General features: G+C 40.2%; 2 protein-coding genes across 5 annotated transcripts; both read right to left on the bottom strand.

The window, feature by feature from the left end:
• Positions 1–76,578: 76,578 nt before the first annotated feature.
• Positions 76,579–120,225, bottom strand: uacab (uveal autoantigen with coiled-coil domains and ankyrin repeats b). Of its 3 annotated transcripts, none has more exons than XM_044135275.1 (19): positions 120,002–120,225; positions 96,676–96,806; positions 92,551–92,639; positions 90,836–90,900; positions 89,446–89,503; positions 88,732–88,802; positions 88,385–88,491; positions 87,373–87,554; positions 87,125–87,162; positions 86,763–86,816; positions 86,493–86,600; positions 86,256–86,288; positions 85,464–85,556; positions 85,210–85,240; positions 85,047–85,096; positions 81,431–84,067; positions 80,442–80,594; positions 79,438–79,503; positions 76,579–79,284 (listed from the first exon to the last, which is right to left on the bottom strand). In XM_044135275.1, the coding sequence occupies exons 1-19, from the start codon at positions 120,047–120,049 to the stop codon at positions 79,213–79,215; spliced, it is 4,086 nt and encodes a 1,361-aa protein (XP_043991210.1). In that variant the 5' UTR covers positions 120,050–120,225; the 3' UTR covers positions 76,579–79,212. The 3 variants fall into 3 exon arrangements, with proteins under 3 accessions (XP_043991210.1, XP_043991218.1, XP_043991227.1); XM_044135283.1 differs by lacking the exon at positions 120,002–120,225 and adding an exon at positions 97,422–98,116; XM_044135292.1 differs by lacking the exon at positions 85,464–85,556.
• A 3,087-nt stretch (positions 120,226–123,312) lies between these two features.
• On the bottom strand, positions 123,313–132,114 carry LOC122841707 (mortality factor 4-like protein 1). Of its 2 annotated transcripts, none has more exons than XM_044135258.1 (12): positions 131,898–132,111; positions 131,446–131,492; positions 131,247–131,314; positions 131,046–131,132; positions 130,386–130,466; positions 129,790–129,815; positions 129,323–129,411; positions 127,692–127,793; positions 126,226–126,314; positions 125,508–125,680; positions 124,617–124,701; positions 123,313–124,131 (listed from the first exon to the last, which is right to left on the bottom strand). In XM_044135258.1, the coding sequence occupies exons 1-12, from the start codon at positions 131,935–131,937 to the stop codon at positions 124,047–124,049; spliced, it is 972 nt and encodes a 323-aa protein (XP_043991193.1). In that variant the 5' UTR covers positions 131,938–132,111; the 3' UTR covers positions 123,313–124,046. The 2 variants fall into 2 exon arrangements, 1 of the variants encoding a protein (XP_043991193.1); XR_006372430.1 differs by having other exon boundaries at positions 124,099–124,131; positions 125,474–125,680; positions 131,898–132,114.
• Positions 132,115–144,179: the final 12,065 nt, after the last annotated feature.

The following is a 144,179-nucleotide window of genomic DNA, read 5'->3' as shown; positions in this document are numbered from 1 at the left end:
CGGAAACCAATACCTCTTAATCTTGTCCGTGCGCACGCTCTTCGCACGCACACGGTTCACACTCGCCCTCCCCGGCTCCGTTTTACACATTTCATATAGTGTGTCATCTTTGCACATTGATGCACATTTGCACACCCACAGATGTGCGTGTGTGTGTGCGTGTGTGAGAAAGAGAGAACGCTAAACACACAGTTTCCAACCCACTTTTGTTCTCCGTCTTGATAGCGGCGTATTATAGGTCACAGTTATGCAATTGTGTAGGGGTAACCTATTTTCTTTCACGCAGTTTGCTCCCCCCTCCTCCCCCCACCGTTTTGACACCTTATTTACACCTTATTATTTGCACTCTTCCTTTTTACTATAAATGGAGAATCGCTGAATTTACCCGAAACAACTTTATCGCACAGTTCACTTTTCACAGCTGGAAACCTTCGTGTTTTATTAGATTTGACTGTGGAATAAAAAAAATAAATAAACAGTTGCTTCCGGCTCTTGTTTGAGTGGCAGATTTGATTTTTAATTTAAAGCCGTGAGCTCCCATTAATCACCAACATTTCTCAGTCAGAGCAGTCAGTCCAGACAAAACGCAAAGTGCTTATCTCAACGCGTACATCTTTCTGGTCATATCCTCACATGATCAAGGACAGTTTTTTTTTTACCGATTCTGCCTTGTTGGTTTTCAGCTTTTGCTTGCAGCTCTTATCTGTGGTCAAGAACAGCTTCCGCCCACGTCAGCCAGACAAGAAAAGCCAGTCTGCTGTCGGCACACATCACTGACCACATGCAGACATGCCTCCACCCACATGCGCATGATTGACATATCAGATGGAAGTAGTGTGCGAACCGATTTGTATGCTTTTCTAAGCATGTGTCTATGTGTGAAAGGCTTGTGACACTTTGCACCGAGGCAAACCTGCAGCACTTAGCAGTGGGAAGATAAGGCCCAAGTCATCTGCCTCCATTTTGACTTATCAGTGAGATTACCCTGACAGTGCTGTGCTATGTACAGATGAACGATAAGGACAGCTTATAGGTCAAAGGAGGGCAAACATGTTCGTAGCACATGTCTGAGAAACGTGTTCAGACGTTGGGAAACCAGAAGATAGATACGTGTCGAGGACTTTTGCTTAGACTAGTCGGTATTGACGAATGTGTGTGGTTAAAGAGAGCAACCTTGAGGCCCAAAATATAGTTTTTGTAAGAAGCAATTTCAGTCCTATTTTTTTCTCTTTTACTAAAACAGAGGACAATATAATGAAACATTTGGTGTTTCCGTGCAGGTTAGGGTCACAGTCTCTGTCTGAAGGGGAAGCGTGTGTTTACAGGAATAAATACAACCCTACTTTCTCCACATCTGCAACTAGTTCTCCTTGCATCAATTTGATCTGGTCTAGCTCAGGGAGTTAATTTGTATCCCTGCTTCTTTCTGAATTGTGGTGAGAGAAAAGTAAAAAAAAAAAAGAAAAAAGAAAAAAAGAACCACAGTGAAAATCGGCTCACCAGTTGCCATGACAACCCATCATACCCAGTAACCCGTGGAAAAAAAAAAAAAAAAAAAAAAAAAAAGAAAATCGCACAGAGAGAAGCACTCTGTCGGCCATGGTTTGAGGGCACAGGCAAATCTTGTTTACAGAGCAGAGACTCGCTGAGACACACACAGAAACTGACAATCTGCACGGAAACAATCTATCCACTTCACCACAAGAGAACCTTCAAGCAGCTCTGTCGGCACATCCTGTGTAGATGTGAGCCACTGGAGACTACAGTAACCCACAACTGCATGTGGTGTTACAGTTCCTACGTCACATATCCGGACTGAAACAAGCTCTGTAATGCAATGAGAAACTAAAAAAAAAAAAAAAAAAAGAGAGAAAAGAAAACGGGGCCGATAAGAACACCTCATTTAACAGTTGCACACAAGAGGCTGCAAAGTGCGCGCTCCCTCTTTGAGATTGTTCCGGGAGATCTGTGTTTGCAGCACAAATTGTTCTGGTGCAAAAGCAGGAGGAGGAGGTGGAAGGAGAGCGCTGGGTTAAGAAGGGCTGCTACTTGTGGTTTTTGGGTTTGTGGGCTTTTGTATAAGATATAACGGTTCAGTTTCCTTGTCAGCAAATTTAGGCCATGTAAGCCACTACTGGGGTTTGTGACAGACACAGAGGAAAAAAAAAAAACACTAAAAAAAGGGCAGGTTTTTACTGCTTTTACATAAAAATAATGCTTTTATATTTTCGTCTGTGCCACAGAAAGTAGAATTGAACTATGCTGCAAGTTATAAATCTTTAACGAGGATATGAAAGGAGCATTGTTAGTGGTAACGGGTTAAAAAGTATTACATGTACAAGGCAAGTAAGTTACAGCAGTGGAAACAGAGGGGTAGAGGCGTTAATATTTTGCTTAAAAGCACAAACACAAGGGGGCTAAACTCCTAATATTCAAGTTATCAGGTAAGGGAGGAGTTTCCATTGTCACACAGCAAAATAATGCTAGCACAAAACAATGGCCTCATTGTGGGATCGGGTGTCGTTTCCCTGAGAATACTCTAGTCTTTAAAACAAGCATGTTGGGGTTAATACTAAATAACCTTTAGGCTAAAATAAATGGTAAAAGTTAAATGGTTTGTACTTGTATAGCACTTTATCAAGTCTAGAAGACCTCAAAATGCTTCACACTCTCATTCACACGCTAATGGTGGTAAGCTGCTGGATCTTAGCTTGCCAAGAAATGGGAAACCATTTGGGTCTATGTTACTGCACAAAAATGTTCTTATTGTTATTTCTTGTTATTTAGTTTTGTGTTTAGATTCACTGTGAATTACAAAACTGTGCATCTCTTAAAGTGGCATAGCGACAGTTTAGCTGCTACTGCATAAATTAGCAACTCTCTTAGGTTGCCGTGTCAGATGTTAACTCAGTGTGAACAGCGTTCCCACACTTGCAGACTGTGGCAAAGTTTCAGTCAGATGTAATTTAAACAAAAAAAATGTTTTTCACTCACAGAAACAAATACAATTTACAAAAGATTGAATCGATCCGATTTGACCCGTTTTATGCAAAACAACAAGACAGCAGGATGGGAAGACATTGTCTGAGTAGAGCTAGTAATCTAATTCTGTTCACCAGAAGGTGTTCTGTCTTGTTTCTTCCTTAAAAAGGAATAAAACACAGACATTACCAGAGGGGCTGCTTTTCATTGGCTGATGCCCATTCTACGTGGTCACGTGCGTGGCCGTCTCACAAACGAGCTTTCCGTTATCTAAGCACAGCATAATGGCAGTACTGATACAACTTCTACACCTTGAAGCCTGTCTGCTACACAGTCTTACGTTAGCTAAACAGATCAATATACAATGTGTACTGTATCTGACATACACTAAAGATTTTATTTTAGCAGAAAAGGCTTTGGACTAAACTGTTACTCGTGTTAGCCACTCTAGCACCAAGTACAGCTAGTGAATCAACCATCGCTGTGTTCAGGGAAGCGCTGATTAATAATCCAGAAATAAATATCAAGCCTGGAAACTTGATATCGTAACGGACTGAATGTTATGTTTTTAACTAATCTCTGCTCGTCTTGCGGGGCGCAGGCGGTTGCCACGGTAACAGGTGTGCTTAAACTAGAGAGAGAGAGAGAGAGAGTAAAAAGGTAGGAGTGGTTTTGAGTTGATCATCTGTTCGGGTTATTTTACCTTTGCTGTGGCGCATTACAGCCGCTGTAGTTTCTAAACGTTGGACTAATTATCTCGTTCATTTGTGAGTATACGTCATTCACAACAAATATGAAATAGAACAAATATATTTCATAAAATTTTAACAAACAAATGGCTTTTACCGTGATAATTATGTGAAATTAAATTAATTATATCCCAGCTTCAGAAGATTTGCCTTTACCTTTCCAGAGCTCTTTGGTTCCTCCTATCAGTCTGCAGCTTCTCATATTGAGGTCATCAAACCAAATTTCAGATCTTCCATAACTGATTGACACCTGCTGGCCTGAGGTTTGAAACCAGCTTGTGACTGAAAAACCAGTAACCTCCTCCCAGATGATGACATGAACTTGTTAGTTCCTCTGTCCATTGTAGTAGCTGATATATTGTGAAAATCCCGTAGAAATGATGCACTAATCGAGTCATGTGTACATAGAAACAACGCGCGGCTAGGCTTTGTTTGAGAGACTTGGTCACGTGGGTCGGTTGTGGGCGGAGCTTGGTAAGGTCCATGCAGCGGGAGCTTCAACGTTCTTATCCAAGCTTGGCTACAGATGCAGATTGCAAAGGTCACTGTCAAGATGCATAACAACACTAGAGCATAAAATGATTGGGGCCTGCCATGCAAAGCAATGGCAGGAACCTATTACTCTTCACCCAATAAGGTGTCTCTATTTGCTGCTCTTTAAGGGAGGTTTCACATTCACATCCAATCTCACCATCAAATTCAGAGATATTTCAAGAGGTTCTCAAACTTACAGACCTGAACAAATTTGTTGGAAGTCCTGGTAAAGATGTGTAAAATGGTTCTGGATTAGCATAATCTGATGTGGGATAATTTAGAATATTCTAAAATGTATTTCGTGCACATTCCTTAGGTTGTGAACAAAGTTCCCTTTTATAGAAAAAAAAGGTTGTTTTAGCAAAAGTCCAGACTGGTTTGCATCATTATAACCTGCTGAAAGACACTTAACAGTGGTCATTATGTGCTTTTGCGCATATTCTTTGTTTTACATCAAATCCAACTGAGCATTTATTGCAGAAAAGCTCAAGCTTAGTCTCGTTTGACCAAACTGTTAAGTGTAGAAAATGACACATATTTATGTTTACCCTTCCCCTTTGAGTTGTAACTTTCCCCCAATCTTCTCGCGCTAAGCTAGCTGCATCATTGCAAGGACACTTCCTGCAGTAAACATATATTCGAAAGTTTAATACTCTTGTTAAACATACCCATTTCCAATATGTTGTAACATGTGCATTATATTTCAACATTTTTAAAATTTAGAATTGAAAACAAAGATTTTAAACATGGATTTAGAAAATAGTTTCCCAGTATTTGAAGCCTAAAATCTGCAATATATAATGAAATCATGGACAATGTGAAGAGAGACATGAACAGGTGTTACCTCAGTTCTTCTTATATAAATATCAAATGGGTAAATATTACATTTGAACAATTTTTGGATGAAAAACAATACTTTAAATTATTAAAAAATAGAGGTCCATTAATATAATTATTAAATGTTCATGTGATTAATTAGACCTAAAGACAGTAGAGGTCTGGTATTCTAACCTACAGCGTTGATGGGTCAAAGGTAACTCAGACGTTGTGACGTTGATGAGAAAATGTTTGTTTCAGACTTGGGACTTGAGTGGTGACTTGTGAAAACCTGCAGATCACGGATTAAAAGTTTCTAGTAACTCTGATTAACTTAAAAACATAAATTAGTTCAGTTACATTTAGTTTACAGGGATTGTGAGATATTGTCCACTGGTGGTTTTCTAAATTATTTTTCAATGTCAGATTTTCTTTCTGAAGGTCATGCTTCTGGAATAAAATATTTATCATCAAACTTATATGTATATAAAGAAATAGTGCAACACACATTATTTCTTTGATTATGATTGGGATTCTGCAATTTCTACCCCAAAGATTAGTATAACAAACTGAGGACCTTCAAGTAGTTTGGTGCAGATCCTGCAACTGCAGCGCCTCATATGATTAAACATAACGAAGCTCTCACACTCAAGCAGCTCATAATTGACCAACTCTAAATTACTCTGACAAAAGACACACAAAATACTAAAATCTCCCAAAGTGCGTGGACATACTGCATTATCATACTTTACTTTTTATACTTTCTGCCCACTGAGGTTTTGTTATGTTGATGCAATCTAGCTGCGTCATTTCACACTCGGGTCAAATCTTCCTCTTAACGCATATGCAGTCACTGGAGATTTAAAAGCTTTTGCACACGCATGTTGGCAAACAATCACTGTCTGCACAACAGTTGACAGGAGGACAAAGTGTGGCCCGGAATCGCATTCCTCCCGATAAGAAACACACAAACAGAGGATGACAAACTGTACACAAGCTCCCTGTAACTGCCAGCAAAATCCGCAAATTAAAATGTAAAGCCGATCTAAGCAGCACCTTGATGAAATCCCATATTAAGCCGAGCGGGGAGTCGGCGCTCGCTGGAGGGAACGAGAGTGAAGCCAAGCCAACAGGGAGTTCTGCCTCCTATCTCGTCTCTCTTTTGCACCACTATCATTACCTCGCCTGTCACTCCCCACACAATTTCCTCCCATTTCTCTCCCCACATTTTTATTTTTTTTTGTTGCTTTTCCTCCCTTCACTGACTATTTTTAGAACTTTTTCTCATTTCTTTCGCATCCCTTTCTGCCCATTTACCCTCCTACCCTCAGGTTGCTTCCTCTCTCTCTCTCTCTCTCTTTCTATCTGTAGGTTCCACATCTGGCGGCTTTCAGCTCCAGACTCGGCCTGGCTGGCTGGGAGAAAGAGAGTGAGATAATCGGGCTAATCCCCCCCGTCATCCCAGAGGCTATCACGCTACTCTATAACCCCCTAATCCCTCTAATTCCCTCACACTCTGCAGTCAGCCTCGCTGTCAGACACATCGGGATCCTTATCGCCAGACGAAAGCTGCAGGCGTGGTGTGCATTTATGTTTGCGTGTGTGCGTTTAGGTCTCTGCCGCTTCCTTTTTAATCAGCGGAGGATGTCTGAGGCCTCGTAGCCACGCTGACCTGACCTGAGCGTTTGACGAACTCTGGCAAATGAACAAACAAACCTTATCCATGCAAAAACCAGGAAGACGGGAGATAAACGCCCCTCGCTTTGTGCTCTTGATGCTTCCAATTAAAGCGCTGCATGACAGTGTTATCCTCCCACAATCCTCCCTGTCCTCCTCCTCTCTGCCTTTCTTTTCTTTCCCAGCGAAGAATGGCTGCAGATGCGCTGGAGTGCAGCAACAAAGAGCCGAGTATCCGCAAGTAGCTCAATCGATAAAACACATTTCACACACAGATTCGTTGGCGGTGGAAGGAGGGATTTGGACGGCCATGACCGCTCCACAGCAGCCTCGTGCATTGCCAGCAGTTGATCACATCATCACATATATATTGATTGAAGTATCAAAGGACTGGGAGCGCAAGAAGAGGTCCTTCACCTTCACATAGCTGGGATGCTTCAGCTCTTGTTGTCTGTTGTAAAGAAAACCCTAAAAAAAAAACAGCAGAGCTGTGGGTTTCTCCAGTTGTGATTATCAACATCATCGCTGAGCGCGCCCTTCAGAATCTGTTCAAAACCAGGGGTCAGCAGCTGATTTTATTCTTGCAGCTCTTAGTGGGGCGAACTGTGTGTGAGTGTGTGCTATTGATCAACACTACACTTTAATGTGTCTGGAGCTGCCAGTGCATTGCGCAGACTGAATTTACACCGGTGCATTTCTGTCAGTCTGTGCAAGCATCTGTTATGGAGCTAAGACATGTCATCATGAAGGATATTATTTGATGTCAAGATGAAATTATGAGTAGCACTACATTGAGAAACTTTAAAACGGGCATTAAGAGGTAAAACCTGCATAAATATGCACTTTACCAACTGCTTGGTCAAAACTACCGACGGATGACTGGAATGATATTGCTCAATGTGCAACGACCAGGTTCAGGGGGAAACCTCAGAGTCACTTTTTTTTTTTTTTTTATTGAGACAGGATCATTTCCAGAGATTGGTAGATTACAAAACCTGGAGAGGTACAGCGCTCTACCATCTTTGACATTGTATAAGCAAATAATTCCCAAATTTGGGGATTTTCTGCAGAAATATTCACAGGAATTTCACCCATTTCCGTATTTTTTTCGTAGAGCTTACATTTTTTAAAAGAAAAAGAAAAATGTAGCTTAGAAAGATGGAATACCTAAGCGCAATGCAACTCTAGGCAGTTTGCGAAGCAGCCATTCCAGGAGCGTCATTTGTTTTTCTGGGGGGCTGATTAGCTGGCTGCCTTTCTTGTGCAGCTGATTGCTACAGTCTTATCTACAAGAATAAGACTGTAGATGTGTTAATTAATTCATATTAAGCTATATTTGGTAGTTGGACTGTTAAAATAGCTCCAAGCATTTTTAGAGAGAGTCTCTAGTATTCGCAGATTTTAGCTGTTTGCTGTCAGCCGTGGTCCGTAGCCTCCTGCACATACAGGGGATCCACCGTTCTTCACTCTCAGGCAGTAAGACTGACTTAAGCGGTCTGTTTTTTCTAACAACGTAGGTTCATCAGCTGAGAAAACACCTCAACAAAGCCCTGGTACGAAGACGTAGAGGGTTAATATCCACCAATTGGCACAGCTCTGAAAATCTACAGTTTTGGATGTTTTAAATAGTAAAGAAAAAAAAAATCATCTAAGGAGTTGATCTGTCTGTCTATGTGTTAGCGTTCCAACATTGAGGATTTCTCTACTCACGTGAGGTTATTAAACCTAAAGCTTCCTCAAAGTCAAGTTTAATTTGAGGCTCTGAACTGCAAATGCACAGAAACCTGAATGACCAGTAAAAAAAAAAAACCAGGCGCCAGATCTGTGGTCCCGGTGAGACGAGTCAGAACTGCATTGAGATTAGCTTTATCTTTTAAATATCGGGATACATTTTGAATTTTAAATCATATATATATGTGCACAGTGTTTACTGTTATGAGTTTCCCCACATTTTTCTTTCGCGTTCAACTTAGAGTCCTTTTTATTCTAGATGAGAGAGTTGTAACAATATCTGAGCTCAACAACGTTGGTTTAGTTTGTCAGGACAAGCTCTCTGCAGAATTAGAAGTATAGATTACCAACCTCCTTTGAGAAAAGCCCATTTAACAAAACCATCTTCAATTTTACACAGCTTTCAGAGAATGACCAAGATTTGCTTCATGCTCTAGGACCAAACAGAGGTAATCAGTTTTACAATTTTGTTTTGAAAGCCTGTCGTCATTATTTTTCCTTGTGTAATTAAATTACTGAGGACTCAAACTCCTGAAGTGTTGCAAACATCTTCAATGACATGTTAGCTTGGTTTAGTACAGCATGTCTACAGCTGCACAACGTAACGAATCACTATATCTGCAACATCAAAATCATGCAACAGAGAAATATCATGTTAAATACTGGGGATTATGATATTAAAAGTGATCAAAATGTAACATTTGCTCTCATTTTCCTCCAAGCTCTGTGCCGTGAACATCAAGAGCAGGAAGGAACCGCAACAAGTCAAATATAAAGAGTCTTAAGCAGTGCTATAAGGGCAATATTGTACATGTGAATATTGCGATGACAATTATTTGATATATTGTGCTGCTCTACATAAAAGCCATCTGCTCAGAAGATGACTTTATGTTCGTTTCACGTCATTATTTTCAAATGTGACATCTAATTCTACAAAAAAAAAAAAAGAAAAAAGGAGAGAGAAGGAATGAAATAAAAACCTTTAGTCCTCCTTGCCTCTTACATCCTCCTTTTTATTCAGTGTCAACAGTGCAATGTGGCATCTGATGACACTTTCCACCCACTCCTGACAACTCTGTGGGGTTGAGGCAGGGATGTGAGCGCTGCCTGGCGTAGTGGCTAAAGCTGGAGACTGAGCAGAGCTCTCGCAAGTGAGACAGCTCATCAAGCTGGGGAACCAGCCAAGTGGAGTGTGACAAATCTCCATTTACCATCAGCACACGGGGGCAGGGGTAAAATTAGAAACTCTGCCGCTTCTAACTCCCCGCTGCTAATTCCATTTCGTGCAAATTAATAAGTGTTTTTGTCCTCCTCCCTGTGCTCCACCCTCCCAACACCCGCCCGTTCTCCCGCAACCTCACCCCCTCCCTCATCTGCTCTCCTTGACGAATTGCATTAGCTCAAGGAGAGAGAAAAAAGAAGCAGCTCATACACTAGTAATGAGACATTGTTAGGCAAATCCCAAGTCAGTTCTAGTGTTCTTTATGGAGTAAATGCCTGATTATAAGCTTTGGAAGTACATCTGTGTTTACAAGGGATCCAAAAAGCGATCTACTGTTGGCTGCGGGGGAAGATGCAACTTGTTTTATCCTGCTGCTGTTCTTTTGTCTTCATCAGTACGATTTTCTCTCAGACAAGGAATCACTCCTGACAATTTATGAGAAATAATGGCCCAGTGTGAACCGAAGCGCTAATGGATGCGGTGGGATTTTAATGGTCTACTGGTGAATCTGGACTGCGTTCACAGATTAAATCTCCTCAGAAAATTCAGATTTGTGTCAGCTATGAGGATTATTTTTTCATGTTTTGTTTTTTTATGCCGAAGTTTCGATTATTTCACCTGTAATTCATGATTACTAAAACACCAAACACTTGAACTGCAGCTTTATTACCCACTTTATGAACAGCTTATTTTCGTTTCTTATACTTCGAGTAATTTAGTTTAATGTCTCATGCCGCTCAGCAATGATAACAAATCGCCATCCAGAGAGACGTCTACATCTCAAAGCTGCTCAATTAGATCAGTTATTGTTGGGCTCTTCCTGAAAATTTCCTACTGTTGTCCAAGAACATGTTCAAATGAGGGCCAATGAACAGACAATCCTGGATGGACCACACTGCTCTCCTCTGGTGATTTTAAACTTTGCTCTTTTCGTCCAGAGTCTACAAACTCTGACACTCTCAGAGCAAACTTCAGCTACTTTCTGCAAATGAAATCATAACACTTCCTCTCATGAAGAGCGAAAGCTTGGCGACTGCTGACTGTGTCTGTGCTGGGATGGAGTTCAGCCTGTTAGACCGACAAGGGAGGAAATAAATCATACATTGCATGTGATTTTCTGGATATTTTGTCGATACCATCTCACATGTAAATTCGTTTCCCTTCTTTTTAAAAGGGAAAGATATACATATATCTGAGAGCATCCAATAGCTATAGTCATTACTTAAAACTTAATTTAAACTGAGGTCCTGCACTCTTAACTATCAAAACAAATAGATTCCTTCCCTGCCAGCAGCAGGAAATGAATCAAGCTGTGGGATTACAGGCAGAGGAGTGAAGCAATGCCATAATGTCACGTCTGCTTTTTATTTTATACAATTGTATATTTACATGTAGAGGAAATAGCAGCAGTCTTTAATTGAAGTGAGTAAAGATCAGTCAGCTGACAAAATCAAACATCAGGATGATTTACTAAAGAAACACTGACCTAGCAGTGAATTTAAAGGGATTGTAATTAGAAATAGTGTCATCAAATCTTTTGCCTAATTTTGCTTCAGGCAGCAAAAGTAGAAAATATGGGAGACGCTCGATTCAGAATATGGACAAAGGGTTAACCTAACTAGATTAACCTAACCTAACCTACCTAGGTTAAGTTATTTCCTAACCCTGACCTGCTGCCTGTTTGCACTGGGTATTTTGCGTCACCCATGAAATATAGGAGTTTCATTGTTGCAAAAAGTCATTACAATAAAAAAATAAAACAAAACAAAAAACTGGAACATCTGTGGAGAGCCTAAACGTGACCTACCCTGTCCAACAGGAGCAAAGAACAGGAGAGGATTAAGGATTAAGCAGACGAGCTGACAAACGTCAGGTTACAAATCAATATGCCATGATTGATATTTATTTAAGAACTTATTTTTAATAAAATACAAGGGAGGGATAACTGGTTCATGTTTCGACTGTAAATGCAATTCAGAATGTTTTGCATTTACAGTGTAATCTGTCCGTTTTGTTCATGCGCAAAACGGACAGATTACACTGAAAAAAGGAAGGGAATACTGGATCCATGAAGGGAAAGCTGGCCAACAACATCCATTAAGAAGTTTGCGATGTGTTACTCTACATGATGAAGAAGAATCTTGAGAGACAGGAGAACACGAGGTTTTACAACAGAACATTTCATTGATCCATCTTCCTCTCAGGTTGTCTTCTTTAGTCTAATAAAATCCATCCAATGAAATTAAAATCATTTATCAGACCAGGTTTTTGTCCAGTTCTCATTACTTCTGTGGTGTTTGTAGCTGCTTCCAGCAGTGAAGCTGGTGAGTAGAAACAACCCAAAAGATCTGCAGCTATACAGCCATTTACACAACAAAATATGAATTTATTCAGTGGTTGCTATTAAACCAAACGTGGAAAAGGACAGATTATTGGTGATGTGTTTCTTCTCTAATACATGGTATAAATCATTAAGCTATCCGTCTCAAAGTTCTGCGGAAGCTATTGATGCATTCGTGGCAATCAGGAACAGAAGCTTTTCTAAAAAATAATTTCTTAAAATTAAGCATCATTGATGTTTTTCCTTCCTCTGCTTGTCAGACGACTCATCATTTCCTTCATCAGTTGAGTCTTTACCCTCCATTTTTTTGAATGACATGTTTATCATTGCAGTCGGCACAGTCACAAGAAACAACACAGACGTCTGTGGCTTATCCCGACGAAGTTGGCTGATGCAAATACTTACAGTTTTTAACTTAACCTGAAAACGGATCCAAAGGTACAACTTTACCATCAGACTGACAACGGACAGCTTACAGCTTATCCTCCCAATATGACACTAAAACACAAAAACAGAGATTTAGGATTATAAAACTGGAGACGATTACCATTTCAGTCAAGCCTCCCATCCTCGTAGCAGCAGCGCACCCGAACATATCTCCCTAATAAGCCAGTGATTAGCACCCTGCATTGGAGAGAAAACATTTTGGATCAATAGAGCAGCAGAGAGGATCGATACGCTGCTCTGCTGAGAGTCTGAGGCTGCTGCCTCCCATCAGGCTCCTCTGGCAGCTCCAGCAGTCGAGCAGCAACTTTCATTATAAAATAAGCATCACTGTTCTATTGGACGACATTATGAGCTAATGTGAGGTCACTAATGAATACTAGCAGGAATTCGGTTCTGACTCATTACCCAGTTTTATGCATAAAGCGAAAGAAGGGCTGTTCCTGATGAAGTAAAACGACGAGGAGGAAGAACTCAAGGACTCCAGACAAACTGGAGCCGACTGGAAAACGGAGGAAATGAAGCGGCAAAACAGAACGACTCTAATAGAGAGATATAGACTCTGAATTTTCTGAATTTATGAACTATTTTATGTTGGCTATTCTCTTGAAATCTTTAAGATAATTTCATGGAAGCTAACCATTTTTACAGTTTTCATTGACGGTTTACGGCCTCGTGTGTGTCAGTTTCCTCACACCAACACTGCTTTTAAAAGAAAAGCACTTCATCTACTGATTTGCCTTTCATTGTGTGTGTGGGGGGTGGGAAACACACTTCTTATATTAGCGACCGCAAGACGGAGGCAGGAAGTGGAAAAGACAAGACGTGCACGACTTGTCATTGGTCTGTCACCATAAAGCAAGCAACAGTGCTGATTTTCACTGATAAGCTGCACACAAACACTTCCTGTGAAGACGAGCGCTCACGCATCGCAGAACAATCACCTTTGTTATTGACGTGCCACACACAGAGGACTGTATGTTGTTGCCGTCATGTTTTTATGCTAAAGATGCTGAGAGGGGTTGGCGAAACTTTGAACTCCCGATGATTTTTTTTCCCCTCGTCTTTAACATAAAGTGCCTTGACAGAGTATTCACACCGCTTCCACTTTTCTCACACTAAATCCAAAACGAGGCAGTGTAGAACAACAGAAGGGGAAGGAAATGGAAACTCGGATTTTAGTTTGTTTTGTTTTTTTATTTAAAAAAGAGAGAATTAGTTCGTCTTCATCAGCTTCTTATATTTTTCCCCACTCTCCTTTCCTGAGCAGTTCAGGCTCAGTCAGAACGGATGAAAATCTGAGCTGCAGTTTTTAATTCTTGCCACCGGTTTGTCAAACGGAGTCAGGTCTGTTCTCCGTCTGGTGACCTTTCACCCCAGTCTCAAGTCAATACAGGCGCCCTTCCTGGATTGACCTCTTTATAATCTCACCCATCATCTAACCAGCCCTGATGGTTTTCACTGGTCCTGATGAAGAAAAGCAACCCCAGCGGATGATGCTGCCACCTCCATGTTTCAACGTTTGGAGCTGCAGTGTCCACTCTTGGCTGCATAAAGTTCTGCATGTAAAAGGTCAAACGTTTAAGTGCGGTCCAATCTAATCAAAGCTCCTTCCTCCACATGTTAGCTGTGTTCCCTTTGTTTTGCTAACAAGATTTTAATGCCGTTCTTCCTCCCAAGGCTCCAAAAATCAACATTCATGAAGTGCATCACTGATGCTTGTCTCGTCAGATTCTCCCACCTGAGCTATGGATTTCCGCAGCACCTCCAGGGCTACCACGACCTTCTCGGCTGTTCTGTTTGCCCTGCCTGTTTGATCAGGCTGAAAGCACAAGGGCACAGAAATACTGCCGCACTCAGCCGTATGAATAACAATATCTCGCCTGAGCTCCATTTCCTCACAAATTAGTCTCACATTTTGGCTTTACAAGTAAATTGGCTGGAGGACCTTGAGCTTGTTCGTTTCCATGTACCACTTTGGAGTTTCGCTGCCTGTGGCGGGCGTCACCGGACAGCAGAGGCCCGATCGCCCGACCGAAGGGAAACCCATCTCTGGGCGCCTTAATAATTCAACACGAGTTTTATTTGCAATCACAATATCAGTGCTCGCTGAGTCGTTTGAAGGCTATCCCTCAGGCCTCAATACTTATTAAAGACAGAAATTATATATTCATAACACAAGATATTGCTGCTTGTTTATTTATAGCTCCATTCCATTTTCCTTGGTGTTTTGTCAGTGGATAGCTTTCCAACCTATCCACCTTGATTTGCTTTGAGCCATATTTACCTCTCCCTCTGCACCCCCACCAGCCTGAAACACACACACACACACACACGCACCCACGCACACACACAGAAAGGACAGGAACGACTAAATTGAAAGCGCGCATTTTCCATTATTTTCAGGTTCGACCACCGCAAAGCCATTTCCTTGTTTGCTTGTGCCCAGACTTTGCAATGAGGATGATGTCTCTTTCTCTTACCGCCTTGCAGGGAGCATGTTTAGCTCAGCTGCTGTCAAGGGACTGCAGAGAGAGACAGAGAGAGAGAGAGAGCTGGTCCAACATTGTTCATGTTATCATGGGCTCCCAAGGACAAGATATGATTACAGCCAGAGTGCACACACAAGCAACAGCAGCTTACTTCAATGCTGGGTGTCATTTCTTTGTCCCTTTAATTCTCTGTTTGGCTAAAAGATTGCAAAAGTGACCCTCCTGCTGTAGCAAAATCAGTCAGTCCTGGCAAACATTCTGCACCAGCAAGATGCGGCAAATAGTCAACAAGCAGAAACTCAGTCAGAGAAAAAAAAAAAAGAAAAAAAAGTGACTTTCACACTTTTAGCAGAAAAGACACTCTCTCCATTTGTTCTCTTAAAAGCTGTTGTCACAGCACATTTGCTCCCACTTGGCACTCGATAGCCACATAAACGCAGTGAAATATTTGTTCTTCGCAGTCGTGAACAGAAGGGCAAAACAAGTACATTTCCAACAACCCCGCTCCCTCTGAAATCCATTGGTCTGACCTGAAGAGCAGAGTTTTGAAGTTGGCCGAGTATTGACGAGCCAATCAGCAGAGGTCAGCGGGTTTCGGGGGAAGTAAGGACACCTGAGCGGGACTTAATCTTCTTCGTCCTCTGAGTGAAGGATTTTGGATGAATAAGCAGGCACTGGAAAGCTATTACCTTCCCACCCTCTAAGGTCTAACGTTGGCCAAGGGCAGAAGGGGTCTGGAGGGATGCCAAGCGCACCTACCAACACACTCACACTCACGCTGGAGCCAGAAGTTGCCTCCTACCTTCCTGACACTTTGATGGGCATCTGATATAACCTCATTCTGCTCCTTTACCTCTCCTGCTCACTCCTTCTTCCGAGAGCAAATCAAAGTAATGGGTGTACAGCTGCAGCCTGCGTCCTTTGTCGGATAGCTGATATAATTGGCCGTCCCTCTGCTGCTTAATGGAGACGGTGTGCACATCTGACATCTGCTAAAGTGCACTAATTCCAGACGTGGCCCGACTGTGTTTACGGCTCTGAGAGAACGATGAAAATGTTAACGTTTACGGTTAATTGAGCCGGAGTTTACAGACGACTGCGTTTCATAAACTAACCCGTACAAAAGTCTGACTCTCGGAGGAAACAACATGTCAGAAAGGGCGCCGCAGCTTAGAAGAGAATAATAATCATACTGGAGAAAGAGGCGATCTTAAAAAGAAAATGGTAAAAGAAATGCTCAATTTGAAAAGGCGTAGAGTTTGAAAGGCATATTTGGTGCGACAGAGAAAGATGATGTGCTTCAAATTTGAGGACAAAAAGAGGATTTCAAAACCTGAGAGGCAGTGGGAAAAAAAAATGTAATGAGAGCCAGCGTGAAAACCAGAACCAGCCTCGACTTGTTAATGTCGGATCATCCTGAGAATGAACAAACTTTTAAAATATCTCAATTACCAAGAATAGCAGTCTTGGATTAGGCCACAGAAGAGAAAACACAATGACACTGAAGGGTTTCATAACACTGCCTGTAAAACCTAAAAAGACACAACTGCTCAAATTTCAAAATGACTCAATCTTGGTTTTTGTTTCTTAGTTCAACCTGAGTTTAAAATCCGGTTATGTGGGTTAGGAAAGCAAAACAGGATCACACAGTTTAGTCAACAACTTAATCTGAAGTAAGTAAGAGGTTTCTCTATGAGTCACTCTAGACTGTTGTTGGTAACAAGTCTGACAGGCTGAGATGATTCAGATCTTTTTACAGAAAATACCCCGACTGTAGCACAACAAAAAACAGGAGAAAAATGTACAATTCATTAATACATTGGAATCTGAGGAATCTAATTTCCTGGTGTGACCTGTTTGCTAAAGGACAGTGACCATTTCAGGTCACAAAGGATTAGAAGACGTTGACAGTCTGCCAAAGCAGGTCTTGCAAGAGAGATTGTCTGTGGTTCTGCTCTTCTGCAGATGCATCAGTTTTGTTTTTAAGTTTTCTTTTTCCATCGACCCAATAAACTGGCTTTCAAAACATATTATTGGAGCTTTGCCTGGTCGGTGTTGACGTCTAACATTTCGGGTGTTTTCATACCTGCTATGCGTTGCATTGTGAGACACGACTGAGTAAACGTCTCGCCACAAAACAAATGACAGTCATCGTTCCCAAAAAGCATAAAGTCACACACGACTTCCAAGATGTCCTCAGATAAACTCTGCCAGAAAAAGCACCAGTTGAAATAATAGTAAGAAGATTAAATTCTCCACGTTTTCCGCCGCTCAGCAACGCAGGATCTACTACCTCTGTTCACGTTTGACACTCCTGCCGTGGACACAGCTGACCAATAAACACACTCGACGTTCTTGAGTGGTTGGCAGTGACAGGATTTGGTTTAATTGGTTTCTTTTAGAAAAGAAACTGAATCTGAGGAAGACGTGAACGCCTTAGCTGATTCAGACCAAAGTAAACAAACTGCAGGTGTGAAAACATCCTTGAACAGGAATACCAGCTGAAGACCAAAGCAGACCTAAAGTTCAGCATGTCAGGTTTCATAGGAACAATTTTATGAAATAAAAAAGGTATTCTAATCAAAAGTGTTATTCGGCATAAATATACCAAATCTACCAGGGACTTAAGAAAGTCAAAACTGAAATAAAATCAGTAGAAAAAAAAAGAGAGCGAGAAAAAAAAAAAAACACAGGAAAAAAGAATGAATGAATCAACAATGCTGCCAAACCAAAATCTATAATTAGGACACGGTACCAGTGGAGAACGCTCTGTAAGCTCGCCTCCTATCTGGGAGCAATTAAAGCTGAGGCAGACAAATCACCGTGTCAGAGGTTTGATTGAGCAGCGGGCCAAAAGCACAGCTGTTGACATTGTGGCTTTCAGGCTCAGCGCCTTTAACTCCGCTGACAAAATAGTTTTATCAGCCACTTTTGTTTGTTTTATAGATTTTACCACTTAGTATCACTTGACACGCTCCAATGGCAGATGTTTGTAATTAGGCGGCAAATTTATGTGCAATGAAGTCATTAGCAGCCATAAGCCAGGGAATTAGATGTGGAAAATGAATGTCGAAACGGCGTTTAGTTCATTCAACAGACAGACTCTCTGGTCACTCTGTGCATTCTCTCTCAGCTTGCTGGAAAAAACTAAATAAAATGAGCACGTAAACCAGCTTGTATTGTGCAAGATCAAATCATTCTCTTCAAGATAAAAGTGTGTTTTAATTTAAATCAGCAGGTCAAACTACTTTCAAAGACTGCAACGTCATTAGCAGAGGATCTATGGCCTGAAGGCCGACCCAGGAAGCCATATAAACTTAACAGACGAGCTGCAGCTGAAATAGCTTTGTGCATCTTGTAAAGCCATGCTACTAAAAAACCTTTACTGTTGACTCTGCAAGTGGAAAAAAAAAAGTCAACCTATTTCGCAGAAGTGCATACTGAGACGCCAGTACTGTGCAGTGATGTATGACTGATTGTTTACGCCACAAAGCTGGAAGCATGTGGCAGTAAAAGACTGCAGCAGCATTTAGTGCATGCAGTGCATATTAAACCTGTTTGCACCCTGCTGTGATTCCAGGTTTTTTGTGGGGTGAAATCAAGATGCAGTGGATCCTTGGTTTTCGGTGAAAAGCTGAAATCCATAAATGCCTGAGGCATCTTCTAAAAACACCTAGAGCTGCCGATTTTAACAGTTCAAATTCTAAATATACCTTCATTTACATTAATGGCACTACCGCAGAAATCGACACCTACACCTTTTCTTATCCTTGCTCTTAAAGGTGCAGCCAATCAGCAAAAGGGAAAATAGGTGCAGCTCCAGGATTGGCTGGTTTACAAATACCAATAGCCAATAGTCAATAGTAGCATTATGTCTTGATATCTCTCCTTCCAAAGATGCATTTTGTTTCGAGTATTTTAGATCCGTGCAAAAGGAAAAAAAGAAAAAAGGAATAAATAACTTGTGGTCACGTTTTGCAGAAAATACGTGAACCTGCAAACACTGAACCGCAAATAGACCCAATGTGGATCCTCTCAGAATGTTTTACCCATGCCTAAAGTGATGTCCATGCTGTATAATTTCACTTAAAAACAAACTAATCTGTTGGAAGGATCATAAAAAAATAAAGCCAGGTTGTGAGATCAGGTTGAATAAGTGTACACCCTTTTAAAATAGTAAGTTGAAGCATCTCTTTACAACGCTGTGTATACACCATGACAGTACAGACACTGATCAATACTTTGAGAAAATGTGGATGTCCCACACCTGCTGGAAAAATAAGATAGAAGCTGGTCAGCGGGGCTGGAAAAAGGCCAACAGCATCACTGAAGGAACTGCAGGGGTTTCTGGGTAGTACTGGTTTTGTCATACATGTGAAAAATGTATGACAACATTACAACATGATGTGAAGCTCAAAAAGAGCCAATTTTAAATATGACTGCTTCTTTAACAGACAGAGACAGAAAGACAGAAACTAATTCTTCCAAAGAAAACGTCTCAAAAAATATGTTATGATCTGACGAAGACAACCTTTAACTTCCAAAAGAAATATTTAACACAAAAACATCACCACACACACACACACACCACCAAAAGAAGTCCATGCCCTCAGTGAAATACAGTGGCGACAGCATCATGATCTGCAGTTATTTTGTTTCAACTACGACAAACTATAATTTTTTTTATCAAAGTTGATGGATAGGTGTACACACCTTGTAAATGGTAGGTATGATAGTACCTTCTGATCCAAAACCATCAAGTGTCTGCTAGAAATCTGGAGACGAAGACAGATTTTATTTTTCATCTCTTGCAACTCTAGACATTAATCAAATTCAACAAAAGAAGATCTCCGTTTGATCACTGTAGTTCATGCAGTCCTTCAGTAGAAATTTAATCATCAAACTTCCTCAAAGTTTTGCTTCACAATCCCACATGTCATAAATCAAAAAGCTTTCATTACACTTCCTGCCTTAATGCTGATGCTGGAGCACTATCAGGACTCACAGGGACACCTTATGAAGCCGAGCCTTTAATAAGAGCTGAGCTTTATCTTTTATGGTGTGCAGTGACAAGTAAAAATCAAGAGAAAAGTGAAATAAAATCCTTTATTCCAGATTCAAGGCTCTGCCGTATTAATTAGCAGGTATTTGTTTCTCTGTGAAGCAGTCAGCAGACTCTCTGCACCACACAGCGTCTCCAAATCTGAGAACCACCTGTTTGAGATCTTCTTTATTGAGAGCTGCCAACTCAATAAAGTGAGAATATGTTGCATATTAATAACAGGTCCGTGCTACGTTGACTGCCTGTTTACACTGAGTTCAGTGACTCATTTACAGCAAGTCCTGCTGCATGTCAACCCAACTGCAGTCGGATTTACTGAAAACACCTGTCGGCGTGTGTAGAAACTCAGCTGTAGTTTGAGTGCAGATTTAAACCAGAGCAAAACACACTAAAGTGCAAACACTCGCTGTTCTCTGTGATCAAGGCCTATTAATAAAACACTGTACAGTGTCAAAAAACACAAAAGAAACGAGTGTTTGACTTTGTACTGAGAACACTGTGCATCTTTTTAACTCAACTGTGTTTGACAACAAATAAACCAAGCTGGAGGTTTTTGTTTGGGAGGTCTGGAGAAAGGATTCAGCTGACGGGCGTCTCCACCGGTGGTCTTCCTTCCTCCTGTTTATGGTTAAAGATGGAAGCTGAAACAAACAGGTGGTTCTCAGATTTGGAGACGCTGTGTGATGCAGAGAGTCTGCTGACGGCTTCGCAGAGAAACAAATACCTGCTAATTAATACGGCAGAGCCTTGAATCTGAGCTGGCCGCATTCAGCGCATCGCCTTTTAGAGACGAGGAACACAGACGTCGACCATTTATCTGCCAACAGCTGCACTTTAAACATGTCCTCTGTAGAAAAAGGTCATAAAATTAGAAAAAAAAAAAAACATTTGAAAAGCAGAAGTTAGGGCAACTACATTCAAAGTTTTCTCTAAAGAATCGAAAATAATTCAATAAATTGCATTATGATAATCTCATAAGCATAGTAATCCGATTCCTTTCCTTTAACAAATAAAGAATAAGAGGTTTCTTGGAAAACAATTGTGCCAAAGTTAAAAGGCGCACCGATGCAAATAGATACCGAGTGTGCTTCTAAACGATACACACAACAGCACAGCCCGATGTGAAGCTTTGTGCATTTTAATATTAATAACTAACAAGAGACATTAAATTTAATAAGGAATTTACATTTCAAATGGAGGGCATACATCTACCCTCACAAACTGCTGCCTCCCATTTCCTCTGTGAGTGTTAAACATGTTAGTATAAATAAACCTCACTGCAGAACTGGAGAAATCTTTAGGCATTCTGCCTAATTAGTCCCTACATGACATTTTCTTACACATCCCTTGAAGATTTGTTCACGTAAATATTTTATAAAGAGGGTTCTGCAGAATCTGGACATCTTTTCTAGATTAATTAGCTGAGATTGGGGTGCCAGCATCTTTTTATTTTAAATCTGCCTTCCACATGTGCGTCCATCTCCGTGGTCCTCCCACGAAGAAAATAGAAAACCAAGTATTATCCTCACTCTGAATTCCCATTTTATAAGCAGAGGAGATACATTTTGAATTAAAAAAATAACAAGTTCATGCTCCCAAATGACAGAGATTGGACATTAACATTACATAAGCTGAGCTTTTTCTCTCAAACCCCTGGAGCAAAACGTGTTTTTTAAAAATATTCCACGTAGACCGACGTCTGTCCCGATCGAGATAATTTCGACACCCCAATGCAAATCTACTGTGAGTCTTTTAAGATGGAGCCTCTCCTGAATCTCACTGTAATTTCCACTGCATGCAGGGTCAACGTCCTACTTTTAAGTAAACTGGTGTCATTAAAATGAAAACAACTCAGTTTGAAGTGTGCAATACCAGGAAAAACCCCACGCGGTTTGCAGTAATGTTTGTGAATGTTTCAATAATGATACGACTTGCATTGAAAAATCTAATAAATAAGCAGCGTTAATGCTGTTCTGCTTTTGGTTTACAGACTCCAGAGTAGCGGTTCTTCCAGCGACGAGAGACAAAATAAATCTTTACTTCAATCTCAACAAGGTTTTATTGAAAAAGTTGCACCTGTTTGGTGCCTGTTTTGGTATTGAAACAACACAGCTGTAGGTTTTTCTTGACTTTTCCACCTTGTATTCTCTTTGTCTTAAACTTATTTTGCAGATTATGTTGTAATATATTTAGAGCCTAGACACAACTTAAAAAGTTATTTATTGTAGACAAAGCAATTCCTTGAGAGATGTACATCATGTAAAAAGATATTGTGATTATAATATCTTTGTGATGTATCATGCACCCTTAGTTTTGATATCTTTATGATATAAATTCACTCCAAACATTCAAAATGTTTTAGACGTACATCTGGTGTTTTTCTGAGACTTTAGAAACGGATTTTGTGCAAAAAAAAAAAAAATTACAACAATCAAAGCCAAAAACTTTTTCTTATTGTAAATATTTCCAAGACTTAGTTCAATATGTTCAAAACTTCAATCAGGGTCACATTTATGGTTCTCCAGACTTCAGTGTGATCAATAGTTTCAAATTGAAGTCACTGATTCTTACTGAAGGAATTTCCGCAGACACAAAGCGAGGCTGCTCATTGTTCCAGGTCTTATAGCCTCTGCATCACCACTTCTTTGATCAACAGCATGATGGATTATAAAGGTGAAGCTGTGCCTGCCGGCACATACTGCTCTCATCAGAAATGTGGTGAGCTCAACTCAGAACACTCCTGGTTGCAATAAAAGAGGTTCAGGGCTACTTCTAAAATTACAGACATCATGGGGCAATTATCAGTTTCCTGACATGCAAAAAAAACCTTCAGAGAAAAGACCAAAAAAAAAACAAAAAACAGAAAGGCTGTTTATTTGTGTCCGTGCAGATCAAGACAAACAGCTGACAATAAAAGGGGATTTGAGTTTGAGGTGATTTGTCCAGGAAGGTCAAACGAAACCAAAGGATGATATTCAGAGTCGTTCACTGGGGTTATCTTCACAGAGGTTATTCAGCAACAAATCTGCTTCAGTATGTATGGATCATAGCATTTATGAATAAAGCAAACAGACTGCTGAATATGCAACAAGGTCATGATGCAAAAATAAAACTGCTACAGACCCTGCTATTAGTCTTGAATAATATCTTGTTATTGTGCATCAAAGCCACGAAGGAGCGCTCAGACATCAAAGTAAGAATTTACTGGAAACATCAGAGACAAAATATGTTCTGTTTTCTTGTTTATTACAGTTTCTCTTTTTTATTTTTATTTTTTTTTACAACCCGGCTTTATTTTTTTTCTTTTAAATCAGCATTTCAAAATAAAGAAAATTTTTCCAGTTTGCCCGAGACGTGAACATTAACAGAGTTGTCAACCCAAGTGTATAACCAGAGGTGATCTACAAGCAATATTTTTGACATTGTCATATCAATAAAACGTAATCAATATAGAAGGAAAAGGAAACCCACACTTGAGATACATTTAATTAATTTTCTTTCAGGGAATATACAATAGAAAGGATTAAATATGGCTGCTGCCCATAAAAACAAACAAACAAATGAAAACACTGTACGCAGCTGGAGTAAACTTATTTGTAGTTTCACATTAAACTAAAGGCTCACACAGAAGTTCCTATTCAAAGGGAAAGACAAAAATGTTGTCAGCTTGTAGCCACTCAGCCTGATCCAATTAGCACAACTAGCAGACAACGAGCAAATCCCTCCGGCTTTCAAATTTACAATAACTTCCAACAAAATGCTCTACTCAAGTGTGACGTCACAGACGTATCTGAGCGTTCATTTCTAAGTCAAAAGCAGCATTAATCACTCTGAGAGCCAATTCTGGTAGTAAGTACTTTTTTTTAGTAGTGCCTCCTAGTGTTTGGAAAGAGAACTACTGGTCTTCTTCTTGGTTTATTCCAATTTGCTCCGTCGTCTCTGATCATGAAGCACTAGACTTACAATGTTTCACACTTACCTCAAGTGTTTCTTCTACAAATTAACTGCGATTCATCAGTCCTTACAGCCATCATTACTTCTGTTAGGTGCATATATGCTGTATTATTCTATACTATCATAGAATAGTATAGAACTTCAACTGTGGTCACAGCTGCATGTAGGTGAAAAGAGACAACATCAAGAAGTCATCTTTAAGCAGTGAGTGATATTCTATTCTTTAAATGTACAAGAAGTCAAATCTCCTGCAGAAGGTGGATCTGAGTCACAACAGCAGCACCACCCTACCAGCAGAAACCACATTTCTACCAGTGCAACATAAAATCCAGTTACACACTGCAAGAGGCTGAGAAAAGCCCCACCAATATTCTGCCTGCAGTCTAAACCGTGTTGGTGGATTCATACTGGGACATTTAGTGCTGACTTACCCGGATGTCGGTGTTTTTCTCTTTATTATTAATATTGAGATTTTTTTTTTCCCCACCAGGGGGTCTATTGTGGGCTCTAGTGTCCCTTATATGACAGTAGAAAACGGGGAAGGAGAGGGGGGAAGACAGCCAGCAAATGTCCGGGAATCGAACCCGCGACTGCTACGTCGAGGACTTGAGGCCTCCAAATGTGGATCGCGCTATCCCCTACGCCACCGCAGCACGCCCAAGATTTTTATTTTTTATTTTTTAAGGTAGAATTGCTTTCAAAGTTTGTGTATCGCACGTTGCAAACAATGAAACATGGAGTATTTTCTAAAATGTATTCATATAATGATTAAACTTAATAAAGCTGGAATAGAGAGGCAACTGTGCGACATGGAGGAGGAAAAAATAAAAATCTGCATTAGGAATGTAGGAAAGCCAGGAGGGAAAAATAGCAGCTCAGGGGGCAAAGAAAGCATAAACACAGGAAATTATTCATAGAGTGAATGTTATGTTATGTTATTCGCTGTCTTGGCAAAAACACTGAACGAACACAACCGAACACTCAGAGACACGCAAGCTAGTACACAGCTGCTTTGCTTTTTGCATAGAGTTTGGGATGCTCATCTCTGGAGTGCAGTGCAGTCTTCCTCTCCGCTCAATATTGCATGAGTCTCCACTAAAGTTGAACCTTGCCTTTTGTTTTAGTTAAGCGACAAAATAAATAGAGCATAGCCGCAGGATCACAGGCACAATTAAATAAACAGCAGCGCAGGGTTTTAGGAGACATTGTCGTGCTAATCACTTCCTGCTCTGAGAGCGCTGTTCTGCGGTCCAATTAAATCACAGCCATTTGTTTAAATGGAAGCATGAAGAAGGTTGGACGGGGGGAATCAGTGTATGCAGATGTGCAACATGGGCATTGAGCATGCTTCTCTGTAAAACGGAAAAAAATTCTGTGCAGCAAAAAATATTTGTTTTTTTAAAAAGCATTAAAAAAAATCTGAAATAGCAACTGATGCAATACAGAAGATTTGATTTATTTGGTCCTGGATCACGACCAGACAGTCAAATTTCATTCCAGAAACCAGAAATAATTTGTCTGTTAAGATCTGGATGACAAAACCCAGGAGTAGCTGAGATCACGGCTGTGTGGGTCAATATGTCACGTTTATGAGTTTGCCTGAACTCGCATAGATATCATACCATCTCCAAACCAAACATGCCGTATTATTTGTGATGGCAGTGCTTCAAACAGGTGACTGGTTCGCACTGAGCTCCAAAACTGTATCTGACACATGGCGAAACGGGTAAAAGTCACAACCGTTAGCTTATGAATAACACGTGGGATTTTAAGTGGCTCTGAATGTGATGCGGTTGTTTGTGCCAGACTGGCTGGCCCGAGTAATTTCACAAACTGCTGATTTTTAAACATTTATTAGATGTTCTGAGTATCAAAACTGAGTTGAAAACAGCCTTTAGATTTTTCCTCATCTAAAACTCTTTGTGCGATGGGGAGGTGCGGAGCACAGCATGATGTAAAATGATGTCTGGCTAGCAAAGTGTCCGGGTTAGAGTGAACGGAGCTTTCTCTTATCTAAATTGCACCAATTCAGCCCAAAGTCAGGCGACCATTTAGAGCCAGATGATAAAAGTTAACTCTGTCCCAGAAAGAAACACAGACAAACACTTACCCTGGACCAGAACTTTTTTAATATACATGGAAAACAGAGCATAATGGCCATAAACGCTCCATGATATTAAGAATAATAAAAATGAATGACTTTATCGGGAAAAGTTTCAATGAGAAAAACAAAATATGCCAACAGATAATGACAGCGATAGATCTCTAAACACTTCAATGAGGGAAGAGACACGGTGAGCTTTCTATGGAAAATGAAAGCAAAAAGCACTCAAAGTTTTGGCCACAGCGACTCTGTAAATTACTCTGGTTGGGTAAAAAATAGTAGCACTAAAACCCCGAACCAGAAATACTTTCACTGGCATAGAAAAACCCAGATATTACACATCACTAAAGGCAGCAGTAAGTCATCAATCGGTCTATCCAAGAAAAAGACACGGCTAAACATGGAGGCAATTAGCCTAAAGTACTTTTTATTGGAAAGGAAAACAGACATTGCACATGGGTAAATGCAACACTAGCTCCCCACATGATTATGTCTGTGAAAGAATGACAGCTGAAAACAGAATCAATGAGCCTAAAGTATCTCATAAACAAAGAAAACTGACAAAAACACAAAGTTAATAGCGGCAATAACAGCAAACGATGCATAAAAGGCATCTTTGGAGAAGAAAAAAGGTTTTGAATACGAAATGTGGGGAAGACTTTCAAAGAAGTGGCCAAAACCAACGAGATTTACCCAATATCAGCAAAATAACAAGATATAAACTAATGAAGGCAAGCCAAAGGATCAAGTGTTTGATTTGAGCTTATTCTGAGTATTTATTTACATATTCTCAATGAGGAATAAGCATAGAAGTAGGGAAAGTAAAACATGTACTTTTTAAAATATTTCTATTAACTCGAAATGCACCAGCCTAAATAATCTACATACAAAGAAAAGAAAAGAAATTAGTCCATCAATTTAGTTACGTTTCAAAAAGACAACAAACTGTCAGGATTTAAAAAGGAAAACGTTCAATTTAACGTTATAAAAAGATTTCTCATCGCCAAGGTACTGGTGAACGCAAAGAGAGCAAAAAAACTGAAATCAGCAATGGTTGCAGCTGAACTTGTAAACGTCCCAGTGAGTGCCACTGGAGCCATAATTCAGGGGTGGGAAGAACCTGTTCACGGCTGGCTTCACCTTAAAGCAGCCATGAACAGGCGCCTCTTTAAAAGATTTCTGACAGGAGAGTCTAAAGAGTCATCAGAACCAAGAACCAAGGAGGGATTGTATAGATCTTTTTAAAAAAAAAAACAATAACAAGGAAATAGAAGTTTATCCTATGAAAACACGAGGTAATGAACTCAACCACAGCAGCCTTTCTGCACAGTCACTGTGCAGGGCACCAGAACACCGCAGCCCAAAGAGAACCAGCCAGAAGTGAAAGGCTTACAGGTTGGAAACGTCATGGTGTGAGACGGTTTATAGCATGTTATAACGGCAAAACTCACTAGAGCTAAAAGCGGGATGAATGGAGAAATGCACCGGAACATTTGGGAGAAGAATCTGAGGATGGAACGGATTTGGATTTCCAAGCAAGACAATAGTCCCAAAGTCCTCAACTGGTGTCAAAGACAAAATAAAACTGGTAGAATGGCCAAGTCAACCATCTCACTTCAATCCAGTAAAAAATCTAAGTGAAGAAGCAAAAGCATAACACCTAGAGATTTCTCTAAGTGATTAATTCTGATTAATTCTGTTTCCCTGTCATTTGTAAGTTTGTGGATTTCCTTCCATTGTGTAGATTACTTTACTTATCACTGCAATCTGTTGTGAAATCCTTTTTAATGGTCTCATTCTTCCTATTTAAGCAGAGAAATAAAAAGTCGCTGCTTTCAACACGCATTTCGAGCGGTATTAGGCAAAATGCCTGGAAAATGGGAGTAAGTCGTGAAATGAACACACAACAAAACAGATATTTTACGTTACCTGTGGATCACTGTGTGTATTTAACATTGTAAAAAAAAATTATCCTGCATTTACATGGACACAAACTAAACATTACTCCCCCAAAAAAAATCAGGAAGTGAAACTAGCGTTTTTAAAGAGGCCTTGATAATTTCCATGACTGTTGCTCTACTGCAAGTAGAAAACAATTGTGTATCAATTCAGAACTCATCCCAGAGACAACAGTAAACCCTAATCACTCATCTATTCACTCTGATATTGCATATATGCATCATCTCCACTATTTGATTGTATTTGCTTTAAAACCAATGCAACAAGTAGATAATTATGGCTATAATTAAGCTACAAACGCCCACACACACACACCCACACACACACACACACACACACACACACGAGAACTGCCACAAGGAGCACCTTTTGAAACAATGAGTGCTCAATTCATTAGCATCTGTTATAAGCGTATTAATCATCTAACAGGCAATTAGCAAGCTGTTATCATTGGTGGCTGGTATGCAAATATATTCTTGGGTTAATTTCTTCCTCAGATAATAAAAGAAACATTATGAGTATGAGCTCCGTCTCTATGTAAATGATCTACGCCGTTAATTGCTCTGCAGTGGTGCAGCTTGGATCTGCACGTGGCGTTGTGATGGCTTGGCACTCGGGTTATGTGCCAGGTTGCTGAGGAAATGAAACTGGTAGGCATCACACTGCAGCCTGCATGACAATTTATGGGCTGTTCAAATGCCTTTCGCCAGCCCTTCTGTCAAATAGATAATAAACCTTGGCTGGCAGAGGTGAGCCCAGAGGGACTGGCCATGTGTGAAAGAGTGGGGGAGTAAAAGCAATAAGTGGAAGAAGAAGAAGAAGAAGAAAAAAACAACTATGTATTTCTAGACCCCATATGTGCCAAACAGACATACAACAGAAACAACAACAACAACAACAAAAAAAAAAACAGCAGCATAACACCCAGAAGAGCTCTGGATAAATAGTAAAAACTGGCAAAAAAATACAAACCATGCCAACCCAGGGAAATATCTCCTTTTTTTTTTGTATCCTCTATTATAAATGAGTTCTCACAGGACATGTCCAATGCCATGGTGATACTAACAGGATATCAAGCCACGCTGAGAGGATTTTCTGGCAATCTACTGCTGAATTCACAGCACAACAACACTAATGACACTCGGGCCTGACATCCATCACGGCAATGTTCATAAAGCCTTTGCCAACATGTAGCTTCCCTTCGGCCCTCGGCGCTAATCTATGCAGCGCAGGCACAGAGAAACCATTACAGCTCCGAATACAAGATGAGCCTCAAAACTAATACTTCTCTCCACACCGGGGGGACATTTCAGAACGAGAGGCAATATAATTGAGGCCAGGAGGCAGATTGTGATCTACTGACATTAGGCTAGGGCTCTTAATCTGACAGTTGTCCCCTCAGAGAAGCTGACAGACAGCTGGGCGGGTTACTGCCGCCTTTCACGTGGCACATGGTCCAGACTGCAACAGTCACACCACCCACCCGCTTCCTTTGGTTATGTTTTCTGTCTGCACAGCAGGACATCATCAGGAGGGGGCTCACTGGGCTCAGCATGCAGGTTTCCTTTGACAGGACTGTTGTGGTAAAAAAATAAAAATAAATAAAATAAAAAAACATTAAATAAATAAATCTGTGCCTTTTCAAGCCTCGCCAAAAGTGGTTTGAAGAAGTATTCATATTTTGTACATTTTTCACGTTTTGTCATGTTACAACCACTTCAGCTAGGTTTTTTTTTAATATGGGACAGACCATTAAAAAAGGCAGAATTGTGAAGTTGAAACAGTATATTGTTTTCAAATGTTTTAACTAATCAAAATCTTAAAAATGAAGAGATAGTTTATATTAAAACCACATGAATCAATACCACATTTTTCTGCAGTTACGTTTTTTCACTCAGCTTTACGAGTTTCAAATCAAATGTTTTCCCCTTAATCTTTACAAAGTAGCTCAACCTCAGACAGGATAGAGAGAATATGTAAAACATCAATTTTAAATCTTTAGCAATGGTTTATTTTTTAAATTTTGACAGAGACTAGAACTTTGAATATATTTGTTATAAATCTTTCCTTTCTTACTCTGCCTCTCTGTTTACGGTCATCCTGCAGAGAGCTAAACCCGGTTAGCTGAAGCTAGAGCTGTTTGCAGCTTGAGTTTTCTCCTTGCATTAACATACGCTTAGCTCCCTTCATCCTTTAACCAGCTTCCCTCGACCTGCAAAAGATATCCATCCCCTAGCATAATGCCATCACCGCCATGTTTTATACTCAGTGATGTGCAGTGCTAATTTTCAATTTGTGAGTAGGCCAAAATCGTCCATTTTGGTCTCATTTGACTAACAGTGTCCAATCAACAGAGCCTCCCACCTGAGCTGTGGATCTCTGCAGCTCCACTAGAGTGACCAGGAGACTTACTCTTGGGATACTGTTTTATGACCGGCTTTTCACTCCACAACTTTCTCCCTGACTTGTCCGATGGGTTTCTTAGTCTATCTTATTCAGTTGTTCACTATAAAAAATCCTCTAGAGCCTTTAGAGCAGCTTATTGAAACGACCTACAGGGTGGAGGAAGACTGAATGTTACTGCACACCATGTTTTTTAGATTATTATTCAGAAAATGTAAGAGGACATGTCTCATCTCTTTTCAATTATGCAAATATCCAACACTTTGTGGGTGAAGTTGAGACAAAACTAATCAATGTTATGATAATATATTACTGTATGAGGTAGTCCTATGTAAATAACCTATTTTCCTAATCTACTCATAATCGATGAATTAGCTGCAATACTTATTTAGTTAAGAAAATGTCACAAAATGAAGACGCTGCAGAGGAACTCACGTTTTACTAGCCGGCTAAAGTATTGAAGTTAAATTTTCTGCACTAGTTAAACAAAGACACGGTGCGTTCAAGCCTCCAACGCCTACTGCTTCACATATGAGGAAAAAGAGACACTCTCACATTACCCTGATGGTGCACTGGCAAGTCACACGCTGGATGGCTTCACCACGTAAGTGTTCCCAAACGGCAGCCATTTTTTCCCACTGTCTTGAGTCAGCCAGTCTGTGATGTTTGGCCCAGTTGTCAGCAGCAGACATCCCTTGTACATTTAAATATGTGTGACTACGGGGCATGTTATCCCCCCGCGAGTTCCCTCGCCTGCCTGAAGAGTGTACTGATTTATTGACGCTCATGACGTAGGGAGGAGATAGGAGATAGCGTAGCAGGAATCCAATGCACCACAACTGATGTGAAAAGCAGCCCAGCGTCTAAAACCATTTGCAGTTGCACTCCCGGGGCCCCCGGTGATTTAAAGAGGCACACTCCAGAGGGCCTCGACGCCTGGCAGAGAACTGTGGTCACATTACATTAGAACCAAAGAAATGCTAATAAACGGAGGGCCAATGGAATCAAACCAAGCGCATCACTGTTTTGAGATTTCATTCCCAATGCAAGACCCTTCAAAGTTGGCTATTGAGTTTCGTTTAGCACATGCCTAACGCCTGCATTACCCACATCTCTGAAAGAAATTTTATGATACACGAATCTTGAATTCTAAAAAGGAGGCCAATTTGCGGCAACCGCATCGACGGAGACTTCGACGACTCCTGTCAAAGTCCACCGCTGCGCAATCAATGCCTGGTTTGAGTAACGGCGGGCCCATTAGAGCCAACCGAATCGCTGCGAGAGACAGAGAAACAGTGTCATCTATTGTGGGAAATGATTTCTTAACATAGCAGCAGAGGCTGGAAGGAGTGCTTACCAGAGCACAATCCACTGGAATCAATACCAACGGTCAGGCTATATTGTTTCAAATGAGGAAAAAGTGCGGCCATGATAAAAAGGACTCAATATTGTTGTCTGCGCTGGTGAGACGCTGAGTCAGGAGTAAGTAATGCAGTGCTGGAGGGAAAGATGGAGGGATGGAGGAGAGGTGGAGGTGTGAAGAGATAAACAACATGGGCAAGCTCCATCTATGTGAAGGTCAGTAAACTGATCTGCTAACAAACAGCACAGAGTTCATCTTTAATTTCTGTCTTGACTCCAATAGGAATATTTTAGTAAATTAGCCAATAAAGCTAGTAATATCCCAGCTGTAAAGTCCAGAGAATCATACAGATACAAAATACACAGTATATATTGCTATGCATTCTGAAATTGTCTGTATTTCCACTAACCCTCCATTCTATTGTACGTGTTTAAAAACATATTTTGAGCCAAAAATGTTTCTGTTTTCTTTGTTAAATGAAGTCCACTGTTTAGGTCTGTTGTACTGCTTTGGAGGTCATTCTTTATTCTGCATTTATTTTTTGGATATAGACGCCACAAGTCTCATTTGCAACAATAGTCTTTATGAATTAGATTTTAGTTTGATTTATTCCTGCCTGTACAAACTGAGCAAAACAATTAGTTCAAAATCAGACATGTGTTTCAGACAAACTGCTTCCTTTTGATGTTTTTTATTTAGTTATTTGGCCACAAAGGGTGCAGAGGAGATTAAGACTCCAGGTTCAGAAAATTTTCTGGTTTTTTGTCTTCCGATGAAAATATCAGCGGGGTCATGAAAGTTAAATGAAGTAAAAAGGGAAAAAGTTAACTGTAAGTTATGATGAAGACAGATACAAAGATGTGAGCTTGAACCGAATGTCCACAATGGGTGACATACTGACGACTGAAAAGGCCTCCATACAACCCCATGTCTCCACCGAACCAGTGGATTCCACTTCATGTGACCAAAAGTCAACAAATGACACCGATGCATTTTGTTGGTTTAGGAATAGGGAAAATAAGTTGAAAACATGAACTTATATGAAACAACTTCTTTTCCATTTTCTGCTGATTTTTATTTATTTTTCATTTTTTCAAAATTCTCTCTTGGACTACCAAGTTCATCATACAGGCAAACAAACCAAACACAATCCACTCTCTGACCTATTGCACTGTGCCTCCCTCATCCTGGACTCAACCAGCCTGTGTATCCTTTTTTTTGAGACTCTGCCTGGAGTCGAGCTCACCTCATCAGTATGTATGTACCTTCTTCATCCCCTGCAACAACAGAGGCAACAGGATGAAAAAAACGAGTGGGATCCCTTAATAAAACAGGGCTGGATGAAACCTTGTGAAGCTGCATTCCCTTCATTCTGGAACTGATATTTGTTGAGCACAGGCAGCAGACTCTTCAAAGGCAGCGAACATTCCTGCAGGCCTTCTCAGATCTGAGCCTGGGCTGCACTCACTGCACCCGGTATACTCTCTCTCTCTCACACACACACACGTTTGCGTGGCTATCTTTGTGGGGACTTTCCATTGACTTCACATTCATTAGATGATAGTTGAAATCGCCACTTTCCTAAAATAATGGCTTAAGTAATTTTTTTGCAAAAAAGAATCCACCCCCCCCCCAAAAAAAAACCTAACGTTTGGCAAAAACATTAGTTACCTGTTATTTTAGGAAGGTGACAAAATGATGCTCTGATAGTTTTGGTCTCTTCCTAGTCAAAAGAGTGAGATTTTTAGAAAAATAAATAAATACAATAAATTTTCCTTGGCTGTCTAAACAACCTGCATGTTTCACAATGTCCATTTCTTGCTGGCTGAGTTCGATTCAGCTTGACCTCTCCACACCCCAGACGTCCTGGCAGGAACTGCTCTGACACAGAAACCCTGAACTAAGAAAACCCAGTAATAAACCAAGAATCCCAAACTGGTCAGAGCAAGATGGGACTAATCTCTCAGGTTCGGTTGCAATAAATGTTTTTGTTTGCATCACTCACTTTGCATCATGTTTGGAAAATTTTGTTTCCTCCCAGGTTTTTGTTTTGTTTTACCTCCATGCGGGCCCAACTTTACCTTTTTTCAATTTTTTTCCCCCTTAAATACAAGTTGAGTTTGGGTTGGATACAAGTCTTACTTTGCACCCAGCCCAACTCCAGGTCCAAAGCGATCGACCCCCAAAACATCCAGCCAACAGAACCAGAACCTTCCAGTCTTGGTGACTTTCCAGACTAACAATGGATCTCAGCCACGGTGAGAGGGAGAGGATTGCTGCAAGTGCACAATTAGTTCCCAGCAGCACCATATCGGACCAGAGTAGGCACTAGGGATTGATTGGAAATCTGGACTGAAAAGGTTCGACAATATTTTGTGGTGATAAAATGTATTTAGAAACAAACTGCACTCTTTTTTGGCAACAGAATGAATGGGTAGGACTGCGTGTGCTCATAAAATCAAAACAAAACAAAAAAAAATCAGTACAAACAATTTGCAGATTATCAAAAAGGTTACTTCAGGACCCCAGTTCCATTAAAGAATGCAGCTCCAGCGGTGCACAACACACTGTATATTTTATTTATTGCAGCCATCACAGAGCCAAAAACAGCAAAAGTAACAACGTCGGCAATATGTTTCAGGCTGTGAAAAAAATAAATAAATAAATAAACATTTAGAGTTTATCATTGTCACAACAAATCACAATTCTTATGACAATAACTAAAATTTCACAATAAGGCTGCAATAATTTCCTTTCTCGAGAAAGCATTTTCCTTCTCTGGTGGGAAAATCAGATGCTGGAAGCGTCAAGCTGCTGTCGGATATTCAACTCAGAATTAGCAACTTTCTTCAAACTCACTTGAGACTGGTAACCTTGGCATCGTAAATATTACACCAGCTCATAATATTTTAAACTTTCAATTTTGTATTCATATATCTCTGCTTTAGTTCTTGTAGTAGTTTCCCCCCCTCTGTGTTCCTTTAAATTTAATTAATCTTAAGAAACAAAGCATTAATTTATAATTCCACTATTACAAGTTCCTGTTCATTTTTTTTATCTTTTGATTTTAATTGAAGAGTCATCTTAACTCGCATTCAAATTTTAATTTTAAATATACAGAAATCTTCTCGCCTTTATAAGTTTGTCACTGTTGGTTCAGCAAGAACTAAATATTTATTTATTCAGACTGAGGTTTGACGGATTACAGGACAAATGTAAGTACATTAGCACTGCTTAAAACACCTATTCAAAACTACACTGCTCAACATTAAGCATTGAAAATATATTGCTTAAAATAAAGCTGGAAAAAATGACAATAATTACAATTACAAGTCACCCAACGATAACAACAATGTACTCCAAGTAATAACACTCTCAAAACTTTGAAACCTCAAAAAGTGACGGAGTGGTTGCAACCACTTCTCCACCCTTAGTGCCATGGAGGAATAAATTAACGCTACTTTTATGTTTAAATATACGGCTGACTGGAATCTCAGTGTTGTTTGATGAAGGGCATACCTCATTCTAGATCAATATTCGTGTTTGCGATTCATAGTCAAAAGACTGTTGAGTCATTTTACTACCCTTTAAATCATCGTTGAAATAAATATCAAACAATATTGCGATAAATTTTGAAGTTCATCCCTACGTTGCCAGGTAAACATGAACAAATCACATTCCAGAAGACAGATCCAAACCCTCAGAGCAACCAGGAAGGAGGAAACACTGGAAAAACACTTCAGCCAATTAGACGCATACATAATCTGACAGATTTAAGCACTTAAATGTTGAGTCATCAAAGCTCCTTGCACATTTTGCACAACCAAGTACAGCACGAAGTGCATTTGATCAGTCAAATTCTGACCACATCGTTTCAATGTTTCTGGGTAGAGAAAATCGCAAACCAGGTACCTGACGGGGCTCTAGGAAATGACAGCTTCTTGTGTTTGCTTCTTATCCAAAGTCTTACTCAGAGTTTGGCTGTAAATCTATATCTTACATCCTGGAACAACTTTAACGAGCAGAAGAGGAACTAAGTGACAGCTCTGTTTGTTTAACCCACTTCTAACCTCTGAATGCCAGGTATTAGATGTCCATGTGAGCTATAACAATTTATCTGTCTCCAGAAATATTTCTGCGCCTGATATTTTAGTTAAAAACACAACCTTGTTACCCAAATGTTACACTTGCTTAAACTAACTTTGAACAGGATTTAATCTGGCTAATAAAGCCTTGTGATGCAATTTAATTTGATTTTTAAGAATTAAAATGAAAGCCGATTCCCAGCTGCGAATATTTTTCCAGTTGAGATGTGAGAAAAAAAAAAAGTTTTTCATGCTAAATGACGTTAGCATGACAATATTATAATTTATCCCTCCTAAACCATGAACACATCCTCATTCGTCTTTCCATTTCCATCACTGCATCCACTAAAGAGCACCAACATACTTCTGGTGATTAGGGTATAAATGCTAATGTAGCTGGAGAGTAAAAATTTATGCTTAGCCTGAAGCTCCATTACTCTTTTTTTTTTTTGGCAGAAAAGCATTTTGCTCAGGCAGTGTCCATGTCCTGCTACACCAACACATCAGACCTGTTGCCTTGGTTACCTCACAGCTCAGCTCCATGTCCTGCTAGAAATTACCGTCAACCAGTTTGGCAATTAAACCCAATCTGCTCCATGTTGCAGCCGAATCAACTTCATGCAAAGTCATGCTAAATGGCTTAGCGCTGAGCCTGTTTGAAGTGCTACGTAGCTGCTCCGGCTTATGACTGATTCACAAATCTAGGCTCATCAAAGGGATGCCCAGGCAGCCTAACCCTGCGCTTTAGTCATACATCCACTGATTTATTCACATCCTGCTCTTCACTTGATTACTGAGGCTTCCCAACCAGGCAGCAAGATTGCAGGGAAGAAATCTGCGTGAGGAAGGAGAATTGCTAGTTCATGAACAAAAGCTGCCGGCTTAAATACAGGCAAAAAAAATCTTTGATCGCTTTGGCGCAGCTTCCAGGAGCAAAATCTTTGAGAAACCTTTTTATTTGTCGAGCATTCCCAGGAAGACGCAACAAAACACAAAACAAAGGAGCTACACGGTTGTAATTCATGCGGCGTTTTGAAGCTTCTATCCGTCGCCCCGTTAAAATATTCCAAGAGGACTTTCAAGGACATGGGTTTGGACGAGCCTCCGCCTGCCGCCTCTTTGCAGACTCCTCAACTGCCAGATTTGGGCATTACAACCAGAATTTGTAGAGGGTGGCAATATATTGAATTTTTTTTTTTAAGGAATGATGTGTACAGGGGTGAAGATGGAGGAGAAGAAAGTCTTGCTTGATCTCTTGTCTGCCAACGGGCTGACAGCATCGGCTTTTCCAGGAACATATTAGCATTCCTGCGGCGCACACCAATCCCAGCCCTCGTTGTTGGGTCAGAGAAATCAAAGCGGTGCACATCTGAGAAATATCAAAGAGGCAACGCATAGATTAGTGCCCACGGGTTGTATCACTAATTAACGAATAAGAGGGAAAAACGGCACTTGGCTGTTCTCGAAGGACATGCCGCTGTCAAGTGATTGGCTCCAGGTAATCAATCAGCTGCAGGGGTGGAGGTGGCGCCGAATCAAACCTTTGTTTCTGAATTTTGAATCAAAACAAGAGGATGAATAAACTGAGTTACTTGTTTTACTTGGTCAAAGAGAAATGTACAATCCGTAAAAAACATGAAGGACGCACTGAGCTGCAGCAGCGCTTAGAAAATATGAGAAGTTGGAACAGAAACTTTTGTTCTGTGTCAGTCTCTCCTAGGGTTCCCGCCAACTTTTTTTGTTCCTTTCCATGAATCTTTTAACAGTTAGATTTTTTTTCCTCCCACTAAAGCTATTTTATGGATTTACAATAAACTTTCATTGGATACATTACAAAATGTAAACAAAGAGAAGAATTTCCAGGCATAAATTATGTTGAAGTGCCATCTTTGGCACAGCAAGCAAATAAAAATTAAGCCCTGACTGTTCATGTTTTTAGAAATAAAAAGAAGCAAAAGTATTCAGAATGTGAAATAAAGATCAGTTCAGTCGAGAAGTTTCTGACAACTTTAAAAAAAAAAAAAAAAAAGAGAGAATCGTGTTAAAATTACACTTTAAATAATTAATTTGCATCTGTTGTCTGATTTACACGGGTTCATGTTAATATTCATGTTATCAACACAACCGAATGTGATTAAATGTGCATCAGCGGCCCCGGGGTCTGTCTCTTCAGCTGTTCATGGGTGGCGCTGCTGCTGCTACCCGTTAAACTCACAACACGTCTACATCTCTGTTGTCACCCAGCATGAAGTTCATTCACAGTTTAGACCCAGTTTGTTCTTTAAGAACCTTCAACAAACTTTTATAACCCAGCTCCATTTGGCAGTCATGGGGAACTTTTTCTGCCATGTCAGTTTTGAAGCTCTAGCTCATCAAACTCGGGACCTTCTTGTTGAAAGGCAACACTGCAACCAACTGCGTCTCCGTGTCGCCTGATGAAGTATCGGGGTGCATCCACACCGGCCCAGTTTGGCCCGCTTTAATCGAACTCTACTTTGTTTAACTAGTAAGCTTGGTTCGCAGAAAAGTGAGCAATCGTAAGAGTCTAACGGCTCGTGGTCTTCTACGAAAGTCTTTGGAGGTTTTCGTGTCGTTTTCTTTCAGTGGTTCTTGGTGCAGCGCCACCACAGGCGAGGAGGTGGACAGGTTTTTCAAGGAGTTTGGATCGTTTGTCAGTGCAGTGTGAAAACCAACCGCACCAGCTGAAAATGTATCCAATGTTGCCATTCTGGCCCCCAGTTAAACAGAGATCTACTGCACTATCAGGTGGGAAAACACCTTTATTTAAAACTACAATCAAATATGGAGATGGCCTGATGACTGCAGGTACACAGCTGCTGCATCTGATCCTGTGAATGATTGTCACAGTGGTTTGTTTACAGACCCCCTGAGAGATCCTTCCTGAGTACAGAAATACCTGAACCATGTCTGCAAGGATAACAAAGCTCTTTAGACACACAGGCCAGAGTAATACAGTAGAAAAAAAAGAGAGAGGACTTCTCATAACCTCTCCACATTCTAGTCATCCCACAAAAACCCCGCTGTGATCACAGAACGTGTCCTCAGGGACTCTGGCAACCGCAGAGCAGGTAATCCAGCCTCACCCCCTCCAGACTCCATCATGTCCAGTTCAAAACAAGTCAATCTCCAAACAGAGATGGCTCTTACTTAAACCCTACTCTCGCACCTTTTATCCCTTCTGAAAAAAGCCACTGGTTATTACCTTCCAAGCTCTGCTAACTTTGCACGAAGAAGGAAATTCTTTGCTAGGCTAGACAGGAGACAAAGTAAATGGATTAGAGAGTAGGCAAGGATCGCATGCGGTTCTATTTACAGCCGACAACGTTTCTTTTTCTTTTTTCTGCAGAGAAGCTACCCTTAATTTGCTGCTTAATAACTGACTTCCACCACCATGTTCAAATCCCCCCTGAGAGGCTTCTGTGGTTAGTTCGCTAGATGTCTCCGCTGCCTGCACTGCAAATTAGCCTTTCAGAAAAGCACCTTACCTTCCGGCCACAGCTTGCAATACAGACCTTTTTTTCCCCCCCCATTTGCCTCACACTGCTCCCATCCACTCCTATCTGCCAGTAATAACCTTCATCTAACCTTTAAACCACTGTGAATAATTTAAATCCTATTTTCATATCAATGGAGGAGTCAAGCCAAGCAATTATCTTTTATCTGTGTACTTTGCTGTCGGAGCAAAGCATAATAAACTCTTCCCAGGAGGAAAATGGAAGACGGGAAGAAAAGAGAAAACATGGATAGTGTAAAGAAGAAGCAGGCCGTAAGGGCATAACTTTGGAAGATAGAACAGAAAAACGGTGATGAAACGGGAGAAAAAAAACATAAATACAAGAAAAAATAATGAGGGCTGAAAGCTTCTGATGCTCTCTGACCGATTACAAGATTTATGAGGGTTGTCCCTTGATGTGAACCCAACATATCAGTTTCCCTGACATGTCCAGATCAAGAAAATACTTCATCTGAAGATATCATTTATTTTTCCTTCCTTTCCTTGGAGTAGTACGGAGTACTTATGAGCAGTCAGTGCAATCGTACTTTGGGGAGTCATGGTGGAGTTCAACCAGCAGAAAGTACGCTGGAGTCCAGAATGGAGGAATTATCCCTTCACAATTTGACTAACTTTTACATAAAATAGTTGAACATTTCCTCTTGATTCCTAACGAAAGGCAAATTCAAGAGAGTTGCGCCAACTGGGCTAAAATTTCTTTGTGTTCCCCCTCAACAGGTGACCCATTCGTCCTGGTTTCAGAAATTTGTTTCTTAGAACTTTGTTACGTTGAACATGATATATATATATATATATATATATATATATATATATATATATATATATATATATATATATATATATATATATGCATCAGGTTCCTTGATAGAAGCAGTTTTGAATTCAGAAAATTACAAGATTGCAGGATTATTTTATAATAAAGTTCTACTTATTATTTCCTCATCTTAAAAATCTTTTTTTTTAAAAGTTGTTGGTTGATGCGTGTGTAAATATGACATGATACTCTGCTTAGTTATGACGCATATATTGAACGGCAAATAAAACAGATTTTTCAGTGTTTGACCTGCTGATCACTGATCAAAGGAAAACCGGCCAATTTTGATCACTGGTCAATTTAATAGTTTTACTCTTTTATTTTTACTCTTGGTATAGAAAAAAACCCCGCAAGTCAAATATGACAATCATTTTAAAAAGTCTAAATCCACTCAATAACTGATAGCAACTGATATTTTGTTTGACAAAATTGGGAAAAGAAGAAAATGTGCAAATATTAAGAATATCGAGAATGGTCACTTCAATTTTTCTAAGATTTATCTGACGCAGGTATGATACTGCGTGCTTCTAAGCGCTCCACATAACTTCATTAAAAATAAAAAACATTCTCCTTATGGTCATTTATCAGTCAAATTTATGAGGCCATGTAAGGGTGCCTCCCGAAAAGGAAAGACATGGAAAATGAGCCAGACAAAAAAAAAGTGAAAAAGATATTCCCCCTGGTACTCATTAAAATTCTACAGCGCTGCGCCACTCCCTCTCTTTGCTCTTCTTTCTTCCACCTTTCTCTTTCTCTTTCTCATCCGTCTCTTCCAGCTGCAATCGTCTCGCCTTGTTGCCTTCCCTGCATGCCTCCCCGGATCGTCCATGATCGTTTTTGATGTATTCATATGTATTCTTGATTGAGACGGAGAGGCAGAAGACAATGGGGGGGCAGGGGGGATGGATGGAAGAAAATGTAATATCCACTAGTAGAGAACGGAGGTAGAGTGGGGGGAGGCGAAGAAGTGAAAGTGCGTGAGAACGGTGGGATGCAGAAACAACAAGAGGTAGAAGGGAAAAGATGAGGGTAGAGGCTGCACCGCTCTGCAATATTAATCTGTGGCGCAGAGATGAAAAGAACAGGTGGAAGACTGCATGAGAAAGCAGGATTTCCTTTGGTTGAGAGTGAATGTGGGGTACATTACTGACAGAGCTGCCATGTTTGAACCAAGACAGAACTTTTCATAACTTTCATGTGCCTCCTTCAGCAAATCCCCAAGCAGGCCAGAGGCAGAGCTTCTAACACAGAGATGTAATCACACTTTGGGTCTCTAAAGGAAAAAAAAAAAAATCATGTGAAAAGTTCTGAATCAGATTTTTTTTTTTTATGCATTATTCTGACAAGATTAGACATAATTCATCAAAGAACAGAGACGTCTACTCTATCAGGAAAAGCACCAGCTGACAAACTGCTGCATCTGTTCAATATGAAAATCCCAAATACTCTCAGCAGAACGACTGGCCAGATGTAAACACCTGTAGTGGATCTTTTAGTAGCAGAATTAAAATTAGTCTTTTTCTTTTGTTGAATTAAATTAGTAGTGACAATTATTTTTTGGTTTTGTTTTCTCTCTGTCACGCAGTTGTTTTTATATTTCTCTTTCCACTATTCTCCAAGTGCAATGAATGTACCGTTTCCAAACCCAGTGAATAATTGTTTTAAGTACGGTAATCGGGATTTCAGTATTGACCAAAATAATTGTGATAATTATTTTTTTCCCCCCATAATCAAGCAGACTGTGGGGGATTTGGTTGCTTTGGTTGTGAGCAACTAATGTTTGTCTGACATATATAACATTTACACGGCACTGGTAACAGTCTCTGAAATCTACAACTACTGATCTGCAACACAGAAAACAGAGTGGAGAAAATCTGACTTTATTGATCAGTAAAGTATTTCCACTGACTACAAACAGAAAAATTTGTAAATCGGATTATTTGAACAAAATTTCTTGAGCTGCTCTAATTGTGGATGAAATGCAGCCAAATACTCTGGGTGCCTTGTTGCCGTTTTTCTCAGCTTTGCATTTATCATTTTTTCGGATTCGTGACGTTTTCTCCTGAAGTGTGGGCGTCTCGAAAACTAACAGGCATGAGCCAGTAAATCAGTGAATCAAATCAATCAAAAGCAAAACATTGATCGGTTTGACCATACTATATGCTTTTCCTCCTGGTCAGTGAACGAGCCATGGTGGATAATCCAAATCCCACAAGTTTCATTTTGAGCGTTTTTACAGAGATAAAGACTCAAAGTTAGCTCATTTTAATATCAGTAAAGGTTTTCAAATCAGAAAGGGCACAAAGGGTGAAAATCTGACTTGAAAGAAAACTTTATTTTAAACAGAGATCTGTCTGCTGCGGCTGTAGCCAGAGGGTTTCTGTTCCAGAGTGAGCTGTCCAGCATACTTTGCGAGGAACAGAGAAAGTCTGAAAGAATTGCATAATTCAAAAATAGCTCCGTTTCATCTTTTTGAGCTTTCAACCTCTATGGTGGAACCCAGTGGATCAGAAAATGGCTGCAACTATTCTGAGCCAAGGTTTGTTGAAAACCTAGGCGATGCAAACGGAGCTCGCCCTTACAGTTCCTACTGCTGAGAACATTAACCGGGCCAACTGCTGCAAATGCATACAAAACATGTAAAAACTGTTTTCAAAAATGGCCACGTTGTAAGGATTTTTACTTTTGATCTAGTAAAATAGAAACCTTATATTTTCCAGTTGAACTGTGCCGTCTCTCTCTTTACATATGTACTGAATAATTACTATCTTTTATGGACGAGCGACGCTAATCAGCTCCATGTCCGTCCTGGGTTGCTTTGTGAAATCAAATTGTTGGTTCATGCATAAGCCTCATGTTAAGGATACTATTAGAAGTGCTTTGATCATAAAGTAGTCAAAGTACAATTTGTTCCTGAGCACTGGACAGACATCATGGACTTAGGTATCTGTTGTGTAGTCCAGTACGGTTTTACTAATGTCTTCTACAACTGGTGACGGAAATTTCTAAAGTTATTTCTAATTTGGAACTGGAAGATTTCACTGGGTTACAAAAAAAATATTTTTTGGAAGTTGTCTATGGTTTTTCAATTGAATCAGGATTATTTTCCACTGCTGAATCCAAAAATGAGATTCATTTTTCTCAATCAGGTCAGATTTTTGTTCTAGTTTGAATTAGTGAAATCTGAGCTTCTGATTAAACTGATGACATTTTTGAGACATTGTCAGTTTGTTATTTCTCATCCAGCAAAGGTTTTAGGAGGAAAATAAAAGATGTTTTCCAAAAGAAGATGCCCAGGTTGTTTTCCAAAAGAGTGTATTAATAAAAAGTTACAAACTTGGATTTCTGTAAATTGAATAAACACATTACGTCTCCATGTCTTTCCTGTCCTGATGGAGTCTCTCCGCACTCTCCACATGCTCATCACTCATTGATCCCAGATTATCAGAAAACGGATCCAGATGTGAGAACAAGTCGTGCATTTTGATGCTCATGTTGCTCCATAGTGCACAACGTTGACCTCATTGTGATTTCTGGATTCAGCACATCAAAATGACCCTGAAACAGTTGAAAAGCCCCAGACACTGTTTTGGCTGTTGATCAGTGTTTTAATTGACAATAAGCTTTAGTGGAATGCAAATACGTAATATTAGTATTAATCAGCATAATATATGATTTTGGTACAATTGTAGAAATTGTGAGCCCTTTCATATTACATTATACATCGTTAAATTCAATGAACACTTTAGATGATTTAAATAATTAAATACCCTGAAACTATTTTTTCGCGTGAAACCCAGGATAAAATTACCGGCCCAAATTGTCTCATCTGTGCTTCCCTAATTTTATCAGATGAACTTTAAACCCTGTGGAAGGAAAACACTTCTGAAAGTCACATTATACCTTAATGCAGGTTAATTGCCTCTGGCTTCTGGCCATCAAAACTCTGACATTGGTGCACATTTGACTGAGCTGTAATGCAACTCATGAGGTTACTGGTACATTCTGTTGTGCATCTATGCGTTTTGTTCTTAGGGGAGAACATCTAAAAATCAATTTCCCATTTTGTGAACTAGGACACCGACAGTCTCCTTGAAACAAGCAGAGCACCACGTACATAATCTCCTCTCACTTTGTTCTCTTCTCAGCCCCGGAGTTGCACACAGTGGCTAATTGACCACCATCTTGGTGTAGATTGTAACCCCTGAGCAACAGCAGAGAGGAGGAGAGAGGAGGCTGGTTAGGCACAATCGCACTGGGAGCAGACTTAATGATGTGCTGAACATAAAACAATTCTTAATAAGCTAGTTTTCTCTCCCTTCCTGCTGCACTATGCTTGTCGTCTAAAACCCACTGTATGTGTTTCTCTTGGAAAGCACATTTAAACAATTACACCGAAAAAAAGTATAAATATCATTAAAACATATCCGCAGCTAATTAATTTAGAGCATGCTGCACTCTCATGTGGGGAGAGGGAGACGGAAAATGCAGAAATAACAAGAGGCGCCAAATGTTGCATTTAATTTTCTTTTTGTTAATTTGCAGACTTCCCACTGGGAGAGGTAAAATAACCCCCAGCCAGCATTATTTTTTTCTTTTTTTTGTTGCTGTTAATATTAAAAAAGCTGTTGTTTTTTTGGGGGGGGGGGTTAAGCATGCAAATAGTGAGGCTAATCTGCATTGCTTAAAATGTTTATCACTTCAGAAACAGGGTGGGGAGAAAAGACAAAGCAGCTTTAGTGAGTTTTTGTTTTGCTGTAGTTTTCCCGTCTCTCTACTTTAATGTGCTAATGAGCTGTCAGAGGTGGCTCTGGATTTTGGCACAGGTGCAGACACACACACACACACACTTTGTCATTATTCCTTTATCAGTACAGCTTTTTCACAGTGCCATCCTGACTTGTCTCTCACTCACAGCTCCTCTTGTCTCCTCTCTGCCTCCCAGGGGAAGGATGCCCAGGTTGTTTTCATGACAGATCTGCTCCCTGCAGATCTGAGCTTACACATCCTGCCTCACTTCAAGGTGACAGACTATTGTCGGCTGCGCTTGAACCCAATTTGCCCCTAAAACACGCCCGAGTGTCTTACACTCTCTGTCTCCGGTACAAAGAGCCAACCTTTACCTCCAGATCAGACGTCATTTCATCCTGAAAAACTTCACCAAAGAAAAGCTTAGCACAGCTACAACAGAAACACCTGTACATCCCTGCATTACAGCGCCGCACAAATTAGCAAGCGAGCATGTAAATGTGTATTCGCAGGTCAAATATGAAAAGAAATGTCGCGGGGGGGGGGGACTGATAAATGAAAGAATTGCTGACTTAAAATAAACTCTCCTGGTGGTTTATTTACTGATGATCTGAAAGCAGCATTCAACGAAGTCAAGTATTTATTTTGCCCTGCGTTTTACAGGCTGATGGAGAAGCATGGAACAGGCAAACAGTCTTCAGATTATGGGTTTCCTAAGATGAAAATCTTGCATTTAAATTTATGATTTAATCACCCAGCAATGATAGCATGTAACATTACACTGCAATAAAAAACAAACATGCAACAGCTTCACTTCTGTGGCACCAAGGCTGCTAAATCCAAAGTTACAAAGAACAAAGTATGGATTCATAATTAAATATAAAGAGACTAAACTTCAAAACTAAAGCCAACAATTGTTGTGCAACAAGAATGATCAATATGTGTATGCATGCATGGGGGACTGTTCGGTGTTGTGGCTTCTGTGTCTTGTAATATGAAGCAGCATTAGTGGCTTATTGAAACAGCTTCAGGATATTTGGTTTCTCATTACTGGTTCTGGTTCTTCTTACCTGGGTCTGTCGGCCTCTGGTAACTGATGCTGGGAGAATAAGCTGATCTGGAGCAGGCTAGAAATCCAACACACCTGAAAGCATCGCATTCCCACCAATCACTGATCTAAGAAAATTAGAAAAATAAAGAAGTAAATAGCAATTTGTGACTTTTTTTTTCCTCCAGCCTTCCAGGTTTTTGAAAAAAATAAAATAAATCTTTATTAGTAGAACTGGCATATTTTGTACTTAGCATGGACCGGTCACCAGAATCCGGACTTTCTAAAATTTTAGAAAGTCATGGTTTGGGAACCGCTAAAATGTTCTACTGTGTGGTTTCTACAGCTTTAGCATAACTTAATCGGAACGCCAGAGAAAGCACCGGAGTGAGAGTTTTCTCTGGTGCTGCCGCTTCTCTTGCTGTGCACTGCCACCCAGCCTGAATTGAAGGAATTAAACTTTTACTTTACTTAGAAAAACAACAAATTTAAGCATTTAGGTAAATGTCTATGAATTTAGTCATTGTTTTTAAATTGTAGCATTCTGGCCAGAAGGTGCAGGCTGGCTCTTTGCACCTCACTGTTTACAAGCAAATAGGAGTTTTTAGTCAGAGAAGCTGATGTCTTGAAAAATATCAGCTTCTTTTACTAAACGTGACGATTTTTAAAAACTATCTAGAGCAGGGGTCTCAAACTCCAGGCCTCGAGGGCCGCAGTCCTGCAGTTTTTAGATGTGCCACAGGTACAAAACACTGGAATGAAATGGCTTAATTACCTCCACCTTGTGTAGATCAGTTCTCCAGAGCCTTAATTATTCTATTCAGGTGTGGCGCAGCAGAGGCTCATCTAAAAGTTGCAGGACTGCGGCCCTCGAGGACTGGAGTTTGAGACCCCTGATCTAGAGATATACTTGTGTGACAGCTATCCAAGGATTATTTTGTATACATTTTGTTTACTGTCAAGTTACATAGAAATGTGGCTAAAGCAAGTTTGTTAAAAACACCAAGTTAAATGCATTAGAGAAGTAAAACGGTACTGAGAAAAGGAGGAAGATAAAAAGATAAAGGGAGCATGCTGGGGCCCCTTTTTGTATTATTTCCAGTTGCATGCATGTGTAAGTGAACACATCCCCTTGAATGTCAGAGGAGAAATGTTAAATTCACCCACAAATCAGAAATATTTATGTGCCTAATGAAGTGTGGTGACAGCTGCATGTCGCCGCGTTTCAGATTTCACAGGGTTTTAACAAGAGGCATCAAAGTTTCTAAAATGTCCAGCGTTCCTCTCATCCATCACATTCAATGAATGTAAAGCAGCAGAAACTCGGGATGAGACTCATTTTTCTGCCTTTCTTCTCTCTTTTTTACCTCAGGCTAGTCAGAATGAGTTAGCGTCTCTCCACCAGTGTGTTCATAATTCAAATGGCAACACTGTCTGATGCTGTGATGTGCCATGCATTATTCAGCACAATCCCTTCTGCCTGCAAACAGACAAACACTGCACTATCATGGCCACACCAAGGTAAACAGCAAACAGGAGAAATGCCAGACATTAATTGCTTAATTAGGACACAATACAAACAGGAGAGGAGCGGTGAGAGAGGAGAAACATTGTCAGGTTCATGTTTTCTTTACCCTTTACTTGGCAAATAATTTCAGTCAAGGATATTTTGCTTCTAAACGTCCACAGCGTCACGAAGACACAGCAAGTTGTATCCATTTCTTTGGGATATTACTCAAAGGCCTTTTCCAGGCTGAACAGAATCGCTAAATTCTTAGGAGGTCTAACAAAAAATAACTAATGTCTTACGACGGTGAAAACTCTTTTGAGTCAATACAGTGATGGGTGAGGAGTCTGAGGTGAGCCACGGCTTCGACTCCTGATTGAAACTGCTCTGCTGTCAACACCTCTCTCATTTTCAATAAAACTGCTCTGCTTTCAACACTTTAATCACACTCCTCACTAATTTTACATTCAAGTGCTGTACTGTGCACATTATTCAGTGAACTTTTTTTGTACAAGTATATTTACACTTCTTTCACTCATTTTGTGACTCTTTGTTCACTCATTTGTTACTCTTTCTTACTTTTTTCAATCATTTGAGTCTTCGTGACTCTTCGTTCACTCATTTGTTACTCTTTGTTCACTCATTTCTCACTCTTTGTGACTCTTTGTGATTCTTCATTCACTTATTTCTCACTCTTTGTGACTCTTCCTTCACTCAGACTCTTCGTTACTCTTTGTTTATGCCTTCATGACTCAACGGCTGAACTTTGCACACCATGGAAGCAGCTCAGTCAGATATTTTTGAGGTTGGCTCTCTGAATACTCAGACTCTACATGATGCTGTTTCACAGTTTTCTACTCAGTCCGAGTTTCTGGGAGCTGAACACAGAATGTGTTTTCATTCAACATACATGGCCCAACCCGAATATCATCTGACATACAATTTTGACATCGATGGACTGGTGGTGGAGCTGGAACGTGCTACTGCACTTTTAGCTCCCATACATTACCTGCTGTTACCATGTATTCAGGTCCACATGCTCCAAGAGAGCTACACGTTCCTCAAGAAGCATGTGGACCTGACAGAGTGTACACCACTGGGCACAAGTGCCCTACGACACAGCTGTGGTTACACAATTGGCTACGTGGAATTTCAGAAAGAGCTCCAGGTGAAGGGAAAGGATAAAAGCAGGCCGACCATTCAGAAACAGATATCAACGAACACCAGTCGATGTCATGTTCTGAAGAGAGACGTTTTTTATCCTGAACCTTCAGGACAACGCCATCAACAACATCGGTGTCAGCCACCTGCTCAAGCCGGCTCTTTACGTGACCATGTTTGGTCAGAAGGACACGGAGACTCTGGATTTGGCAGACCTGGCAGCTCCCCAAGGTGTTGCCAGACCACAAACATCCACCTCCTGTTTTCGCGGTGTGGTCTTCAGGACTTGGTAGGTCCTCGTGGATCCCTGTATTCCATCCTGTTGATCCACGAGGCCACGAATTACCAGACCGACCTGCACCATTTGCCGCACAGCTTGGAGCCAACACTGCTTGATGCCCTGTGTGTCGAGGGTAAACTCACCTTCCTCCAGTCATATGTCGACTCACCACATGTCCACCTACAGATGCCAAACAAACACCCTGTGAGTGGAACGTTGGTAACGTGCCGTATGTCCCATCCACAGTTCCAGCGTGCTCTCATTTCCAGGGCATGGCAGTATCTGAATCACATGGATGATTTGAAGGAAAAGCTGGTCCAGCTTGGCCTCCGCATTGAACAGATCCGCAGGTTTGAAAAGGACATACCATGGGAGATCGAGCCACAGATGGACTTCCCTCGGCAGGCATTATATATGCTTTTTGTGGAGAACGCCTTGGTTGTTCCTTTTCAAGATGACGATTTTGAACATGGCCTGCTCTCCACCCATGGCAACGTCCTAAATTACTTTTTGAAGGAGCTTCTGAGAATCTTCCAGAAGGATGACGGAGTTGCCAAGTACGATTCCTACTGGAAAGCCTTTCAGTTGGAGTTAGCGTTGGAGGAGCTTTTCTATGGGCATCCTCTTTCGCGCTCAGATTTCCAGTTGAGCGTCAGCCTCGGAACCAACAGCCTCACTCACAAGTTTTATCCATTTCTTTGGGATACTACTCAAACGCCTTTTCCAGGCTAAACAGGATCTTTAAATTCTTAGGAGGTCTAACAAAAAATAACTAATGTCTTAGGACGGTGAAAACTCTTGAGTCAATACAGTGATGGGTGAGGAGTCTGAGGTGAGCCACAGCTTTGACTCCAATTGATTAGAGGCCGACTATAATCCCAGGCAGACTGTTAGGGTCTCAGAGGACAGACTGTAGCGGCCACTTGGAATAAACACCCAGACGCAGGGAGTTCAAAACGGGTCCAGTTTAATCTGGACTTTTCTTGTCTTAGACACCGTGAAAACTGTAGCATAAAATAAAAGAAATACAGAATTGTTGGACATGTATAAAATAAACATATTATTGTTCACACATACAAAGAAAAGAATACGTCGTCCTTAGCTCGTCAACACACACAGTTTCGTTTTTAAACAAATAAACCAATAACGTTCTACTGCTTTTAAATAAACATTTCTTATTACAAATCACAATTGCACATATTCATACCTCGTTCTGCTTTCCAAGGGCGCTATTTTAACGATTTTCTTTAGTTTCCTTCAGGATCTAACGCTGACTCATAACGCTTAGCAAGAACAGGAAGTGCCGCACACCACAAAACACACGAAGAAGAAATCTAGCGTTCTTCAAAATAAAAGCATAAATTAACCACTAGGTGTCACTGTTTGGCTAATGAACAAGAAGTAGAATTTTACCATTTAGTAACCATTTACACAGACCCCGCTTAATGATCAACACTTTTATTATGTGAATACTTTACAGTGATCAATCAAACAATGATCAGAGAGAATAAACTTCCAGCACTCGACTCGTGTCCAGTGATTATCTTCACCCGTTAATGCACAAAATGTGCCTGTTCACTAAATGCTGTACAACATTAAGACACCTCTTGGCTGTTTTTACGTCCTTTTCGCACAAATAAATTATCAATGGCTAAACTCCTATAGGAATCCCATTTTAAAACAGTTTTATTTTACTTGTCCATGTACATGCAGGTTTCTATGAACTTCTCCTTAATATTCCTGTATCCTTTGGTTTCAAGCACAACAAGACACACCTGCCCATTTCTTAGCCGCTGTCCTCCAGGCTGGATGCTGACTTCATTTTGTCACCAGCTCGGTGAGGGAGATGGATGGAAAAACCCTTCCAATGCTCACCGTCGGAAAACGGTAAAGAGTAAAGAGAACAAAATCATAAGCCATCATAAATCTAAGCATGTTAACTAATCTTTGGCGACAGGAACAAAGACTTGAGGTAAGCCTGGAGTGAAAAAGTCCCTCGTTTCCACTGTTGAATATGGTGGAGGACCTGTGATGCTGTGGGCCTGTTTCTCTTCCAAAAGGTCCTGGAGATGCTTACCAACTCTGAATTATCAAGAGATTTTACATAAAAAATTTAATGAACTCCACCGGAAAGCTTAAAATTATCTGATCTTTCAGGAGGACAATGGTCCAAAACAGATGATCAAATAAACACAGAGATGTTTCCCCAGACAGATTCATTGTTCTTCCACAGCTAATTCCCTAGATACAGGAACCAAGGAGATTATGTAGAAAGGAAAGGACAGGGAAATGATGTCCAATTGGTAAAAAGGACTAGAATCAAATTATAGTCTGCTACCAGCGAGTTTGCTAAAAACAGTTATTTTTGATATACATTTTTCCCCAAGGAATAAATGTGCTCATATTGAATTATTTTAAGGCTATGAGCATTTCTAGATATCTATGGGGAACCGATATTGATTATCTGTATGCCTTTCTCTTCACCTTAAACATAATATAAACTGAATTGTTCTCTTATTAGCTTAATGCATTGAGTTGCTTCTAACTTTGCTCTCTCAAAATCATGCAGGTCAGGACAGCTAAAATAGCAGCACGGCTGCCTACGATTACGTCTGGACGTCGCTGGTGTGGCCCACTGACTGGGATCCAAAGAAAATTTTCTAAAGGTTTCAGAATAATCGTAATTATGAAGACAGCTTCGTCAGAAAATCAAAAGCTAAAATGCAAGAGAACATACAAATAAACAGAAGCAAGCAAGCTGGAATGGCACAATTAAATATGTTTACTGCTGGGCAATACAACACGGTCTATCTAAAGACTTTATCTGGTTATTTAAAAAAAAAACTGTTAAAAATCCTAAAATGTTTAAATCAGGGGTTTGCAGCCTCAAAACTAAAAACTAAATTAAAATATTGTTGTTTTTTTAATTATTATTATTTAAATATCTAAACTAATACCTTAGAGTAAGCATTATTAAAACAACCAATTTTGTTTCAAAGAGTCATGTTGCATTCGTGGCTCAAAACTAATTCTGCTTTTCTGCACAAAAGGGGAGAAAAAAATGTTTTTTAGGGTTGCACAGGTTGGAGATTACTGGTTTAGATGATGAATAAACATGAACCAATTCAGTTTTTAATCTCTGCAGACAAACTTTGGAACTAGTTCTGTGTTCAGAGTGAACCTGCGCTACACAGGATTACATAAACTCCGATCATAAAGGACGTCCTGCCAGATGAACAGGCAGTTTGTCGCTTCATACCGACTAGTGAGTGTGGAAGTCAGCTAAAGGGAGAGGATGTTGTTTCACCTGACACAGTTTCTCCACCCACATGACACGGCATTAATATGCGAGTGTTTTGGGGACTTTTTTTTTTTCGACATTTCCCAGAGGAACAGAGCCACCAGGTGGCTGCTGAAGTCTCATCAAACAACGCTCAACACGGCATGACAGGAGAGTCTGCTGAAACACACTATGGTAACATGTTGAACTGTTGTACGTACAAACAGAGAAAGAAAAAAAACAAACAAACCTGGTGACTAAATAATAATAAAGAGAGGGGAGACTTGTTTTAGAGAGACACTGATTTCTATTCCAAACCTCACTCGTCAGATCCCGCCATGTAAAGCGGCTTCCATAACTAATGAATGAACCGACGATGAAATAGAAAATATTCCCTTCAAATCCGCTGGTGTTACGTGAATCTTTTATGCAAATGGAAATGCCAGTGAGGCGGAGCCATCTTCAGAGGCCTTGACAGTTTTTCCACAGCCCGCTTTTAAAATGTATGCCACTGCTGATTTATAAAATTTATTAGTAGCTGCTGGGGAAAGTGAAGCAAAAGAGATGAAACTGCTTCAGTTCTTCTGTCTCTCCTTTTCCTGTCTCTCTTTTCTATCGCTGGTCCCTCGTTACCCTTTCATGGTCCCTCCCTCTGTTTCTTACACTCGCTCCATCTTACTCCTCTGTGGTGGCTCATAGTGATTTTATAATTGGGCTGTGCTCATTGTTATTCAAAGCCCTGTAGAACCAATTAGTGCCAGACCTCCCGACCTTCAGTTGCTATGTAATGGTGGTAACTAAAAGACTTTAAGCGAGGCTGCAGAGAGTAAAAGACTGAATATCCTTTAGTTTCTGATTAATAATTCCGATAGCAGCATCACATTAAACCCAGTTGCTAGTTTGGAGCTCTTTCTGCGTGTTTTCTTCCTGTTTTTTTTACAACATTTCATTAATCTTTAAAGATGGCCTGGATACCGCCTGTCTGCTCTTGTCAGGTAAATGTTGTAATGAAAGAATAATGAGAGCTTGCAGGGAACATGGTGCATTAGGGTGGTCAGAAAAATCCTAGAGCTGAGGGACTTTTCAACATTGCTGATAGGTGTGGATAACTAGGCAAAACCTCGATGTGACAATTTGACCTTTGACCTATGTGGTGACAATGAAATTTAGGTTGAATAACACATCAGGGAACTCAAAAAATGCACTTGTTTTTTTGTGTGTTTTTTTTTTATAAAGGTACATACCTGGTACTTTTACAGGACAGATACTGTGCATAAGTTCAGTCTGTGCTGATGAAGATTTAACTGGCTCAGGATGCTGAATTTTTCCAGTGATCAAGTCTGATATTTTCTGCCCTACTTTCTGAGTAATTCAGCTCATAAGCATTTGACCACTCTCAAACTAAAGTAACAACCGTGACATGCTGTAAATTTTACACCCTTCATCACCGATGAACTGGCGGTTTTCAGGGTGACGTGCAGAAGTCTTTTCACTGACAGTATTCAATTTGCCTTCATCCGACTCCAACAGTTTTTCTGTCGTCTACATTGTCTGAACCAGACTACAAACATGGTTTCCTTTGAACTGCTATTCTTCCATGAAGGCCAAATAAGGGGAGTGCAGACCAAATGTCCCATCAACAGATTTTTCCACTTCAGCTGTGTATTTTGGTAATTCGAGTTACTATGGGCCATCTAGATGTTTGTCTGATTAATTTTCTAGTTTTTTGACCTGCCTGTTTCAGTGGACAGCAACGTGTTGGTAGGTTTGCAACAAGTTGTCCTCCAATGACATTTTAAACTGAGTTAACTTGGGATATCATTTTATGTCCCGACCCTCCCTTATACTTCGCCACAGCTTTTAATCCAGACATGTCGGCCATGTTCCTTGGTCTCCATGACGCCGTTTCTCTTGACAATGTGGCCACAGAACAGCTGTTAATATATCGAGAATATGTTTAAAATGTGGACTGTAAAGATTGAGTTGTAGGGCAGTTTGTATTGTGTTTATGGGCATCGCAGCAAAAGGAAGCTGTAGACGTACGCAAATCAAACTTTTAAAACTGGTATATGTGAAGAGCATTTCACCTTTTTCTTCAACTTCACAATTAATCACTAATTTGTGTTGGTCTTTCAGATAAAATCCCAATAAAATAGGTTGCAAGCTATGGCTGTAATACAAGACTCTGAAACACCTCCATGCTTAGCAATACCCTGGAAAGGCATTGCAGTGCAGTGATGCTTTTGGTCTCTGGATTTCTATCAAAGCACAAACTTCCTGAAGTCACATCCACTGCACACTGAACATTAAGCAAAAGTAGGAAAGAAAAAAAAAAAAAAAAAAAAACATGATCATGTAATACAAGGACAGGGATGAGCCACACAGAGAGGAGGGACGGAAATATTCGGTTTTCACCTGGAGTCGTCTTTTGACATCCGCGGGGAAATGTCTGCATCAGCCGAACGCTAACAAAGACAACCTGCCACAGCCTGTGCATGTCTGGCTGGTTGTGCTCCCAACAAACACAAGGTGAACTTTGTGTGACCTTGTCAACAACGAGTCACACCGAAAAAGAAAAAGGGAGCGAAAAAAAAGGGAAAAAAAGAGGATTTTGTTCACCTACAACAGTAAATTCAGACAAATGTCATCAGACAGCGCAGAGTCACAACACATGACTCAGACATCGTATTAGGCCCAGTCAGACGTCACAGAGGAGCAGTTAGCAGCACCTGATGGCGCTCTGCAAGAAACAGGAAACATCTAACCTGCAGAGAGAGCCTCAGGAAACGCCTACAAACATGGCGACAGACGCACTGACCAACATAGATGTTTAGACAAAACTCAGTGGAAATTTTACCTTTATTTTTACAGATTTAGACGATTTTTTTTTTTTTAGGTACACATGACATTAACCAATGGTTTTAAATGTAAATATTTAGTCTAAAACTTGAGCAACAACAATTTATTTCAAATTGAATAACGAAGCAATAAAGATAAATGTAGAAACAGGAAGAAAGTTGATCATCTTCTCAAATTACGCTAACTAATCATTGATGTCTTTATTACTAGGATATGCAAGTGTCTGCTCACATTTCATTTTTGTTCATGCATGCTCTAAATATTAAAACAAAGTTACATTGATCATTGAAACACACGAGGACTTAATTAGGACCTAAAAAGAAGATTAGAACTGGAGGAGTCCAGTTAATTTGCAGAATGTTGCAGGACATGTAAGTATGGGGAGAAATTTGAAGCTGCTGTTTAAAAGATTAGTTAATCCTTCAGGGTCTAAAAGGGACCCAAATGTAGCAGCCTTATCAACCTGAAATCCCTGTCAAACTCCTGAGGGTCCTAATCAAATCGGATTGGTCCCAAAACTTGAATTTCAACGAGGCATAAACTGTGATTATACCGTGAGCCAGATGGGAAAATAAACGGCTTTTAATCGCCTCTGGCGCAATATGCAGTGATTGACACCAAAAGGGAGCGGCTGCCATTGCTTTAAAAGAAAATAATAATCATGAGGGGAGGAGACCGGAGTGGGTTGCCTGATTTTTCCTTCCTGTATACAGGTTTACAACGGATAGGATGAATTTGTAAATGCGTATAGCTGAAATTGTGCAAGTTATGATAAAGGCAAACGAGTGCACGAAAGAGTAAAACATTGGGGGTTTTTCCTACCAAAAGACCAAAAACTAAAAATACTAGCAGGCACGTTTTCACTACTCATGTTCAGACGTCAGTTTGAAGAGGAAGTAATGAAACAGATGAGAAAATAGCCCTGCAGTTAGTCCCATTAGCTTTACTAATGACGACCTTTGAAACCTCTCGTATAGTGATCTACAGTCTCCAGCTCCCGTTGCTAGAGGCCATTTGCTGTGCATCATACTAACCCATTACAGCTCCACAATTCTCCTTAAATCAGCTAAATCCTCTTTAATGCGACGAATTATACAAGGCTGATTCGCTTGTCTCCTAAACTGGCAAATAGCAACTCAATACAATCATAAGTTTAATTTGAGAACTTGCGCTTCGCAGCACATTCAGGCAGTAGTGCGAGCGGGAATTGAACCGGCAACCTTCCTCACTCGATAGTTTCTGCCTGTTAAAGTTATTTAATAGTCTACCCTCATAACTGGATTACTTCTGATTTAAGGACAGTGGGATTTTTACATTTTTAAACTCTTTTTCTTCTTCCAAGCCGAATTTCTATAGCCGAAGCCATAGAAATGAAGCTTCATCGACCAGAAGTGAATATCAACGTCAAAACAGGCTCCGAAGACAAACCTACTGATGACGGAGAGATTTAATTTATATATACGCACATAAAAATTCAATTCTTCTTCTTAAAATTCATGGAGGATACGTTCATATCATCATTGCCCCTTTAAAAAAAAAATAACAGTTCAACCATATTAAAATAGACCCAAATGAATGTGATACTCTGGACCACGGGTGTGTTTAACTCAGTGGTTCCCAAAGACTTTCTGGGCCCCCCATAGATTACAATAAAATTCCCCCCAAAAAAGAAGAAAAACCAATAATAATCAACTGGGCAAACACACACATCGTTCAACCTATAACATATTTTGTTTTCAAACTCCACCGAAGTTTATTTCACACTTCAGTTTGCACCAAAACACACTACAAGCCATCTTTACAGTGAAACACTTTTGCGTAAATGGGTTGTTTTTTTCCATTCATCCACACCGCCTCCCCCTGCAATGGCACTGCATCCCCCCTAGGGGGCGCAGCCAACACTTTGGGAACCACTGGTTTAACCCAACCACCACTGCATCCACACTCCACATCGAGTATTGAATTATTTATACATTTCTGGATTTCAAATCACCTCGTCACCTCTGGTAGATACAAAATGATGCCTCGGTTAAAATAGAAAACATTTCACTTTTCTTATAGTACAAAATTGTAAATAAATACCTTATCCCACCCTTACTTTCTGTTTTGTAACATGTGTTTTCAGTTTGGGTTTTTTTTCCTCCTTTTTGTCATTAAATCTGAGGTCTTGTGGGAGAAGTTGGGGGAGGATGGATAAGCAATGATGTCGACAGGATAGGAAATGAAGCTTCCTGCTTTTTATTGGGCTGCTAGTGGGAACACATGACTCTGCAGGAGATGTGTGGCTTATAGCAAGAACAAGTAAACCACAATGATTTCTTTCGATGGCTCTGTTACAAGCATATTTACTTAAGAAATGTAATCGTGCACTTTTTTTTAAAAGCCAAAAATGCATAAAAAAAATGCCTTGTAGAGTCCTTACATGATGACCCCTCTCATTTGAATTTTATGCGCCCGTCCCTCAACTATAACAACCCTATAAGTCTACATCTAAAAACAAAATGGAAAGAATGGTGTGGTTGCCACTGTATATTTGGATTTAAAGAGGACTTTAAATCATCATAAAGCTATAAAGTCATCAAATCCTTCTATTCAGGCTAACTGACTAAAATTTTCTACAAATTCTCTAAACCGAGTTGTTTATCCAGCGTAAAACAAAATATCCCCATAAGTGGAATGTGGTTTCCTTAATGTTTCCCTCCAGGGTCGTTTATTAGGTGGCTTTAGTTCATTCCTGCCCTACCAGACTCCAGTCACAATGTGCACATTAAGACGTATGCAGACGATATCAACGTCTTTAAATCAGCTAAAAACACCCACAAACTCTCTTCTGCTGTATCCGATATTCAGGTCTGGCTAACGAAGTTCTGTGCCCCCCTTCCTGTGGAAAACAAGCAATAAAAATAATCACAAAACCTGCCGTCATTGAAGCACACTGAATGGTAAACATCTGGATGGTAAACATCTGGATGGTAGACATCTTGAAGCAGTTATCAATTTGCCCACACAGTAACATCGCTCCCTCTGTTACGTTCCATCTATAGGAGCTTATGCACATTAGAAATGGCTTGATAGGATGCTGCTAAGTCATCTTTTGCCACATGCATATTTAATCACCACCTGGTTGCTATGGTAATCAATGCGTACTGACCCTTCTCAGCATTATAAGTCAAACGGATAAATAGGTAGCACTGCTCAGTCGGCCACTAATAGGCTTCAAAACTAGTATGAAGAATGCAGCCGCAGTGACCTTTAATTTCAAATTGCTGTTACGATATTTTTGGTGTGAAGCAGAAGCACCACTGACTCGTGTTTTGAAGGACAATGGCTCAGTTGCAATGAAGTCAAGTAGGCTAGAGAATCACCAACATGACAGATGAACAAGCAGAAGAGTAGAAATGAGAAAAAAGTAGGTGTGAAATGCAAGACGTAGTAGTGCTTATTCTGGGTATTGGTTGAAGCATCATGCGGTTGTGGTGAGCACACATGGGCATCGTCCAGCCGAGGAGAAAACAGGTTGTGAAACATAAAATATGCTGACCCAAAACCCCGATGTTCCGCAAAAGATCGGTTTCTTTTTTTTTTGCTGCGAGAAAAAGCAGTCAAAAACAAGCAGTGAAAATGCAAGCAGACTCTGTGAGACAAGTCCTGTTCCTCTTTTAAATGCATTGCAAAAAAAAAAAAAAATGAAGATACTCATACAGCATCATGTTGAAACTTAGTTCTTACTTTGTTTTAAATGAGAAGTTGCTTTTCTTAAAATGATGATGAAACAAAGCAACAGCAAAGCTTCACCTGGTTTGCCCTGTCAGTCCTTCAAACCACAGGACAGATGAAATCCTCCCCTAGGAGAAGCTAATGCTGCTCTGTGGAGGCAGCCGGCCGCAGGATTCATTAAGTTCAAAGCCTGTAGGCAGCACAGACCCTGCTCATTTTAACTCCATGATGTTTGCACCAGTCCAGCTTTTCAACATTAGCACCTGCCCTCTGAAGAGTCTGTAGTTAAGAACGAAACAATGTTCAGACCCACTTCTGCAGTTTGCCATAAATCCTTAACGACAAACTCTATAAACTTCTCCAGGCTTGAATATTTATGGATGCCTGTGGTTCCCCAGAGTGTCGTTTCCTGTCTGGAGCACCTCGTCGAACAGAAACTTCTGTGGAGCCGCTCTGGGTTGTTACAGCTCTCATGGTGAACAGAGCTTCCAAATACAAACGCGGTGGTCTGTTCGGCCTGGGCTATAAACAACATGGTCCTCTGTGGTGAAAAGAATTAAAACAGCAAGAGTTTGCACAAGCGTGCAACTCCGAGTTCGCTCAGACCATTTAAAAACTTCCTGATTTTGATCCGTCTGCTAATTAGTCTGTGAAAATGACTTCAGGCTACAGGTTCTCTGAACTTGGTCAAGCAGCCAAACAGATAGCAATGCAGTGACTTAAAATGGTGAAATTCTGAACTGTATCTGGTTTGTGGTTAAACCTGGCAGTCAAAGCTGTCAATTATCTTTAATCTGTTCCAGCTTTTGGCACGTCAGCTTGACCACAGTACTTGACCTCACAGCAAGAATGCTAAAAGGTCTGGTGTGGAGTCCGGATGAAAATCTGAAGACTGGAAAATGAAGGCATTTGTCTTTTGTGCAGGTGGCTGTAAGTAGGGCTTCCAAACACAAAACTAAAAAACAAGAGCAAGAGACATTTCTGCCGTTAGAAAACAGGGACATCCTCAAAACAAACTAAGGCCTATTACTGATGCTGACTGCAGTTCAATAACAATATAACCATTTCTGAGAGAAAGCCTACAAGAACAAAACTGTATTCACTGCAAAGTCTGCATCAAATATGTTGAGAGAGCTTAGATATCTGGGGGTTTTTTGTGGTTTTTTTAATCAGACAGTTTCACAGTCCGATGAGAAAACCATATATTTATGGTCTTGATGTCTTCCAACATTTTTGGCATGACCCATTGGAGATGGCCTCAGCAGTCTCCAGTGATCTGAGAGGATTTTTCTTCAAGGAAACGACAGAGGATCAGGTTCTGGAAGTGCCTGAACGTGGGTGAACTGTGTGGAGAAGCTGCAAGGAGCATCTCTCTCAACGGTGAGGTAAGGACCAAGTCTTTCAATAAGAAAAGCCGCAGTCCTTAGCGTGAGGACTTCTTTCAGACAGTACTATTCCTCTTTCAGACCCCATCCAGATGTTATGCGACATGTTTTTAAAAGAAACAAGAGCACAATAAAAACTGCTAATTTTTCACAATGTGAATTCCTGACCGCTGACTTTAAATGATTAGTCTAAAAGACAACGTTTATGTTTACGTCTATACCATGGTCCTTCTGGGAACAAAGGTTCAAACTAGGCTTAATAAAAGAATCCCACTTAGCTATTGTTCTTTTCTGCCGTCTACTTAAACACAACAATTATTGCATGGATAAAGTGTTTTTGCATGTAAATAAGAGCAGGATGTTAAAACTCAGTTTAACCGGATGCCAAAAATAAAAGCTTGATTGCTCAGCGAGTAATTATAATAAACACCATGATGTCTGCTAATATTCACCATCATAACTTTTGCATCATTAATCATCAAGTCATTTAATGAGATGTAACTGTAGCATTTTAATGGTTCCTGTAAATCAAATAATACACAAGACAACTTTTACTGCAAATCTAAACAAGCAATACCATTATAATTAATTATTGAATAATAATTATAATAATAATTATTTTACCAAGTAAAAATATTTATTGCATTAAGTTTTTCTAATGAATAAGTTCATGAAAAATTCTTAATTGTACAAAGAAGCACAGAAGGTGAAATGGGTAAACAGCAATAAAGCTTTTCGCGACAAAACTGCCACAAGGGCAAGAAAGCGTTGGAATCCGAACCAACTGGGTCACTCCAGATGTGTCCCGTCCACATCACCGTCTCGTCACCGAGCCCAGAGACGAATCTCAGAGTAGCAGCTTCCGCTTTAGCAAGCAAAGACTCTAAGATTCTGGTTCTGTTTGATGGGTGCCACTCACTTTCAAGCCCTTTGAAACCGAACTGGATACAAAAGAAAACTCCTCTTACGGAAGGTCACTGAAGAAGAGTGGGCACATGAAGACTTGGCAGGAGCTTCAAATGTGAAATAAACAAAAAATAAAAATAAAACACATATCTAAAAAAAGAACAACAAATAAAAAAAACAAAACATTTAACAACAGAAATCAAGCTTGGTCTAAATCGATTGGGAATAAGATTTTTGTTGGTTCTGTGTATTTTTCTCTGTCTTCTTTTTTGAAGGCGGCAGTCCGCTCAGCTCCTCTGGGAGTGCAATATCTCTGCCACATTGTTAAACTCAAGAGAGATGGAACGATGTAAACAACTAGGATTTTAAACGAAACTGTCTTGTGCTTTTTCCCGTGGCTTCCAAACATGCCATTCTACTGAATAAAAATACAGGCTTTTAAAGTGATCATAGATTTAAAAGAAGGAAACTTTCTGAATTCCTCAGGACGCAAAATGACACCATTCAGGTGATACTTTGGCATTCATCAAGACCTTAGGACAACACTTAGTCTGAGCATGACATTTAGACAACATAAGTTCAGCATATCTGGCCAGCTGACCAGGCAGACACACGATGAACCTGCTAATGTCAGTCTTTTGTCCTTGTCTTAAACTATTACAATGTACAACGGCAAAAAATATATTGTAATAGTAATAGAAAACGTCTGTCAAACCTAAAAGGGGCTCAACTTTGCCTTCTGACGCAACAAGACAAAAACGTTACTATCAGAACTGTAAGCAAGCGACTTTTGTTGACTTTTGACTTTTGTTTAGCGCAGTGTTCTCCGAAAATTAGTCCTCTGACGGATTATATAAATGCTGGTACAGGCAAATCTGCTCTGCAAGAACACCTTCCAAATCGTCCTGTTTGGTTGAAAGGCGGCGCACGAACGACCCATACCAGCTTACCAACATTTGGAAGTGCAGGACCAGGCGTTGCGAAAGCGCACACGACCGATGTCCAATTCAGTCCCAGTTCAGTCAATCAACAATAAACCTGGCTAACAGGCCTTTATAACGTCAAAGCCTGACAATGGCATTTGATTATTCAGTATTCTGCATTCACATGTTTAGTCTAAGAGGTAATATACTCGGCGGTTTGGGTAAAAGGTAGAAAATCTGTCCCTGAAATGTATCCATATTTTCAAATATGTTATTTGACGACCCTTCCACAGTCAGTTTTGTTGGTCCATCAAACCCCAAAATAATAAACATCACTCCTCTAAATGAGCCTTGGACTTTTGAACCAGTATATTTGTTAAAAGCTTGCCATGATAAAAATATATATATATATAAATTTATGCACATATTGCTCCTTTGTTCATATTTTATTTCCACTGAAGATTATGTGTTTATACTTTTGCCTGTACACTGTGAACGATTGAAAACCGAAGTCAAATTCCTTGTTTGTGCACATAATCTTGGTTTATAAAGCTTTTTATATGACAGTCAGTACTGCTTTATGAATAAACTATCACATTCTATGTCTTCAATTCAAGAATTCCTACTTTCAACACAAAGGGAGGGGGAGGACGATGTTTGCAGAAAGCTCAAAGTCCTGTAATAATTTTCACAGCAGGAAACTGAAGCCTCGCCTCACCTCATGAAGCTCTTTGTTAATATAGAAAAGCAGAACAGAAGGGGAACAGCATACTGCTGAAAACCTCAGAGTTTGGTGAAAAAGCTTAGAAACGTTTTTTATGAGTCCCTCAGCTCCCTTTCACGGCAATAATGTTTCACTCGTAGATTTTCTAATAACTCTCACTCCATCTAATAACCATAATTTGCCCCCCTTTAAGTCAAGTAATGCATATTTAGGAGGAACACTATTCATGGAGATCTGCCGGTCCCCATTAGAAGAAGAAGAAGAAGATGAAAAAAAAAAAACAGAACTTGCAGGTAATTTCCCTCTGGAGCAGGAGGATTAATAAGCCAGTCTGACGTTGCAGAAAATTAATGTTTGTTAGAGTCTAAGAGGATGCTGGTGGAAGCAGATGGAGAGAGTACATACGTGCAAGTGTTAATTTGTTGACATGATTACAATACCAATCAATCATACGTTGATGATCCTTAACATTCCCACCCAATATGATGCTGTTTTTCCTCTCTTATGCAACAGAGTGCTGAGTGACGGCTCTAGACCTGCATTTCCCCCCCTTTTACTTTTTTCCAGCTCGGTTTTCAAACCCTGTGGTAAGGAGCAGAGAGTTCACCAACAGGCTGTGTGTCAGTGGGCAATTATGAGGACCTGCTTCACTAAGCGTGTGGTTTCCACTGACAAATCCATTCACAGCCTGCAGAGAGCTGCTATTTTTGAATCCTGGCCCGCCTTGGCGTTAAGCTTGTAACACTAACATCAAAGTTCACCGAGCGTGAAAGGTCTGATTGTCCATTACAAGCGCCTGCGGTGGTATCCATCAGGTTGGGAGCGACAGAGCTGACAACCACAGGAGGAAATCATTTTAACAGGGAGTGGTACAATGTTTTTCCAAGGCTTAGAAAAACCTCTTAATTAAATGTTGACAGAAAATTCCAACCAAAACCCTCCAGTGGAAAAAAAAGAAAAGAAAAAGAAAAAAGGTTGTGCGTGAATGCAGATTATGAAGGGCAGATGTTCGCCGTCTAACCTCTTCACCTATAGTAAGATAACACCAGGAGCGGCACAGCAGGGATCAGCCAGCGGCAGTAATAACTTCTATGAATCTTCCGAACATGCTTTCCTCCAGGTTTTGACTTCACAGCAGTCTGGATGATTGAACACACCTATTGTGTTCTCTAACATCTTCTTATCACTTATCTCAGTCAGTACCTTGTTGTGCCACTCATTGTTTCCGGACCTGCCACCTGTCTTTCTGAAGTAGCAGGTACTGTCTGCTAAAACACACAACCAATCCATCTCTAACTCAAGCGGACAAAGAGAAGTTAAGTCAAGATATTTGGCCACAGAAGCTGGAAGTAATTTACCTTTTTTTTCTTTCTTTGTGTTAATAAAAAAATAAAATAAAATCACGTTACACAAAACATCAGTTGTTTTTCACTACATTGATTTAAATAGTTTCATCAGGTCAAAAATAACAAGTCAATTGATTATATCAAAGGAAAATAAAACGGTCCAGCACCGTGACACGTACATTAAATAGAAATCTAATCACAATTTAATCAATTAACTACAGGCAAATTTAGAGAAAGTAGGGGGTAAAACCTGGTCTGTCCTATTGGAGAGAGTTGAGTCAAAAGGCGAAGCTGCTGTTTTAACGGACGATCTACGTTGGTACCTTCATCAATGGTCAGGAGTTCTGGGTAGTGGCCGTTTGGTCATTCTGGTATGTTTTCAGAATGGGTTTCCACTGCAGGGTGTTTGGGCCTAAGAAGTTTGGTCATCCAGAAGGGACTCAGACCATAATGTTTGACCTTAATGACATTATTGCATTTGGAGGAGGACGGGGGTGGGAGAGCAGCTTCCAAGCCTGAGTACATTATCCCACTGGCAGCATCCTGTTAGCGTTTTGCTGCAGGAGGGAGAGTACTTCGCATAATAGTTGGCAGCCTGAGTAAAGAGTGTTATGTGAAAATATTGGATCATCTTAAGACACAAGCCAGGACGTTCAAGCTTGGGTACAAAACAGTCTTCCAAATGGACAATGCCCTCATTAAAAACTGCCAAATTAATTAGTGAGTAGTTTACACAAAGTCAAGTGTTATTGAGGAGCCATACCAAAGCCCTGATCTCATCGCTAAACACTTATCTCTCGCTCATTATTCTGGTATTTAGCAAATAGAAATTATGCAATCATAGGCTTTAGGCAACCATAACTCTATACATGGAGATAAAACGTTTTGTGCGGTTTCTTTATACAGGCGTATGCATGACTTCAGCTGCATTTATGTAGCTCTGACAGAAAAGTTGCACTCCGTTTAGGAGGAAATCTCCTCTCTTCCGCTTGTCACGTTCAGTTGAGGAGCAGACCAACCTTTTCCACTTATTCATGTGAAACGTATGAGTTCACCAACATGGAAACTGAGCTGCACATCAGAAGTCAGTTAAGTCATGACTACAAAAGTTCGTATTTACGTATGAAATACAGTTGAAACTGTTTAGAGAAATGTTGAACAACAGAGAGAAAAAATACAATAACTGGTACTTCTTCAGAAAATACATTTCACCTGTATCTGGAGACGGCCGGGACTTGTCGGTTTTAGCTCCACATTTGACGGCAATCAAATATGGAGGGCGACAATTCATCTGGTCATCAAACACAATAACATTCAGACAAAACCATGTTAAAAACTGAGCTATTCTTTTAGTTCCACTTAGTATATGCACTACTTTGTGTTGGTCTTTCAATTACAATCCCAGTTAAATTTAATTGTTGTATGTTGTTGGACAAAACAAATAAACTTTTCTATATTTCTGGTTTTTGAACACATGAGGTATCGCGTGACAGTGTTCTGTAGATGTCGGTATTGCCATTTCATTTCAAGATCAAATTAAAAGCAGTTCAGAACAGATCAGTGCCTTCAGAGGTCAAAGTTTAGTTCCTGCTGGTGGTTTGTTGGTAAAAAAAAAAAAAAGATAAAGAAGTGAAACTAAACCCAGAAAAGTGAAGCTGTGGAAACAAAACCAATGCAGGAGGGGAAAAAAAATGCGACTGATCCGCAGTTTTGACAGGAAGTCAAACTCCGGAGGCGGCTCTCTGTGGGTTTGTCTTTACAACAGAGTTCCCAAAACAACCTGATCATGGGATTTATTTATTTTTTCCTTTTAAATGAACATATAAACAATGACTGCTGCTGACAAGACAGAAAACAAACTTACAGGCAGTCTGGATAGTGAAAAAATACAACAACAAAAAACAACCTTTAAAAGTCTGAGTACGTTTCAAAATAGAACTGCTAACTATATTAGAAAATGCTTTGCTACAATTATCTGCTTAGCTGAATTTCAACATCCGAATACAGCAGCGAAGATTAAAATATAAATGAGGGATTAAAGAGGCCGAGAAACAATGGAGGTGAGAAGAGGAGCTAATCTAATTAAGATTTCAATCACTCAATTAGATTTGAGTGGGAGAAACAAATGGCAAGTAAATTCTTTCATCATAACAAACGGTTTAATTACTCCAAGACAGAGCGCTGACATCTGGCATGTCCCCTCCAGACAGAGTGTTTACGAACACACACCTATAGATGTGCGGGTGGAGTGAGAGGGAGAGTTTTGCTGCGACGATATGGAGGGATTTGGAGAGCGGGAGTTCAACTAGGACTGGGCTTTAACTGAGCCCTGACTGTGTTTATGAGCAGGGAGGCTGGCAGCATGGTGCACCCACGCGGTCAGAGCAAAGAGTCGCATTAATGGCAGTTTTTTTCCCCCATGAGAGCACGGCTCTCCGGCTGAGAATGAGGTCACGGGCCCTTTTCGGGGAGGAGAGGTGCGGTTTAATTCGACACACGAACACGAGGGCCTGACGGCGGACAGACGGCCTCAGGGAGGGGCTTGGGAGGCCGGGGAGCCGCGGCGGTGGCCCGAGGTGCCGTGCCAGCAGCACACTCAGAGGGAACAGCCAGGGCTTCTCAGCACTCAGCTGCACCACTTCTTGTTGTGAGTCTGTCTAACCACTTCCTCATGCTGCAGGCAGCGAGGTCAGGGTTCAGTCAGGTCCTCTGACAGCCAGAACAGGCTGCAATAACAAGAGTGCTGGAAACAAGAACTCTCTTTCATTTTCTCTCCACAGCTACTGACCCCCCCACCCCCCTCTACTCCCACCCTCTCTGCTTTCCTTCCTGCAGCAAGACACATTTTTGCAGTCAATTTGTTTCTGTGGGGCCGCGCTATTTACAACCCCGCAGCATGGAAGTTTTATCATTGTACAATGAGCTGTTCCCTGAGCATAAAGCTCAAAAACAGGCTCGTCTGGAAATATTTTCCGGTTGTACGGTCAGCGTTAAGACTTTGCAAAATAAGCGATCCCAGAAAAGAAGTTTATGGAGGACAATAAAGATGAGAGCAAACCCAGAGGGAAATCTTTAAAGGCTTTTAATAAACATAGATATTTTGGCTTTCATGTCGCAGTTCAGGTTTTACGGAGGAGAAACAAAACTGTTCAGTATTTTTTGTTGCTTTCCAAACAGTTTTTAGGTATGTCTGGAATAATGAGATGGTCACATGCTGCCCTCGTCTGGTTAAGAATGGTATTGCAGCTGAAACTACAGTCTGATGAATCAATAGATTTTGACTTGATCCACAGAGACAACCAGTGTTAACTCAGGACAGTGCAGCTGCTCTCTGTGCATAGTAAAACCTAGTTATGCTGAGCAACAAATAACTAATGACACACTACTCCTTGACTGAGAAAGTGAAGCCATTTTTCTGATAAAAACCTTAAAAGCTATCAAGAAAAAGATTTTCTTTTGAGAGCTCATTTCAAAGCAAGACTGACTTTCTACCAAAAATAAAAATGCAGCTTTTGGACAATTAGGAGATTTAAAAGGAAGGTGAAATTAGCCAATCACAAGAATTCTTCCTCCCTGTGACATCCGACAGCTTTCTGGATTGGTACTTTTTGGAAACTATTCAAAAAAACTAACTTTCAACTACAAGTTGTTTGTGCATTAAATTAATGTCAACACATGCAGGGATAAGCAGTTTTGGCATCCAAAACTTTTCATGGATATTTAAAATCGAATGTAATAAAGGCTAATGAGCTTCTTTAATTATTGTTAAAATGAAATGACATGAGTAACCTTCATTGCCTGGTGTAAAAACATTGACTGCAGCTGGTTTTCATATCAGCAGAATGGCACAGCAGCAACAAAAACAGCTCCTGCCCTATGAAATATGCTTTACCTCGACTACAACAAGCGTTTACGATCTCTGAACTAGAAAATTCAGCCGATAAGATGAAATCGGCACGAGAGCAGAGAGTCTTCGGAGGTAAAAGGTTCAAAATCCAAGAGTCAGTTCACATTGCAGGACGTCTGTTCGGTCCCAAAACAATAGATGCAGGGCAAAATAAAACCGCAGCCAGCATGACGAAGGTGTTGCTGTGATGCTCGTATCAATTTTACAAGAACGTGTCAACCAGATTCGACAACAGCAGCACGAAAGGCAGACAGCAGACACTGCAGAGTCTGGACGTTGAGGGTCGTTTCAGCGCTAAAGCGCCACATGTTTGCAAGTTGATCATACGGCACAAGCGGCAGTTTCACACTCCAGAGGGAGCATGTTGGTATTAATAGGTCAGAATGGTGTGTGTGCGAAAATACAAGTCAGCTAAGTGGGTCAGAGAGACGGATTCAGGGACCCGGTACGGGTCAGCAGGCAGACTTAGAGGTGTATTTGCACATTTCTGGCAAGGGTATCTGCGGAATAGCTTTGCCCTGCAGGTCAGCTTCAATATTTGTTGTACGGATGATTTATAAATATTTCCCTTTGGTCTCACCAAGGGCAGAGCATCTCGCCAGGGCGAAAGCTCTCTCTGAAGTGAAGCCATAAAAGTAAATTCTGCGTGCCTCAACACACACACACACACACACACACACACACACACAACCTGCAGCGCCATACCCTCTCATCTCTGCCAGACACACACACACACACACACACACACACACCTCAGCAGCAGAATAACTATGATCAGGTGAACACTTCTGAGTAGATTATAAGGCACTCAGGCCGGAAAACTCCAGTCACTCCGAATTTGACTCAAAGCAGTCACCATCAGGTCGGGTTCGCAGAGGAGAGAGATCAAGAGGCTCCCATGGAAATAGAAGCGCTAGACACAGTTTAATGACGGTAATAACTTGTTGTCAGTGAGGGGGAAAAAATGAGCGCAATTAAGCCGGTGTCCTCACAGCGGGGATGAGAACTTCAAAAAGGTTGCGATGTTCACGGTTCGGAAGTGCCACAACAAACATTTCGCCTCACGTGATTTATTTATCTTTTTGCTTTTTACAATCAGTCTTCTCGTGCAAGGTGGAAAAACGTCGTTAACGGGATGAAAATTAGCGGAGAAGATTTGACAAAAAGAAATAAATAAAGAAAGAAAAGCTCAGATGAAAAGGAAGCAACAGAAACGGATGTCAGATTTATAACCGGTTGCATCTTAAACTCCTGCACTCTCCTCCGGTGTGTCCAGTTGGACGGTGTGACAATACGACCTAATAAAACTCAGATCTTAACCTCCGTCCTGTAAAACGGCTCTGAGATCAGCCCACGATAACTCAGCCACCGAAACCCGCCAGTCAAACAGGAAGGCCGTTTTGACTCTTTGACCTTTCGGCCTACACGCTACTGAAATCCCAGCTCGGTGGAGGAAATGAACCCTCCGAGCCACTTCATCATCATCAGTTCACTACAAAGCAAATGTAATTCATGTTGGGCAAGAGGCAGCAAATTAGGGAAAGAGCTGAATGCTCCGAATTAGTCTCAGCGCGCCGTCCCCTCGAATGAAAACAATCACCCACTGTTACTCAGCCAGATCCAGAGCTGGGGATTTTTATTTTTTTTTAACTCTCAATTGTTTGTTCTTTTCCAAGAAAAACAAAAAAGGACTCCCAGGAAATCACCTTTTCAAGTCTAGAGGTATTTTGCCAAGAAATTAAGAAAGATTTCTTTTGTTATCCAGAAAGTCTTGTCAGATTGAAAGCACCGTTTGAATTTCTGTGTCAGCATTGAATAACAAAAAGTCTTTTAGTCATCAGTTCTATTAAAGGGACGGTATAATGAGATTAGTTTAAATACCACAAAGGGTAAAAGTTGAATATCCACATGATAATTTATTGCATGAAGCAACGAGTTTCACCCAAAGTGCCCAAATGTTCTTGCTATCTATCCCGCAACAGTCAAACTGGATTGTCTCCCACAAAATTGGTGTCATTCCTACAAACGTGCAGCCTTTCTTCGAGGACTCAAACCCAGGCTTCCTCAGCCGCTCCAACAACTTCTTACTCTACCCGCAATGTCTTATCTGAACCAAAATGCTGAATTTTCCGTTTCAAAGCGAGAGGTTGTTGTGGGAGGAGTGACGGGAAGGTATTTTGGAGCGGGATATGCGGCGGTTGGGACCCATCTGTTTCTCGCTAAGCCACTGGAGGGAGGAAGAAAAGCCCAACAGATACGCTAAGCATTAGTGGTTAACCAACTACTAATGAGGGGAAAAGAAAAACATTGAAGTCAGATGAAACTGTTTAGCATGCGGGAGTGTATGATGTTCTTACTGGGTTTCAGGGAGGAATGGCCAACACTCACGTAAGCCTCATCTGTAATAACCAAGGGGATTACAATGAGAGACGATCAGTTCTGTTTCTAATCTCTGTGTGTCTAATCTCTAATCTCCCATCCTTGGAATAAGGAAAGCTGTTTTCACACATGTATCCTATACACATACTTCCACACGTTGGATTCAGCTAAAAGTCCCGGGCTCTGGGTTCTGGTCTTGGCGTGTAAACGCAGAGCCGTCTGCCAGCGTTTGGGGTTTGCTGGTTTTCATTTCTCTGATCCCCGCTCTCTTCCCTCATCCACCTCTCCAAGCCCTGGAATAAATCTTGGGAAAAGAGCGGGCCCCACGCCGAAACTCATTCCCAGGTGTGCAAATCCCGGGTCAGCCCAGGATCACGCTGCAACACCGCCAACGTGTTACATAGACGGGTAACGCACGGCGGCAGATGACAAGTACAGAGGGATGTGAGGCGAACTGCAAGGGAAAGGTGAGAAGCGGCAGGGGGGGGGGGGGGGTCTAGGGGGCGAAGAAATAGAAACGGGATGAAAATTAAATAAAGTGATGGAGAACAGGCAGGAGACAGGAGAGCCCGGTTTGGGAATGTGAGCCATGCTGAAACCATTGGGCTCAAATCAGCACCATGTGTCCTTCAGAGTCTTATTATCCCATAAATGAACTTTATTGAGGCAACAAAGTGCTTTGGAGCTCTGCGAAAACATTAAAGGGGCCCCCGCCTGTCTCGGCCTGGGGCCAAGAGGAGTCCTGTTCCTCAGGGGATTCATGAAAAAAAAAAAAAAAAAAAAAAAAGCGGGGCCCCTGGCCTCATGTTTGCTGCCCTCAGACCGCGGGGTATGTCTGAGTAATAGCCTATTAGTGACAGAGAAATAGTTTGCAATTACACAGAGCAGACAAATATGGCGCAGGCCCCCTGAACCACCTGACCCCGTGAGGGTAACCAGGAAGGAAGGATGAGAGGCGACAGGAACGGAGAGGAAGAGGAAAGGTTAGCAAGGTGCTGCGAAAAAGTACTTGAACCCTACAGAGATTTATTCTGTTTCTGCTTTTTCAGTCAAACTAAGAAGTTTTTAGACCAGGAGAAATTTTGATGCAAGACAAAAATCAACCAGAAAACTTTCTTTAAAAAAAACATGTAGTTTTCAGATTAAACGTGTAAAAGTGATTTCTCCACTTGTTAAATAAGGAATTAAAACTCATTTTTTGGAAAGCTGTGTTTTTAACTTGACTGGCGACACCTGGAGATGTTTTGCAACTTCTTCGCCGATTCCAACGGAGGAAGTTCCAGAAAACGTTTTGTCCATCAGAGCTGCTGATCACCCGTCAGCTTCACCGTCCTGACTCTGGCACCTTTAAAATGTGTTGCGTTTACCAAGACAAACATGGGAACATTTACAAAACCCTTCCGGAATCAACAGGAAGAAGACGGACATACAAAGCTATAATACCTCTGTGACATACAGAATATCTGGTTTAAAAAAGGAACCCAGTCAATCTTGAACATAAAGTGTGTTTCCTCGTCTTAGGGAGCAAATGATCACTTGTGAGGAGTTATACGTCGGTTTTTGTGGTGAAGAAGGAAGCTGCATGTAGCCCGTGCTATATTTTGGGTTCATTCATTTCAATTCATGTGAATGTTAAATATGTTAAAAAAAGAAAAAGGTTAAAATGTTTTAAAAAAAGGTTTAAAAGCAATTTCTAAACATTAGTAATATTCTTATGTTAAATGCTTTTGTTGTGTACAATTTTTGTATTTTATTTCTGTATTTAATAATTGGCGAATTATTTTACTGATTTCTAATTGGTTAATGATACTGATCCTTGCCCGGATGTGTACTTGGAGAGGGAGAGAGAGTTCGACAGAGAGAGGGGTGAAGGAGACAGTCTGCACGATCGTTCCTCCCAGTTAGCATATGCTAAGCCTAAACTTTTCCCAGCTACGGAAAGACAGCTGCAGTTAAGTGTTCAGCAAGGACATTTATAAAAGCAGTGGACTTTAGTTATGTGCTGCGGGACATTTTTCCTCTGTTTATTCAAGACGTCGCAGCTTGGACAGTCGTGAAAACTGATGTGACATACACGAGAGCACGCTAGGTTATGAGACAGTGAAGTGAGCTGGCTACCACGGGGTGAGCTACACAACTGCTGAACTGTGTGACCGAGGAGGCGAGAATCGTCTTGGACGCCGAAGGAGTTGAGGTTTTGTTTGGAAAAGACGACCGAGATCGACTACACGGTGGGGACCGGGAGATTCAGTGCTGCGGGAGTCCATGCGGAGCCACGAACCGCGACAGGCCCATGCTGTGAGCACAGGGACGCTCTACTCTTCATTTCCAAACGCAACGAGTCAGGTATCGATTCATTTTCTTTTGTTTGCTCATTGAGTGAAGCGGCCAGTGTTTAGTTTTCAGGCCACAACGCACCCGAGCAACGTACAGGCCTGCAACGGGTAACTTTGTGGGACATTTTAGTTATTATAAAGCCGGCATAGCTTAGGTTTTGCTAATGACTTTGGTGATTTTGCATATTTTGTTTATTTCTTTGCTTGTGTTTATGGTTTGTTTTCAAATGTAAGATATTTGATTTATATTTTCATAGTAAAAAGAAGAAAGACATTTACTGTTTCAATTCGTTATTTTATTAACAGATTCTTCTTGGAAAAAAGGGTATATTACAAAACATTTATAAGGGAACTCATAACAAATCCGATAATAACGACTGCAGTTTTATCACCTTTTAATGATAAGAACTCAGGGCGTCCCATATTTAGTTAATTACATGATTTTTGGATGTTTTGCCAGTAAAGTAGGCAAAGGGGCGCTACATGCAGAAACGCTAAACTGCCTTGACCGCTGAAGACTCCGAGTTTGAAAATAAAAACCATCTGGTGATGAAGCAAAGGTTATCAGAGTCCAAAAGTCTGCTTTTCATTTTCAAATGAAGCCTTCAGCTCAAATTTACCAACGCTACTTTGTACCGGGTTCGCTTCTGAGTACCGGTAAACATTTCAGGTTTGGTCAGTAGAGCTGTTTGGCTCCAAAAACGTGAGGAAAAAACCCCCAGCAAAAACAAAACAAAAAAAACCAAAGAGAGTTCCTTTAACTGGGACCTGAAAATGTCAACTACTGAAAATCTAATCAGTTGGTCTTTCCTTGCAACACTCCCAGGGGGAACAACAGCGCTTTTATCCAAGCTGATCAGAGTGTAAGTGCTGTACTTAACACGCGGCACAGTCACAGCAGAAAGTTATCTCAATCCCAGACATGCAGAAAGGCCCCTGTGGCCCCGTGTATGACTGGTGAACCGCAGCCGCTCCCCTGGAGAGACCAGGCGTGGGGGAGAGAAATGAGCGAGCAGCCACTGAGGTGGAAGACTGCTGCGTTAGATAACAAATGTTCATGACAGCTCAGAGGGCTGCGAGGAAAGACGTGGGCGTGTGTTTGATGTGTATATAACCACCCGCCTGGCTCCCCAGCCAGCTCACCACTCAGCAGGCGCGCAGCGGACGGCCGGGGCCCAATCCAACATAAATACTGTCTGATCCTTTTCGGGGCGAAATCTTTCATAAGGATGGGATTTTTTTCCATTTTCTTTTTCCCCTTTTCTTTCTTCTGCGGTGAGGAAACGGGGTTGTAATGGTTAACCAAACTGCTGCAAGTGGATGCATGGGACTGATTAGGACACTGGAAATAAGATTAAAGAGATTTCTAGCAACAGATTGAAATGTATTTGCCATGATTGCTGAGAACAGCTTATTCAGGCCAGACCGCAAAAATAGAGCATCATAAAACAGAGGAAGGAGGAGGACCAGAGAGGTTTGCTGAAAGAAACTCAGGACAAACCTCGCAGAGATTAGAGGGTGTGTGTACGCCTGAACAGAAGGCGAAACAACAAATGGATTAGCTCTTAGTTTAACTAGTTACAATAATCAATCACTTGGGTTTATTTAGCCACATTTTGCTCCCATAACCGACCGCCGCGAGTTTTATCTGACATTCAGTCCTGACCTCTGTCCTCAGGCTGCCCCTTAAAAAAATAAAATAAAATAAAGGCTTTGATAAAAAATAAATCTATTGAAGTCAGAAAGAGGAAGACAAATCGATATAGTGACAGGCTCCAGGATAAAAGTGGGCGCTTGTGTGCCAGAGAGATCCCGACTCTCATTCCCGGGCTGATTGGACGTAAAGTGAAACCACATGAACCGGGGGACGCAGGAGAGCGAGGAACGCAAAGCAAACTGACGTCAGCGCTCGCCAACCCTAAAACGGCTGCAGGTTGCATTGACGTTCATAATTTTCAAACCGCTTCACGTCATCCGCATTTAGAGGCACGTTTCTCTTTAAAAGCCAGAAACAAACAAAAATGAAGCTTCACTCACCTTTTTCTGGTGAGATTAGAGATGCTCAGGTCATCTCTAATTTCTCTGCAGACCGTCTCAAGTTCAGACAGGCTGATCAGGCATGAACACTGGAGGCCATGGTGGGTATTGTATTGTCCATCTTTTATTGTTCCCATCTTTCCTGAAATCTCTGCAGTGTTCTGTTAAATTAACACGTTAAGATGACAACTTTGTTTGAGAAATCTGACTAAACGGTGAAGGGGAAAAAAATACCAATGATCACACAGATAGAAAAACAAAAAACAAACAGTTGCCTTACGTGATGTCACAGGAGGCGTGTGTGTTTACAAGTCCATTTTAGAGGCTTTCAATTTGACGACGAAACTTTACACAATAAAATGCTGATTGAATGAACATAAGGCTGATGACATGTTCTAGGAAACAAACTTGTCTATAAAAAGTATTCACTTACTTGGATGTTTTAGCTTTTATTACATTTACAAAATCAATCAAAATTAGGCTTTTTTGATTAAAAAAAACCCCATAAAATAAACCACTGTCAAAGTGAAAGCTGGTTTTGACAACATTCAAAGAATTAAATACAAATATGGAACATAAATAAGTGATTCCTTAACTAATCACCACTTTCAAGTCAGTAGTTTATAGACGTACCGTTGGCTGCAATCGCAACACGAGATCTCTCTGGATAGGCGTCACATCTGGACGGATTTCATTCCTTACTTCCACTCACATTCAGTTCAAAAACAAATACTTGGGCGTGCTGTGGTGGCGTAGGGGATAGCGCGACCCACATTTGGAGGCTTTCAGTCCTCGACACGGCGGTCACGGGTTCGATTCCCGGACCCGGCCGTTTGCCGCATGTCTTCCCCCCTCACCTTCCCCCTTCCTGTTAGCCTACTTTCAAATAAAGGGACACTAGAGCCCACAAAAGACCCCCTGGTGGGGGGGGAAATAAAAAATAAAATACTTTATTGATCCCAAAAAGAAAACCATCTTTAAACTACAATCAGTCCAGTCACTATGTTCAGGTCATCTCCATTCCACTCGGATCAAATCAATCCTCTGCATCTCTATTGAATTACATCGGTCACTATAAAGCGGATGAACATTTACGCTCAATAATACAAATCTTTTTATTATTTTTTGTGTGATTGTTTTCATGAAAAAAAGCCTGGTTTTGTTTTTTGTTTTTATGATTGATTTGTAGAAGCAATAAATAAAAGTGTAAAATATTAGATATAATTAAATATAGGCGTGGGACACCTTTTATAGACCCTTTATACAATGTAGTTGAGATTGTAAAGAAAAACTCGAGTGGCTTTAATTGTGTCTACAAATATTTTCTACAGGTCATTCCTGGCAAAAGCAGTTTGTGCATCACAGAACCATTCGGGTGAGTTAAATTAAATAAATTAGCCTCAGAGAGATCATGGCTCCAGCTTGGCCCGAAACGACGATTACATTCCTGCAGGTTTAAATGTTTATTTCTTACAGTAGTCTGGGCAGTTAATAGAAAATTACTTTCAATAATCAGAGCTCAAAAAGGTCAGGAAAAGTCCTGGAAGCAGCTGCAAAACATTTTGAGGCAGACGGCTTCTTTTCATACCTGAAAAACGTTGCCACGTCAAGGTCAAAACTGTGAAAGTGTGAAGCCAAAGGAAAGCTTTGTAAAGGTTTGAAATGACCGTCATTTCCGCTCGTACACCTTGTGCCTCTGTACCAAGATGAGCGATTCTGTTACGCTTGGTGGCAGAATCACAGGAACATCAGGCGCCGACAAGCACGTAGTTTTCTATGTTAGGCACTTTTATTGATGTATGAATGTTCAACAAACAGAAAGTGTTATTAAAGACAAACATCATCCAGTTTCACCACAACGGTTGGACAGTAGAGTCCTGCAGACATGGGTTCAGTTTGTAGTCAAAACATATCCCAAAATATGAGCGCTAGACCTTCAAACCTGCAGAACACCACACACCTACCGTCACTTTCCAGACTGAAGACAGGAGTGTTTCAAGTCACTGCTAATAGGAGGGTTTCTCTACATAAATAAATGCACCATTTTGATTCTTAAATTGTCAGATTTTCCTCTGAACATGTTTGTGCCGCTCTACTTCCAGACCTGCTGAATTATCCGATTCGTCAAACCGTTGTAAAGTAATTAAAGTAGTACAAAGCTATGAAAAACGTATCAGTGTAAAGGCAAAAAGAGACTTGCTCCAAAATCAAACAGCACAACACAACAGCATCAGTAGTCACACAAAGCTGGCTCAGGGGTACCTGTTGCTTTAAGGCAGCTTCCGAGTTCACTGCAGCAGGAATTAGATAAAAGATTTAGATTTTTCTTTTTTTCCCCAAGAAGTAGGATTAATGTGGTTATGCATTAGGTTTTACATATTAAAATTGTTCTCATTCTACTTAAAATTAAGCGTGCAGAACTTGGAGCTTCGCAAAACAACTGGACACCCCTGAGATACAATGGTTGCGTCGTCTATGGACTTGGCCTGCCAAGTCTTACCACTAGAGGGAGCTCTGGTTTCAACAAAAAAAAAGTGAACATTTCACTGCAAACTTTAGGAAACAGCAGATCTGCACCGACTCCAACCCGGCACCATCGGCACACAGCCTCACGTAATTCGACTGATGGACACAAACGGCTGCAAATCGACCTCCGACTCCCTGTAGTCTTTTGAGTCTGGACCTTCAGAACTGGTTAAGCGGTGTCATAAAATTTGAGTCTGATTCACAGGAAATCGATTAAATGTAGCGACAGACATGAAACGGGTTAAAGGACAGATTCATACTTTTAAAATGTCACAGGCATGTGCGAGTCCTGATTTGATTGAGTCTGATAAAAAAAAATTCAGTATTTGCTCTGATAACTAAGAAGTGGCTTCAAATTAAGACATTTTCCACCATTATAAGGATGATATACAATTTTCTCTTCGGAACGTTAATGTTGCAGACGTCAATTTCTGATATTTCCAGGGTATTATTTTAGATATTATTTAGATATTTGATATTTTTTTAGTTCAGTTTAGTGCTTCCACTTCTAGTCTCCAGCACTTTTAAATTTAACCAGGATTAACAAAAGTACTGTTAATGCTTTAAGCAACGAAACAAGTTGCTTAAAGCAACCCACACCACCTTATTTAAGGTGGTGTGGGAGCATTAAAGTGTTGAAATCACATCTCTTCTTATTTTGTATGGGTGTGTATTTAATCGCTCAGCGTGTTGAATACCAAACTACTGATAACTAAAATGTTGAACGTAATAAAGGAAATTTAAAAAGCCTTTAATTTTTAATATGAATCTAACACACAAAGGCTTCTTTAATTCACATTTATCTCGTATCAGCTTGATCAGGAGTGAAGTCTTGAAATTCAGAAATTTTGCCACACTCATTTCCTTTCTCGTGATTTACTTATCCACACCTTACAAATATTAAAGCAGATTCCACACTTATCCAAAAATTTGAGGATTTCACCATATGAACCCAGAAGTTACAGTGAGAACAATAAATATATGCATCTTTTCTGAAAAGAAACAATCAGGAGGTAAAAATTGAAATATTGCATCAAAACGTTTCATTCAAGGTTTTAAAAACAACTGCGACATTTCAAACATTTTCTGTTGTTGCACAAATAGCCAAAAGTGAAATTCATACTTTTGCCTTTGACTATTTTAAACCCAGAGCTCCCGACTTTCTTCATGTGAGACACAGTTTAAGGTTTCACTGTAGAACAAAGTTTGCATATCTTAATATTTTCTGAGTGACTTACAATCAGAAGGAATAATTACAGCAACATTAGCAGATAATTAAAATATGAACCTGTCCTTAAATGTTTTTGTAGCAACGCTTCAATAAACAATGAAAACTTTCTGCAGTTTCGACTGTCAGGTGGGAATGTGAAAGTAGCCTTGTGTTCATGTCCAGTTTCCATTTCAGCTGAGCATTTAGGAGTGTGTCATGAAGAAGAAAAAACGAGAGAGGAAAACAACTAAACAAACCCACATTTCAAATAATTTCCACATTACTGAAGTAAATGGGCCAAAGCTGCTGGTTCTATTCCGAAAGATCTTACAAAAATTAATCATGGCAAAGAGGTAAACTGAATTTAAAGCTGGAACTGAGATGTTTCTTTAGGCAATTCAACAAAAACACGTCTTGAGTTTGACAGCGACACACGTTTGTACCTGTAAAAGTTGTTTGTTCCTAATCTGCAGCGACAGCTTTCAGATTTAAATATCCAAGAATCAAGGTGCAGAGAAACTACACACAAACAGATTTCCGAAAAAAAAAAAAAAAAATAAACAATTGGAAATCATTGCTTGTTTCTCTTCATAGCTATATTAGAAAAAGATAGATGAGTAAATTGGAAAAGGCAGAGTTTTTTGTCGGTTTTTGTTTCGGAAACTTCAACAGACGAATTCCTCTCTCATACGGAGGATCTGTAGTAAGACGGCCTGGACGTCCTCATCCATGTGACCCTGAAAGACACACAGTCAGAACAAGAGCTTCCACAACTCCCTTAAAGCCAAATGGTATCAATAACCACACTTATGAATTGAATTTTACATTTCTAAAATGTGAAAAACTGGTTTGGCACAAAGTCGGCAGCGTTTTGAGAGAGAGGAACTCACCTGTGCTGCCCTGAGGAGATGAATCCGATAAATGGAAACCACCTCTCTGTGCTTCCTCTCAGCATCCTTATCAGGGAGAAAAGCAGAAGACATGAAAGACACGGTGTTGCTTTGATGCCTTTAGAGGCAGCACACGTCCTCCGTACTGAACCGGAGCATCACATCACTACAAGGGGTCCAGCGAATATCAGGATGCTAGATGAACCTACATACCAATCACTGACAAAACTCAACTGCACAACACTGAGCACATCAGATTTAAAAGTTTCACAGATTTTCATTTAATATTCCATACTAATCCAGAATCCTTTTTTTTTTTTAAGTTTCTTTTCCAGGAGTTTTTATACTTGACTAAAACAAAAATCCCTATTAGTGGGTTTTATTGTTGATTTTTCCCTCCAAAAATTATGAAACAAAATCTGAAGTTGGCTTCTGATTCAGCAGTTGGCCAACGAGTCATTTTAGATCTGGTTGGCATCTGGATCACTTAATATATATTCATATACCAGAAGAATCCCTACTGGATCATTCTCGATAACATCAACCCTATAAAATCACAACTTGTGATCAGTCATACTTTGATTTTTTTTAAAGAAAAATTGTGCAAAATGATCAATTGCTTGGACAGAAGCCTGATATGTAATGTCCAACGTAAAATAAAGGTCATCATCTATTTATAAATTAATGTGAAAAGCCCTGTAATTTTCAGAAATTATGTTTTTTATTTTTTGATAATAGAATATTATAAATATAATTTGGAACCCCATACTTGATCCCTTTCCTTTCCGATCTTATCAGAACCTGGAAAGTCTTAAAATGAAACTCTGTAATTTTCATGCCTGTGCAGAGTGCTTACATATTATATTTGAATAATCCCACTGGAAACTTTGTGAGCAACAGCAAACATGAGTAAAGGAAATGTCTACTTTTACACAATACGACACAGTACTTCAAAGTAAACACTGACTGCATGCAGGTTATCCTGCCATGCAGGATCCACTCACAGCCAGCTGCTGCTGTAGACTCATGATCTGGGCCTGCAGGGCTTCCGCTTGCTGTGTCTGTCTCTTGTTTGGTGCGTTGCTGGTGTACGTCAGCTGAGATAAACCGTTGAGCGCCTGCTTCAGTCGCTCCACGTCAGTCTGTAACTCTGTGATCTATAAACACAATGCATGTCATAAAACTTCACTTTAGAAAGGTAAAACCTTTTTTCCCTCAACTGAAGCACGTTTTGTTGACTAGCTGAATTGTAAAGCAAGTTTTAGAGCTGACGCGATTCATCGGATTAATCGCAATGAATCAATTATTGACATAATCGTCTACTAATTTGGTTATCAAATAATCGTCAACTGAACTGATCACTAGGATAATTTTGTCATTTGATTAATCGATTAAACAATCGATAGAATAACTGATTACAGAAATTATAGTTGACCATTATTGAAATAATTGTCAATTTAGTAATTGATTAATCATCAACTAGAGTAAACAGATTCAAAAAGGTAATTAGCTGAAAAACCCCCAACATACTCAGAGCAGTAACCACATGACAGCTGCACAAAATATAAACCTATATATACATTTTGCATTTAACATAAAAACTATTTAGTTTGTAAAAATGTTTTCCCCAACAACTCCTCAAGCAGCAACATTTTAGATTCACCCAGTTTAAATTCACTAAAGAAACGCTGTAATTTCAGTTTAGGCAATAAAATATTTATTTTGTAATTTTAAGTGAATTTAATTATTTGTTTATTTGCATGTTTTAATGCATTTCACATTTTGTGTAAAAAAAGAAAAAAGGGTTAAGTGGATAAATGAAAAATGTGTAGAATTCTACACATTAAACTGATACATTTTTGAGAATAATCAATTAGTCATCAGGATAACTGATTAATCAAATCAAAAACGGTGATCAATCATCGACTGATTAATTGTCAGAATAATTCATTACTAAAACTTCCGTTAGTTGCAGCCCTGGCGTGTTTGGTACCTTCTTGTCTTTGGCTTCAGTTTGTTGAGCCGCCGCCTGAATCCTCCTCTGCAGATCGGCGATGGTGCTGAGCGACTCATCGTACCGCTCCCTCAGCTCCCTGATTTCCCTCTCGACGCCCCGGCTCGCCACCTGGACGGCCGCCATGTCGGCCCTGGCCCTGCTCTCGCCCTCTTTGGCTTGCCGCTCCTCCAGGTGGGCCTTCTGATACTCCTGCGTCAAACTCAGCAGCTTGTCGCCCAGGCCGACAACGTCGTCCTCCAGCTGCTGCTTCACCTTCTTCAGCTCGTTCACCTGCTCCTCCTTGTGGCGGACGTCCTCCAGCGCCTGCGTGGCTCGCAGCAGCTCCGACTGCAGGGCGCGCACGTCTTCGGCCCTCTGGGCGTTGCTCTCCTCCTCTTCGCGGAGTGTCGCTTGGAGTTTGGCGACCTCAGCCTCGTGCCGTTGCAGCAGTGACGCTTGTTCCATGCGCTGCTCCTGAAGTTCCTTCTGGAGGACGGCGACTCTGTGCGCTTCCTCCTGCTGAGCCTCTCTCGCCTTCTTGCAGTCGACCTGAGCTTGCTGAGCGGCATCGTGGAGCGCCATCTGCTCCGTGTCATAGGTCGCTATCCGCGTCAGCTTGGACTTCAGCTGCTCCTGCAGGTTCTGGATCCGAGTGTTGCAGAGGGCGTTCTGGTCTTGCAGTTCAGTTTTCTGCAGCGTCGCCTCCTGGAGTTGCTCCTCCAAGCTGGCCATCTTCTGCGTCAGCGCCTCGAGTTCAGCCTTGAACTCTTCCTCAACTTGTTTGTGTTTTTTGGTGCTAGCCAAAGCAGAGTGCAGTCTCTGCTGGACGGACTCTGTTTCAACTTTAAGCTTGTCTTTCTCCCGTTTCATGCTTTCCCAGACAGATCTCTCTCTGTGATACTTCTCCTCTGTTTCTGCCAGTTTCTGCTCTAGCTCCTTCACCCGAGAGCTGTAGGTGGATTCCTTCTCCTCGGCTGCCGTCAGTGGGATAAACTTGGACTGGATAGCTTCCTGTATGGTATCCAGTTCGGTCTTCTGGGCCTCCAGCTCCTGACTGAGCTTTGCCACTTCCTCCTGAGCCAGAGCATGCAGCGCTGAAGCTTGGTTTGCTCGGTTTTCGGCCTCAACGACGGCAGCGTTCAGCTTGTCTGTGACACCTCTGTGCTCTTTCATACTTATGCTCTCTCTCTTCATCTCAGATGTCACTTTTTCCAACTGCTCTTTCAACTTTTCATTTCCTTCTTTCACATTCTTCAGCTCTTCCGTACTTTCTTTTAGTTTAGCCTCCAACTTCAACTTGTCGGCTTTAACACTTTCCAACGTGGAGCTCAACTCCATCTTCACCTTCTCATGCTGTTCCCTGGAAACAAACTGCTCCTCCACAGTCCGTTTCAGAGCCTGCTTCTGCACCATCAGCTCTTCCCGTTCTTTCTCCCCGTCTTCGCATCTCTTCTGCACAAGTTGGAGTTTTTTCATCAGTTCTCCGTTGTGAGCCTTCAGGGCGACCAACTCCCTCTGATTCTTTTCGCTGCCACCCTGCATGGTCTCCTGCAACGCGGCCTTCTCGGCCTGAACCTGTTGCAGCTGACCCTCTGCTTTTCCGTAGCGTTCGCCGGCCTCCACAAGTTTGTCCTTCAGCTCCTCCAGAGCCGCAGCCATGTCGTTCCGAATTGCCTCGTGATCCTTTATGGCTATGAATTCATTCTCCATCTTGCTGTTGAGCTTGTCCAGCTGCTCTCTCAGCAGATCTCGCTCCTCTTCGCTCTCCTCCATGTCTTCGATAAGGGCTTGGCATTTTGCCGTCACATCCATCAGCTTCCGTTTCAGAGTTGCGTTCTGTTCTTCCAGGGCGGAAACAATCCTCTGATGTTCCTCCGCGGACATCGCGCGGGACGACGGGGCGTCCAGTTTCCGGTGGAGCTCAGCCACTTCCTCCAACACGCGGTCGTAGTCCTCTCTCAGCTCGGCGAGCTGCCGCTCCTTCTCGTCCACCGCGTTAGTCAGCAGGTTCTTCATGTTGTCAAACTTCTCGGCCGGGACGGTGTTGTTCAGGAGGGTTTCCATCGTAAAGAGGGCTTTGCTCAGCTCGTCTCTCTCCGCTGCCTGCGCCGCCAGCTCCTGGTTGAGCCGCTCCGTCTCAGCGGCCAGCTGGCTCTCGCTTCTCTTGTATTCCTCCAAGGCTTTCTCACTCTGCTTCAGGCGGTTACGAACCCGACCAACTTCAGCCGAAGCGCCTTCGTATTTGGCCTTCACGTCCTGCAGCTGTGCGCGCAGTTCTTCTATCGCCTGGCCCCCTAAGTGTTCCTTCACGGCGACAACGTGAGTCTGCAGCTGCTTGACTTTACACTCGGAGTCCAGCATCCGCTTCTGGACGTCGCCCAAAGCGTCCTCCAGCTCTTGGACCTGCTGGTCGGCCCGCTTCTGGACGGCGTCTCGGCTCTGAGCGAGCTCTTGGCACTCACGGCTCTTCTGGTCCAGCGCAGACTGAAGCGGACCCTTCTCTTCTTCTGCGGTCTGCAGTTTTTTCCGCATCGCGTCGAGTTCGCGTCGCAGGGATTCCACTTCGGGGTGGTCCCAGCCTCCTGCAGTTTGGCTCCTCTGGAGTTGTTTGGAAGCAGGACGGTTCTGTGGCATCTGAAGAAAGAAGAAGAAGAAAAAAAAAAAAAAAGCACACACACATACACAATTAGCACATTTTTATAGTATAAAAGTGTTGTTGTTTTTTCCTTTCTCCCCTCCAGGGGGCCTTTTGTGGGCTCTAGTGTCTCTTATATGAAAGTCAGCTGACAGGAAAGGGGGAAGGAGAGGGAGGAAGACATGCGGTAAATGTCGACGGGTCCGGGAATCGAACTCGCGACGGCCGCGTGGAGGACTGAAGGCCTCCAAACGTGGGTAGCGCTATCTCCTACGCCACCACAGCACGCCCAAAAGTTCAGACTTTTAGTGCTTTCTTTTAAGTATTAAATATCGTTAAGCTGGGACGAGCTTTTATTATATCGTTTTTTCTCATGAGAATTTTGAGTCATCGTCATCACAATAAAATTTCAGTCAATGTTAAAAGGAATCTGACTAAATTTACTATTTTTCCTGTTTTATTCCATGAGATCATTAATAAATTTGAAAATATAACAAAATTAAGTCTCGATGAGCAATTTACTGATATAAGTCACACTTAAAGTATCTGGTGACCTATGTTGTCTTCTGGTTCTAGTCTACTCTGGATCCCCAGATCCAGACACAAACATGGAGAAGTGGCATTCAGTTGTGCGATACAAATAAACTTGACTTATGCCTAAAGTATTTATATGTGAAGGCTGGAACGCCTCACCAATCTTTAAAAGATCAGATTCATAAATTCACATATTAGTACAGAAATACACCAATATGTGTGTTGTTGATTATACTGACCAAAATTGAAGAGCTCAAGGTTTTTGCACAAATCTGTAAAATTATTGTAGGCAACCAATAGTGTAAATGAACATTATGAAGCGGATCAGAACCTGCAAAGTATATGAAGTTTGAAGTCTATTAATAAATCTTAGATAAGAATCTTTTGGCAAACATTATTTTAAAGGATGTTCACTTCATATCCAGGTTGCGAATGAAAACCTACCTGGTCAAAATCCAGACTTTGAGCTTGCTTGACTAAAAGGTTTTCTTTTCCTGCAGGATGACAGCACACAACTAAAACACTTAGGACTTCGCAAGCTGAGTTTGGCAAATTTGATAATCTGGCAGTATATTATTTCATTTATAAGGGAAAGAAAGGGTCTGACCTTTGATAATAGACTGGCCTGGATACTCCCCCTGTGAATACATGAACATTAATAAAAACACTGTAGATGCTTAAAAATATATGTGTGTAAAAACAAAACAACAACAAACCCGTTACATGCTTTGTAGTTATTTTTTTTTAGTAATGTTATTTAAAAATTTTTTTACTGGGGGCAAACAAACGTCCATGATGAAGCCAATACAAAAATAAATTAATTTCATGGATCAAAAGTCAGAGGTGCATAAAATCACTGACCAAAGCACTCCGGAGCTGAACTCTGACAGTCTCCGGACTGCGACCTCCTTCCTCTTTGTCTTTGCCACTGAATAACGCCTTCAACTGCTCTTTCTGATGCATTAATAAGAAAAATCAGAGGTGGGTGATTGGGCAGTAATCAGATGTTTTTATCTAACTATGATATCACGTACAGGATCTTTCTAAGGCTGTAAAAAAAAATACCTAAACAGATGTCTTCAAAGAGCTAAAAGCTACCTCCAGCAGAACTGCAGCCAATTTGACATTAGGGATGGGTTTTTCCGTCTAAAGGAAGTTTGGACAATCCTACAAAGCACACATCGAGTCAGCAGGAGATTGCACGCCTTAGAAGTCAGAGTAGTATGCATTTCCAAGGTTCTAAATCATGTGGGGAAAAATGGATCCATTGACGGTTCTTCAAGCAGAGGCAAAAGGCAACATAAAGTTGATCACTGCAGATTTTATTGTGTATATTGTGTCATATTGAGTTTTATTGTGTCATATTGAGTATTGTCATACTCAATATGACAGCTATTTTGTGGTAGTTTAAAGATAAAGCTCTAGATTTCAGCAAAAGATAACATTTTCTGCTTTAAGTTGAGAAACTAGATGGCATGGTGAAACACAGGAAAACCAAAGTTGAAGTTTCTCCTTTATGTTTTAGAATAGAGGTTTGTAATCGAAGAGTTCACTGCAGAGATCCTAAACTACCACTTTAGGAAAATGGAGCTTAGTGGACGAATACACTTTAAACATCTTTTATAGTAAAAGAAATTAAAATCAAACTCTTACCTCTTTTTGAGAATCTTCCACTGCTTTTTTCCCCTGCAGATAAAAAAAAAATATATATTTTACATAGCAGTAGATTAATGTCTGTATTCAGTAATTTTCTGTATACAACAACTGGGTTTGGTGAACGAAGGATTTTAAAGTCCCTGGTGACTAGACTAGATCACATTGGATAAACCTTATGGCTCCCTCGTGCCGGTGCTAATTTTCACCAAAACCTCATGAAAAATGACCAAATACCTGCACGAGTTGATGTTGCAGCATGTTGACCTTATCTGTCAGAAGTTTCTGCTCCAGGTGGTATTTCCTGAGGCCTTCCTGAAGAGCCTCGTTCTGCCTCTCCAGATCCTAAACGGGGAAATAAATCAAACACATAACAAAGATAAAAAACACAAAATTTTACCTATTCATCATTGGAATTTTATGGGAAACAAATTACTTGGATTACTAATGATTTAAATTAATTACATCAAAAAGCATAAAGAAGTTACATCAAAGAAGTTAACTTACAAATATGATCTGATCCTTTCTGTTAGACTCCACATCCGATCTGTCCACTGAAAGCTGAGAAAAAGGACATTCTTTTTCCAAAGTTATGGTGTTTTTTTTTTGTTGTTTTTTTTTTAAAGTTCATTTGTAACATTTTGACATTTTATCACTAGGGGGCAGTCATGATCAACTCCTGAGTATCCTACTACAACAATGACAATCCAGAAATGTAGGTATATATAGACACACTTAAAAAAATCATATAAATAAAAGCATAGTGGTATATCTGTATATAAGTGTAATGTAGACTAATGCGTCTTTTTCTCTACAAGCACATTGTGAGCACATTGTTTTTAATTGTAAACCAAACCCCACTGGGTTACCTGTCGCTTCCACTGTTCGATCTTCGCAGCTTCTTTTTCTGAAAATAAATAAATAAAAATCAAATAATGTTCTCATTTCCTGTTTCCTTCCATTTGCAATCACACTGAGATAAATGTAAGTATCATGCAGTTATTCAACCCATTAGACAGAAATTAAATTAAACATTTCTTAAGCCAATGTAGAGCATGATGGAACTTTCTCTTGTGTTCATCACAAAAAAAGCCATGCAGGTTTCTCCCAGTCTGACCTCTGTTGGCCTTGTCAAGGTGACTTTTGATCATTGCAGTGAGCTCTGGCTTGTTGCTGAGGCGAGCGTAGTGAAATGCATCGTGACCCATGTTGTCGACTGCTTTCACATCGGTGCCGGTCTTCAATAACACCTCCACGGCGTCCTTGCAGCCGAACTCGCAGCCCAAAATCAGAGGTGTCCTTAGGGAGGCAACAGAGACAGGTTGATGGCGAGAACACGTCCAAACATCCCCCAAGCCTTTCAAAGAAATATGTCCCGTTTCGAATGCTGAACAACGAAGAATTAACGTTTAGTTGTGTTGGGCTAAGTCATTTGCAGAAAATTAGAATGATGGGTGAGACAACTATTTGTAAACATGCAAAACAGCATTTTTTTTTTCCATCCATCCATCCATTTTCTAACACCCTTCTTCCCTAATGGGGTCAGGAGGGTTGCTGGTGCCCATCTCCGGGCGAGAGGCGGGGTTCACCCTGGACAGGTCGCCAGTCTGTCACAGGGCAACACAAAGACATACAAGACAAACAACCATGCAAACAACACAACAGTCACACCTAGGGAGAATTTAGAGAGCCCAATTAACCTGACAGTCATGTTTTTGGACTGTGGGAGGAAGCCGGAGAACCCGGAGAGAACCCACCATGCACAGGGAGAACATGCAAACTCTATGCAGAAAGATCCTCAGCCGGGAATCGAACCCAGGACCTTCTTGTTGCAAGGCAACAGCTCTACCAACTGCGCCACTGTGCAGCCCTTTTTTTTGCTTTCTAATTTACAGTATCTACATCTAGTAGTGTTACTTTTCTGACACAAGCTAATTTGTGGCAACTCAAAAAACCTGGAACAAGATATTGTAATGTCACAGAAACCGCTTCCGTGTGAGATCCGACTCATCAACCCTACATAATCTGTCCAAAGCAGCTTTCTGTCTGCAGCTTGGATTGAAAATAACCAAAGCTGACATGCAACAGGCTTATCAAAGAGAAACAGCCCGAGGGGCGCAGGAACTTACTTGTTTTGTTTGTCTCGGACATTGAAATCGGCTCCTCGCTCCACCAGCAGCTGACATATGTGGGGGTGACACATCTGTGTGGCCAGAATCAGAGGAGTCCTGCCATTCTGCAGAAAAGCACACAGAAATCTATACAAGCATATAAAGACTAATCCAGACAAATAATTAACAAAGACGAAGACAAACTGCTTTAGATTTTACTTGCTTTTACAGAGCAAAAGGATTTATCAGCAGGGTAGAAAAATTTGTCTTCCCAGAAAAACAAAAAACAGCACATTCGATAATTTAAAAAAAAAAAAAAAACGGCTCTATTATGCATGAAATAAAACATTTATCGTGTTTCTTACAAAATCAGAGATGTTTACAGAAGCCCCGTTGTCACAAAGAAGCTTCACGCTGGAGGTGCAGCCCGCCATCACTGAGGAGAGAAAAAAAAAAGAAAACAAGAAGCGACAGACTTACAATTATTTCACTCCATTTAACAGGAAGAGGTACATGCAGATCCACTTTGCTACAGCTGGAGTCTGTGGATTTAAAGACTGAAGAGGCTAGTATTTAAATGTCAGCACAGAAATCTAAAATCAACTCATTTAATATGGCATATATTAAATGCAAAGTAGCTTGTGATGCAGGAATACATAAAGAAAGTCTGGCTATTGAGGGTATTATTATCTCTACAAAGGAGAGAGAGATAACTATAGTCAGAATAACAGTAAAGCCTTCAGGATATTAAACTATGAGAAAGTACCTTCCCCCTTCCTGAAATCAATCCCTTGTTAAAGAATTTTAATTGTCCCAGTAAGACAGCAGCTCTAGAAAAAAGACTATTTATGATGCTAGAACGTGATCAGTTCTTGTGATGTTTATGTAGGAAGCAGGTGTGATTTTTATATGATACAGAACTACCATAGAGTCAAGCTGCCACAAGAGTAGTGTGAAGTCAAGTCTGGTCTAGAAGAGTTGAGTCATTGCTGACTTTCTCCGAGTAGAAATATTCATGTTAGCAGTTAAAGCCGAGTTCAGCCACCAGCAGAGTAAAGTGGAGTAAAGTGGAGTCATACCGGCATCATGCAGAGCAGTGCGTCCTTGTAGGTCCACGTTCCCGACTGGACAGTTGTGCTAGAACGAAGCAGAAGTTCAGCTTGACACACAGTTTATTATTTTCATTTCAATGTTTTCCTTTCTTTCACAGAAAAACCAGGTTAATACATCCAGTAAGCTAAAATCCTAATTTCATTTGTAATTTCATAATTTAGCAATTTTTTTTCATCTTTTATTGCTTCTTCTGGTAAAGAAATATAATGTAAAATTAGCATTAAATGCAATTAAATGACTCTTTGAAACAAATCTGATACATTTCTGATTTAGTACCACGTATAGCAGTGGCTGAAATCGGATTTCTTTTAGGGCAAAAAGATCTGAATGTTGAAAAAAAAAAAAAAAAGTATGATATGGGTCGCCTGTAGTGTGAACATAGCCTTAGTGTCTTATAATTTCGTCCATATAATTTGGTAAAACATAAACTCTTTGGTCTAAATGTTACGAAGATTAATTTAAGGAATGGTTTAGTAAAATGCTCCCACTGTGAACAAGGGTAGAATTTCATCATCAACATAACTTCTCCCCAAGTGGCTGGCTGGACCGTGCAATCTGAGCAACAGCAGCAGGCGCCTTGCGTCACACCGGACGGCGCTGTGCTGAAATACTCGTGATATCTCTCACTCAGCTGGTCGGACACCGTACTACTGTACCGGCGAGGGGCCGTGATGAAAACCTTGAGGACTCTAATAGGGGCCTGATGTTGCTGGGTAAGCCCTGCCAGCTAAAACCCAGCTCTCTCTAGCAACAAGTGGCAAAAATAATCTACATGCTCAAATAACCTGGCAGCGAGTGTTGGAGCAGAGGGGGGATATCCTATACCTGGAGGGTTCAGGCTGACTGAGAGAGATAGGGGAGGCTGTGGCTGTTGGCATCAAGCTGCTACGGGAGGTGTGATGACGGCACTAAGAATGGATGGGGTGGGGAGGGAGGAGAGGAGTGTAGGAGAGTGAGCTTGTCAACACTGCCGACAATCCCCTGCCAACAGCCACAACCTCCATTAGATCACCACCGTGTGAGAGATGGAGGCAGGGGAAAGGTCTCCAACAATGAGAGCACAATGCTGGTGAGAAATCCCTCTCATTGTAAACACGTAAGCCCCCAGAGGGGCCCTGATGACTCAACAGCGCCCTGATATGGAGAGGGCTCAGCGGTGAGGGCTGGTCGGCAATAATTATTTAAGGGGACTGAAGGGACAACTGCTCTGACTGACAGGGCGACTGGAACCAAAATACAATGGCGTGTAGACATACTGTGTGTGAACACTAATGGAGAAGAAAACACATGAATAATAAATAGCACTGTGCCTTTTTTCCCCTCTCTCTTATAGGTAAATAATAAAATGCAATTTACCTGCAGGAGTTTCTGCACACACAGAGAATTTCCATACTTTGAAGCCAGATGAAGAGCAGTTTTTCCTAAAGCAGACAAATGGAACAATTCTGGGTTAATTAAAATGCAAACTCCATTCCAACACATATTAATACAATACTGTGGAAAGCTTCATTGAAGGCATAGCGTTTTCTCTCTAAATAAGATCAGGGAAGTATAACCAATAATTGTGTGACAGTATCGTTATGATCTTAATTAAGGCAGAATCAATTAGCAGCAGGCAATTCAGCAGCCATGTAAAAACATAAATGCTGCTTTTCTGTAAAGCAAAACAGGAGATGAGATAACACTAAGTGTTAATGTTCTTGAAGTGACATCTGAAGCTTGAATTCAATTATGTGGTTAATTAAAAGTCAGATTGTATTGTGGTATAATCTGATCCATATATATCTATCCATCCATTTTCTAACACCCTTGTCCTCTAGAGGGGTCAGGAGGGTTGCTGGTGTCTTTCTCCAGCTGACGTTCCAGGCAAGAAGCGGGGTTCACCCTGGACAGGTCGCCAGTCTGTTGCAGGCGATCCATAAGTCTATAATATCTATAATTGAACTTTTTTTTGCCAATTTCCATTGGTTTAGATGAGCGGCTGCAGGAAGAGGAGGGATGAGTGTTTGTTTCTGCAGCGCTGCTATGGAAGGCTGTGCATAAACGTGGGAGGAAAATGCCAGATTTTGCATTGATACTGATGCAAATGTGTTTTCTTGAAATAACTCCCTTTTTTGTATCGATTTTATTGAAATATCAAGTAGTTTGACGACCATAACCAGGCATTCATAACAGTTCAATGTAAATGTACCACTGTGACCCAGTTCGCAAAAGTTTTTGGTCTTAACCAGTTAACTGTAAGATAACAAGTAAGTATAAAACATTAAATGTTTTAGCTTGGGTTAGGGTATTTATTCAGAGTTTTTAGAATTTTAATACTGTTACTATGTTCTGACAGCATAAGATGAGACGGATAAACTGTGACAAACATTTTTTAGCTCCTCTGTCATCAGCGGAAATAAACCAATTCACAACAAAACCACCAATCAAAGCAAGGAGGGTCTTAGTGCTGTCAATCACCCTCATGCGTGCACTACACGCACCCTCCCCCTTGCTCTCTGCTACGCTACAGCTCCATCCCTACTTAAGAAGATTGCTACCAATGTTCAGGCTAGTTAGCATAGCCACCAATGACCGCAATAAGTTTTTCTATAATGGTGAGTCGTTTCTCCATCAGCACATTGAGTAGCGCACACACGCTCATTACTGACAACACTAAGACCTTCCTCCTAGCCAGTAGGACCCACAAGGAGCTGGATTTTTCCACAGATTATCTCTCATAACACAATGTCATGACATAGTGACAGTTGAAACAAATATATAAAAAACATTTCTATAAAAGTTACGTATTGTAGTTTTAATATTTTGAATTCAATGACACATTAGCCATGCTTTATAGAACAATTTTTTTATTTTGTTTGTGAAATCAAAGTTTCCTCTGCATATATTTGTCCCTCTTTTAAAAGAATATTTGCAAAACTAAAACTAAATTAGGCTAAATTAGGCTCAATATTCAACACAAGTTCAATACTAATTCTCTGTAGCTTAAAAACATTTTGGCTTCAACGACACACGTGCTGAATATTATGTTACACTTCAAAGGCTATATCTTGTGCTGAACCCAAACTCACCAGAGGCGTCTTTTGCGGTAACGTCGACATTGTGTCCCAGCATGAGATTGAGACATTCAAGCTGTCCATGCGTGGCTGCCAGATGAAACCTGGGAGTTTAGATAAATGGCAAAGAGATATGACATGAAAAACAAATATGAGATGGACAGACCAGCGAGGGGAAGGCAGAGATTTAGGACAGGCAAATGAAGAAGTGACCTGGTGAAGAGGAGAGGGAGGGTGAAACTTAAGGACAAACTGAAAATGGAGACTTGGCTCCATACTGACAGCAAGATCAGCATTCTTGAGGTACACAACAAGAACCCTCCATGACGAGTAGGAAGATAATATGGTGTTTCTACTTTATGTGGGCACTTTTAAATTAAATAGAAAACACACCGTTCTATACTTGGAATCACACATTTTTATATGCATAAAATATGGATTCTGGATGTGGGCTAAAAATGTTACAAATTCATCGGTCTTAAGCTTCAAATTGATCAATTTTTCAAATATTTCACCAAGAGCAAGTTTGTCTTGAAAAGAACATCCTTAGTTGATCAATTTCACGCCATGTCTTCCATAATCAATCCCAACCTGAAACATTCCAGCTGAAATTCATTGATGTAATCCGCGGTCGCTCTGCTGCCACCAGCCATGAAGGGCTGCAAAGCCGCTGTATGTAAACTAATCTCAGCCTGTCAGCCCTCAAGCCACATGAACCCGTTTATACACCAGGCTCCGAAGTATCTGCCAAGGAGACAGCTAGGCTGTCACCTCAACACTGGCGTGGATATTAAAAGCCGTGTTGATGGCGAGGAGATGCTGGTCCTCTCGGGAGCAGAGGAGGGTCGTGACCTCGGAGGGGCAACAAAGCAGACAGGAAGCAGACCAGGGCAAATCATGTTTGGTGGACACAAGTGACAAGTTCAGGAGCAGGAGCATTTTCCGTATAACAACTAAATAAATCATTCGTAACACATTTAACAGAATGACAAAGTGAAGAGGTGCACTTTCTGTAGTTATGATAAAATTGTGATGCGTCAGAGAGGAAGTGAGTGCAACTGTGAGCTACTTTTCCTATAAATGTCATTAATGAATTATCTGATGTTAAATCAAGATCAGTTTAGATCCAGAAAAGAGTAAGAAGTCATTTAGAGGATGCCAAGAGTTAAAGACTTTTCCACCTATGCTCCATCAGATCTTAGCAGCAGGTCACTCCAAAACAAATTAACAGTAACAAAGCTAGCAGCTAGCAGCTGCTGTTACTGTCACAGACAAATGTGCATTTTTACAACATAGGAGCTTATTAGCAAGCTTTGAAATTGGCTTTTCAGAGAGTGGAGGTGTCATTTCATCTTTACCCTCTACAGGCCAGCTATTTTTAAAGGAGCTGGAAGAGTGATCCATAAAGTATATGCATGTAGCTAAACCATATGGTGATCCCACATCCGTGGTGAAAATGACAGCTGCAACACTGCAGCAATGCACTTTTTTAAGACCGTTTTCTGAAGCTTTAAAACTATCTTAATACCTACAGTGCACGATTTCCACCAGCAAATCTCTGCAAGTTAAAAGCTCTGTAATCTGTGATAGTAGACATAAAAATTATTATTAGGAAGGACGTCAATTGTGCATGTTTGGAGAAATTCTGTCAAAAATAATTTCCTCCTACTCAAGAGGCCGCAGCCAGCACCTGCCTCAGACAGTGTGCCATTATGTAGACTGCTTTGCTGTTTGACCCCTCGTTGACACGGTGGCACAGAATAAGTACGGGTTATGGGTGGGCCTGCCACACTGGGACCAGGCTGATGCCAGAGGAAAGATGTGAACTGTTTACTCAGCTGGAGGCTGAGACAGAAAGGCTTGGGCTGAATTCATTAGCCGGACACAGCAAGGCTAATCCAAGGCACAGTCGATCATGTACAGGGACTAACTGTTTGTAATTAGTTCCTCCTCAGAGGTTCGTGATTACAGGGAATCACCGTTCAACATTCCCATGTCTGCTTTTGCAAAGGCTGGGATGCCACGGACATGTGCGGTCTGTGTGTGGCCCTGCTGAAACTATATACAGACCGTCAAGAGCTGTGATTATGGTTCAGGTTTTTTGTGGGTTTTTTTGCGTTTTGGATAGACTATGGTAAAAGCTTGACCTCTTTTCCAAAATACTGAGTTCATTTGAGTATATTTACAGTAGAATAGTTCAGATCAGTCTAAACACAAGATATCGAGAATGACTTTGTTTGGGAACAACTAGGGCAATTGCGATAAACAATAAATCAATTAATCGCATAATAAATTAAAACTATCAACCTCATTTTAAGGTTCACACTATCTATATATAGCGCACACTATACGATCTTAGAGCTGTCGGCCCATTATCAAAACCTGAGAGACCACACATTAGCCAACAGAAATCTTAGGTATAACGGTTCGATCAAGTTCGATCGTGCCGTGCAGTGTCCAACAATGGGCACAAAATAATGGCTACAAGTCCAGTTAACTCATTTTAAAACCAGGCACTAATCAATGTTTACTACAATCTATCTGCAATGCATGTGGCTCTAGTGTCAGCGTAACGTCCTGACTGAATGAAAATCATTAGAACCTATTTATGTCACATTAACAAAGAATAGCTGTAAAGTTACCGGGTCCATCAACTGCGGTAGCAATTTCGCTCCAACTCCTCCCCTCGGAATCCGCGCTTTCTGATTGGCTACCTGTCACATTCAACAGGCTGCATTGACGCTCCCAGTCAGGGAAAACCCCTGATTTAGATCCAGCGGTCACAACGATCTACCGCAACACACCACACACTACAGGATGATCGGTTACGACATCACAAGCGACAATCTTAGAACGCCCAACTTCTAAGATTGTTGTAAGGGGAAAATCGGGGCAAAAAAATCCTATAGTATGAACTATTGCATCAGGTAGTCGGATGTGTCCATCTTCTCTATTTAAATCTTATGATTACTGAAGGGCAATATGTTATACAGACTTCATAATCTGCACTCTTTTGGTTGAATGCAGTATTTATTTATATTTTGGCTTTATGTTGTTTAGTTTTTAATTCAAGTACATTTTTTGTTAATGGAGACTGAGAATATATTTTATTATTGGTTTTGGTTGTTTTGTTTATCAGTTCCAGTGTTAAGTGTTCTTTTGAAAATAAAGTGCATCCATCTTTGGCAGGAAATCGCATGCATTATTACGTCATTTCCATTAAATCAGTGTACAAAGGTCTTCAAACAATATTATCGTTTATCGCAATAATTTTTGAAACAATTAATCGCTCAGCAAAATTTATTATTGTGACAGGCCTAGGTACAGCCGGTTCTAGTTTGATTGCGTGACTGCAAAACCATCAGATACGGTTACTTGATAAAAGTGGTCAAAAATGGATTCAAACCTGATTATAACAGCAGGCAATTATTGGGTGCATAAAGATATTTATACACACAACAGATGCTGAGTGGTCCAATAATTAACTCTAATTCCACATGTTGGACCAATAATCATAATATTCTGGATGGGAAAAAAAGAAACTCTGGTTCTCACTAAACAGCTCTAAGCCAGTTCTTCAACATATCAGCTGATCCTGATCATTTTCTGCAGAGGGGCCTAAATGGATTAGTTATTGTCGGGAACAGCGTAGTGGATCTGATTTGACTTGGAAGGGAGTCATTTCCTGCAAGGACTACATAAACAGCCTCTGGTCAGCGTGGTCAAGATCTCCGTGTCCACAAACATTCCTTATGCCAACTCCCACATTGACCTCAAGTAAGTTGGACAGGAAAAGGGGAAATTCTAAATATAAAAAATAGACACAAAAACATAAAACTGGAACATATGTCCTTTGCAGGGCAGCTGGATGAAACTTTTATTATTCAAACCTTGAACATAAAAAAGAGATCAACTGGTTAGGTAATCATTAAGGAAATTCCACGCTAGATTCCTTAACGGAGGGATGGGACGTGGAATGTCACGTGGTATGGAGAGAATGGTAATGTTTGGGGTTCTTGATGGGTAGTCTTTACTAAATTTAGGAGTTTGATTGGAACATATAAAGGTGCTTAGCACAAATTTCATCCATTTTGCTTATTACATCAGCATACCGGTGTTTGTGTGCGTTTGTTTACTCACGCAGAGCGTCCCTCCACGTCGAGTTTGGTGGGAATGATGCCCTTCTTGCCAAGAACAGTGGCAACCTTGTCCACCTCGCCACGTTCCACCGCCTTCATCAACCGATCATCGTACTTGTTCCAGTCTGTGTTCTGTCACAAACAAGTAACACCATCAGACATGCAGAACCGAATGTGTTCTCTCCGCAGAGACTTGATTCAACATGTAAGGATAACTGCTGCCATATAAGGAAGAAGTCCCTCCTGGCTTAATGGGTAAAAGTAAGAATGGTATTTTGATTTTCAATTCTTTTAGATAAAAAAAAAAAAAAAAGATATTTGGGAACTTAAAAAGAACAACACAATGGTTGAGTAATTTTGATGTTTTTCCACAGCAACTGCTTGGGACACAAGTTAGAGCAGGAATATGCGAAGAATGCGCTGTACAGCAAACCCACTAAATCAGCAATGAATCCCATCAACACATGAGTGAAAGATACAAAACAGTGGAACAGAGTCCTTCTCCAAGAAAAAAAACATGACCTTTATACTGAATATCCAATCTCAGTACAAACAAACCAAACTTATAAGAGTAATTAGATTAAATGTAGCCAGTTAACCAATAACCGCTAATCTATATGCATGATTAGGTATTCCTTTATTTTAACTTTGTCTGACTTTACATAACCATATCTAGAAAATCACAAACCCAGATGAATCGCCTGTTAAAAGGAAATAACTTAAAAGCAACAACAAAAGAATACATACAAAGTGCATGGAGGTGCATTTCAGCCAGCGGCTCATCTTGGGTGAGTGGAGCTGGTCCTTGCACCGTGCTACTGAAAACGTTGCCACTGTTCCGGTTTACAAAGTAAAAACAAAAATGAAGAAAAAAATATCTACACACACAAAAAAACAACTTCCTTTGTCTTCTCAGTGCACTCAACCAGTGAGTGCAAAAACACAGATAAGACAAAAGGATAAGAAGTCTTTCCAGCGGTGACCCACTAATTCCCCCCGCCCCTCTTACTAGAGGCAGAAAAGTTTAATTGTTAAGATTTTCTAAGCTGTCTTTTGTTGCTTAGGAGCTCAGCTCGCAATTCCATCACTGCTCAGCAGTTTGGGTGATAGTTAAATGGAGGAGGAGTGAGAGGGGAGGAAGGAATGGAGGTGGAGAAGCAGTAGGGCCAGCCCTGCCAGCACCGGGACCTGCCCTGGCCGGCAACTGCAACTCCTCCTCTGGGGAAGAGTCAGCTCAGCCTGGCTGCCTTTCTCCACCGATGGTCGCTGCTCCCACCAAGTCCCCCACCCCCTCCTTGCTTCTCTCCTGAAACCTCCTGTTTAACTCAGTCTTCTTCTGTTTAAACAATCCTGCTTTCTGGAGTCTTATCTTCAAATGCTACTTGCTTATCAAACCAGACAGTTTCTCCCTTTGCCTCGTCTCTCCACTGTCCGTGGTTCCAGCTTCCTCACACCACCAAATGGCAAGGTCAGTCAGGCTCAGTGGGGTAAATATGCAAGCTCTCTGAGGTCTAAAATATCACCCCCTCCCTGGTAAACAGCAGCAGTGCAGACAGCCCTGCAGACTGGTTACCTCTTTATTTTTTGACCCTCCAACCTTTCTGTAGAGACTAATAGGAAGACGGGAGCTAATAATACATTCTGGGCATGCCAGAACAATGAGTAATGGCTTTGGTGTCTTTCATCACTGCCAACATAAAACAAGGCCAGCCAAAAAAAATCTTGCTTACATTGCCCCCCACCTTGCTCCCCTACTGCCTCAAAGTGAAAATATTAATGTCAGGGGAGATCATTTGAAGTAGTTTTTGCAAAGACCCTCACAGGACACGTCAGAATCATAATAACCTCTAGATAACCCGCTCATCTCTGTAGATCTGCCCATCTCAAATTTAAGACATTTTAAAGACCATAAAGAATGGAATTTAATACCTGTATCTCGTCAGAAATGTACAAATGTTGTCCAGCCCACTGATGACAAATTTGCACTTATACATGACGGACACAAAAATGAGAGGTAGCTACTTAGCCAGGGTATATTAGCCTTATATGTCACAACTTACATGCAATGAAGAGGTCTGAGTAACCAAATTTTTGCCTGACAGAACAGTCCCACAAGAAAAACAAGTACACAGAATCTACAAGATTAAATAGTTCTGTCAAGACAAAATTTAGGATCTGTGACAACATGTTAAAGGCCATATTACTTTTCTTATATGAATTTTAAGGATGCAGGGACACACTGTTGAAGACAGAAGCACCGTGATCCATTCTGTAAAGTAGCAAAGCTTAATCAGGCGTTTTACACATAGTCACACGAAACTTCAACCCCACATCCACAGCTCAACTTCCACTAACTTACTGTGACACAAATTAAAAGCAGAACTTTCACTTTTATGAGGCAAAACTTCTCGGTGGGAAAAATGCACAGACACAGCAACCCCAAGGAAAGGAGAATGCATAGAGGGCCCATTTAATTTACGCACGGCATCAGCTCCCTGTGGGCTCTGGTTACCGCCTGCTGCCAGACTGGCGTTTACAGAGCAACAGTGATATTCACAAACATGCAAAAAGACCTCCTCCACATGACATGTCATATGAAGAAGTAGGTGTCAACTTACGAAAGCTGCTCACCCTTGCATGGAGACAAAGACGCCAAAATGGCACGTCGCCATTGCAAATGTCGGTTACGTAAATATCTCACACGGGTGCACTTGTGTGTGGATTTGCTTGGGAATCCATTTAGTTAATAATAGGAACGATGGCAACAAGGGCTGGAACAATACTTGTTGCATAAAAGAGGAGTCTAGATACCTCCATGCTTAAGCATCATTTTTAATGTCCTGTGAAAAAAATAAACAACCGTCATGAACTCATCTTATGAATAAAGGGTTTTGGATTATGATTAGGATTCTTTTTTTTGACACAGAGAACTTGAAAGGTACTGGTAAAAGCAAAAAAATGCGATATAGCTGGGTATTATGACAGGTTTCCTGAAGTTTTACTGAAACAACAAAAAGTTCAACAGCACATTCAATTCAGTTCAATTCAAAAACAATTTTTTAATTCCGAAAAGAAAAAAGATGTAAGGACTCTTCCTTTAATTGCCTTCCAAGAATCATCTGAAATGGTTACAGGTGTGGGCAGGAATGATCTCCTGTAGTCTGTGTTGCAGCAATATCAATAAGCCTCTGACTGAAGACCACTTTGTTTCTGAATTACTATCTTGTGAAGATTGTTGCACTAATCCTTCAGTGAATCATCCTTCAGCTCATGAGGCTGCTAGAGTTAACCTAATAGATAACAGCAGAAGAGATTGCACTTTTCACAAATCTAATGATTAGAAGTATTCCTGAGAAATATTTATTCAGACATAAGTGCATAATTAAGAAAGATTAGCAAATATTTATCTTGAAGTCTTTTAGAGTATGTGCAAGTTACGGTAAGAACTAAATTTGGCAAAACCAACTTTTGCCAAATGACACCGCAATACACATGACAAAACACAAATACAGGATCTGAACATAGGATTCATACACCAGCTATTATTCTCTGCGGTAGAGGGGAGATGAATTGAGGGTGGTTTGTCTAATAGAGCAATTGGTTAAATTTCAGGTTGGCTAATGTTTTCTTAAGAACGAATTAAAAATATTCCATAATTGTATATCTAACTAAAAACAGATTTTTACTAATTGCCCTATAGCAGGATAGCAACTTGTGACAATAATCCCACAGAATCAAGTTTCTTTTTTAGAACCTGTTAAATTAATAAGACGTCTGCATTTATTAATATTATTTATTGACTATAATATCCAACTGTGAGCTCCTTCCTTGATCAGTGAATCTGGAATTAAATCTTAAAAATCCTGTGTAGCAGATGTAGTTTGTAACTCTTCTTAAACAAACACTACCTGCTTGTTCACATTATAGATAGAATAGAGTCCTGCACTGGTTTTTACCAAAGTCCACATTTAATCTCTTGTTTTCTTGTACATGTATTTTCATTTTTGATTTGTTTTCATATAAAAGGGTGTTCACAAATTACCTATCACCTCATTCCAACAAACGGATTTTAGTTTCAACTTATTTTGCCTAAAAATGTGCAGAAGACTCATTTTGTTTTGAGAATTTTGTTATTTTATCTCTTGAAAAAAAAAACCCTGCTTAGTACTTAGTAATGGTATTCAATCCTGTACAAATGAAACAAAAACATTACCTAAAGCTTCTATTTTAAACAGAATGACCTTTGAGACATAACATCACCTGACACTGCATGAGGTAGCTTAGGTCCCTACCTGTCTTCACTGATTATTCTGGTGTCTGTTAATACTACACTTAGAATTCCTTGTCAACCTCACTTCAGATTTGCCCTCACTTGACAGGCTGTACATCTTTTCCAACACCTCTTTTTCCTCCCCCTCCCAGCTACCAGACGCCCTAATGGGTGTCTAATATCCTTACAGATGAAATCACCGGCAGAAAATATCTAACTGGTCATGACAACAGACCGAAGCCAAATCCAAAACATAAAAACTACACGCAAATGTGTTAGATGATAGTTGTGTTCAGCAAAATGAAATGACTGATATGGTTTTAAATTATGAGTGAGAGGATGATAGTTATTGCAGGAGACATCTGCAAAGAGATATTAAGTCATATAATCTAAACCCTTTGACATTTATAAGCAAAGTACTTGGGTACCAAGAGATTTTTTATATTTTTATTTTTTTTTGAAAAATACAAAAAATATTAATACTATGCGACAAAAAGGGAATACTCACATTGCATCATGAATGGATCAAGATTTTTAAGAAATATTTTATTTTAAAAAATTAATTAAGCAATTTACACCAGCGATCAGGAGGATTCCTAAGTGTTTGCAATGATTCTTTAACACCAATATGTCACCAAAAATAAAGGTGTTGGGCCACCATTTACTCCACACCAATAAGACACAAAGAAAGAAGTACAATGTGGAAACCTTGGCTGCTATGAAATTTACGAGTTGAAATCCCACTCTGCACAATTAAAGCTTTCAAACATTGATAGCACCAAACAATTGGGTCGTTAACTGTCTAGCTCTTCAGCTGGCAAACCTGTCTTTCTCAGATCAGCGTTAACTCAGCTACAATTAACAAGCAGAAGGCTTTGTTTTGAGGTCTTAGGTTATGAAGGTCGTCACTGGTGTAATTTTTTCCTCCAGAAATTAGTGCCCATTGTTGAGCACTGTCCAACTACAAGAAAGCCACGCACAGCCAGGATCAAATGGAAATGCTTTAAAATAAATACTCATTTATGATGATTTAATAGTTTTTGAACTTGTGCAATTTTACCATGAAGCTATTAAGAAGGTGCGAAATTCACTAAGGATAAAATAATACAAAACTAAAAGTCACTGAGTTTCATAAAAAATTACTAAAAATAAGATTTGCAACAAGTCATGCCCCAACCTGGTACAAAGTCAAAATAATCATCAAATCAGAAATTATTTAGGTTTAAATTACTAATCTGGTATCAACTGAAATGCCTGTAAAGTTCTTATAGGAAATTTAGTTGGAAAGATTGATCAATACATCCAAATGATGGTGCGCTGGTAAAATACAGGCTATGTCACTCTCTAACCAACATGAGCTAAGCCCCATTTGTCATGTCAGTTTGTGTTTTTATCAATTCATTTTCTTATTTTAAATTTTTTTTACAAGGGACTCTGACCTGTGGAAAAACCCTAAGTGACCGTTGAGCTTGTGGATTGTGCTAGTCATGGGAAGAAATTTCTATGCAAAAGATGACGCATAGAAGCACTTTGTGCTTGTTTGAGCACAACAGCACTTTGTTTGACTGCTAAAGTTTGATAAATTATTATTGTGAAAAATATATACAATAACTCTTCAAAATAATTTTGTAGGCATCTGTTGGAAGTGCATAAGTTGAAAAACAAGTATGCTGAATAAAACAGGGAAATCAGTGATATGCACATACAAAAGTTCTATTTAGTGTGATATGATGTTCCCTTCCAGTACACTAGAGGGTGCTGTTTTAGGTAGACAGGTGAAGAAACTGACATGGCAGAAGAACTACATGCTATTCTAAAATCTAAACCATCTGTATCTTGGAAAATGCTTATCATTAACATAGGACTACATAAGACCTCTATATCTAACTGGTCATCTCTAAAAGATGCCAGAGTAGTTTTGGTTTAAAATATTTACCTTGATTTTATCTGAATTATTTTTGAATGAGTTATGTATGCTTTATTTTTTGTGACTAATAACGTATCAGAAAATAGTGTTTATGGTCATAAAACACCATATTTGTTGCATAGCTAATCTCAGTTTTGTTTGAAAACTGAAATGTTACTTTTCCAACAGACAGATAATATTCTTAAAGTTTTGACCAAGCAGTTTATTTGACCAGAGCTGTGAATTTTGTTAAGTAAAAATAATTATTATTTAAATGAAAACAATTTAAACTAAAGGTACCACATATACTATAAAAAAAAAAACTAAAACTAGTATGACTAGGACAGAATCTCTGTGCCTTTAAAGACATGCTCAGAAATGACTCCAGTCACTGCTTTCTAATTTTATCATTTATCTCCACAGAGATACCTGCTTGTGACATTACACATAGCTGCATGCTGTGTGAATACCTCAGTGACAATTTGATTTATTGGTGCAATATACCACCATGGAAGTTAATGGCTAATACTCCAGCAGAGTTCAGAGTTACAGAGACCCTCAAATAGCATAAACTGTGCCTCAGAAATCTCCACACATTATGTGAATCGCAGCTGTTGCCAAAGAAAGGTGAGTGAACATACAAAAATTAAATACAAACAAAAATAAAAAAAAACAATCCAGAGAAACAGGAGGACGTTCAACATCCAGGATTATGGTGATGGCACGCAGAAAATACTTTGTTGAATATGTTGCAATACATTGCGTGTGAATTAGGAAAAATGGTAAGTGCGCCTTTAAATACGTAATCGAAATGACATACTTCCCCTTTATGCCACACCGCGAGCCTTTTTCATTCAACTGGGATTTTCTCTGACTGCCGTTTGCGGTTTTAGACCCTGCCCCTTCACGCACATCCCTCTGATCTATGACTGAAGACCTGTGAACTGTGCGCAACTGTCTGGGCATGTTGTGTGTAACCGAAAACCCCCTGGAGTAAAGACAAAAAGGGCGGAGGAGGGAAAGACTGGGACTGCGTGTGAAATAAACAATGTGGAGAGGAGTGGAAAGGATAGGTGTGAAAGTGACTAGGTCTAGCAGGCTTGCATTCGATCCGTCAGTGAGAGACAGGTAAGTCGATGCTACAGAGAGAAAGTCTCTTTTTGGATTAGGTCAGGTGCAAACTGATGTCCCAGACCAGGTGTCAAATTTTTGGTATGCACATCAAGTAGTGGCCATAGGCAGCTATGACAGACCTATTTACCTGGACTGAAAGTAGAAGAAAGACTGCCACACCCTCTGGTGGTGGACAGAAAAACAACAAGTTCAGTCCATCAAATCTACTGTATGAGGATGGATGGACAGATGGAAGTCTCATGATTGCCTGGTTTTACTTCATTTGCCCAACTGAGTGATTCCTGGTGAATCCCTGTAGACATTCCAACTAGGGTTGCCCACAGACCATAAATGGAGACTATTCATCAATCCATCTGCCAGGTCACACACTTTTGGATGACTTGTGACCCAGAGGCCAAAGCTTTTCCAAGCTATTTTCTCTTTGCTTCCGAGAGCAAGGCAGGAGATCAGCTCTCCAGTTGCCCAAACACCATGAACTTTGCCCTGCCACTTTGCCAGTCGAGATAGTCTCGGCATAATCAGAAAAACAAGAAGACTGTTGTATGCTTACCGTAAGTCTAGGAAGACTGAGAAATTAAAAATGCTAAATTTATGTGTGCCTTTTTCAAATCTGCTTTAATCACCTTAGTTTGCCACATGTGGACTCCAATTAACCTGTAGAAACATCTCAAGGATGATCAATGAAAACAGGAGGTACCTCACCTAAACTTCAAGCTTTACATAAATGTTTCACATTGCCATTAAACAGTGTTGAAGGGGAAAAATTTTTTGGAATGTGCTGAAATATAACAAAATGTGTAATAAATGAAGCACTGTGCATACGTACTGGAGGCATTGCAGTTTTTCAAAACTTTTATTAATTGTTATGCTTTATGATATCTGTGTAAAACATATCTTCTTCCAATACGATATTTTAGTTTTTAGAACGCATACAATTGGCATGAATTGCAATGATAATGTTTATGTGGCCACATTTCAATGTAGATCCAAAAAAAATTACCTAATTTCTAACAGTTGGAAATAAAAGATGCTTTAATAATAACCAAGGTATGTGTTATATTGTATGATGAGGAGGACAGTGCTTCACAAACTTATGAATGAGATTATAGTTCCAGTTTAGGTAATATTTTTACGTCACTCTTCCTTATTATTATCATTGAACAACAATGTTCCCCTCCAGAAGAAATAAACTTGCAGTATAATGGGTTTTGGTTGGCTTGGATGCCGATTTTATTGATTTTGTCCCTGCTGGGTTTGGTGATGTATAAAATAAATAATAAAAAAAACAAACAATGATGAAGCAGACAGAGCTGGAGGCAATAAAAACATCCTGACACAAATGGAGGAAAAAACCCCATAGGAAGTTAATAATAAAACAACTACCTTAAAGATGTAAAATACAAAACACGATTTGAATTTCTATTATCAGGAAGGGACAAGAAATATTTCATATCTACCAGTGTTATTTGGCTAAAATAAATATTCTGAAGAATGACGGCTGCTGTGAGCTCATCCCAAGAAAATTATGAGACTATAGAGAGGTAAAAGAAAAACAATATTTTGCCTGCGTTTGGTTACACAAGCAAATATTTGGGCATGCTGGTACTTGACACTTCTACAGCCAGCATTCATAAGTCATCAGATGCAGACGGACATAGAGGTATGTGGCTGAGAGAGGGGTGAGGGGGCAGTAGGTCAAATTGGTATTGTTTTTATTGAGATTAGCTCAAAGGTGGTGTTGTTCTACTATTGGATATTTTCTCTCTTTCTCTGCCTTGGAAAACTGCTTGTTCCAAGTATGTAAATTCACAAACTAATGTAGTCAGCTAAAAAAAAGTATATATAGATAAAAGCTTCTTGAGAGCAAAGAAGAACAATGATGGTCTTTCTTTTAAAAAATAAAACCAAATGTTCAGGATGAATATTCTTAGAAATCAGAGGTTCATGAATATCCTGGAATTTATAAAGCAGATCTGGACTTGCCTGAAAAATACTTGCTTTCTTTCTTCTGACTATTTTCTACTGAAAATTTCTTTCCAAATCTCAACACGTCTTTAACAAAGATTAATTTTAAATGCAACACTGTTTCTCTACACCATTTCTTGCTATTTATAGAAACTTTCCTCTGATTTGATTTTTTTTTCTATAACAAATATCAAAGAAAGATGTCTAATTTTGTACAAAGTAGTGCCACCTCACTTTCATGTTATTTAGTGAAGGTGTTTCGAAAAGGTTGCTTAGAAATATTTCTAAACACTGGTTTGTTTATGGAGATGATGTGAATGTGAATCATTTTGGCACATGTCATTTTAATGGATTAAAAACACAGCATTGCAGCCAACACCCTAAAATGGTTCACTGAATTTTGAAACAGAACTGCCTTCACCCCAAGTGGCACAAACATGGTATAACATGTTGGAGATGCATCTGTGAAATGTATGTTTACTGTTAAGCATCAATGCTGAGAAGAAGCAGAATAGTTACTTATCAACTTGAGGGTAGTTTGACCTGTTCCTAGGACAGTCTGCGTTTTACTATCAGAAACTTGGGAGATAAAATACTTTGTATTAACTCTATGCTCTAAAGCAGTGGTCCCCAACCCCCGGGCCGCACAAGAAATAATTAAATATTTCCGTTTTATGTATTATTTGAATCTGGAGAATCTTTTATTTTGAAAATCCTTTAACCAGATTCTCTCAGTTACGTCTTGCACACCAACATTGAGCTTACAAGACGCAAAATGTGTAAGAAACTGATCAGATGTCTTTGGAAAGTTTCTTTTCCCAGAGAAGAGACAAGAGAATGGATTTTTCTCGGTAGGTGATTCCCACATTCCAAGCTCTGCATGATATAGTGACCGGCTTGTTTTTGAGGCAATGAAGCTTCAAACTGCTTTGCCATGTAGAGACCAAAGCACTCTGTGCATATGCAACACTTCGGGTGTCAATGTCTCATCACTCCCAGATAGGACCGTCTCGTTGCAGAGAAACAAGCTCAGGGCTCCCATTAGTCGTTATCGCGAGTTAAAATTTTCACGAAAGTGTTCGTTTTTGTGGCACATCCCTATCTTATTTTGAAGGAATATGTAAAAGTTACCACAGCAACCAGAGTCACAGAGCATTAGGGCAGTGGTCGAGACGAGATGAGAGGAGCAGAGCTTGTGAGTTTTAGGTCTGATTTAAGGATTGTCGGCCGATTTTCCAAACCTCTGTGACCACACACGACACGAGGTGATAAAAGTCCAACAGGTTCGATTGGTTCGTGTGTCCAGCCACATGGCAGGAGAAGCACACCACATACAAACCGATTCCACTCACAAACACCAATTCTAGAAGAAAAGCCAGTAAAACCACCAACATACCATACGTGAATTTAGAATAATCAAACACGGATGACGATGTAGAAGCAGTAGTGATAGTTTGTGGACTCATTTTAAGAGATAAAAGACGTAACAAAAAGAAAAGGCGTTTGATAAAAGATGGCGGGAGCAGCCGCTCCATTTACTGCACTATGATTTGGAGGCGAGTTATGTTTTTTCGTAGTTAACATTTTTAACTGAATAAACATAACCACGTATAATAAATATATATAAAAATGACCTTTACATGTAGTAATAAACATTTCCACATATCACCTCCGATGTCCACCGGACTCTCAGTTGCCATGTCAACTGTTTGGGATTTCCCTCCGTTCTTACGTCACCGCACTTTCTGACTGACTACCTGTCACATTCAACAGGCTGCGTTCTCGCTCCCAGTCAGGGAAAACCCCACAGGCTGCAATAATCGGGCCAAGACAATGTAACGCGGTAATAAAAAGGTTGGGGACCACTGGTCTAAAGGCACAGAGTAGGTGTGTTATACATCAGGAAAACCTTTATACTACTGAATATATGACAATATTTATTACGATTTCTCCACAATTTCCTGATGCTTCTTTCTTTCTTCACAATGTTCAAAATAATCTTTAGCACCTCTGCCAAATATACTTCAAAGACCAGAGATATTATTAGAATGTCAAATGTGCATGCATCAAACTTAAAATCTATAATCCAAACAAATACCACATCTTTACAGTCATTTGCAACTGCAGGCAGTGGTACTGTGATAAATGTGATTCAATATTTTGTGCACCAAAACATTTAGAGGGTGCATTGAACCAGCAGAACCTGGAAGTCCAAATTGGCAGCCTGGTTAAATTTTACATTGGTTTGCAGGGTCAAGTTTCTTTGTGCCTAGAACATAACTGCTGTAAAAACCTTCATAGATTAATGTTTGATGGAGCTAATTCCCTTCATTGTTACGACAGCGGCAGCAATTTCCTCTCCTCAACAGGCTCGTGGAGTCCTTTATGTGATTGAGGAAGTGCCCTTCAGCAGAATGCTCTCCAAATCTGTTAATGTTAAAACATTTCAACAGGGTTATGAGTCTGATTTTTCTGTACCATAGACTGGAACGGCTATGCAACAATTACAGTTTTACATTTTATTGTTCATTCCCACATATTTTCCTCTTGATTTATGTTTGCTGCACTTCATCAACTTTTGCTATGTGGCACGTATTTTCAGCAAACAGGTATAATTCGGTATGAGCTAAAACCCCATGTAAAAAATTTGTTATTTCTGTAGCACTATTTCTAATTTTTGGTGAGGCTGTTCTAAGGTTACGCCCTCTAAACGGCATTCTAAAAAGCATGCCAGGTTCAGTTTTGAATTTTTCTACATCAACTGGGTTCTACATGGAAAATAGAGGTGGCAAAACAAAATGATACCTTGCATGTAAAATGCAGCAAATACATCGGATTGTAAAATGCTGTTCCAGTTTGACTGTATGCTACTGGCAAAAAAAATGCAACACTGTCACTTGAACTAAGCTTCTGGACAATTTAGTCCAGAATTTAGTTTTGTTTTGCATCACATTTTTTCATGGCTTAGACTCTTAAAAAAAAAAACAATCTGGAGAGAGAAGAAAGCATGCAAACAGAGAAAGAATGGTTTAAAGAGGCTTTATCTGAGCCAGTTTGTTCCACATCAGCAAAATCTTTGTGCTCCTGTTGCTCAGCATAACTGGTTGTATGTGCAAGTTTGTGTGAGAGCGAGGAACAGCTGATGTCAGCCCAAGCCCACTCAAACTCAGTCAGTAAACCCAGTCCCCTATCTGACGTCCCCTTCCCCCAACACCGGTTATCTCTCTCTAAATGATACAACAAACAGACGGCTTGCATCACTCACACAGCCTGCCTCGGTTGATGATGCCTTAAAAATCAAATACAACAAACAATCGGAAACGCACGGTGTAACTCTATCACAACATGCACATTTGTGTTCTCAGGGGACTCTGGCATGATTGAGCTCTGAGCTCCAAGCAGCCCAGGACAGGCACAGCATGGGAACAGAGACGGGCAGCTCTGCTGAGATGACCTCACGGCAGTTCCCGTGGAGCCAGACCTTAATCCTAAAAATCATACGTCGCTCGACTGCCACTTACTGCTCAGCCAAAACAACAGTCAGCCGATTATATACTTGGACAGATCCTCGTTTACAGTTTGCTGCCTATTGTCCATATCCGTCCCAATCCTCAAAACAGGAATTGTTAATGTAATAATCAATGAGGTTGGCTGTAATAATTGGTCAACATAAATATTTTCAGTCCACAAAAACATTTTTAGGAATTTACTATTATTTTCTTAAACTCTCAGCAAAAGTAGAAGTTATTTTTCTCCAAATTATTGTCTCCATGAACGTGGGCTGCATGAGTCAGTTTGCTTTATCTGACAAATCGTATGGCAGGTTAGAAATGTTTTTCGAAGTTCTTAGAGATTGAAATTAGCTAAATTTCATGGTTTATGATAATACTGAATAAATGTATCGCTTTAAAAACAAACCCATTAAGCAAAAACGTATAACATTATCTAATTTGTCTTTAAAATAAACTTGTTTATTGAATGCCTCCTGCTAAAATAACATTATGTTGCAGACAAGTCTATGACTTTCATTTGTTGTTACTGAGATCACACTGTGCAGACAGCCTGCCATAGTCAACACATCACAAATATTTTTTTGGAAGTAAAAACATATAGGAAAGAAAAAAATCAATTAAATGCAGCTTCAGCCAAGTTAACAAAAACAAATAAATAAAATAAATATTCTGGGGCAGCTTAAACAAAAGAACAGACTAAGATAGTTCGGAACACCAGAGAAATATTTAATAAGTATTTGATTAATTTAGGAATAGTATTTAAGTAAAAGTGATTACTGTATAGAATATTAGAACCTCTTGATAATCTGCTCCTAATGGAATAACATTCAAACCTTATATTAGCTTGCTGATCAGTCGGGTTCAGTTAGACACTCTGAACGTTGCATAACAGCTGCTTTTAGCATGACAAAGTTATCTCAAATGTGTGATATCTTTTAGTTTAAACCCATAATTGTCCACAAATAAGTGTAGGATGGAAGGATTGAGTGGGGAGCAAACCCACAACAAACTCCACACAGTCACTAACTTTCCTTAGAATTTTCTTAAGTTTTATATCGTAGGAGCAACATGACATGTACATGAAATTTTAATGGTTTCAAAGCTGTAGCTTTGGTCTGGGCATAATGGTTTTGAACGTTAATATGTTAATAGTTTATATGTAGACTTTTTGCAGCCTACCAAATAAATTTTAGTTCATTCAGTTTTGATCACATTTAGCTGCATTAAAATGTATCAATTTTAAACCGGACAAAGAATATCAACACATACAAAGGAAAAAACTTGCAACTTGCATGGAAAGAGGATGCAAACAAATTCTTTTGGTTTCTATTTATGCTGAATAATCTGTGGTAGAAGAAGGTAGGTACACAACACACAGATGAGAGATTGGGATCAGGGAGTCTGATCACCGATTCACCAAGAATAACCATAAACATTGCAATTTTTAGAAACATACTGAATGTGGTACTCAATATTTTTGTCAAATTTTGCACACAAAAAAATTTATTAAAAATGACCTTGCAGATGATGTGGTACGAACTCAGGAAGTTCACTAATGTGACCCATGTGAGGATATGCACTAGCACTTCTTATGTATTAAAGGATTGACCTTTGTGTTTACCCAGTAGGCTCAAGCATTAAGACTATTTTCTTTTTAATATATATTCAAAAAACAAAAGGGGGGATGAAAAATCAGTCGACCTGACAGTGTAGTGGGTATGTTTTGCCTACAGGTCATCTTCTATACCTGGCTGTTTAGGGTTCAGACCACAAACAACAGAAACCGAGACAGTGCATTCTGTTCAAAGAGCTGGTGAACAATCTACACTCTATCATCTAGCAAAGCTAAACAATGCCATCATTTTTTATTTTTTAAACACCGGTGTTTTAGTTCGTCACCTGCAACAGATCTCTAATCAGAGAACAGATTAACATAAATAAGAAGTAAATCTGTATAATCCAAGCCCCAAAGAGTAGACATATGTTTAAAAAGCGGGAGGGCAAAAAAGAGGATTTCATCAAGCCTCACCCCTTCTGGCAAAGATTAAAGGCGACCAGTTAGGTGATGCAAAACTGCAGCCTTTAAATCTTTAAGGTTTAGCAGTGTGGGAGATACCTCAAAGGTTTAAGAGACTCCAACACAAACAACTCTTCACAGGAGGATGAAAAAACAAACTATATTACCATGAATCAGCACATTTTTCTTCTTTTACAATTGCAGCTTTGAAAATTAAACAATTTTCTTAAAATGGCACTTGTTGCGCAACGAAATTATCAGAAAGTACTAAGAAACTAAAAATCAAGTCACAACATGATTTTTGTGACTTGTCATGCAAAAGCAATTTTGCATGACAAGTAATTTTTGGACAGCCAGACAAAACAATCACATCCACTTATGAAATGATGCGTCGTGTCCTTCTGAGTACTGCTGTTCTGCTTCAAAAGGCTTTCTAAAAGACTAAAGTCAACTCATGTACATTTCTGGTGTAAAAATTGCAGCAGCAGTAGGAACCCATTACTGAAGTCTCCAAAGAGTAGCCGCTTCTAAAAGCCTCGACATGCAACAAGAAGAAGGTGACAGAACAAAGTGGCACAAAAAGCCAAAAACATTTGATGGATTTTTATGTCTTCTCAAATAACTAATGACACATCAGGTAAAAGAGCTAAAACGCATTGCATGCCACTGTTAACCTTATGACTGTATTTGGACACCTTTAACAAACATAGTAAGTCCATACGTTTGTACTATTGCTAAGAAATAAAACTTCTAAATGCTTGTGGATTGATTTGAAATCTGAACTTGTTTAAGGAAGATTAAGCAGAAGCTTTAGGCTACCATTTGTGGTTATAGCACTAGCAAAAGTGCCAAAATAAACAATATCACTGATTCAGCAATTTGCCAAATGTAGACTGAAGTAGTTGTGATGGTTTTGAATGAGTAAGAAATTGTGATAGCACAAGTGAAATCTAGTTCAGGTACCAAACTGCATTCTAAAATATGTAATTCGAACATTTTTAAAACAGTAAATGTCCACAAAGTTCCCTAGTGACGTAAAGTTGCAAGAGTTAATGTTTTCCTCTGAAGCCACCATCTATTCAGGGGAAAAGAAATGGTTTTCTGATAAACTGCAAGCTGTGGTTCAAAATGAAATCAGTTCTCATTCAGCACAAACTCGTTACGCAAAACGTTTGGTGGCATTCAGAAAGAATGTTTTCTTCTCCAAACCCTGCCCTCCTTAAACAAAATGAAAACAGCTTTAAAGCTGGAGTTGGAGCAGCTTCAGCTCTCAGACAACATATCCAGCAGGTCCTTTGTCCTAAACACTATGCCATCAACAATACAATCAGCCCAGCAACTTATTCTGTAAAGCCATGCTTCGGGGGGTGAAGGACAGTCTTACGTTTCACATCAATGAGGAAGAAGAGAGAAAGACAATGCACAAAGAACGAGCCAGGGAAAGAGAAACATTTCAGAAATACAATCTCTCAGGAACATTATATACCGAGTGTGAATTTTTATTTTTAATAATGTGGAGAGTCACAGGGTGAGACTTTCAGATTACAGGTCACAGAAGGATTTGGAATCCCTAAAAGGATTGTAATGACAGACTCCACTGCTAGTTCAATCGGAGGCAAGTTGCTTTATAAGTTGAAGAATACGCCTGGCTGTTCTGGTAGAACAGCACATACTGGATTGATTGCTTAATCCTTGATTTACTTCCTTCATTACACTGCGCTGATGCGTCTTTGCCTCAGGGAAGCTTCTCATTAGCTTAGCGTTTGAGCCATTTGAAGGCTGACGGGAGCTAAACAAAAACACCGTTTGTGATGACCAGAATAGTTACAGTGTAGATGGTCAGAGTAGATGACCGGTCAGCTGGATACAGTCTCAAAATATTTTTTTATAGCTATTGTTTCAGAACCTCTAAATTTTTTTCATTATATTATCCCTGAGCTATGGTAGATAAAAGTACTTTTTACGTCTTTTACAAATAAAAGGTGCAGTGTAAAATAGCATAAATGGAATTTTAGGTTAATGCAATAACCTTTTGCATCTTTTTCATAAAATACTGTTATTTTGTATCATTACCTCTACTTTGTGCCTGTGGTCTTTTAAATGTGTATCTTTCTGAGCAAGGGTAGCGCATCTTTCTGCAGCTCTTCTAAATAGGCAGCTGGATCTGAACTATACAGGTGAATCAGATGAGCATAGCAGAGTTTTAAGAGCAGAACTGAGCTTATCTAATTGTGATTTTACAGTTACCCTTGTGACAAAAATACTCCCTGTACATGCTGTACTCATCTGTGCATGTATGTTTCTGCTATGAAAGCACACAACCCAACCACATTCAGCTGCTTGATGTATTGTGTTTTAGCTCTGGACTCGTATCTGCTTCATCTTCCCCTGCAGACAGTTCTGTTTCCTTGGAGTTGGAATCAGCTGATTAGAGTGGCAGAATGAGAAACTCCACTGATGGCAAAATATAATACGAACCCATGTGGGTGCGTACAGCTGGGCGGTTTGCAACCCACTCCAAATATAACAGTGTTGGCACAAAATTTTCAGAGCAAACATGATGCGTTATACAGCTAAAGCCACTGGGAGACAGAGAGAGAACAATGTTAATTTAATACTTAATGCATATACATTGACAAGAGATGTCGATAAAGCATCATGAATCCAATTCTAAACCATACTCTTGGAAAACCACAGTTCTACCAGACCTAACTAAAGGTACGCTGCTCAAAAATAAGCTCTAAAGATGTTAAAACATCAACAAACCCATCTACATGTAGCAACACTTGTGAGAAAGTATGAGAATGACTGACATAAAAAAAATTTGATCATCATCTCCACCACCACACACTCAGACCAGTAGAGCTGAAATATGTCTTAGATTATTAACCCGAATGTCAGCAAGCCACACTGGGAGTGGTTTTTAAACATTTCTTTTCAGCCCACTCTCTTTCTATTTCTTATCTAGACACAATATGTCACAAGAACTGCTATTCTGCAACTTTATATCCCAATCACATTATTTCAGGCATCACTGAGTCCAACACATTCCCAAAACATAGTGTAATGCAGCCTCCTGCAGGGTTATTGTGGAGTGTGGGGTGATGTTCTGGTCATCTATTCTAGCAGAAGTAACACACTTTGGTGTTAACACATGATTTTCTGCATGTACCACAATATGTACAATGTACATACACAGGTTTCTGTTATTACATGGCTGCCAGGAGTAGCTAAGATCAACGCACGTCACTAAAACTGTGTGAAGGATTTTGCTCAGTTTTCCTCAGGTCTTGTAAAGCCATGTGTTGACATGATTAGAACCAGATCACCATCACAACCACTGGAATCTGGAGTCTACAAGTCTGCAAGATAAACTTTCAATGTTAAACTCCAACTGGAAGAATAAGGCAAAAGTCCTTGATGGCGATATCTGCAGCTGCAGAGCTTTGTTAAAAAAATATTACTCATCAATGCTTCAGACTGAGTTGGATTTATGAATTCCTGGAAGTGGATCCCATACCATGTGTACACTGTTGTGCCATATCAACAGTGTACACATTAATCCATACAGCAGCAGCACAAAATTAAAGAACAGTGGCAGCTGGAGATGGGATTGAGAATAACTGAACCACAGTGGCAGCAGGCAACTAGGCTTATCCACACATCATCAATATGTATCAGACATGGCCTAATACAACTTAAGGTGGTTCATAGGGCTTCATTTGTCAAACAGTAAACTTGCAAAGTGTTTTCCAGGATCAACTGAGACTTGTCCAAGATGTAAAAGTGAGAAAGGCATACTTGGACATATGTTTTGGGAAAGCCAAAAACTGCAGGCCTTTTGGAGAACTGTGTTCAAGACCCTGTCTGAGTCGTGGAGCATAGATTTTCCCCCAAACCCTCTCTTGGCAATATTTGGGGTTGTTCCTCAGATATGCAGTGTATCCACCTGGCAAGCTTCAGCTGTAGCCTTTTCCACATTGATTGCCTGTCAACTCATACTCCTACCATGGAAAAGAGACACTCCCTTCCCATAAACGACAGATTGAGGACTTGCTTTCAAATCTCAAAGTTGAACAACAGAGGCATCTTGTACATGGTTCTGCCAACACAGTTTACAAAGCGTGGCAATCATTCTTGTGCCATATTGAGAGACTCCCAGTCAATTCAGCATAAAGTCAACTAAGATTTTTTTTTTTTTTTTTTTGCTTTGTTTCTATATCTATATAATAGATATGTGGATTTGAATGTATTGGTTGGGGATTTATTTTGCTGAGAATCCAATAAAAATATTCAAATGAAAAGTTCTTGATAGTTACAGTGGGAGAAGAAATCAAAACAACACCAGCCACGCCTCAACCATTCACTGACATTTCATCAAAGCTGAACAACCGATGACTGACGAGCATATTATTTCCGTCACAAAGAAATTGAACAAACCGGTTTGCACAACGGAGACATTTAGGTTTCTCTGGCTCGACTGCACGTATAAAACAGAGGATTTCCTGAAGCGACAATGCAGACGTTGACTGAAACAACAAGCGGCATGCGAACTGGTGTAGACTTCTCTCAAAGCAAAACACCTCATTTAAACTCTGAATTTTCCCTCTCATGCATATGTCCACGTGAGCGGTCACAGTCTTCCTAGCTGCTTTCTGAAGAGAACTTAACAGAAAGCACTCATCCCTTAAAGACTAGTTAAGCTTAATTACACATTCCATATCATCTAGACTCATATTTACAGCAGAGCTGCACTTGTCATTGTAACGTCAACCTGGGGGAAATCACAATATTTTACAATATTCTCTATACTGTACATGTCATGTTGACATAAAGCTTTACCTCTAGCACGATATGGCAGTGAGGGAAGCTGAAATCAATGTAGGAAAAAATGCCTGGGTAGATATTAAATCAACCATTTGTCATTTTGGACAGTTCAAAAGCAGCCTCGTAAACTGAAATGATTGCTAAACAGACCTGGGCTGGCTTTTGAACTACACTGCTCTATCTGTGGAAATTCTTACTGCTTTTCTGGAAGGATACGATTTTGAGGAATGTCAGCTGCACCACTGCCAGAAATTCTATTGGACGCTACATACAAACATCCCAGTCTTTGCATCATCTCTGGATGCCTTTTAAATGTTGCTTTTATGCCGATAGGTTCTTTGAACAAATCAATTTTCATTTTGATTCCAATTGAACTGAGCCATGTGTTAAGTTGAAGAAAACTAAAATCTAAGAAAAATAAGACACTTTAAGATGTTCTGTTGCATTATCTGAATGTATTGAACACAGGTTTTTTTTTAGTAATTACATTCAATACTTATCTAAAAAAAACATGAACAAACTCAAAATATAAAAACAGCATTTGCAGTAATCTTCAACTCTTTCAAGGGAGAAATGTGTCTTTTTCAAAAAACAGCAGATCCAAATGACAATACACATGAGAGGCTTTCTAGAATAAAAGGCCTCATACACAAAAGGAAAAACAGAAACCTGAGTGAACAGAAACCAACAAGCTCTCATTCTATCAAATCCGCAGCCGGTATTAGAAGAATACCTTGGTATTTTGTATTCAGACTGCTAGATATTCAGCTTTGTTTTTTAGCTCCCCTAAAAGGGCGTATGAGGGCATAGCTGGCATTCCTTTGCTAAAATAGGGTCTTAGCAAAACTTTACTTGCACACGGTGATTCAAAAACAATAAAGAACACAATAAATCTAAAGTTAAATGAAGGATAGAGATGTGACTTGAAAGTATGGACAGGTACACGGGTAAATTAATCACCAAATACTTTAGGCTCAACTCAACACAAACTACAGTTGGTGAAGTTGAATGTTTTCACACAACACTTTGCAATTCCTCCAAGTTTCTTTTCCATTTGCTCAAACCACCCCCAGTCCAAAAATGCTGATGTTTTCATAACAATTTTCCCAGCAGGAATAGGTTATGTTCCTTACAATCACAATGGCCTAACTGTCATCCAACATATTTCCAATGAAACTTAATTTCTCCCAGCTTCAAGGTTGATTTATGGCTGTGATGCACAGGAATAACCAAGGCTTTCTGATAGAAATGGATCAAAAGTGATGAGTCACAATGCACCATCTGACAACTACGCCCTTTACAATTGGCAGCATATCAATTTTCAATAAGGTACAGCAGCACCTCTTTCTTCACATTAAAAAGTGCCTTCAGTTCTGTCCGTGCGCTTGAGGGGGGTTTTTTTGTTGTTGATTTTGTTTGGTATCTCGCCTTCACGGGGGAATAAAACGGCTGTTATGAAATCTCCACACAAACCTGAGCAAAATGTCACGTCTGTTTAAGCTACACAGCTTACCGTGAACTTTTTTTTTCTGGAGGTCCCAAGAAAATACTGCTGGGAAATAAGTTGGTTTTTTTTTTCCCCCCTCTTGATTTTTAAAATGGTACCCACTGCATTTCTCAGAGGTAGCGAGACGGCTATCATTGCAAGTAAAAAGAAATAAAAAAATATATTTTGAATGGCTGCTTTTCCCTTTTAAACAGAATGAGGCCTGACAGTTTGCCAAACAAAGATCTTATGGGCTCCATGTCTTTTTCATGGTAATCCTGGACAGAGGAAGCAGTGTGTAGTGCCAAAACACCCACTCCAAGCCGGACTCTGCAGAATTATAATGACTCTCTGTTAAGTAAAGTTTAGAAACCAAGCTAAACAATCAAGAATTAATTCAGTTTTTACGAATCGCAAGTAAACGATACATTCGGTAGCGCACCAATAGGTGAAAGAATTTTGTACAAGGACATATTTTAGACAGGCAAGAAGAATAACATTCCTGAAAGGACTTGCATGTATCCATGGTGCCTTGGAGCCCCAAGAGTCGTTTACTAGAAATGCTGAAATGTCTGGATTTTGTGGCACTCTTGAAACTCACTGGTGCAGAAACGCAGTTTTCAGTTCAGTGGAATTTGGAGTCAGTTGTGTGTGGGGGGTTTTTTGGCATATTGTTATTTTACCAACAGATGATATTTGCCCGTAAATACTTTTGAAATGCTGTTAAGAATTTGGCTTAATACTGCACATTTACTCTCTATTTGTAAATTATTTGCATTTATTGCAGATATTAAGCTGTTTTTTTCCTCCAGTTCATAGTAAAATACAGGTTTCTTCCTGATAAAAGAGAATTGTTGCTTTCCACTGTTGCCTTGTATTTGTTCAGAACGAGGAAGAGCATTTTTTTATATTATTATCTTGTGTGGAGGTGTTATGTTTTGCCCCACACTTTATGTTCCTGTCTATTTGGTGGTGTGAATACAGGGGATGGTCTGGGTAAGATTGTCACTACCGGGAAATAAAATCTGAAGTCTATAGATTTGATTAAATCCACTGGTTTCCTCTAACAGACATTACAAAACAACAAAAAAACACCAGAATATTATTTTGCTGTTCATTAAATATATCCAAAGTATGAAACTAAGCCAGTATTGGTCTATAAATCAAACAGTTGCCTACTTTAAGCTTGATTATAAATTACATAGGTAGACTATAGTTGGGGACATACTATGCTTGTCTTGCTAAATCTTGTATTTCCTTCATTTTCAGTTGGCTTGAAAACTACTAGTACTTTCAGAGAAACTGGAGCACCTTTTTTTCCATGTCATAGTCCTTCGTAAACATTCATCAGAATCAGGAAAACGGAGATAGAAGAAAAACGGAAATCAGTGTAGGCCAGGAAAACCCAGATCTTCACATATTTAACCCAAAGATGTCATTTGGACATGTTGTTGTATTGTTAGTGATTCAAATCTAAATTATATAACATATAACATACTAAACATATTAAACAGGGTCACTTCTTATAGTTGATGCCAAGTTAAATAAAAGGCAAAACGTCAAAAGAACCAAGAGATTTGTCCGAACTATTGGACCGTGTGAGTCAGGGGTGATTTTTCCTACAAAGTCAGTCCTCGAGGGCCGGCATCCTGCATGTTTTAGTTCTCTCCCTGGTGGCACCAACAACCTTTTCAGCATGTCAATGTTCTTCTGAGGCCTTCTAACGAGCCATCATTGGATCCAGGTGCGTTAAACCAGGGAGAGAACTAAAACATGCAGGAGGCCAGCGATAACAACAGGCGCATTGATTTGACCTGTAATAAACCTCGACTTTGTTTTAAAACTGCACTTTGTGATTAACAACAGCATGGTCCAGTGGTGAAGAAAGAGTCAACAGGTCAAAGGTACACTGACCCAAATCCGTGCAGGGTATTTCAAAATGTACCGTTCCACATCCGCATCTCGTGCGGAGCTGCAGGTGCTTAAAGAGTTTTCCCAAACAGACCACAACCACCGTGGGAACATGACCGCGGATAATGTGGTCGCTAGGACGGGGGAGGCCAGGGTTACAGATAATAACTCCTGGTGTAGAAACACGACGTCTGACAAGAGTAGCGTTGTTCAGCTCAAAACTAGCCTGAGTTCAGCAATAAAAAAAAACAAAAACAAAAAAAACAGGGATATTAGCAAAACCAAAGTATCCAACTTACTGTGATGGTAACTTCGTGTTTTTTCCGTCGATTTATGAAGCTCTTCATCTTGTAACGTGCTTGTCTGTGATATTAAAAGTATTCTCCACCGCTAAAGTTCATAAATATAACGCAAACTGACCTAAAAGTTTCGAACCAGTAAAGTTTCTTTTTTTATCTGTTCCCTCGTCTTCACAACCCGAGTTTCACCTGACGCTTTTAACTGTAAACGCTGGTTGCATTTCGCTTGACAACCTGCTCATCCAATCAAAACGGGAACGAGCACGGCAGTTGGCAGCTCATCCAATAGGAGCTCTCAGGAGGCGGGACTTCCCTGTGTTGTGCAGTTGGGAAACGTTGAAGACGTCCTGGGACAGAACAAGGAAAAGTGTAAACAGGTTTACCTAAAACAGAAACACCCTGAGTATTGTCATAGCCCGCACATAATAATACTAAAAAAAAAATAAAAATAAAAGTTCAAAGTGTTTTGTTTCTCCACCTATACAAAAGAACTTATTTGGGATTATATTAAACTAGGTGTCTGTTCTCAGGACTTCTATCCAAATAAAGCATATCCAATCATGTTTTATGATCACTTAAGCAAGAATCTGTCAACAGAGCTAAAACAGATAAAAATATTTGATTGAATCTTGACTTATCATTTGCTAATGAAATCTGACTTCTTAAGACCATGCAAATGAAATGTAACACATACATACAACTATTTTTCAATTCTTGTGGGGAAGAATGATTTTCACTAAATGTTTTACAGACCACGCATAATAGAACTTTTATAAAGTCCAAAGGTCTGATTTGTGAACCAGGCCATGTAATTCTGCTGCTTTTTAGACAATGACATACTTTTCCTAAACTTTCTTTAGCTTTTGATAACTGTGACTGTGTTAATGCAAATGGCAGAGTTTGACCAGATTGTTTATTCTTGTGTTGTTTTTTCTTTCTTCAAGTTTTGTCTTCTGCTTCAATTTATCATTTTTATTTGAACAACTGACTTAGATTTTTTTGTAATGCTTTGTAAGTTGTTTTATTTCTTCTTTTTGCAGTTACTCTGTGTTAAAACCCTTCAAAATCTCATGTTTTACTGTTTTGCAGCAGATGAAGAAGAAATGAAGACTATTTTTTTTTTTTAAACAAAATGATAAAACATCTTTCTGCATAATTTCAAAGGTGGGCAATTGTATTTTATACAGGATTCTTTCCAAACATTTTCACAGTAGTGTACAAGGGTATAAGGTAATTTTAAAATATTGATCAATATGTGTTTATATTTTATCAGTCTATTATCCCCAGGTAATAACACATACATTGCCCATTTTCATACTGTAGGACAGTGCAAGGGTCCATTACTGAACATAAAAACATCTAGAAGTGTTATTACAGGTCATCATTTATACCTTTAGATGCATTTTATTTAGCTTGAAGAGCAATTAGTCACCTTCACGATCAGGTACAACTTATAAAACTCTCATACTCTTGGAATAAGCAACACAGTAAATGTGAGGATAAAATTGTGCTAAAATACCCTTCACCGTAATTCTGATAGTTTTCAGTCTTTTTCAGATGCTAGCTGACCTTGATGATTGCACATCCCCGGGTAATAACACATACATTGCCCATTTTCATACTGTAGGACAGTGCAAGGGTCCAGAACCTGCACAAGGCATTAAAACATTGTCATTCCGATATATCAGTGTGGAGATTGTTGTCAATGCATCAAATTCTGCTTAGTCTTCCTCACTGCCTCCATTGAAAGTCGTGACACAATCTGTGCAGCAAAGGACATGCAGCGCTCTCTTCTCTATGTTCTGCCGTCCAGCTTCTGCAGGCAGAACGTTTATTTATCTCTTAGGTTCCACTGTCAGTGCTGCACAAACCTGCATAGACAAGTCAAACGCAAAAGGACACTCGTGCAGGCTTCCTCGCGGCCTCGTGCAGTTTGATAAGAGATTTGTCTGTGGTAGGGTTTTCCAAATCTCAAAGTGTCCTCAGGCTTTCCTGGAAAACAACTCCAAAAAGATGGACCGTCTTGTGGTTTGCTTTTATCTTCACCACTCTCACAAAACTTGGTCATAAGTTTAGAAATGGAACAAGGGCTGTCATGAAATAACACGGCCACTCTGCAGGAGAACACCAGCTTCAATAGTCTTCCTGTTACACTGGCCTCGCCTTGAAGGGACAACGTTGTGGCATGCTGATGCTTGAAGCACACACAAACTCATCAAAGTCGCGGGATCCGTGGAGACAACTGCTAAATCAGGAACCTATCTTACCTGTGATTGGCACAAGCCTCACAGTCCTTGAAGCTCTAAATGAGAAAGAGTAGCAGCAGGAGAATTTCAATGAGGGATTTTAGCACTTTTTGTATGTTGGGTGGTGAGAGGAGGTGGCACACCAGCAAACATTTTGCTGTGTCGCTCATTTCACAGATGCATCATGTTTACAAGTTATACCTTGTAGTAAAGGTGTCTGGTCAGGCTTTCCAGTAATAAAAATGCACCTCTAATGAATATAAAATGAGGGAAATGACTGACTTGGTGGTTCCAAACCTTTTTGTGTGTTTTTTTGTGTGTATGCATAGAGTTACAAAGCAACAATAAAAGGGCAAATATTTAGAGTGAAAAACAATTTCCACACAATTTTAGTGATTTGCAGCTCTAAAAATGTATGGCAAGTTGCTGCCATTTGCTTTTAAAACACATCCCTCCAGTTTTCCTTCTTTTTAGCAACAACTACACACATTCTTTTGTGCCTTGTTTGCTTTGCCTAAACTCTGGGAACATATTATTACTTTATCAATTATATGCAAACAGAAATCTCCAAAGTAGTGGGTTAAAACCAAAAACGATTTTTAAGGGATTCAGATAAAACTAGAGAGAAATGCTGCCCCCTTGTGTTGTGTTACATAAAGCGCTATAAGGGAAACATTTTTTTTACCCAAATGGATCAACCTTTAACTCTTTCAAGACAAAATCCACTCCATCTATCCAATTTAAAATCAACATCATGTGTTTAACTTTATTTTTTAATATCCTGGACACTTTTTAACTGGTAAATCATTGTGCTTTCATTAATCAAATGAATCTGGGGTTCATCTGGTTGCTTATTGTAAGTCTTCTGACTCCAGCTGTGCTGGGTTGTAACAAGAACCAGACTGCTGTTGAATATTGTAATTATGATTTAATAATTCATCCATCGGTACTTATTTAGATTTATCATAGGGTATTTAGAGAATAAATGTATCGAGTGACAGTGTTAAACATGGGTAAATTGAGCAGGTTTTATGATTGCAACATAAATAAAAAGGCATGAAAAGGTGACATTTACACACTGTGAATTTAATTAGCGTTTTTAAATAAACTCACATTTGCATCAGAAAAAAAAACACTTTTCAGCATATTGTTGATTCAGATGAATATAAAATCTAATTTTTACAAAACAAATCTTGGAGGATGGATATACACTAAAGCAGAGAGGAGTTTCTGTTGTTTTCAGAAGATGACTTTTAACTTATTGCATCTTTAAAGAACAATAACAACATCAAATCATTTAAAGACGTAACCTTTGCAGACACAGTAAAACAATTTGGAAATGTTTAAACAACTTTTTCTTTTCTTTTCTTTTTTCATTTTTACAAATTGATGTAAATGCACAACATACAAATATTTTTATTGTTTGGCTGCTGACCTTGTAGTTCAGCATCGATTCACAGCTCACGTGGCCAAAGAAGCATAAATAATGATAAGCATGCAATAGTAACAGGCACCTCTGCTGAAAAAAAGCACAAAAATAGGATAAAGTTGGCTGTTGAAATGACTGTGAAACAGTTTATTTTGTCTCTTTTTAAACAAAGTGACATCAAAAGTAGGTTATATTTTCTTCCCCTACAAACTGTCACGAGCGCCTAAGATCTTGTTAGACAAAACATGTCAGCCGGAGTGAAAAAGTTAATCCGAATCTTCAATCCACACTGAGCTAACGGTTATTTTTACTTGTGGCCTGACAGGGTGGTGATGTGTCTCGCTCTGAGCGCTGCGCTGCTGAGAGCTCCTCACACAGCTTTCCGGTGGTACTCAGGGGGGGCGACCTCGTAGTCGCTGGCGCTGAAGAGGCTGGCCGAGTTCTTCACCAGGTACCTGGAGAAACAGTGATCACAACAGTGGAGCAGGGTGAAATCTGCTGCGGGAGACAGCTTGTAGAAAGGCACTGGCTCACGAACATCCACGAAATCCACATGAAGCAAAACGTCATTTTTAAACTGCGTTTGTGTTCTTGTGTTGGACATGTTGACGTTTTTATCCAGAACTCATGCAAGTTACTGAATTAAACCAAAACAAATAATCTGCAATGAACAATCTACATGTTCTGTCTTAAATCTCAACGCAGCAGCTCAATGTGCAGTAAGTTGCAGCTACTGTCAAAGCCATGCTGATATAAAAAAAAAAAAAAAAAACGCAAAACAAAAGAGTTGCTTCCTGAGCAGAAAAATCGATTTCATAGCCTTCGTTTCAAAGCATTTCCGCCAAGCTCGGCTGCACTAATATGAAAGTGGAAGGAAGAAACTAGACATCTGAAAATGAGACAAACATGACATGGAGTCTCTCGTGCAGGCAGAGCTTACTTGAGGAAATCTTGGAGGTAATTGAGCAGCAGGGCCAGGCTCTTCTCGTCCAGTAGAGTGTATGCCAACATGGCTCCGATACGAACTGATGATGAATAAGAGGAGGAGCAGAAAATCTGTTTTTAATTTATGCTTTTAATTCTTGCTATAAACAATATTAAGAACTAAAGCTGGTTAACGCTACCACGCCACATGTGTGAAATCAGGAACAAGAACAGATCTAAAAAATAAAAAATAAACCCAAATAAATCATTCCTAAGGTCTGATGTAGCCTAGTCTATTTGCTTATCCACTTATAAAATCTAAATTACTGTCATGGTTATTATATTGGTTAAATGTGGAACATAGCAGGAAATATTTGGAAACAAGTGCATAAATAATTTCCTCGTTGGAGGTAATGAATCAATATTTCTGCCTAATTTACAAAAGTAAATTGCTTCAGCAAATGATGATAATTATTTTTAAAATCAGAAAGCGTTTCCCATCAAAGCCAGTGAACACAACCAACTCATCCAGAAAAGCTTATTGGTCTGAAACAACCTGACCATAAAAGGAAACCAATCAGATGTTTCAAATCTTACATGTGGGTTCAGGTATTCATAAAAGTTCAACAGTATTTACACGACATGGCTGTTTTATTATGCAACATTACAGGGCTGCAAGATGACTCTTTCTACGAGTTTTGATTTATAGTGATGATTTTGGTTTATCTCTCATTAAGCTTGTGCAAAGACAAACAGGCTACTACTAGAAAGGCAGTTCAGCTTCTAACAAAGAAATTAAAGTTGTCAGGTGATCTAAAATCAAGCATTAGCGCGCCTCTCTCAGTGAAATGTTCACCCTGTGATGATATTAACCGTGTTCACTTCGGTGCTTCTCGTTCGGACGCACCAAACAGACGCAGCAGGTGTGGAGCTCCGTACACCTGAGACATCGGCACGTCCGGGCGCTCAGACAGGATGTCGGCGTACTGCGGCCTCTCGAACTTGTAAAGCAGCTGAGTGCCCAGCATGACGTTGAAGTACTCCCGGATCCCGGCAACCACCTCGCTCACGGCGTACTCCCTGCAGAAAAAGAAGAGGGAAATCCGTAGCGTCAAACGGCACCTCCAAAGCGTCCAGTCAAAGTCCGGGGATGAAGTGCAGCCTTCAAGAGAATAAGTCATGGCTTTTGAGCTCAAACCTCCTCCACATGTTTAGCATTAACCCATCTTAATGCACGTAAAGAAAGCAGGAGAAAGACTAGAAGACGTGAAAAAAAATAAAATAAAATACACCAATGCCTGTAGACAAGCTAAAGAGAAGAAAATATTTCTGTCATGGCATTTCAAATTCAATTCGCGTGAAGTGCAATTATAGTTGAGGCAACTGAACACGATGAGCACAAGCAAGCCTCCTCCTGGCGTAAAGTGCAACAAAGAGCAATAAAACTGCTCGTAAAGTGGGTTCGGAGGAGCAAAGTAAGGACGCTAATGTGGAAAACACATTATGTGGCAGCCGGTGTAATGAGGTGGACACGTGAAGCAAGGCTGACAGGATGTTGATGTCTATTGTCTTTTGACAGTCAGAAAACATCAGGTGGGCGGCGGGAGGGAAGGGGAGCGTCTTACTTGTTGTCGGAGTTTCCTTTTGATTTCTTGTAGTTTGCATAGTCCTCCAAGATCACCTCCACGCTCTTCTTAGCAGGCAAATGAAATAACTGGAAGGAAGAAAACAATAAATGCTTTCTGTTCAACACTGAAGGTGTTCACGGTTCATTTTGGTGCGTAATTATAACATTTTCTGAGAATCTCACTCGTTCACGTTGGACCTTAATTGCTTTGGTTTTCCATTTTCTTTAGAACTTAGGACACAAAATCTCCTTGTTGTTAAGGAGAAAGAAGAATAAGGAAAGAAGAAGAAAAAGAGGGCATGGATAAAAAGAGAGTGGCAGCCGACTTAACGAGTCAGACAGACGAATTAGCATATCTCCTTTGCTGTTTTTTTTCCCCCTCTCAAAACACTGATTTATGTCGAAAAATTGTTCCAAGCTTTTAGTTTGATGACTCAGCCTTGCAAACCAAAGACATGCTGCTGTATTGTATTCAGTGTGACAAGACCTTCTCCTTCCAGACTCTTTTTTTTCTTTTTTTTTTTTTCCCCCACCGCATGGTCACGAACCTTAACATTTAAAAGCCAATCGAATCCGGGATGGAGCTCTTAGGTTGTGCCGAAGCTTTCTGAAAACTGCACAGTCTGACCTCCAGCTGAACCCGGTGGAACCCTGGGGAGATTGGAAACCGTTTCTAATGATTTCCGCTTGAATGTACTCTCAGAGCAGATCGACGGAGCCCAAACGGGTTGGGATGTAACCCTTCCTGGTCTGATGAGCAGCATTCTCCAAGACCGTCCAAGTTTTCTCTCTTGACTATATGCTTAAGCAAACCAACATACAGACAAAAAATGCTGCTTTATAGAGATGTTTACACTTGGGTGCAATTTGAGCTCTTAATTTTTATTAAATCATGGAAGTCAGGTTTGGTTTTTCATGCTTTAAACTGCTTCTGCTTGGTCAAAAAGGAAAGGAAAAAAACAAGAGAGATTGTTCGATGACGTGTTGTTTATTTTAGGTTGAGAAAAGCAACTTTTTTCAGACCTGATGAGAGCTGGTGAGGTATTTTTTGACACCCAACACCATCCATCATTAAGGAAGCATGACTCTGGTACTTTTCACATTGAAGCCAGATTGTTGCTTCGTATCGTCATAACATCGTTTGTGAGTCGACTGGTGGGATGAGCTTAGAGCCCTGTGGACTTTCTGCAATCAAATGCAGCATTGGAAACGGCAGAGTTGTGCAGGTCTCAGCTATAATCCAACTGTCTGCTTCATTTGATAAAGGTTGGTAAACATGTCATTTAATTTCTCTCAGGAAGATTATAGCAGCAAGACAGCACACCCATTACTGTTGTTATTTTTTGTGCAGCTCTGATATTTTTCTCATTGTGAAGCCAGGTCATTCCTGAGCTGAAGTGTAAGACAGGAAGCTTGTTACAGGGTGTTTTGCAGGTGTGTGTGTGTGTTTGTTTTTCTTCACACCTGTTTCTGTCGTGTGATGAGGTCCCAGTCGTCCACCAGCCAAGGTTTCAGCTCCTCGGGAATCTTCACCTTCACCTCCACACGGTTCGCAAACATTTCCTCCTGGGTAAACACACGCCTCTTCTAATTTATTACTGTTGCAACACATTTAAAAGTTTAAACTAAATTTAAGCTAAAAACAGCAAGAGGCAGAGGTGATTCTTCCTTTTCACCAACTGTTCTTCCAGGAAGGATGACGTGATTTCTTATGAGCAAAAAAACAAAAAAAAAAACAAATAACAAAACAAAACAAAACATATTCCACCTGACCTGAGTCAAATACTGGCATCCAACTGCAAATGGCAACAAAATGCCACACAATTCAACCCATTGATTGCTGCAATTAGCATCAGTTACACAAAGGACAATTTCACAAACAGTTCAGCGTTTTCTGTTTGCAGAGAGTAGGACATGGAAATGAATTACATTAAAGAAAAGGAAAAAAAGTCAACAGAACTGTTAAAATAGGATGTTTCCCAATTTTTCTCACATCTCATAAAAGGTCAGATTATACATGGTTGACGGGGTCTTTAGTCACATCACCAAGACAAGATGAGGTGAAACAAACACCTTTAAGAGAAATCACCTATTTTTCTTTCTAACTCGTCCATAAAACTGGGTAGAGAAAAAAACCCACACCAACAAAATAACTTATTACTTTGCATCCTTCTTTACTTTACAAAAGCCACAATTAAATTGCAAGGGCTGGGTAAGAAAAGCCTAAAATTGTTCCTTGAAATTAAATTCGTGAAAGCATTTTTTTTGACTAACTGATCGATAGCTCTGCCACTGTACTCTGGAGAAGTCAGCGGGTTTTCACCGGGCCGAGATGGAAAGACATCAGCAATAATTGTGGGAGCGTTAACCTGATGGTGAAGTCTACCTAAAAAAAAAACAAAACAAAACTCACAGAAGAATAAAGCTCTCATACCAACTTTAAAGCATGGTGTTGGGAGGGTGATGCTTTGGGTTTAAGTTTGATATGATACTGATATGAACTTGTGGGTCAATATGGATATCTGGTATTAATATTGCTATTATGGCCACTGATATTTTATTTAAGTAGTATTTTTTTACTAATACTATATATCTCTCCTCACTCGTTTCTCTGCTTTAATTTAAAATCCCACAATAACCCTACTGCGTGAGGTTATCGCTCAACAAGTGAAGCTCAACTAAAAAGACGTAACGCAATAAAACAACGACCTCAAACATTGCTGAAAAGCTACAATAGAAATTTTGCAAAAAAATTTTTTTTTTTCTTTAAAATACTAAAGATGCTAAAATGGCTCCAACAAAAACTCAGCTGGGTGAAATGCTTTGACGCTACATCATCAACGTCTAAAGAGGCACACGGAGTTAAAAACGATAGTAGGTTCTGCTGAATTATTACTGCAAATATGCGATTCAACAGATGGTTGTCACTGTGGTTTAGAAAAAATAAATGTGCTTGCTTTTTGCCATTGATTACAAAGAACCGGACGAAAAATGCTAAAACAAATGTCGACTGACAAAATGACGCTACTGTGTGATAATCACAGTAAAAAGACGTAAACCCAAGACGATTCCCCAGTAGGTGAGGATATACGTACACACTCGACAGTTGGGTCGACCCGCGCTCGTTTCTTCCGTGGTGCCTGGGGTGTTTCGCCACTGCTGGTGCCTTCGCCCGATCCGGGGACTGGACAACACAAGAAGCGTGTTTAAACGTAGGTACAATCACTATTAAATCACTTTTGATCGTAAAACACAGCTTCTCAAATTTACAGCATCTCATTTAGCTATTTACTATATTAATTATCTGTCGCTTGCACACATTTACTGTTATTTTCACGTATTTACAGTGTCTGCAGAAACACAAACTTCCGGAGGAATAAACCATGACAATGTTTCCTTTTGCTTAAATTAAAAATGTAAAAAAGGTTTTGGTAAGTTTTACCTAAAACCATCTTAGTGGCCACTTTATATTTACACTTTTGCCAAAAACATCCATGTATTACAACAGACTACCAAACTCAGTTAAAATCTAATCACAAATATGTCAAAATATTTTACTCACTTTTCTGTTTTGCCTTTTTAATTTTCCTAAAATGGAGGAAACATAAATATGAACAACAATCAGCGTGACAAACAAACATATCTTTTAGGATTCAACATTACATAGATGTTTATTATCTCATTTAGAGTTGAAACTTTTAAAAATTTGTCATTTTTGAACAATTTAGCTTTTGATAGGTCTGATATCAACCGCAACAAACGACAGGAGAAAAAGCTGCTTTCCTCTGCAGGTTTAGGCCCAATCTACATTTTTTTTAAAGTTTCCTCTTCTTTCAAGTGACTGTTGAGTTTTCTGTACAAACCGCTAACTAATCAGAGTCAGTAAAATGAAAGATACAATTTTAATAAACAGTCCAAATTAAATTATGCAATGCACAAGACTGTATAGAATGTGCAGTACATTGAAATACTATGACGATGATATTACTCTGACAGGAGGAAGAGGATGCGCATGTACATGCATGAACAGTAAAATAGTACTTTGATAGTACATATACTTAGGATTTTCATATCTAGGATGACGGCAATTGTCCTCAAACATACGTACAGGAAAGCATGAAACAAAAAATCAAAGCAAGCTTAAGTAAATAAACTTACAGATCGACATTTTTTTGCTGCACAGCAGCAATCTTTTTGCTTGGTGCTAAACCCCTCATCTTTCCCTCAACATAATGATCCCTGAAAAAGAAGGAAGACAGAAGTAGTTATCAGGAATGTGCCGCACTGCAGGCATGTATAAATATATGCAGCATCACGGTCATTACGAGTTTCCCAGCAGGATAATATTCCACAACATACAGTACAGTACAGTCGAACAAACAGGAAAACTGTTGACAGAGCTCAAACTAAACTTAAAACGCAATTGCTATTTCAGCTCCTGAGCATTAATCCAATAGAAAACCTGTGGGAGTGAGTTGAAGAGAGTTCATAAACAAGGACTCAGGATTTTGAGTGACTGTGCAAAAATGAAAGGTCAAATATTCCCCTCTCTCACTTTCTCTGTTTGCTGTAACCTTGTGAAATGTTCCAGGGGAAGACTAATGGCCGCCGTAGAGGTAAAAGGCACTCGTACAAAGTCAGCAGTGTACCAGCAGTTGTGGATGTGCTGTATAACACTGTTGAAAACTGCTGAAGCAATCAAATCAAGAAATTACCTTCATAAAAATAAAAAATATAAAGAGAGAGAGAGAGAGACACACAGAGAGAGAGAGACGTCTGGTAAAACCCACATTTCTGTGTAAGAAAGCATCAACTCACTGATTGGCCTTTTGAAGCTCTCTTTGTTTTGCAAGGTTGCTGTCCACATATTTGAGAACTCTGCTTTCAGGAACCCATTCATCCCAGCTGCAGAAAATATACATAAAAAATATGAGATATGAAACACAACCGCTCTCTGACAGACAAAATAACTCAAACAGCAGCACTTGTTAGAAGAACAAATAACACCAGGCTGCTCACTTTTTGTTCCAGCCGCTGTAGTGAATGAAGTATTTTATCTGCTTGTCCTTTACGCTGATTTTGACACACTGGAAAGCAAGAAATACAAACACAATCCCGTTAAACTGATGCCAGATATTTGCTTTTATTTTATTTTTTTATTTTTTTTTACATGAAGGAAACAGATAATAACATCCAAAACCCCTTCAGGGACACAAACCTTCGCCTCATAGAGCAGTGGCCCATGAAAGCACAGGACTCTTTCACCTGGAAAGGAGAGAAAATCATCACACACACACTCACAAATAAACAAACATATGTGCTTAAAAACGGCATTTTTTGTATTTAAAGTATTCTGCTACGCAGCGGTTTCGTGCCAGCTGATTGATGCATCCACTGTGCGACCATTTATAGATACACCCCACCCCTCTCGCTTCCTCGGGGAATTTACGTTTAAAACGCCTCCATTTTTAAACGATTCACAACAACAAAAATTCATCCTTAGGACGATTTTAATCGGATTATTTCAACTAATAGCTGTAACGAAGCCTTCCTGTCCATTACTGGGGAGCTGCTCCAGCAGAATAAAAAACAACAATAACAAACCCGCCCCCTTCCTCATCCAGACACTCACAGCCACCATCCCTGTCATCCCCCCCTTCACACACCAACCTTCTTGAAATTTCGGCTTAGGGTCCTGTTTTGGCGCCATTCACAGACTCAGCTGGTCGGGTCTCTGAGTGATCAAACTCGAGCATTGCCAGAGCCCATTTCCTCCAGATGCACTCCCCTCCGACATCGAGGAAGAAGCCAGAGATCAGCTTTACTGCTGCGGGTCACCTGACCACGGTGGAGCCGTCGAAGCCGTGGTGCGTTCAGGTGCTACGCCTAAAACTCCGACAAATAAAAGACTGTCATAAGATTTGTTTCAAGGACGAACGCGTGAGATGCTACATCGCTGATGGAGCGGATTCAGTTCAGCACAGCTTGGCATTTTTATCCCGTGCTTGAAAAGTCAATAACGACAATGTCTGGGCCGACGGAGGTCAAATGTGGAGCTAAACTGGAGCCATAAAGCTTGTTCATTAATAATAAGAGAACACTGTCAAACATGGAATCACTAGGTTAAGTGTAACTTGTATGAAAAGGGCAGAAAGAAATAACAAAGTGAATGTTAGAAAGTACTGGAAATCATGCATAACTGGAGAGAGATGGAAAAGTGGACAGTATTTGCTCCAGGAGCCAAAAGCAGCATGAGCATAAAGTTCAGGATATCATGCCACTGTAACTACAAGCTTTTTAAATTTTTAACAAAAGTGCAAAGTCCATGGGAGAGGAGCTTGTGATAAAAAATCTGCCTGTAAACTTGAAGTCTAAGAGTAGAGTGTTAAGTTTTGGGAGCAAACTGTTCTAGGCTATATAGTGGAGCTCAGTTATTGAGGACTTAATATGAGGAGGGCAATTTGAAATTTTATGTTATCATAAAAAAAAAAATCCGTATCATAATAAAATAACCACTCAGTTAATTTCACCAGAAGTCTTGACACAGCATTTTTTGTTAAGCTGCAGGCCTTTTATTGGATTTTTGTAGGTCTCCTGTAAATAAAGAATCACAATAATTCAGCCTTATAACACATTCATACAATATTTGTTACTTAAACATGGACAGACAGATTTTAAGTGTGTGTGGAGTTGCTATAGTAGGCAGTGACATAAAATATTTTCATATGTAAAATGATTTAATCGTTTGCTTTTTTACCTGAAATGACTTGGTAACTATGGTTTAAAAAAAAAAAAAAAAAAAGACAAATCCTGAAAAACTAAATGCTTCAAAGCACAATTGAGAGATGTGACCCTAAGAGTCCTCGACAAACAGCATTAGCAGCATAATGACCTCATAAATCACAAAAAGGTCCCAAAGACCCTACGCTTAATCCTTTTCCTTCTATGGTGTTCCAGTGGTTGCATCTAAGTTTGACCAAAACAAATTGTGCATTCTTTTTTTTTTTTTTTTAGAGCAATGACTGTCTCAAGAGAGAAAACCTGGCCTGGAAATCAAGTGGCGCATTTGAAAGCAAGGGAACGGACTCGACCATTTGCGGTTCCGGCGCCCTAAAAAAAGACGACCTCGACGTTGATTTATTACATCACAGCTTCTCAGCTTTTTCTGGTTACATAAATTTCTCACGAACCCACAGCAAACGAAGCTGTCACATTATCATGCGAGACGAATCGCAGTTCACATCTGTGTTATCTCCTCCAAATAGCTGTGGCAGACCTCCAAATGGATCAAGTGGTCATTCATGTGTTTGTTGCCAGCTGTCGCAGAAATACTGACAATCTGCCTCAAACTAGCATTTGAGAATCCATGGCCTACATAAGAAATACTCAAATTAAGGCATGTGTTCAGATGAAAGCGAAATCTGCCAGAAGATATAGGTTTTTATTTATTTATTTTTTAAATGAAGAGATGGACAAAAAAATAAAAAGGCAGCTGCAGAGGCTTCTAAAATCCCCTGAGGACTGGATGCATAGCTTGAAATAAATTATCCTTTCAAAACCAGTAAACATCTTTTCAGCTCCTCAAATGGTGTTTACCCCGGGATGGAGAAGTGGAGTACGCACAGAGAGGGTTCTCTTCATGCAATTCCTCTGGGGGGATTATTGATGAGGTCCTTCATGAGAAAAAAAAACAGAGGATGAATATCTGTCGCATAAAGTCACGGGAGCTAAAAAGCATCTTTGGTTTCTGGGGAGGCGAATGTGCACACAAAATTTACTTCAATTAGGTATTTGTGGGCAATGTCTGTGAAAAAGCTCCAACTTTGTGTTTGTAACTTTATCATAAATCCTGCCTCAGTCATTATTTCTTATTTTCAAAAAATTAAAAACGTATCACAAGAGATTTTAGCATTTTATAAGGGATTATCTACGGAAGAAATCTACAAAAAGTGGAGCAAAGATTCGTAAACTTCACCAAATCCTGTAAAATGTTGTAGAAAAGTAATTTGTAAAACCATCCATCCATCCATCCATTTTCTCTACACCCTTCTTCCCTAATGGGGTCTGGAGGGTTGCTGGTGCCTATCTCCAGCAGTGTACCGGGCGAGAGGCGGGGTTCACCCTGGACAGGTCGCCAGTCTGTCACAGCATTTGTAAAACCAATAAAAAAAATTTATTTACTCTGCAAATGGAATAAATTAGTTCTTGTTGATCATTGAGGTCTGGCACAATAACATGCACATTTCAAGTAACCTACAGCTTTTGGGAATGTAATAAAGCGCAGAAAACCTGGAACAGATAGTATAGAAATCAACAACCTTTGGCAAAGAAGCCTATGAATTCCAGAAACGTAACACTACCTGTCCTGGGAATACAATCCCAAAATTTCTATAAATGTGATTCATAAATTACAAGAACATGAAGTATGTAATACCCAAGACAGTAGCCTCTAAGATCCAGTTAGGCAATCTCTGAATTTCCATAAAGCAATCTTTCTCATCTTCTTAAATAGTGACCAGTAATATTAAGGAACATGTGAATACTGAGAATGCAATCAATAGATTCTGGGAAAGTAGTTAAACACAAATGAGAAAGTAATTTACATGTTTCAGGAAAGAAATTTGCTTGTTAATCTTTAATTACGTTCAAATATACTTTTCCTGTGGATCTCCCAGATCTGAGTCTTCCCAGCGGGTGAAAGCTTCATATATCTGACAACTTATTAAACTCTCATGGCAATTGTACATTCGAAGAAAAAGAGGAAACTTAAACATGAACAAAGCATAAAACCTGCAAAAACGTGAAAGCGCTGCCCCCCTAACTTAACTTTTTAAGGTGCTCCAGAACTGAAAGCTTCCAAGTGCCTTTTAAGAGCGACACTGCACGGTTTCTGCTGAGAAGGAAGTATGTAGATGAAAGTGGCTCTGTCACAAAGAGCAGAAAATAACCCAAGGGTATAAAAGCAGTAATGGATTTTTTTTACCCCCTCTCTTTCTCCACAGAATCAAAGAAAAAGGGTTCAGTCTCAGTCAGTGTCTGTGATGAAAGATGGAAGCTTACAGGTTCACGGTTGGCAGCTGCTTCCTGCCCTTTCTCTTCCAAAGTTTAACATTTCTAAATTGGAGGACCGTCTTGAACGCTGTGATGAAATTCCCTAACTCTGTTTGTAGGCAGTTTTTACTATTTGTCATGTTCTCACTGTAGGATTTGAATCTCTCTAGGATGATTTAAGGATCCCACAAAGAGCTTCATTCTCTTAATTTAGAGCTTTCTGAGAGCAGAGAGGGATGTTCTTGTTGGGTGCTGGAGTCTGGTCATGTGGGGGTCTTTCTTCTTTTTCCACCAGGAGGAGTCATGAGGTTGCAGTCGTTGGAGGGTGGTTCCCGCGCACCTGTGCGTAAGCGGCATCCTCACCGCTAGCATAAGAGGAGTGGGCGGCGCTCCAGCGCTTGAGTGTTAACCTCCAACGGTCCTCTGAGCCCCCTGAGCGTAGTCCTCTGTGCTTTCATCCGTGCTCCTAGCAACCTGAATTTATTTACCTCTCGTGGAACCCGCGTTCAAATCCGAGACCCAAGAACCTCAGCTGAGGAAACTCCTGGGAATCAATCTGAACTGGCCGTGACCCGCTCCTCACCCTCCCGAGTCTGATTACCTGCCCGCCCTCCAACGACTCTCCCATCAGCGACCTCCGAGAATCATCCTGCCATCGGACTCCTCCTCCCGTCAGCTTCCCGGACTCCAGTACCCCAACCTCAGCTTCCCACCCAGCGGACGCACCTCACCCAGTAAGCTCGTTTCTGAACTAGTTTGTTTCGGTTCAACATTTCACTTACCTTTCTTTCCCCCCCTTGCCTTCAGCGCAAAGACGATTCCTATCCCTGGCCCCAAGACATATCACATCCCCCACCAAATATTTATGTTTGACAAGAAATAAACTTTGTTTCTCCGAGTCGTTTTCCAGCTTCTCTGCATGTGGGTCAAGCGTGTGGCGTCAAACATGACAGTTCTGCTTTGTTCCTGCCCAGTGAAGCCAACGCCAGTCGGAGCCGAGGTTTCCTGAGGTCAAAGATAAGACTGTGGGATTGAGATTAGACAGCAGGAAGTAGATCCAGAGGTCGCTCAGTTGGCAGCGGCTGTGGCTCGAAATCGATTTGGGCTGTCTTGCGGACTTTACCGAGTAATGAAGTGACACGTGATCTTACTGCCTGACTGTATGCCAGACTGCGAGGGTTTCACCGAGCCCTTCGACACGTCTGGAGGAAGGACATCACAGGTAGCGAGGAAAGGAGAGAGGAACAGTCTGCTACTGCGGCTGGGCAGAGTACTGACTCAGCTTCGTTTCCTCTGCCACACAAGAGTACAGACGCAACATAGGCAGGGAAAAATAACTTCTAACTATTCATGATTGGACTCACAGCTTTTCAGAATACAAAGACAGTTTTGAAAAAGGATTCTTCACCTTACTCATCTCTCTCTCTCTCTCTTTGTCCTACATTGTCAAATGCACGGTAAGACACAGATGTACACCGAACATTTTAAATGCATTTCTCTATTGATTAATTTATTGAGGGGAAAAATCCAAACCAAACATGCAAGGGGGTGAAAAATAATCACCTCTTTAGTTAAATCATAAATAATTTGTTCTAATTTCAACACTCATGCCTCATGCTGCATACCCTTATCCTGCTGACTCAAAAAACCGGCCTGACAACAAGAAAAAGACTAAAAATATACCAAGAAGGAACATACTCTGTAATTTCTTGATCCAAAACAAAAATTCAAGAACTGGTGAGAAGTTCCTGATGTCTACCGGTTTGGAAAGCCTTTTTAAAGGATTTGGGATTCCAACAAAACCTCAAAGAGCAATTATCAAAATACGGAGAAAACATGAAGCAGTGGAAAACCTTCCCAGAGTGACTGACATACCAAAATTACTCCAAGAGGGAATCGAGAAGTCATCCAGAAGGTCACAATGGAGCCCAAAGCAACATATAGAGCACTGCAGGCCTCACCTCGGCAAAATGGTCAGAACGTCAGCCCACATGGAGGGGTCAAAGGTGAAAAAATACTCCTGTCAAAACCGCTCTCCTTTTTCCACAAAGCATGTTGATGGTCTCCAGGACTTTGGGGGAAATATTCTGCAGACATTTCATTAAAAAATAAATAATTCCTACAGTCAAAAATAGTGTCTATGTTCTGTTTCTGCAGGAAACCTCCCTGTATCTACCGGAGACAAAATGCTAGGTTCCAGAGCCGCGTTCCAGATCACACTTTCCTATTTTATTTTATTTTTTACTTGTACGACCAGATCAAAATTTAAAGAGGAACGGAAAAGGCAAATGAGGTGGAGTAGCAGAGCTTGTCACCAAGTGATGGTGGCATCCAGGACGTTCTTCAGCATGCGAGGAGCTTCTCCCACTTCACAGGTAGACACCGTTAGCACAACCAAGCTAGTGCTATGTTTGTTTGGCCTCCAAGGTCAGAACTTGAATCTGGGAATGATGTCATGTTGAATTGCCATTGGGAATTACCAATAGTTGGGAAGCTTAACATGGATATTTCATCTAAATGGCAGCTGTATTATAGCGTAGTTTGGACCAAAGGCTTCTCCAATACCTCAGACTTTCCCCCCGCTGAAGAGTGTTTGTTTTGAGTTTGCAATAAAAGCTTTTGCAACGTGAACAAGTGTACTTGTGGTGGTGGTGGACTTTCTGCAGCTGCCACACCAAATAGACATCAGAGCCGGAGTGGGGAGGAGAGCTGAAGCTGAGTGCAGGAGATGGGTGAAGCGAGACAGGACAGAAAAAGGGCTTCTTAGTGGGAGCTGCTGTGCACCCTGTTATTTTACAGCAAACAAAACGTCCTCTGATCGCTGCGCTCAGTCAACAAATTCACAAGCGGCTGGCTGATGACTGAACCTCATCGCTCAGAAGAAGCATAACAGAATCATCAGCAGGTTTCCGGATTACCTGTAGCAGTCGCTGCTGCGGAGAACAGATAAAAGGAAGCAACCCTGAGGGGGGCTCCTGTGGATGATGACATTTCCACTGACAGGCACCTTTTGACTCTTTGGAAGACTCCGGCTTAAACTGCAACAATTATTTATTGGCGTATTAATTGCGCTATAAGCAGATTAAAACCCAGGAACGGCAGTCGAACGTGAGTTTTACATTGCATGCACAATGTAAATCCTTCTCATTCAAGAATGGGCAAGTTTTACTGAAACGCAGCGGATGCCTGAGCGATGTGGCCACTTTTGGAGCAGAACCGGACACGTATCCTGTTGTTGGCGTAATACAGTGAGGGCTGTAGAGGAGGATTTCGTCCACCCTACTGAGTTGCATATGGAAAGAAGACGAGAAACAAAGAAAGAAAGGCTTTCATGCTGATGTTCCCTCCCTTCACTCCAGAGACTGAAACCATTCCAGCCTGATTGTGAAAGTACAGGTAGGTGGGTTGAAGTAATCAACCTCTCCTCGGTTCCACTGCTTTGCTACCCACACAGTGTCTGCACACTGAAGTGAAAATGCAATAAATCTCACCGCCATATGCTGCTACATTCATCCCTGCCTGTTATTCTTCCCTGTACAACATCCAAGCTCAGAGAACTCTGTGCTCCTTTTGTCAGCCCAGCTTCCCTCCAGCCTTTTCTTTTTCTTTTTTCTTATTTTTTAATATATTCGAACAGGCAACAAACTTGTCCTGCGCTCAAAGTGAGATCACAGCCTCATTCTAGGCACAGACTCTAGCAGGTTTGGTCCTTGTGTCTAATTGTATTTGTGGTTTTCACGGGCAGAATGTTAAGGGCTTGTTGAGGGTTTAAACCCTCAGGGTCTCTGCCTCGGTTTAAACGATCCTGTGTTGCCGTCTCTGAGTTGACCTTCGTCTTGTACTGCAGCAGGTGTCAGCAGCATATAAAGTACCTGACATGAGAGGATGGTGTGTGAAAGAACTAAATCTATGGTGCTGGCAGCAGTTTTAGATTTCAACAAATTTCAAATATCTCCAGTATTTATTTATTACAATAATGGCCCAAAGTGGAGGCTAATAGACACCAAATGAAAATATGAGACCAAAGAACTCCATCATGAACTTGTGGGATTTTAATTTTGCATATATTAAATGTAAAATAAATGAGCTGTTTATGGAAAGGTTTGTAAGAAAGGCAGAGTTGTTTCCTGCTGCGTTCACTCCATGTTTGGTTTTGTTTCTCTAGGATTGTTATTGTGATACGAGGAATTGACGGATACAAAAATGTGGGCCAATATTAATACTGCTGTTAAAGCCGACAGCTGACATTTACCAATATTATACTTTTTTCTTTTTTTTTTTAAACCTATGTTTCTGGCACCGTACAAAAGTGACCACGCTGCCTCCATTGCTTCCCTGCTTCATTTAGACGTCCCATAATCCTGTGCTGCGTCACCCAATGTCTCTTCAGCAACACAAACAGCAACAAATTGGATATAGACCTTGATTGTTAATATCAATCCAGTTTTACTGATCAGCCTGATGCAGATACGGTAAAAAAAATAAAAAAATAAAAAAATCCTAAAATTAGCAAATACTGATGTTGATATATATTGCGCATCCCTAATTGCTATGGAAACCCGGCCACTAATCACAGCAAAGATCCACTTTGAGCACCAACACTGTGCACATATTTAAGTTTCGTGCTCTTCCGCAGCAAGCAGACACACGTTTAACGTCCTGCGGGCGGACCTCATCAGCACTTTTAATGTTTTGTCCAAATGTCAGCGCCCTCCACGGCTCAGGAGATGACCTTTATTAGACCTGAGCGCCTCGTCATGATTAAAGCACCTGCAAACACTAGAGACGCTTATCAAAATGTCAAGAGGCGCCACTTTCAAGACTTGACTGGCCCTTCAAGAGAGAGCTGCTCCTGAGATTCAGTAACCAGAAGACATGAGAGTCAACTCCTTCTTCATCTCATACATTGCTTTGGGTCATGATAAGCTGCTAGACATGCAATGGAGCGTGGGAATTGGATCATCTGCTGAATTTTGCTCACCCACGTTAATCATTCTCTTTATTTTTTTTTTATGGCTTAGACAGAGCATCAATCATAAACACATTACAGAATATGAAATGACTTGCTTGTCATTTGGCTGAAATAAGTGCCAAACAAACACAATTTGGTGGAAGAAGTCGCTGCTTCTATGTACCACAGAAAAAAGATGCATCACGCAGTTGGTCAGCAGGTTTGAACACATCAAAACAGAAACAAACCGTCAGAGCTGGTTTAGCAATTAAAAGCTTGGACTTTTTACGATTTTCTGTGGACTTGAGGTCCTGGCACCGTTGTGATTCTTCTGCAATCCCTCCTTTGTTGCGTTGGCAGTAGGTTTTGGGTCATGGTGTCACTGGACGGCCCGTCTTAGATGCAGCATTCAGAGTTCTGGCTGAGGAAAAATAAAAAAGGCTCTTTGGGTTTTTTATGCTTGCATTGTCCTCTCTGTACTGTAAAATGAGCCCGAGCTCAAAATAGAAAAACACCCCTAAGCAAAACATTTCGTACGCCACACTGGACTGGATGGTGTTCTTCAGGTCCTACTAAACACTTCTCTTCCTAAAGAAAGTAAATAAAATCAAATAAAAAAAAAACAAAACAAAACAAAACAAGGATAAACTTGATTCCAAAGAGCTGGAGTTCTGCCTCTTTAGTTTTTTCTTGCTCATGTGGATCGGGGGTCTCCAACGTTAGTCCTGAAATCCGTCCTACAGTTTTTAGACTAGCTGAATGGCCTCTTTAGCAAAGTTTAGCACATGCCTGGTAACATTCTACTCTTTTGATGCAGGTGTGCTGGAGCAGGGACGCAGCATCATCCCTGACCGTCTGGAGTAGTTTCCGGTATCTTTGTTCAGCCTGAAAACACTTTGGCGCTGCACCGCCCTGTGTTCTACGCATCAAAGCAATAAGTTGAAAAGCAAACGGTCAAAAAGTAGTGAGAGAAAAACTCCAACGCATAATAGGTTTAAGTCCAACTGATGCTGAAGTCTGAAACTTGGCCTTGTACACCGGTGTGTCGGCTCCAGGTTTCCCCCACTTCACAGGACATTGCATCACAGAGTTACACGTACCTCTTGCAGACTTACACTAACCCGAATGGAGTTTGCGTAACCCAACAGCAGCTTCATACAGACATTTACGTGGATAGCAGAAATTGTAAAAAAAAGAAAGAGAGAGAAAAGTTCAGGTACATCCTGTCAGTACAAGCTGATGAAGAAGAACATTGTGTTAAACACTAAGTAGCAACAATGTCAGGAGTCACCTTCTGTGGGATTTAACCACCATCTCATTTTAAAGCTGCAGTATGCAACATTCATAAAAACGTATGTTTTTTATTTATATTCTCAAAGTTTTCACTATGTTGTGAAAGTATATTTTTGAGACAGATAATCTGTGGTGGGGGGGAAGAAAATCAAGCTCTTCTGCTTCCTCCCTGTGGTCATACTGCTGCTCGGTCAAGCAACCAATCAGAGCCAGGAGGAGGGTCTTAGCGCTGCCAATCATACTTGTGTATGCATATTTTTTCACAGATTGTCTGTCTCATCTTATACTATCACACCATAGTGACAGTTAAAACAAAAAACTTAAAAAGAATGATGAGCCGTAAAGGAAGGACTCCTCAGTTTTTGCTTGACTTCAATATAAGGCAACAAAAACTGTTTGGCATTTCCTTTTTAGAATGTTAAAGCTGGAAAAGGAGTTGACGAGTTGACAGTCAAAAATATTTTTCTCATATTATTAATAATAATAATAATAATAACAACTGTTAGATTGAAGCAAATCTCAGGGTTACATTCTTTACAACACTTTTACATTTCCATCGGAATAAAACATGGCTATGATGCTCTTTAAAGGTCATTCCACCTGATCACAGCAGAGAGGAGGGAACCTGCCCCTATATACTTTATATGCGTGTATCACCTACACACAGAGCAGAGCTGCCACTGGATGAAAAATTGAAAGAAAAACACACGCAGCGATTTTCAAGGTCAGACTTAGACGCAGAGCTGAGCCTCGTTAAGCCGACATGGTTGTGGATTTAGGTCCATTCTATAAAATGCAGGCTCCTGGGTTCATTTTTTATTTTTTCCTTTTACATTTTCACCACATTTATTTTAGACATTTATAAATTGCCAATTGGGAATTGATGAATGCGTAAAGTTTTAAACTTCCTCCTTTTTTTTTTTCATTTCAATTTGTTTCTAGGAAAACTGGAAACAGGAGCAGCAACTAAACAAATGCATGGTAACAGTGAGCTAAAAATACAATGGTTGGTTGTGTATTTGTTTTAAATTAAGACAGGCTCCAACACTCCTGTTGGCACTTTGAAAGAGCTCAGAGGCTCATTTGCTGTCAGCAGCGACTCAAGAAACTTTAGTCTGAGAAACAAACTGCTGAAAAACAATCTCTTAACTCCAGACCTTTTCAAAACACCAATCGGGGTGAATTTTTCCACTAATGAAGGTTTACAGAGTGGGTAATGATTTCTACTTCCACTGGATTTCTGAACATTTAGTCTTTCTTTTTTCTTCTTCTTTAAAGTTCATTGAAAAAAAATGTTATTTTGCGTGCATTTAGGATGATGACATCACTGTAGTTACAGCTGGCATAAGGCAGCAAAACGGCGGACAAGAAGCTTGTGATGTTTCTGAAGCATAGAAGTTCTATTCTGGTTGCAAAAGACTAAAATTTTACAAATTTAGAGTCTGATCCTGATGTCTGCAACGTTTGCTGGTTGGGCTGAGATTATAAATCTACCATCTGATATTTGTAGTGGGGAAGAAAAAATAAGTCGGAACGTGATAAATCATTGACCAGAACAGATGTTTTCGAAGCAATTTTGCCCAAATAACCGCAGATGGGCTGCACAGTGGCGCAGTTGGCAGAGCTGTTGGCTTGCAGCAAGAAGGTCCTGGGTTCGATTCCCGGCCCGGGGTCTTTCTGCATGGAGTTTGCATGTTCTCCCTGTGCATGCTGGGTTCTCTCCGGGTTCTCCGGCTTCCTCCCACAGTCCAAAAACATGACTGTCAGGTTAATTGGTTTCTCTAAATTCTCCCTAGGTGTGAGTGTGTGCGTGGTTGTTTGTCTTGTGTGTCTCTGTGTTGCCCTGCGACAGACTGGCGACCTGTCCAGGTTGAACCCCACCTCTCACCCGGAACGTTAGCTGGAGATAGACACCAGCAACCCTCCTGACCCCATTAGGGACAAAGGATGAATATAAAATGGATGGATGGATAACCGCAGATGGTTATCTTAATTTGACCTGGTCCTGTTTACAAACCAATTCTGTTTTTCTTTCAGTCACCAATTTTTCCTGAAATCCATGCAGTGTTCTCACACACAGGACTAAAAGGTTTGGCTGCGTCCATGCAGGTCATACACGCACACTTTTGGAGGAGGAATAGGAATGAAAAAAATGTAAAGGAAAACAACAACAAAAAGCTAATGGACTACAATACCCAAACACGTTATTCAGGTCAGAAACTTTATGTGAAGTGACTCTGACTGTTTGAAAAGAAAGGTGTTGGTTTGGGCTTTCAGAGTGTGATTGTGGCCCATTCTCTTGCTTTGGACAGTAGCCGCTTTTACAACCAAGTTTTTTTTTTAAGTTTTGTACTTGACTAGGGATTACGTCTCACAATTATTTATATTTTGTAATTCTCGGTGTGTTCTCTCATATTTCACGGCCTTGCAACAAACACCCTCTGAAGCCTCTGAGGTTTGTTGGAGAGAATTAGAGAACAAACGGCATAATGAAGACCGAGGAACGCAGCAGGCAGCTGTGGAGAAGTTTAAAGCAGGAAAACGCTTTAGAAAGCTCCGACCGTCTTACAGGGGTCTGCACAAGCCGTCAACCGAGAGCAGAAACTGCAGCATTCCTGTTCGCCTTAACTGACAGGCAAGAAGAAGCAGCCAAGAGG

This window comes from Gambusia affinis, linkage group LG02 (genome assembly GCF_019740435.1).
Source record: "Gambusia affinis linkage group LG02, SWU_Gaff_1.0, whole genome shotgun sequence".
In the NCBI taxonomy this organism is placed as follows: Eukaryota; Metazoa; Chordata; class Actinopteri; order Cyprinodontiformes; family Poeciliidae; genus Gambusia; species Gambusia affinis.
This window is presented reverse-complemented; position numbering and strand designations above follow the sequence as displayed.

Coding starts and splice junctions, on each gene's coding strand:
- uacab (XM_044135275.1), bottom strand. CDS start 120,049: ATGAAGAGCTTCATAAATCGACGGAAAAAACACGAAGTTACCATCACA. Junction 87,555..88,384: donor GTCCGAGACAAACAAAACAA/GTAAGTTCCTGC, acceptor TGCCTCCCTAAG/GACACCTCTGATTTTGGGCT. Junction 80,595..81,430: donor CTGAAGCCAAAGACAAGAAG/GTACCAAACACG, acceptor TTGTGTTTATAG/ATCACAGAGTTACAGACTGA.
- LOC122841707 (XM_044135258.1), bottom strand. CDS start 131,937: ATGGCGCCAAAACAGGACCCTAAGCCGAAATTTCAAGAAG. Junction 130,467..131,045: donor GAGCTTCAAAAGGCCAATCA/GTGAGTTGATGC, acceptor CTTCTTTTTCAG/GGATCATTATGTTGAGGGAA. Junction 127,794..129,322: donor TCGACCCAACTGTCGAGTGT/GTACGTATATCC, acceptor GTGTTTACCCAG/GAGGAAATGTTTGCGAACCG.